Here is a 140,301-nt window from a genome sequence, read left to right on the forward strand (position 1 = left end):
GCCAGAATGAAGAGGACAAGACCAAGAAAAATGAAGAAGTGTGGACTACAGGGGCCTCACACTCTGGGGGTGTGGTAAGGTGTGGAGGACTGGGAGACAGAGTTGGGATTCTGAGCTTTCTTCTTTGGGTCCAAAACTTAGAAGAAAAGAAATGAACATTTACTTAGTTCTTTCCAGAACATTCAAAGAGATCTTCTGAAATAGGTTGTTTTTTTGTTTTGGTTTGGTTTTTTCTGAAGTAGTTTTTGCAAACTGAAAGTTTACAAACTGTTTCTCTAATAGTTCCTGGGTCCCTGAAAGAAATTAGGTACTTTGGGAGGCCTGGGTGGCTCAAGAGGTTAAAGGCTCTACCTTCCGCTCAGGTCCTGATCCCGGGGTCTGGGGATCAGGCTCTGCGGCAATCTGCTAGGTGGGGGGCATGCTTCCCCCTCTTTCTCTCTGCCTGCCTCTCCACCTACTTGTGACCTCTGTCTGTCAAATAAATAAATAAATAAATCTTTTTTTTTTTTTTTTAAAGGAAAGAAAAGGAATTAGGTACTTTGTCCTTGCTTTCTGAATACAAAGACAATGATGTGAAGTTCTTGGGGCTGGACCTCACAATTTGGGCAATCTTTTTTTTTTTTTTTTTTAAGATTTTATTTATGTATTTGAGAGAGAGAGAGAGAGAACATAAGCAGGGGGAGAGGGAGAGGAACAAACAGACTCCCAGCTGAGCAGGGAGCCTGATGCAGGGCTTGATCTCAGGACCTTGGGAACATGACCCAAGCTGATGGCAGATACTTAATGCACAAGCCACCAGGTGCCCTGGGCCATGATTTTTAGTAATGTGTGGAAAAATCAGTAGATTTTCTCTTCTCGAATAATTTATTTTATTTTATTATTTGTTTGTTTGTTTGACAGAGATCACAAGTAGGCAGAGAGGCAGTTAGAGAGAGAGGGGGAAACAGGCTCCCTCCTGAGCAGAGAGCCCGATGCGGGGCTCAATCCCAGGATCCCGAGATCATGACCTGAGCCGAAGGCAGAGGCTTTAACCCACTGACCCACCCAGACGCTCCTCGAATAATTTTTTTTAAGTTCTTTATTAGAATGTTTGCAATATGTCTGTGACAAAGGATTTGGATGTGGAGTATACAAACAACTTCTATAATTTGACAATGAATAAAACAAAGGCAACAAAAATAACAAACATGAGTAAAAGACACTTTACAAAGGAAGATACATGCATTGTCAATGGTCAATATGTATATGAAAAATGTTTCAACATCAATAGTCATTAGAGGAAAATGCAGAGTAAAACCACAATGAGAAACCAGTGTACCTCCGTTAGAGTGGCTAAAAGTAAAAAGATTAATATACTATAAATGTTTGTAAGGATGTGGAACCACCTGAACTCTCATCCATTGCCTATACATAAGAATATAAAACAATTGGGGCATGCAGCTGGCTCACTTAGTAGGACATGCTACGCTTGATCTCTGGTCATAAATTCAAGCCCCACTTTGAGTGTGGAGATTACTTTAAAAAAAAAAAAAAAGGAATATAAAGCAATCACTTTGGAGGGGCGCCTGGGTGGCTCAGTGGGTTAAGGCCTCTGCCTTCGGCTCAGGTCATGATCTCAGGGTCCTGGGATTGAGCCCCGCATCGGGGTCTCTGCTTAGGAGGGAGCCTGCTTCCCCCTCTCTCTCTAACTGTCTCTCTGCCTACTTGTGATTTTTGTCTGTCAAATAAATAAATAAAATCTTAAAAAAAAAATCACTTTGGAAATCAATTTTCTTTTTTTTTTTTTTTAAGATTTTATTTATTTAGTGAGAGAGTGCACGTGAGCTGCAGGAGGGACAGAGAGAGAGGGAGAGAGAGAACCTCAAGCAGAGACCCCGCTGAGTGTTCAGGCCCTCTTGGGGCTCGAATCAATGACCCTGAGATCCTGACAAGAGCCAGAATCAAGAGTCAGACACTTAGCTGACTGAGACACCCAGGTGTCCCAGTCTTGTATCTTTTAATAAAGTTAAACAAAAGGACTCTATGACTAGCTTTTTTGTTCCTAAGTATTTACTCAAGAGAAATGAAGACACGTGTCCATAAAAATGGTGTACACCAAAAAATGGTGTTCATAGTTGCTTTATTTCTAATAGCCCCAATCAGGGAAAACCTCAAAGGTACAAAATTTGTGTACAATCTACAATGGAACCCTACCCAGAAAAAAAAAAAGAAAAGAAAGAAAGAAAGAAAAGAACTATTGACCTATGCAAGAACACGGATGGATTACATAGATATTATGGGAAACGCAAAAAGCCAGACACAAAGTAGGCTATATGCTATGAGTGCATTTGTATGATGTTTTTATTTATTTTTATTTATTTATTTATTTATTTTTAAATTTAATTTAATTTTTTTTAAATGATTTTATTTATTTATTTGACAGAGAGAGATCACAAGTAGGCAGAGAGGCAGGCAGAGAGAGAGGGGGAAGCAGGTTCCCCGCTGAGCAGAGACCCCGATACGGGACTCGATCCCAGGACCCCAAGATCATGACCCGAGCCGAAGGCAGCGGCTTAACCCACTGAGCCACCCAGGTGCCCCAATTTTTATTTATTTTTTAAAAGAATTTATTTATTTATTTGACAGACAGAGATCACAAGTAGGCAGAGAGGCAGGCAGAGAGAGAGGAGGAAGCAGGTTCCCCCACCCTGAGCAGAAAGCCAGATGCAGGGCTCCACCCCAGGACCCCGAGATCATGACCTGAGCCAAAGGCAGAAGCTTTAACCTACTGAGCCACCCAGGTGCCACTGTATGATGTTTTCAAAAAGGCAAAAATACTCTATGCTGATAGTCCTTAGATCAGTGGGTGTTGGTGGGGGGAAAGGGAGACTGAATGAAAGGGGGCAAAGGGAACTTCCTAGAGTGAAGGAAACATTTTACATATATATATGTTTTTAAGGATTTTATTTATTTATTTATATGACAGAGAGAGATCACAAGTAGGCAGAGAGGCAGGCAGAGAGAGAGAGAGGGAAGCAGGCTCCCTGCCACGCAGAGAACCCGATGCAGGGCTCCATCCCAGACCTTGAGATCATGACCCAAGCCGAAGGCAGTGAGTGGCTTAGCCCACTGAGCCAGCCAAGCGCCCCAACATTTTATATTTAGATACAGATGTGGGTGACATCACGGTATGTATTTGTTAAAACTTCATTGATAGGGACACCTGGATGGCTCAGTGAGTTAGGTGTCTGCCTTCAGCTGGGGTCATGATCCCAGGGTCCCAGGATCAAATCCCACATTGGGCTCTCTGCTCAGTGAGGAGCCTGCTTCTCCCTTTGCCTGCCTTTCTCCCTGTGATCCCCCTGCTGGTGCTTGAGCTCTCTCTGTCAAATAAATAAATAAAATCTTTATAAAAACATAAATACGGGGGCGCGTGGGTGGGTCAGGGGGTTAAGGCCTCTGCCTTCGGCTCAGTTCATGATTTCAGGGTCCTGGGATTGAGCCCCACATTGGGCTCACTGCTCAGGGGGAAGCCTGCTTCCCCCTCTCTCTCTCTAACTGCCTCTCTGCCTACTTGTGATCTCTGTCTGTCAAATAAATTAAATAAAATATTTAAAAACAAAACATAAATACGATCCTGGGATCGAGCCCCACATTGGGCTCTCTGTGCAGCAGGGAGCCTGCTTCCCCTGCCTCCCCCACCGCTCTGTATGCCTCTGACTACTGGTGATCTCTCTTTCTCTGTCAAATAAATAAATAAAATATTTTAAATAAATAAATAAACAAACTTCATTGATAGATTCACTAAAAATCTGTTCATTTCACCATATGCACACCATACCTGAATTTAAAAATGTTTATAATAAAATTTTTAAAATTCTAATGATAAAAATGAGCTAATTACAGGTAAGATGTATTGTAAAGGCAAAAACTGAAAAAGAAAAAATCCATTATTAAAGAGCCAGTTGAGTAATTAAGAATGTGATAGGGTTCTCAATTTTTGTGGCTTCTTTATCTTTTTTTAGAATGTAAACTTGAATTGTTGTGTACCTTTTATTTACTTAGTCTTTTATTTTAGATTATTTATTTATTTATATGGGAAAGAGAGAATGAGAAGGGGGAGGATCAGAGGGAGAAGCAGACTCCCGGCTGAGCAGGGAGCCCAGTGACGACTAATCTGGGGACTGCAGGATCACAACCTGAGCAGAAGGCAGTCACCCAACCAACTGAGCCGCCCAGGTGCCCCTGTGGTGTACCTTTTACAATATTTATCTATCTCCTCTCAACTGCAGATTCTTTGAAGGTAGGGGCCACCCCCATTTTTGCTAGTCTGAAAATCAAATATTCTGCATTGTTATGCCTATAAACACGCGAATCATTTCTTTTTTCATTTTGGGACTCTCTTTGGGCCCCACTCCACTCCCTTTCAATCTATCACATACCATCTGTATGGGGCTGAAGTGCCACAGAGAGTGAAGAGGCGGCACAAACAGCTTTTCCACGGTGCATTCACAACTGGTAACAATGCCTGATCTCTAGTACCTCCACATTTTAAGAGAAAAGAGAAAATGTACCAAACAACCACAGGATGACAATAAAAGATCATATATGTCTGCAAGCCAGCATTTTGTGGTTTGTATGATTTGGGGAAAAGAAAGAGATGAGTGTCGCCAGAAGAGCCATGGTGGGGGCGCAGAGGGAGGAACTGATGTAGGTTGATTCTTTGTAGCATATACTCTTTGCCAGGAACTTTATATTAATATCTCTTTTAATCTTCACAAGGTTCATGCGAAGAGGAACCTCCCATTTTAGAGATCTATAACTGAGAGTCAGGGGTTTAAATAACCATTCTACAAAATCACCAGGAGCAAATCTGGATTGATACCCAGGGCTCCTGCCTCCAAACCTGCCTTGTTTCCATTATCCCACCTCAGTACTCCTAAAAAGGAGAAGATTTTGAATGGATCATGAGACTGGGGCTAAAACACAAGCTGATCTCCACAAAAACCATAGAGAAGTCCCCTCTTCACACATCCCCAAGCCCTCCTCAAAGAATTGGAATCATGTCATCTGCCCCACCCAGTACCCCTTCCTCTCCCTCTCCTTTTGGAATGGCTGGAGGAATAGGGGAGGAAGGAAGAAGGAATTGCATTCGCCTTTCTTGGGCCCTCCCCCTCCTGGGATCTCAGTCTTTCTACCATCTACCTTTCCCCACACCAGCCCATTCACTCCATAATCAAGTGCTTATTGTGTGCCAAGAATAACTGTGCTTGCCTCTAGGGATAGGAAAATGAATAAGACAGCACCTGTTCTTAAGGAGTTTAGGGTCTGAGACAGGAACAAAGACACTAGACTAGATTGTAATAACCTATATAATCCCCATCACTGGAGGGAGGACGAGGAAATGCAGGGAAAGGGACCTGAAGAGAGCTGACAAAGCGGGTGTAATAGGTCTAGAACTCTCTTTACTGAAGGACAAATAATGCCCTTCTGACTAAATTCCTTTCCTCCTCCTCCTCCTCCGGGAGGAAGCAGGCTCCCCGCTGAGCAGAGAGCCCGATTCAGGACTCCATCCCAGGATCCTGAGATCATGACCTGAGCTGAAGGCAGAGGCCTTAACCTACTGAGCCACCCAGGCGCCCCGGGAAAGTGAATTTTTAAAAACATGATATTTAATTGGTGAGGAGGAGTCCCAACATTAAAACCCTCAAAACCCCACAGTGACAGTGGCGGTTAAATCCAGAACTGCAAAGGCGAGCTGGACCAAAGCACCCCTCCCCACCTGCAGAGCACGGAATCCTGCCTCTGACTGGATTTTGTTCAATGGGATACAAGGAAAGGGGAAAGTCTCGCCTCTCAGGCAGATACCACACAATGGAAGCCTTCTGGGTGGTGCCGCTGTAGCCTTGGCAGTGGCTGGGCAGGTCTCAAGTGCCCTCCACCCCCACCCCGAGCTCTGAGCTCGGCCTCTGAGACCCAGGCCTCAAAGACCAGGAAGAAGTGAGAGCCTGAGGGCCAAGCACCCCCACCCCCACCCCTTCGGCCTGCAATTGTGCTGGTTGTAGAAGCCAGGCCAGTGAGCCTCCTCACCACCAGCCTCCCTAATGCCCAGGCCCACAGCCGGAGGCTTTACCTCCTGGGAAACTGAGGCCAAGTGGTTCACTCCCATCACCAGAGGCCCGACAGTGCCTCACCTGAGCGTTGAGCTGTGAGGAGGCTCATTTGTGTAGACACCTCCCCTTCACCCCAACCACACCCTCCCCCAAACTGTGGCCTTTATGAGTCTCTTTGTGACCACTTCCTGGAGCGCCCCCAGTGAGGGCTGGGGAGATAGAGGTTGCCAAGTCTGAGAGAAGAGAACGCCTGGCATAGGGGGTAGGGTTTCCTCTGAAACTAGTTGCCTCGCATAAAAGATTACCCCAAATCCTCTCCCCCACTTAACCCCTCACTTGGTCTTAAAGCAATGAAATTTGTATCAGATTGATTTTTGCAACCCACACTTACTGGTTACTTCTTGCTGGGCATGAGGGACACAAAGAGGAATAAGGTCTGGTTTTAAACGGTGTCAGTCTGATGAAAACTGAGCTGATTAGTGTACTATTAGACATAGATGCTATCACAGCAGAATGCATAGGGTCTGGAGGCTTTCCAAAGGAGGAGTGACTTCCACCTGTGGAGGTGCAGAAAGGCTTGAGAGGAGGCGGCTAATCTTCACCGTTGGAGATGAGTAGGGTCTTAAGTGGACAAACAAGGGGTGGGGGGGTAGAGCACTGTAGGTAACTGCACTACCAGAGTGGGGATCTGGCAACCACAGGTAGATGGAAAACCTGACTGCTGGTGGGAGGATAAAGGACGTATCAGAGCAGGGTTGTTAAAGTGCTCACTCTTGGGGCACCTGGGTGGCTCAGTGGGTTAAAGCCTCTGCCTTCAGCTTAGGTCATGGTCTCAGGGTCCTGGGATCCAGCCCTGCATAGGGCTCCCTGCTCAGCAGAGAGCCTGCTCCCCCCCACCCGCCCTGCCTGCTTCTCTGCCTACTTGTGATCTCTCTCTGTCAAATAAATAAATAAAATCTTTTTTAAAAAAAGTGCTCGCTCTTGCCATTGCTGTCTGGCCACTTAATAAACTCTTGACTCTCAGCCATACAGCTTTAGGGTCTTATTTTCCTGGGTTACAGATGAGAGATGTAAGCTTGGAAGTTAGGTTATTTCCTAAATTCACACTGTGGGTATGTTAGTGAGTAAGGAATGTCAACCCAGGACTTTCTGACTACAAATCCTAGGCAATTCCCAGTTCCCCATAGGAGGCAGGCCCAGAAACTGTTTTTCGAAGGCAGTGGGGGAGGGTCTCATTGAAGGATTGAGGCAAGGCAGTAAAATGAGTAGACTTGTATTGACAAAGCTGCTGCTAGAGGAGAGATGGTAGAAACTGCAAGAGAAGTCCAGAGATGAATGGGTTTCTTCAGGCAATCCTTGCAAAATGCCCGGAGGGTAGAGCTTGAGGAAGTGATTCCGTGTACCTGATGTCACTGCTGAAGCCAGTCAGGGAGGCTGGAGGAGAGGAATCCGAGCAGGAGAGTGACAAGAGAAAGAGAAATCCAGGGTCACACGCTCAGATTAGGACTGCAGGAGTCGGTGGATTCAGCGATTAGGAAGTGACTGGTGACCTTAGCCATATCACACAGAGGTGGAGGCAAAAGCAAGATTCGATGAGATATGTTGTCACTAAGTGAAAAAGAAGTTTAGACTAGAATCTTATTTTTATTTGTTTAAGATTTTATTTATTTGACAGAGAGAGATCACAAGTAGGCAGAAAGGCAGGCAGAGAGAGGGGAGGAGCAGGCTCCCTGATGAGCAGAGAGCCTAATGGGGATTCGATCCCAGGACCCTGAGATCATGACCTGAGCCAAAGGCAGAGGCTTAACCCACCCAGGCACCCCTAGAATCTTTTTGTTTGTTTGTTTTTTTGTTTTTTTGTTTAGAAAAGCAGGTTACTATGTTCCTGAGCAGTAACCTAGAAGAACATTCACCAAGGTGACAACAGTGGTGGTCTTGGGAGGAAAGGTGTTGGAGGGCCTATTACTTCTTTGTGATATTCTGAGATAGTTGGTATTACTTCTTTATCAGAAAAAAATCAATCAATTAAAATATCTTGTGAACTAAAAGCAAGTGGATGCTGGGGGGCAGAGAAGGACAATTTATTCTGGAAGCTTCTTGGAAAAAGAGAGGGTCAAAAGGCAGATATTTCTGAAAAAGGAGCCAGTGATAGCAGCAGCAGCAGCAACGTTTGATTAAAAATATTTTAAAATACCTTACTAGGTGCTTTTTGAGGGGGCTGGGGGATATTATCATGAAATGTCTAAGGCATTCTTTCCTCATTTCTACACACGAGGAAAACAAGGTTTGGTGAGTTAAAACCTTGTCCAAGGCAGTTCATCTCCTAAAAATTATCAATGGGGTGCTTGTTAAAAATAGATTCTTGGGCTTCCTCCAAATTGTCCTGAGTCAGGTTCTGGAGAGGAAAAGCCTGGAAAACAAATAACCCAGGTGATTCTTGGGTTCTGTCAAGCTTGGGGAGCACTGCACTGAACCATTCCAGCTCTCTCAAGAGCTGATACTAGGGAGAGGCTTTCCCTGCTGGAGAGAAGGGAATAACCAAGGGGTCAAAGAGAGGTCAAGGAGTTAACTTTGAACAAGAAAAGGGATGGCCCGTTGGGGAAGTACAGCCATAGAGGAGTGTGGAGGGGTATATATCATGGATTAGCCCTGACCTCTGAGTCAGAGAGCTCATCTCTGAAATAAAGGGCTGCTGCAGCATAGTAGAGGGTTTGAGGCCAGGGTAAGGTTTAATTTGGCTTGTATGGGGAGCAGAAAGTAGGAATGACTCTTTCCTCGACAGTGGACAGTCTCAGAAAGACTGTGGGACAGGGAACAGCAGCAGGACTACCGAGATGCCCAAACATTCCTGTTCTAGGATGGTCCAGTGAAAGCAGGGAGTAGTGGATGATGGGGTAGAGACCTCAGCCTTTGAGGGGCCTTGTTTAGCCTGCTAAGGAACTTGGAAGTCATCCTGAGGGCAAAAGGGAATCCTTGAAGGAGCAGTAGAGTGGTATGTAAGATTGTGTTTCCAGATAGATCACCGATTGTATCAGGAGGACATTTTAAATGGTTAAGACTGGAGAGAGTGGGGGAAAAAAAGGACTAGAAAGAGGGAGACCAACTAGAAAGACAATCCCAACAAGGCACGCTATGGGTTGGTTAGATGGAAATAGGGAAGAATGTCCAGATTCAAGAAATAGGAAGTGAAACATGGGCAAGGCTTGGTAATTATTTGAAATTGGGAGGTGCTGAGGGAGGCAAGCAGCAATCTAGAGTAAGTACCCATGGAAAGTACACCTGCTGATTGTTTGGGAACACCCAGTTCTGCTACAGAAGATAGGAAAACAAATGGGATGGATGGAATTTATCAGAAGTGTTGCATGAGGATAAGTAAATCTGTAAGACACATTAGAATATATTTGTGTGGGGGCACCTGGGTGGCTCAGTGGGTTAAGCCGCTGCCTTCGGCTCAGGTCATGATCTCAGGGTCCTGGGATCAAGTCCCGCATCGGGCTCTCTGCTCAGCAGGGAGCCTGCTTCCCTCTCTCTCTCTCTGCCTGCCTCTCCGTCTACTTGTGATTTCTCTCTGTCAAATAAATAAACAAAATATTTTTAAAAAATAAAAATTTTTAAAAAAAAAATAATATATTTGTGTGAACTGAGATAGAAAGGGAGGAAAGGCGCGGGCGCCTGCTTGGGTGGCTCAGTTGATTAAGTATCTGCCTTAGGCTCAGGTCATGATGTTGGGGTCCTGGGACTGAGCCCCCTGCGTCAGGCTCTGTGCTCAGTAGGGAACCTGTTTCTCCTTCTCCCTCTCCTTCTGCCCCTCTCCCTGCTCAAATAAATAATCTTAAAGAAAGAAAGAATGAAAGAAAAAGAAAAAAAGAAAGAGAGAGAGAGAGAAGACCCAGCAGACACTTATGATATTTATGAAGTATGAGCCACCTGAGGCACACGATATTCAAGAAGTCAGTTTGACAGGACAGATGCACATTGAACACCCCAGAATTCAGGATGTAAAATCCTTCCATCCAACTTGTACCCCCCCATTGTTTTCCCCTTGCTCCTCATTGTGTGTTCTACATTTATGCAATACACCATGTGAGTCAAGCATCTTGATTTGGTCTGTGAGCCTTTTTTTAAAGTTCATTTTATTTTATTTTTAGTCGTCTCTATACCCAATGTGGGGCTCAAACTCATGATCCCAAGATCAAGAGCCTCATGTTTTACTGACTGAGCCCACCAGGTGCCTGGTCTGTGAGCCTTTTTCTTCTGTAATCTCAGGGATAGCTTCTTGGTACTGCACCAGCAGGCTGCCTGGCATCAGGGGATCACAACCCAGCTCTGACTTGAGTAAATGGGTAGGATTGGATGGTGATGCCAACACCAGGAATATAGGATGAGGGCCAGGTTTTTCTACTCAGTTTAGATGTGTTGCGTTTAAGGCAATGAGGACTTGAGGTCAGGATGGCCAACAGGTGGTTGGATATACTGATGTAAAGTACGGGGCTTTAGATACTGTTAGTCATTACTATTTAAAGCAATGAGCTTGGATGAGATCCCATGGAGAAATGAGAGTTTTCCAGGGTATAACTCCTTGGGGTACCTGCGTGGCTCAGTTGGTTAAGCATCTGTCTGCAGCTCAGGTCATGATCCCAGAGTCCTGGGATTGAGCCCCGCATTGGGCTCCCCACTCATAGGGAAGCCTGTATCTCCCTCTTCCTCTGCCTGCTGCCCCCACCCCCTGCTTGTGCTCTCTCTCTGTCAGGTAAATAAATAAAATCTTTTTTTTTTTTTTTTTTTTTTTAAGGATTTTCTTTCCCACTGTTCACTCCCCATTCCTTTTATCCTCTCTTCTGGTGCCCTAAAAATAGTCATACAGCCTCACCTTTTCACAGGAACTTTGTGGGCTATCTCTCATGTTGACCCTTCCCACCATTTCTTTTCAGTGATGTACTCTCTGCAATAGAACTTCATTGCTCTTTCCCAGCTCAGCCCTGGGCAAGCCCCTTAGGAATTCTCAAGCTACTTAAATGACAGACTTTCTTGTGGTGCTGCAAGGAGAGCATGTGAACGGAACCCCAGGCATCTAGGTCCCAGGTCAGGGTCTCAGGGCTTGGGAGAAGTTGATTCTCAGACTGAAGGTCAGAGCCCAGCACTTTGTCATCATCCCAAGGAGGGCAATGAAGCAGAACAGCTAGAACAAAGGTGACTGGGGGCCAGGGCAGGCGGGGAGGGCGGGGGGGGGCGGTTTGGGGAGGAGGTGGTTGTTGTGGAAGATTCAGTACAGTCCTAAAGATGCAGAGCCATGAATTCGTTATCATTTAACTATTGAGTGATTCAGTTTGGGCACTGAATAAATATACCGGGCACCCTTCAGTGAGATTTGATATTATCTCCTCCTTCTGTCTAAGGGATCATATCCCTGACTCCAAACCCTTTTATGTACCAGAAAGACTGGATATTAGGCATTTAGTATTGGCAAATGTAGGACATAATTGTAACAGCCCCACCTTACCCCAGCCAAGGAATAGGGCTAGAGAACTCCCCATTGCCTCTGAGCTCGCAACCCTTCTATTCAGATGGGGAAAAAAAAAAGAAAAATCTACCTTTTTCAAATCCAAAGTCTGGAAAATAACTGATCTTCTGAGGGTCACCTCCCTACCCCCAGCAGTAGTTTACAGGAACCCTGGAGACCGGTCAGGGTCTGAAGGGAAGTATACTTCTTTCTATTTATTTATTTATTTATTTGACACAGAGAGAGAGAGAGAGAGATCACAAGTAGGCAGAAAAGCAGGCAAAGAGGGAGGGCGAAGCAGCCTCCTTGCAGAGCAGAGAGCCTGATGCGGGGCTCGATCCCAGGACCCTGAGATCATGACCTGAGCCGAAGGCAGCGGCTTAACCCACTGAGCCACCCAGGTGCCCCTCTTTTCTTCCTTTTTTAATCTAGCGAACATCTGAGGGTCTACTAAGTGCTGTTCATTGTACATCACCAATAAAAAACATTACAGTAGCAGCTGCTAGTTCTTGAATTCTTCTTGGTGGGTTTTACATGAACACCAGCATGCATTCTCTCTTTGGATCTTTACTTGTAAGGTAAGGACTGTTATTACTCCAATTCCCAGTTGAGGAAAGTAGGGCTTCGAGAGGCTCATTTACATGGGCTGTGAGGGCTGCAGAGCCAGAGGTAGCATTTAGATCTGGGATGTCAGCAGGATGCCGTGCTGGGCCCCAGGCATGGGTTTCTGCCTTCAGCAGGTCTCATTGTGGTGCAGTGCAGAGCTGACGAGACTCAGTGCCATCAGTGTAGTCAATGTTGTCAGTGACGTCACTGTGGCATGAGCAGTGCCTTCAGGGAACACCAGCACTGGAGGAAGCCACCAGCTGCAGGAGACAGAGGTGGGGGTGGGGGGTGGCGGGTTGTGGGGGTGTAATGCAAGAGGGAGAAACCCTGTCTTCCAGAATGAGTGAAGGTTAATTAGTTGGAGAAGGGAATTCCAGGCATTCTGGGAAGTGGTGGGAGTGGAGGCAGAGAAAGCCACCGTTTTGCTCTCCTTTAACTTTGGAGTTTAGGAGCTTCGGCATTTCAGAGTCACCCATCCTCCAGACAGTGGTCATTTGTGAGGTGCTAGGGAACCAGGGCAGCCGAGAACACTGGCCAGGACTTCCTTCTCAGCATGTTGGAGTCTTTGCACTTCGGCAAAAGCAAGTCCAGGAAAAAGCAGAACTGCCAAATGAGGAGAAGAGAAAAGAGCAACCAGCCCTTCCTGACCCAAAGCTTGCGTCCACTCTCTCCAGAAATGCCTGGAAGCTGGGGCGGGGCCCTGGCCTGGATGGGAGTGATAGGTGTGGACCAATCTGTGTGGGGGGAGGGGGCGGGGAAGAGGGGGCAAGCCGGCCTCCCAGCCAACCATGACTCCATTACTTCCATAGCATTACCAGTGCCCTTTGTGAGTATAGTTCCATTGCTGAGCTGCCTGACCATTCTGCTTGTCTTCTCTCATCTGTATTTGGTGAACCCTTTCTCCACTTGTTCTGACGCAGTGCTTAGCACCCACGAGCACTCAGGGTAGGGCATGACCTGCTGTGGATGCATGACAGTTGGGCAAAACCAGGGGCAGCAAGTTGCCTGGTCCCAAACTGGTCTCCTTTGCCACAGTGTGTGTGACTGTGACTCCCGTGCCACTAGTGTTTGTGACTCTCCATAAAGCCCAGGGAAAGGAGCCCATCCCAACACGTGGGGCCCTTGGCTTCCGTCCTCCAGGACTCCAAGCTAACCTAGCAGAGGGACAGGCCGCCTCTGAACCCTGAATCCTGGGGACCTTAAGCCACCTGATCCCCAGGGGATGGGACTGCTTGCAGCCAGTAGGCCACTGAGATGCCCTTTGACAAGAGTAGAGGCCCGCCTGTCTTGGGGAGCACCAGGCCAATGCCGGGGGTCTCTGCAGGACCTTAGATGCGCAGTCAGGGTGGCCCAGGGAAAGGTGGAAGACAGGGTAGTCCAACTGGTCTGTCAGGGGCCCACATGCCCTCACTTTCAGAGCCTGCTTGTCCTGAGCACCCCTCCAGCACACGCACATTCTGGATCTTCTGTGGGCTCCTGCCTTCCACGGTGATCACTGTGGGCGCTGCAGTGCACCTTTCTCTGGACGAAGGGCAGGAGAGCAGGAATGCTCAGAATTTGAGAGCTGGGTGTGACCCTAAGTGTCCTAGCATCCCTCTCTCTAGGGTGCTGAGCAAGGATTCAAAGAGAGCAACTGAAAGAATATGAAAAGAGGAGGGAGGAGTTTAGGATGTCTGTTTTCTGTCTAGCTTTTGGCCTGGGTGTCTCCCTCCCTGTATACACGCATCCACGCATCCACGTACACATGTACCGCCCCCTACCAGCTCTGTTTTCCATGAAAAGTTTTACCTCATGAAGTGTGTTTCTTGTAATCTCCCAAGCCCTCAAAACCAAGTCCAAAGTGGCATCCCAAAATCCTTGAACATAACTTGATCAGACTGGGTGGGAACACCTGACAGGTCTCTCAGGAAGGCTGCTTAGAGGAGGGAGGTGGGGTGCAGAAAGGCCTGTGCCAGCATCTCACTGGGTTTCTTCTCCCCCAGCCCTCCAACCCCAGTTTCTCTTCACAAGTGTGCAAACTGAAATCTATATTCCCACGGCGAAGACGTGACACAGGTAGATTGGAGGGTGTATGGGATTGGAACAGCAATTTTATGTTGGTGCTGGAAGGAAATGTAGAGTTCTTTTAGTTCAATTCCTCCATATTAAGTGAGGAAAATGAGGCTCAGATGGGGGAGAGGCCACTGGTTGGGGAGTAAGAGAAGGGCTGAGCATCCTGCTCTACAGACATTCCGGTTACTCCTGGCTACTGCTCCCGGGCCTCCCACCCCTCCCGCTTTCCCCGCAGAATGCAGCCCGAGACCGGGCTCTTCTATTCAAGGTTAGAATGTCTGGACTGGGCCAAAGAAACTTCAGTTTGTGGACCTTGGTCGGGGAGAGATGGGAGGACTGTGAGAAGGAGAGGTGGTTTACAGGGAGCAGAGGAACGTGTGTACATTGAGATTGAGATCATCTTCCAGAGGAGGCAAAGCCTGAACCCTTCCCTCCTCAGCCCTCCTCACTTTCTTCTGCCTCCAGAGCGATAGAACCCAGAGATCAAAATAAGTGGTTTGTTACGCTTGTGTGGAGCATCTCCACTGGTCTCCATCTGAGCCCTTCCTGCTGGTTTTCCTGACCAAACCGCACCCCGATGCCCTCGCAAGGGGATGGGGGTCTGACACCTCTTTCTGCAGCCATACCTGGGGAGTGCCGGCCCTTACTGCCCTCCCACGGTCTCCCTGTAAGGCCCTGCAACCAGAACCTCCCATTTGTCTCTGTGAAGGGCCTTGACATTGCACTACAGTTAAAGGTGTATGCAGAGAGTTTCTGCGCCCAGTTCTAAATTGTCTTTGGGACTTGAAGTTTTTTGGTGATTCTATATGACGCAGGGAAGTCAAGCCAGGTCTGGTGACTCAACCTCACTTCCAGTCTCCTGGAGGCCAACAACCTTGGGCTGCCACCCTGCAGACAGCCCCCTACCCTTCAGGCTCAACAGTAGGGTGGGGTTGGGGAGGGGAGCAAATCTCAGCCTGGGTCAGCCCTGAGAATCCCAGGAGGGACTGGCTGGGGCTCCAGACAAACTTCACTAGTTGTGAAGCTTCTGGGTCAGACTCCATGTAAGCAGGCTGGCCTGGCTCAGGGGTCCCACTGCAAGCCAACCAGAGATCCTACCACCCGCCTTCTTCTGGTTCTCCCTCTGGAATGGGCCTCTTCCCCAGACCAGAAACAGCACATAGAGCAACTGCAAATTGTAATCTAAAAAATAAGAGGGCGGTGTTGGCAGGGAAAACGGAGGGTATGTGAGGAGTCACTAGCTGGGAAGATGGGCAACAGGGCCCTGGGGACTGGCATGGGAGGAGAGGTTTCTGGGAACGGAGAGTGTGGTGAGCTGGGAAGCATTGGTGTGGGGGATTTCAGCCAAGTCCTAGGACTGCCCCTCCCCCCCTCCTCCAGGAGGCTGTCTTCTTGGCAGACAGCAGATAGATGCATGACAAAGGTGCCGTGATGGCTCTGTCCTGGGGGTGGAGGAGATGACTGGGGAGGGGCCCCCTCCTGTTCTAAAGCATGTCTCTCCACCCCCACCAGGCCTCTTAATCTATCTGCCTTTTGGGCAGTTAGTGGCTTAGAGGGTGAGTACAGTTTCAGATTCACTGCCCCGTAGATTTTTCAACGGACATATGTCAAGTATTGAAATGCATGCGTACACTTAGTTGTCCATAAAGTTCATACAGATGGGTGCTTGAGCAGTACTGTGTTATATAGGCACAGGAGAAAAAAAAAAAAACAGGCTCAAAAAACTCACTGATAGCAAGGTAAAGACAGCAGGCCACAGTCAGGAGGGCCCCTGCAAGATATCCAGGCTCTCAGAATACAGACACTGAGCCACTGACACCAGCAAACAACTGCAGACAGGGCTGAGCTGAAGAGCTGCCTTAAGGTTGGCGGAGGTCAGTGTCCCTAGGCTCAGGATTCTGACCTTCCAAGCTGTGGAGAACTCTGATCTAGCCCCTCAGTTTGCCCTAGGGCCTCCATCTAGGACAATTTTTTTTTTTTTAGATTTTTATTTTTATTTATTTATTTGACAGAGACACAGAGAGAGAGGGAACACAAGCAGGGGAAGCAGGAGAGGGAGAGGCAGGTTTCCCGCTGGGCAGGGAGCCCGATGCGGGCCCAATCCCAGGACCCTGGGACCATGACCTTAGCCTAAGGCAGATGCTTAAGGACTGAGGCACTCAGGCACCCCAAGACAAGTTTTTGGAGCAAACATCATTCTTCATAGACGGGAACTCTGAGGGCTATTCTCTTGCAAACAGAATCAAGCCCTAGGCCAACAGTGTGGGCCCTCAGGACAGTCAGGGAGGCCCAGTAAAATAGACCCTGGTGGGGGAGAGCTTAGGAAAGGCCTCCTGCACCCCCTCTCCAAATGGTTCTCCACCTCTTCTGCATCTTTCTAGCCGCTCCACTAAACAAAGTGCATCCCTTGGCCTAGGGGTCTGGGGGAGGGGTGGCTGATGAGGCTGGACGCCTGAGTCTTCCAGAGGAAGGGGAGCAGGCTACCTAGGTCCCAGTGGGGGGCCCTGTCTGAGGCTCAGGCTTTGAGGGGATTGGGGGGATGGTGTTGCTGGAGTTCTTTTCCCTGCTCAGAGAGGGATTCTGTGGGGGGGGATTGGGGCTGGGGGTTGGGGGGCAGGAAGCTGTCCCCAGGGGAGCCATCCAGGCCCATTCAAGGGTTGAGCACTTGTTTAGGGTTAGAGCTGCCCCCTCTGGGGACTGGGATTGTCCAGCCAAGGCCATTGTCCTGCCCCCTTCCCCCAGTCCCTTCCAAGCTTCTTTGAACCTGAAGTCAGATATTTTTTCCTGCCTAGCTCTCTCCTTTGGCTTTCCCCACCCAGGGCCTAGGAGGGCTGGAGAGGCCTGGGCTGGGGAGGTGGAGGAGGAATGGCCAACGACGGGGCTACAGGCTCGGGTCCCTGATGGGGGACAAGGAGCCTGAGGTGGGGGGTCTCCCAGTGGGGGGCCTGTGGGGTAGATGTGTCTGATCCCTCCGTCTGGACAAAGTTAGAGAACGTGGGCCCAGTCAGTCCAGAGTCTGGCCTTTAGAAGGGGAAGTGGCGGTCAATTCCTGGGTCTGGTAGGTTAGAAGGGGCTCTGGAGCAGAAGACTCCAGGCGTGGAAGAGAGCCCTTGGAGATGGGGTAGTCAGCCCACTTGGCTGAGGAGTACAGGGCATCTGTGGCTTTGGGGTGACTTAAACATGGCCAGTAATTGGGATGGGAATGCCAAAGCCCCGGTGGGGGCGGTGGGGATTGGGAATGAGGGAGGACAGCAGCCGGTGGCTGTTAAGCAATGAGGGGTAGCTCCAACAGTCCTCTACACATGCACACTCAGAAATGTTTGAGGGGCTGAGAAAATGCCTAGGCCCCAGTCAGGAGATGGGGCCCCGGTCTTTGGAGAGGGGTCAAGCACCGGGGCTCCTGAATATCGGGGAGGAAGTGTCCCAGCGAGCCCAGACAGTTCTAAGGTGTGCAGAGTCCTAGAGAAGACGGGCAGCCCCTCGCGAGTTGGAAGTGAAGGTCCGAATGGGGGCCTGCGTCAAGAGTCCAAAGCCTGGAGAGTCACTTAGCTGGAGCTCCCTGGCTTCCCGCTCGCGCGACGGACCACAGTCACCATGAAGCAAACACCCTCCGCCTCAGTTTCTCCCACCCCCACCTCCCTCTCCTCCACCCATCCAGGGGGCGGGGCCAGAGGTCAAGGCTAGTGGGTGGGATTGGGGAGGGAGAAAGGTGTTGAGCAGTTTCTTGGAAAGCCCTTATTTTTCCAGGCCCCCGGCTTGGGGCGCCTCCGTTCCCCATGGCGGGACACCTGGCTTCCGACTTGGCCTTCTCGCCCCCGCCGGGCGGTGGAGGCGATGGGCCGGGAGGGCCGGAGCCCGGTTGGGTTGACCCTCGGACCTGGCTGAGCTTCCCAGGCCCTCCCGGCGGGTCGGGAATCGGTCCGGGAGTCGGGCCGGGCGCTGAGGTGTGGGGGATTCCCTCGTGCCCCCCGCCCTATGAGTTCTGCGGAGGGATGGCGTACTGTGGACCTCAGGTTGGAGTGGGGCTGGTGCCCCAAGGCGGCCTGGAGACCTCCCAGCCGGAGGGCGAGCGGGGAGCCGGGGTGGAGAGCAACTCCGAGGGAGCCTCCCCGGAGCCCTGCGCTGCACCCCCTGGGGCTGTGAAGCCGGACAAGGAGAAGCAGGAGCAAAACCCCGAGGAGGCGAGTGAGCTAAAACGGGGCTGGGAGGAGGTGGCCGGGCTGGCGGGAGGGGGAGGTGAGGTGGTAGCTTACAGCTGCCTAGGCCTGGAACCCAAGAGGGGAGCAGGCTGGGGCCGTGCTCAAGTCAGAGATGGGTGTGTGGCCTGAGAGCAAGGGCAAGGTGGGAACCAAAGCTGGAATTCAGAGTGAAGGTAGGTGAGGGCTGGGGCAGACCAGGGAGGAATCGGAAGCTGCCCCAGGCTGGCCTTGCTTCCTGCCTGGCCCTTGTCAAGTAGCCCCTTTTAGGCCTGTCCTGACCAGGGTCGCTCACTTAATAACCAGCCCAGCGCCATACCCAGCTTGGGGTTTGAGCCCCTTCTCCCACCCTTAACCCTTCTTGAAAATTTGATCTTACCGATTCAGGATCTGGGCCTTAGGGTTAAGTGTGGCCTAAGGGTAAAAACAGTGCTTATCCCAGGGTTATTGTTCCTGAAAGTCTAGGGTGGGACTGATTTCTGATAGAAGCTCCTGTTTGGGCTGTGTGTGTGGACGTGTGGGGTTGGGTTTACCTCCCGTCAAGTTTAGGGCTTGTCTTCCCTTGACCTCTGCCTTGGGGCTAGTGAGTCACCATTATGCAAAGTGCACACCCTGGCACCAATTTCAGCCTTAATTCTGTTAGTTGTGGGCAAGCCAAAAAGCTAAGTGGAAGAAGTCCTCCCCAGGCCATTCCCCAAACGTAGGGTCTGCCGAGGCACTGAAAAGACTTCTGTGTCCAGCACTCCTGAAAGACGACTAAGGCTGTGACTTCCAGTCCTCCAAAGACAAGTGTAAGCAATTAGAGATCAAGTACTAAGCCCTTAGACCTCACAGAAGGAGGTGCGAGCGCTTCAGCCGACCCAGTGGCCCTAGACTTTGTAGGAGGCGACTGAGCCTTGAATGATAATGGCTGCCAATTGTGGTCCATTTCCTAAGTGCCTGGCTGTGTGCTCAGTGCCTACATCATTATCTCATTAACCGGCACAAAATCTCCCACGGAGGTATTATTAGCCTATTTCACGGGTCCTACCTACCAAATGATGGAGTTAGGATCTGCGCTGAGGTTGCCTTATTTCAGATCCCATAAGTAGGATTTACACAAGCCAGTTCAGGGAGCGGAGGACATTTAGAGCTCTGAAGCATGTACTGAGCGTTGGCCTATTTGAATTTGATGTGATCAACCACCCTTGGAACCCTTCCCTCAAAGCTTCCAGGACTGCACATAGGTTTAGCTGCTCTTCTGGTCCCTTTGGCCACCCACCAGGGAGTGCCCCAGGGCTCAGTCCATCACCCTCTGCTCTATCTGTACCTTTCCTTCCTCTTACCTACCCTCGAGCTCAAATGCCTTGTACACGAGACTACCACTGTACACGGGACTACCACATTTTCTGTCTCTTGTCGAGATGGCTCCATGAACTGCTCCACCTGAACCTAACTATCACCCGTCACTCAAGGCCCCAACCGTTAGTCGTCAGTGCTTTCACATTTTACATCCCATCTTTTGGAAACCCAGCTACCTTTCCCTTGGAAAAATACCATAAAGCTATTCCTACCGGCCTGGTCCCAGCTGCCCAGTGAATGGGGGATGGGGTGGGGTGGGCGGACGGTAGTTGCCTCCTTAGTCTGTTGTCAACACGTCATTTTAAAATCAGGTCATTTTACTCCACACCTCCATCCAGTGGCTCCCCATTTCATGGACAGCAGGATCCACAAGACTTGCCCTGCGCCCCCTTTGATTTTGTGAGTTCCTCACCCTCCTCCCTTCCCACCCTCGGTCTTCATCCTTCTCCACCCACTGCAGGCCTTTCCACTTGGCTCTTTCTCTTTGCTCAAGCTTCAGTTTTCTTTTCTTACTCTTTTTTTTTTTTTTAAAGATTTTATATATTTATTTGACAGACAGAAATCACAAGTAGGTAGGTAGAGAGGAAGAAGCAGGCTTAGCAGAGAGCCCGATGCAGGGCTCGATTCCAGGACCCTGGAATCATGACCTGAGCCGAAGGCAGAGGCTTTAACCCACTGAGCCACCCAGGCACCCCAAGCTTCAGTTTTCTTTTCTTTTTTTTTTAAAGATTTTTATTTATTTATTTGACAGAGATTACAAGCAGGCAGAGAGGCAGGCAGAGAGAGGGGAGGAAGCAGGCTCCCTGCTGAGCAGAGAGCCCGATGCGGGACTCGATCCCAGGACCCTGAGATCATGACCCGAGCCGAAGGCAGCGGCTTAACCCACTGAGCCACCCAGGCGCCCCAAGCTTCAGTTTTCTTGATCCTCCTTAAAATTGTCTGCATCCCCATCATCTCCTACACTGCTGTACTCTGTAATCCTCTACCCTGCTTCACTTTTTTCCACAGTGCTTATAACATAGTAATGAACTGGATAATTACTTGTCTCTCCACGTGAGAATGGAAGCCCCCTGAGGCCCGGCTTTCTGTCCAGTTTTTGGAGCTGCTGGTTTATAGAAAGGGCAATACATCTGTTGAATTAATCAAGGAGCATGCCTATGTGTTGCAAAAAGATAGAGTAAAAATACAGAATAATCCAATTTGAAAAATGAGCACTAACTATATACCCTTCACTTAATTCATACCTTTTTGGGTATCTACTTTGTAGTGTGTTCGTGTGTATGCATGCCATGTACCCTGGAAGCAAACTGGGGGAGAGTATAGGGAAATGAGAATTAGAGACATGGTGCCCTTTTACTTTCCTAGTTTGGAAACTGCCTCAGATTGGGGTAATGCTTGAGTCAGAAATCTATTGTGAGTATTAAGTGAGCTAATAGGCAGCAGCTCCCTACATAAGCTGACAGGTGTTCTCCTGGAGGAAGGCCTGCCTTTCTGTCTGTGCACACGTGGTGCTGTGTCTGTGGGATGTGTTGCTTTCTGGGGTGAATGACGTTTGTAGAGAGGTTATTGCTAGATACTTAGTAGGCATTCTGGTGCAGATACTCCCATGGACCATTCCTTGAGGCCCAGATGGGAAGGGGGGTTGACCACTGATGTGTTTGTGTTTTTACATGTCCTCTGCCTTTTTGACTGCAGTCGCAAGACATCAAAGCTCTGCAGAAAGACCTGGAACAGTTTGCCAAGCTCCTGAAGCAGAAGAGGATCACCCTGGGATATACTCAGGCCGATGTGGGGCTCACCCTGGGGGTTCTCTTTGGTGGGTCTCCCTCAGCGTGTCCTCCCCCCCCCCCCCAACACAGGGACCACATCTTCCCTGGAAGAACATGCCTGAACTTGGAGTATTCTCCCCACCAGTGGGGCAAGGGGAAGGGTGTTTCTGGGGCAGGCTTTACACCTTCCGCCTCATGAAAGAGGGTAGAGAGTGGGGGAGGAGGAAAACGTACTTGGACCTTGAGTTCCCTCTGGGAAGAAGTGGGACCCCGTTTGGGGTCTTGGGGTCACGAAGGTACTGCTTTCTGCCTCACCTTGCTTGCTTCTCTCTCACCTGGCCTCCCCAGGGAAGGTGTTCAGCCAGACCACCATTTGCCGCTTTGAGGCTCTGCAGCTCAGTTTCAAGAACATGTGTAAGCTGCGGCCCCTGCTGCAGAAGTGGGTGGAGGAAGCTGACAACAACGAAAACCTACAGGAGGTGAGGGTGGGAAGGGAGGCTCAGGGATCTGCCGAGTCTTGGGCCGGTTGTCCATGCTTGCTTTCCTGGTTTGCCGCTCTCCTTCATGGGGCGTGTGATCCTCAGTGGGGTGGAGTAGAATTCCTCCAAATTCTCCAGAACCGCCTGTCTAGATACCCCCTCAGGATTCTTCACACCATCTGGTGCCGGCGACCCATCCGGGCAGTGCCCCATAGCAGTCTGCGCTTTTTTTTTTTTTTTTAAAGATTTGTATTTCTTTATTTAACAGAGAAAGAGATCACAAGATCACAAGTAGGCAGAGAGGCAGGCGAAGGGGGGGTGGAAACAGGCTCCCTGCTGAGCAGAGAGCCCGATGTGTGGCTTGATCCCAGGACCCTGAGATCATGACCGGAGCCGAAGGCAGAGGCTTAACCCGCTGAGCCACCCAGCCGCTCCAGCAGTCAGCTCTGAGTCACTACCCTCATGGTGCTCAGCACGCTCCAAGCCTGCCAATCCATGTCCTCCCTTGGCCACTTCTTCCCCTTCCTCCCTCACCAGATATGCAAAGCAGAGACCCTCGTGCAGGCCCGAAAGAGAAAGCGAACAAGTATCGAGAACCGCGTGAGAGGCAACCTGGAGAACATGTTCCTGCAGTGCCCGAAGCCCACCCTGCAGCAGATCAGCCACATTGCCCAGCAGCTCGGCCTTGAGAAGGACGTGAGTACCTGGTCCCTGGGTGTCCCCCTCCTTCCCGGTTATTACCTCCATTTCCCTGGCTCTGCTTCTTGCCCCCCAGCCACTGCTCTAGATCTGGCTTTGGGCCAAATGACTAAGCAGAACCAGCCCCACTTCCCAGAGCTTAGGATCCAGTGTCACTCTACCTTGTCTTCCATCCCAGGTGGTCCGAGTGTGGTTCTGCAATCGTCGGCAGAAGGGCAAACGGTCAAGCAGTGACTATTCGCAACGAGAGGATTTTGAGGCTGCTGGATCCCCTTTCTCAGGGGCACCAGTATCCTTTCCTCTGGCACCAGGGCCCCATTTTGGTACCCCAGGGTATGGGGGCCCTCACTTCACTACGCTGTACTCCTCAGTCCCTTTCCCTGAGGGTGAAGGCTTTCCCTCTGTGTCTGTCACCACTCTGGGCTCTCCCATGCATTCAAACTGAGGTGCTGGACCTTCCCAGGAGTGGGGGCCCGAGGAAGGGGGAGAGTGCGGGGAAAGAGAACCTGGGGTTTGTACCAGGGCTTTGGGATTAAGTTCTTCATTCACTAAGAAAGGATTTGGGAACACAAAGGGTGTGGGGGCAGGGAGTTTGGGGGGACTGGTTGGAGGGAAGATGAAGTTCAAGGATGCTCTTGTTTTTAATCCCCACATCACTTTCCTAAATAAAGAAGCCTGGGACACAGTAGGTAGATACTCTTGTCTTCGGTTTGTCCTCCTCTGGTTACTGAAGAAGGGATGGGGATACCCAATAGTTAATAGCTTAGACCCCAGTGACCCTGACACCGAGGTGCCATTTAAACTGCTAAATCATACGATGTCAGAGGGAGAGAGCCGGTATTGGAACCCACTGATGTGTAGAGGGCCCCTATAGGTGTGAGCTAGTTCCTCAGAGCCTGTGACTTAACAGTTCTGGGGAAATTTAAGTGGAAGCCTTGTTTTATTCATTTATTTAAAAAGATTTTTTTTTTAAAGATTTTATTTATTTATTTGACAGAGATCACAAGTAGGCAGAGAGGCAGGCAGAGAGAGAGAGAGGAGGAAGCAGGCTCCCTGCTGAGCAGAGAGCCCGATGTGGGACTCGATCCCAGGATCCTGAGATCATGACCTGAGCCACCCAGGCGCCCCTTACTTTTTAAAGATTTTATTTAAGGGAGAATATGAGCAGGGGGAGGGGCAGAGAAAAAGAAGCAGACTCCAAGGTGAGCTCCAGCCCAAGACCTTAAGATCACAGCCTGAGCTGAAATCAAGTGTCACTCAGTTGAGTGAGCCACCCAGGCACTCCTGGATTGTCTTATTTTTGTAGCCCACTCACTGTTAGGAGCTGACTTTGCTTTCCTTACTTGAGTCTGGAAGTGTCCTTTAGTAGCTTTATACTAAGGAATCAACTTGAGATCCTTTTCTTCTGCATATTGTCCCAACTAGAAACAGTTGTGCTTTGTTGATACCAAAGTCCATTTGGTTTCAACCTAAGGGATTTGGCCTACCCTGTCCGTGAGTGATGCACCAGACCCCCAAGTTTTTGTCCTGGTTCTGCTGTTACTTGGGCCCTTGCTTAGAGCTGTGTCCTTGATGTTGTGGTAGGGGGACTTGGGTTGGTAAGTCTAAGTAGGAATAGAAGACCATGGACTTAAAGATTGTAATAGGTTAAGATGAGGCTTTCCTAGTGAGAGCTATAAAACCTGTTTGGACCCTATGTTGGTTTGGTATTGCTTGGTGTAGGCTCACAGAAGAGAACCTGTGAGCTGTACTTGGGTTCCACTGCTCCACAACTAGACCAGGTGAGCATCTCCTCTAGCTGGTGTATCAGGTTTTCTCTTTTCAAAGGTTCTGCCATCCTCCTGAACTTGACCAAATGCCATCTACCTTATTTTAATGGCAATGGATCTGTTTTTCCTTTAAACTAGGAACCTTAATTACCTTTTCTCCAGTCTCCCATCTCCAGCCCATTCTAAACCAAGTAAGCAGGTCTAAACTTCCCTGTGCTGTGCTCATCTCTTCCCCTAAAGAGTCAAGTTTTCCAGACCATACCCTTCAGAACTCCAGGAGTATCAGACCTGGAAAAAGAATAAATATCTAGGAGTGAATGAAGCTGCTTATTCTTTATTTGAAAATAGAAGCAAAGCTCTGAAAAGCCAAGTCATGATCGTGGTCAGTGCCAGTGGTTGACTCAAAATGTAAAAGTTTCGAGGCTGTGCCTTAGGTTTTCCCAGAAGGCCTTAGTGATGCCATCCAAGAACATGTTTGCTCCAAGACCTGAAGCTTGTATCTGCCCAGGGATTCTATAATTAACGGGTGCTCTGACCACAGACATTCTAGTACTCATGACATGGACCTGTAGCTTGTAACGGAATTTTCAGGTTGCTGGCAGCTTCCTGGAGGCAGCAATTTCTTTGGCAGGAAACCATCTCTTCTGTCACCTTGGCCGTCAGGGCCTGCTTCATGCCTTGAGTCAATATCCATAGCAATGGACACTTTCCCTGTAGTCATCCCCACTGGAGAGGCAAAGGAAGAAGGGGGCATTTCTTAGGATCCATCGGTGCCCCACCCTGTCCACCTATGGCGTGGAGGTGGCAGCTTTCTGTCCTCTGGTGCCTTGGTGGTGGGTCTTAGGTCTGGATACCTATACGACACCCTGGGCACCGGAAGTCAGCCTCCCTGGCAGCCTGGATGCTGTAGCCAACACAGGCCACATGGAACCAGAGGTCACAACCATCACACTGAACCCAGGCAACTGTTTGTTCTTCCGGTAGGTAGCAACAAGGGGCTGCACAGGGCTCCCCACTCCCATCTGCTGGGGGAGCCCTGGGAGAGCGCACTGGGTGCTTCCGAGGTCGTCCACGCCTATTTCTAAAGAAAGTGACACAAAAACCCAAGTCACTGGAAACCTGCAGAAGCAGCCTAGAACTTTACCTAGATAATCCTAGAGTGAGCCTAGATAGATTAGGGACCAGAATAGTAGAGCTGACCCAGGTCTTGCCAGTCCAGTGTCTGTTCCAGCTCCGTCTACTTCCCATTCCCATCTCTGTTTCCATCCCTGTTCCTATCCCCAGAGCAGATGGTCACCTCCCAGCCTGGGGCTCTACAAAGGGATCAAAAAGGAGTTAAAAATTGACAAAAAGGAGTTAAAAATTGAGAAAGATCTCTCCACTTACCCACCAGGTGTCTGTGGGGTTGTCTCTACACGGAGTTTCTTCCTGGGCTCCATAAAGACTGGTGGGGGGCCCTCAGGAGTCTCTCCCTCATCATCCAGCTCTGCCAACACTCGGTGAGCGGATTTCCTCCGATTTCTTGGGGGTGGGGCAGAAGGAGTGGTCCCCACCTCCCTAGGAGGAGTGGGAATAGGCAGGCTCTGTGGCTCACCCCCACTCCGGGAGAAGGTCAGGGGCAGAGGTCTGAGCTTGCTGAGACTACCGATGGAATTGAGGATCAGTGTGGCTTTGGGGGCAGGGGAAAGGGTGCTGAGGGGGCGCTGTGGGGCCCCCTGGGGGGGCAGCATAGGCCAGAAGCCAGCCTTGGTTCCCTCTTCACTAGACCGCGGGATGGTAATGGCTGCGAAGTCTTGAGGTTTGACTCGGACTTGCTGAAACATGAAGTAGAACTCCGAAGGGCTGGTTCCTGGGGGCCCTTCAGGACCAAAAGTCACAAGGTCCCCATCACTCAACTCCAGCCTGTGACCCCTTGGGAGTCGGACATTATTGACCAGAGTCCCTGTTGGTGGCAGGGCACCAGACAGATACAGAGAATGACAAAAACAAATGACAAGAGTTAGGAGTGGAGAAATCTGGCCACCTCTGATTTTCTAGGGAACATGAGAACAGGACACCTGTCCTCAGATTCTCACATTTGAAATCCCTCAGCAGGTGATACCAGATATTAAGCTCTTTGTGAATTGGGAACAAGTTTCTTTTTTATGCCATCCCAACAGGGCACATGGAAAGAATGGACTCCTTCCCTCACTGCTGAGGTCCCTTTCTCCGACACCCAATGCAAAAAGTTAGTGAGTACCCTAGACTGACTGGGTTGAGATCTTGGCTCCACCCTTACCAGTTCTGTTACCTGGGCAAGTTAACCTCCCTGTGCCTCATTTTCCTAGTCTGTAAAATGGGAATGATAATAGTGCTCTCCTACATTCGATGCACTTAAAAACAGGGCCTGGCTCAGAGAGTAAGCACTGAACGAATGTTGGCTACTATAGTTATCTAATCTCCACAACTCTCCCCAGACAGTCTTTACAAAGCCTTACATTTTACCTATGAGGAAACTGAGACCCAGAAAGGTGAAGGGACCAGGCCTTTCTCAGGCTGGCTGCAAATGCCTGCAAGTCAGGGAGTAAGACATGCCCAGATCATTAAGATACAATCCAAGGTGCACCTCAAGTCAGTTAAGTGTCTCCATTGGGTTTAGATCAGGATCTCAAGAATTCCAGGATCTGTCCTGTATCCAGGCTTCCTGCTCAGCAGGGAAGTCTGCTGCTCCCACTCCCTTTGCCCCTCCCCTGCTCCTCTTTATCTCGCTCTTACTCAATAATCTTTTTTAAAAAACCATAATCCAACACATAACTGCCTTCAGATAAGAACAAGGTGCCTCAGCAAATTTGGAAACTGAGTCATCTGAGCTTGGCCCCCAGTGGCTCCAGAACATCCCCACTGTGATGCTTCCCTAATGACCCAGTCCCCGGATCTACCAACTCCTGTTCAGATGGTTCCGACTAGGCAGGGATCATCAGGGACCAGCCCCACAGAGAGCTTCTGACAAGCATACCTTTAGTGGGAAGATGCAGGTCTGGACTAAAAAACGGTCCAACCCAATAGGGAGTTTGGGAGGCAGGCAAGGTCCCTGCGGAGCCCCTTAATTCATTCCAGCCTAAGAACTGCAACTGCCCAGGCATAAGAGCGTCCCGCTTACTGCTCACCTTGGCTGCTATGGTCCTCCAGGCTGACCCTCCAGTCATCACCCCTGCGCTCAGCGTGCAGCTCTGCGTGGACTCCAGAGATGAGGCTGGGTTCCTGCTGGGGCTGCAGCGGCACATCACACAGGTCCGCCCTACGGCCCAAGCGGTAGGTGCAGCCAGCCCCGCTAGGGTGGAAGGTGTAGAGATCACCACCCCTGCCTCCCCCTATGCGCAGCAGCTGGAAACAGGGCAGCATGGGCGGTGCCCCCTCTGCACCACCTCTTCCACTTCAGGAGTCCATACACCTTTCTGACACCTGAGCCATGCACGCTCGCCTGAATTCACTTTCCTTCTGATGCAGATTTTGATCTGTGCTTTGTGCAATTTCAACTTCGAGCACAGGCCTGAGTTTTCACCAGGGGTCAGTGGCAAATTTCACATGAGAACCCAGGCCCGAGTAGTCCAAATTCAGAGTGCAAGGAACTTAAGGCATGCGATGCCAACAAAACTGTCAAGCAGCTTTACAAAGGAAAAATTCAGGATAGGTCCCAGCGTAGTGCAAAAACACGTCCTACTGCATGTGAATTGAACTAGATCCTCAGGCCGTGAAGTATTCAGGGAGATTCGATCTGTGCGGGGCAACAATATATTAGGGAGCTTCCAGGGAAATGCAAACTGTAGATGTGTGTATAGGGTTTCCTGCTTCTGTACAATATTAACTTGCCACCTCAGTGTAATTTGGAGAAAAACTTCCTGTCAGACTCGCTTACCCAAATAGTGTACCCCTCCTGCTTGCTCGTGCCTCGCCCTTCGGGCCAATCTTTCCTAACTATCTTTAACCCCAGTGGGAAGGGAATCCATTGTCATCCCCGAAAAAGCAGTGGAAATAGTTCCTACGTTCTCCGACAAAACAGATCTAATCCTGATTTCCCAGCTTCTCCGGGTGGGATATAAACAGGGAAAGAGCGCCCCGAGATCCTGCACAGCAAGCCCAGCCTTTTCCTCCCCTGCCCAGTCCCGTTTCCGATCTACCGCGGTGCGGTCTCCAAGTAGTCTCTCCAGGCAGTGCCAGCGTGTGCGGTGGCCGTGGGACCCCTCCGGCTCTGGCCGGAGCTGGCGCTACCGTGGCTGTTTGACAGCGAGGAAGCCGGGGTCCAGAGGGGCGCGGTCTCCGCGCGCGGGCAGCTCCCGCCCCGCCTTCGGAACTCCCGGGTCCGAGGTGCGCGCAAAGCGAACCCGCCCCGTACCATTCCTGATTGGCCAGCTCATTTATGCCCCCTCCGCTCCATTGGGCGACGCTCGGGGAGTGCCCGGACTTCCCGCCTTCCGCTTTCTCTGATTAGTTCACAGGTTTTCCCGGGTTCCCGGAGTTGGGAGGAGCCGTCAGGGCGCGGAGACTTCCCCCAATGCCTTAATTGGGCCGGGCTTTAGATACGACTGCGCCTGCGTCCATCTTTTTTCCCTCCTCCCTGGATGGAACGGCGTTTTAGAGCGGCCCGCCAAGCTGCCCGCTTTGCGCAGGCGCGGTCAAGGGCGGAGGCCGCGCCCAAGGAGCGAGGTGTAGGGGTTGTGGCTTAAGGGCAGAGGGCGTTCTCGCGCTGGGTAAGGGGCGTTCGGGAAGAGTCGGTTGGGGGCGGGAAGGGGCTGAGAGGGGGTACGGGGGTGGGTTCAGGGGTCCATAGGGGAGAGGGCTATAGGGACCAGGTAAAGGAACAGATGAGGTGGCCCTAACAGCCTTAGAGCCCAGGGTCCAACAGGTTGAAGACTCGGGTTTCTGGGGGAGAGGTGGTGGGGTGGAAAGAAGTGAGAGCCTGCTAGAGTGCAGGGAAGCTCGAGCAGGCAATTGGGAGATGAGGGGGAAGTGAGGGACCAGAATAATTCCTTCAGGAAAAAAGCAGATGAGGCCGTACCCAGATAGGGGGAGGAAACACGTGAATTCTGGTGGGAGGATAGGGAGACCTTGAAGAGATCTCTCTTGTGCTCTGGGACTCTGGAGAGTGGAGGGGAGGCGACAGGAATGTCAGCTGAGGGCACAGTAAAGAGAAACTGAGGAAAGTTGCTGGAAGGGTTTGGATGAGATGTCAGAAAGCTGGCTTTTCTGCCAAGAGGTGTAGGCTCCCTGGATTCCCCGGGTACCTGGGAAGATGTCTTGCCCTTCATGTGGCCATATTCATCTGGGGCCAGGCCTTGGGCCAATGCTTTAATAGGGAAGGACCCAGGAGTCATGGCTTGGTGGTGTCTGGATGGGCTTCCGGAAGGCCTTGCTGAGCCATGGAGAGAACTCTGGAGATTGGGCTCACAGCCCCTGCACTGCACACCTCCGTTCTCACCTACAACAAGGAACAGCAGAGACTATAGAAACTTAAGGAGGAGGGTAAAGGCTCTGCCTGGAATTCTGAAAGTATGAGTAAAACCTAAGAGCTCCCTGTCTCAAGTTAATTCCCTCCCACTGTTACTGCCATAGTTCTGTCAGGAACCGGGTTGGGTAAACAAGTGAACTTCGGGTATTTCCTGCTTCTCTTGGGAAGTTACTAATGACTTTATTATTGTAGGAGCTTTCTAAGATATCCTGAAAATTGAACCGGGGTGTCCTTGTTTCTCCTACTGTCCAGGGAAGCATAGATGGCTGTACACAGAATCTAGAGACTTCATATAATGTGGAGATGTTTCGACCTCCAGGTCAGTGGAACCAGGAAAGGGGACTGGTGATTGTCTCTCCTTAGGAAACTGACCATCTTTGTCCTTGTGATTCCTCAGGTTCCACTGGGCTGATTCCCCCTTCCCATTTCCAAGCTCGTCCCCTTCCAACTGTACCAAGAATGGCTCCCACCTGGGTTTCAGACATTCCCCTGGTCCAACCCCCAACCCATCATGATATCTCAGAGAGGCGGCCAGACAACAAGAGACCTCCAGTGATGTTGTGGGAACAGGATGTTTCTGGCAATGGGAAGGAGCCAGGGCGGAGAGGCAGGTAGGGATTCATTGTTGCTCTTTTCATGGGCTTGCTTGCCAGTGACCTTTCTTCCCTGAAATAGATTCCTTACCCTGTTTCAGCCTTTAGTTCCCTAATATGTGCGGTAACATAAGCAGTTACTAAAAGTTATAATGTACAAGTAATAAGGCAGTGTGCTAGGTGCTAGGAATGGGGGTAACAAAAATGAATGAGATTCTGATATCAATGAATTAGAAATCCTAAGGGAAGAGGTAGATTGACCAACAGTTGACAGTAATAAGCATAATATAAGGCAAGATAAAGAAGTGCAAACTAGTAGGAGTACAGTCTGTACTGTGGTAGGGTTGGATTCATTCTAATGGAGTGCTTGCCATTAGTGCTGGCCATGCTGTTTGTTGATGTTTTGTTTGTAAAGTTCTGATTCTTAGTCTTGATGTTTCATTGTATGTCTTCCTCCAATGTACCAGAATGTCATTCTGCCATTTCGCTCTAGATTGGGATTGCACATGGGACCCTGTCCAAGAGGAAGGAGCATGATGAAAAAAAGGGGAGCCCTGGAGTGGGTGTCAGGAGACAAAGACTGATGCTACCAACTAGGGTCCTTTGGCCAGTCAACTAATATCTCTAGGCTGTAGATCTCCACCATTTTAAAAGAAAAATCTTGTGGTTCTGGGCCTCAGTGAGGGAGTTATGTCAAGAGCCATGTTATCATAAGCTGCTTTAAACTTTACAAAACACCAGTAGACTATGTAATTTATTGATGTGCTGTTGACTCCTCATACAGGATACATAACACTCAATAAATACTTTTAACTAGCACCTGGTCTCACTGTATTGATACTGGAAGCCATGACCTCTCTTCCTTGAAACTTCCTCCAACTTTTCTTTGCCCTTAAATCAGAATTCAAAGTCTCTGGCTGTCTTCCAATCCCTCCATTTCAGAATGTGTGGCCTAATGATGTGCACATTTGGTGTTTAACACGTCTCCCTGTGTATAGCTCAGCAGAGATTGTGTTCCATGATCTCAGCTAGCCTTTAAGTCCTTTGAGCCCAGACAGTGAACCTAATATGCTTAGTAGGGCCATGATAAAAAACAACAGTGATGCAAAGGCGGAGATCCCCGTAGACCAACTTCATCCCCACCATCTCCACACACAATAGCAGAGGGATCCTTTTCTTCTTCCCATGTCCCTTTGTGCCCTCTGCCACCCTCCCAGCACCAGCGATAGGTCTCACGTGTGCTAACCTGTCTTTGAAGGTCTGTGGAGCTAGCGGGGTCACATGCTCTGAGCCAGCAGGCTGAGCTGATCTCTCGGCAGCTGCAAGAGTTGCGGCGGCTTGAGGAGGAGGTCCGAGTCCTACGGGAGACCTCACTGCAGCAGAAGATGAGACTGGAGGCCCAGGCCATGGAGCTGGAGGCTCTGGCACGGGCGGAGAAGGCCGGCCGAGCTGAGGCTGAGGGCCTGCGTGCTGCCTTGGCCGGGGCTGAGGTTGTCCGAAAGAACCTGGAAGAAGGGAGCCAGCGGGAACTGGAGGAGGTTAAGAGGCTGCACCAGGAACAGGTGAATGTGGTGGGGGAGAAGGGTTTAGCTTCACAGTGAATGAACTGGGCAGAAGCTTCCCAGCAAAGAGTGGGTTCCACAGAAGAGGTCCCATGAGCAGAGGAGTGATGAGATGTTTGGTGAAGGTGAGAGATCAGAGGACCTGGAACGATGAATTTGGGTGTCTTGGTCTTTATTCAGGTTGTACTTTTCTCCCAGGACTCACTTGAAGCCCTCCTTCCACTTCCAGTAGGAAGTATTTTGTCTTCCTACCTCACTCTGGGTACTCACTTCATGTGAGAGCATTGTAGGGGTAGTGAGGAAGGTGGGAGAGGGTGGACTGGGAAGGGAGCTGACTCATTCAGGAAGCATTTATCGTGTTTACTCTTTGCCATCTTTGAGATAGGAACCAGGACCCTGAGGTGGGCAAATCAGCCTGAGTCCTGGTGGGTGGAGCTGACAGCCTAGTGGGGGACATGCACATTCAGCACCTAATTTAATCCTAATTAATCAATTGCAATTGGGAGAAATGCCATGCAGCAGAAGGACAGGGAGCTCTAATGCGCACAGTGCGGCGTAGGAACACCACCCTAGTCAATTGACATGTTAGGAAATGAAACTATAAAGATACCAAAAGAAATCATTGGTGAATTTTCCTTTTTTTTTTAAGATTTTATTTATTGTTATTGTTGTTGTTTTAAAATATTTTATTTATTTATTATTTTTTTTTAAAGATTTTATTCATTTGTTTGACAGACAAAGATCACAAGTAGGCAGAGAGGCAGGCATAGAGATAGGGGAAGCAGCCTCCCTCCTGAGCAGAGAGCCCGATGTGGGGCTCAATCCCAGGACCCTGAGACCTGAGCCGAAGGCAGATGCTTAACCCGCTGAGCCACCCAGGTGCCCCTAAAGATTTTATTTATTTATTTGACAGAGACACAGAAAGGGAACTCAAGCAGGGGGAGTGGGAGAGGGGAAAGCAGGCTTCCCATGGAGCAGGAAGCCCAGTGCGGGGTTCCATCCCAGGACCCTGGGATCACATGACCTGAGCCGAAGGCAGATGCTTAACAACTGAACCACCCAGGTGCCCCAATATATATATATTTTTAAAGATTTTATTTATTTATCAGAGAGAGAGGGAGCGAGCACAGGCAGACAGAATGGCAGGCAGAGGCAGAGGGAGAAGCAGGCTCCCTGCTGAGCAAGGAGCCCGATGTGGGACTCAATCCCAGGACGCTGGGATCATGACCTGAGCCGAAGGCAGCTGCTTAACCAACTGAGCCACCCAGGCGTCCCCCAATATTTTATTTTTTAAAGTAATCGCTACACTCAGCATGAGGCTTGAACTCATGATACTGAGATCAAGTTGCACACTCTACCAGCCAAATCAGCCAGGTGCCCCTGGGTGAATTCCTTTATAACCTCTGATTGGTGAAAGCTTTTCTCCCTATGAATCAAAATCCAGCATTAAAGGAAAGATTGATACATTGGCTTTATAATGTTAAATTTAGAAATGACAGAAGTAAAATTAAAGAACATAAAAAACATTTGCAGTTCATATCATGGGAAAAGTTTGATGTCCCTAACATACTGTGTGCCTAGAAGTTGATAAGGAAGGATAGTAATCTAGCCAGGTAATGGACACAGGAGATAGTTCAAAGAAAAATATAAATGGCCTTTAGATTTATGAAAGATGCTTCATAAGAAGTTGTCATTTGAGCTGAATAGGAGTTGGCTGGTGAACTAGCATATGGGGAGGTGATGGGAGCTGGCAACACCTGGCAGCAGGTGGATCGTGAGGAGGCCAGAGGGGCTTGAGTATAGATGAGAGGGGCCCTAGATGGTGTGCGCATGGGGAGGCCTCGGGGTCTGTTCAGATCTTTGTACTTTACCTTGAGAGCAATGAGCAGCTGTTGAAAAGTATGTTATAGGGAAATGACATGATCAGATTTGTATTTTATGTCTAAAAAGGCCAGTTTTATGGAGTGCTTGGCTGGCTCAGTCAGTGAATTTAAGCCCCAGTTTGGGTGTGGAGCTTAGTTTAGAGATGATAGATGGTAGATAGATAGTTCGATCGATCCATTGATCGATCGACCAACCAATTTTGTGATTTCCTTTTAAAATGATGACTTTGTGGTATGAAGATAGGGCTAGAGGGCAGCCTCTCTCCTTCCTCCACCACCTGTCCCCCAACTCCTATAGTGTCTCCCACATACTCATCACTGTTGGAGGTAGAGTGAGAAAAGGATAGGATTCCTACCTTCTTAGAGCTTCCTTTGGAATAGAGGGTAGCAGACACTAAGCTGTGGAGAGGATCATTCCAGATGATGATAGGAGCTGAAAATGACTTGGAACAGGTGATAGGATGGAGCAGGTGGTGGGGGGCCCAGTGAGGCCTTCTGAGGAGGTGACATCACCTGAGGTCTGAGGAATTGGGAGAAGCCAAGTGATAGGAGCTGAACTGAGAGAAGTGGCAGAGGCAAAGTCATGTCTGGCTTTGCAGGCAGAGGGAAGAAGCTGGGCTTTGTTGTCAGTGCTTTGATAAGCCACTGAAGACTTTATTTATTTATTTAAACTTTTTTCATCTATTTATTTGAGAGAGAGAGCATGAAAAGGGAGGAGGGGCAGAGGGAGAGGGATAAGCAGACTCATGGCTAGGCCTTGGGGCTAAGATCATGACCTGAGCCAAAGTCAGATGCTTAACAGACTGAGCCACCCATATGCTCCCCACCTTGAAGGCTATTAAAGACTGGTCAGGAGTTTGTTGCATTTGTGCAGGCCCGAGATGAGGGTTGGTGGTGGTGGAGACAGAAGATGATCTGTTTAGTAGGGACCTGGCAGGAACTGCTGATGAACTGGCAGGTGAATGGAGGACAGTGAGGCACCAAGCACTGTCTGCATTTTGCCGTGTGTGCAGCTGGGCCATTTGCTGGGTTGTTGTCTAAGGTGACAGAAGATGGGAGTGCAGGGGCAGGGCCCGAGCGGAAGCAGATTTGGACAGTCTGGATGTAGGAGTGAGCTGGCCTCTGCTGTGCCCCTTCTTCTCTCCACAGCTCTCCTCCCTGACACAGGCTCACCAGGAGGCTCTTTCCAGTTTGACCAACAAAGCTGAGGGCTTGGAGAAATCTCTGAGTAGTCTGGAAACCAGGAGGGCAGGGGAAGCCAAGGAGCTGGCTGTGGCCCAGAGGGAGGCTGAGGTGCTGCAGAAGCAGCTGAGGTAAAGTGGGGGTGGGCAGCCAGGGAGACCTGGCACGTGGTGGACACGGTGACTCTCTCAGCTGCCTCACTGATGGCTGCCCTGTTCTCATCCCAACCCTAGCAAGGCCCAAGAAGACTTAGAGGCACAGGTGACTTTGGTTGAGAATTTAAGGAGATATGTGGGGGAGCAAGTCCCTCCGGAGGTCCACAGGCAGACCTGGGAATCGGAGCGCCAGGAGCTTCTGGAAACCGTTCAAGTCAGAGAGTATAGGGTGCATCTGGGTAGGGGCTGGAGGTTGGGGGGTGGTGCTCAGGGACCAGATCCCGGGAGAGGGGTGGCCAGGATAGAAGGCAGTGCTGACAAGGAGCAGCATCTGGATGCCGCTTGTGGGCCTGCATGGACGTCCCACAGAGGTCACTGCTCTCCCTTCCTGTCTGGTCCACAGCACTTGCAGGAGGACCGGGATGGCCTGCACACCACAGCGGAGCTGCTGCAGGTGCGCGTGCAGAGCCTCATGCACATCCTGACCATCCAGGAGGAGGAGCTGAGCAGGAAGGTGGGCCCCTTGCCCCCAGGGGCTCCCTGTGGGTACCAGCAGTTGGCGTACTGCCAGAACCTGCTGGCATCTTCTTTTCGGTGAACACCTCTTCTTGCTGTGGCTCTTTGTTGCTTGGGCAGGACAGAGGAAAAAACCCCAAACATGCCTCCTTCCTCTTCTCCCCCAGGAGCTCATCTTCCATCCCTCTTCCACCCTGCAGGTTCAGCCTTCGGATTCGCTGGAGCCTGAGTTCACCAGGAAGTGCCAGTCCCTGCTGAAGCGCTGGCGGGAGAAGGTGTTTGCCCTCATGGTGCAGCTAAAGGCCCAGGAGCTGGAGCACAGAGGATGCGTGGAGCAGCTGAAGGGACAGGTCACTTGACTCTCTCTCCCCCCGAATTCTCCCCCAGCTCCCGGCTCCTTATGTCAGGGATGGTATTAACCCGACAAAGATGTAGTGAGTGGTTTCCGTGTGCTGGGAGCACAGCCCCGAACAGAGGCAAGCTGTCGTGGAGCTCACATTCTGGAGCAAGCAATTAGACGCTGTCAAGAAATTATGTGTGCTTTAAGGAGAAGTGTGAAAGTGTGACAGAAAGAGATCGTGGGGTGGGCCAGCTTTAGACAGGATGCTCAGGAACGGCTTCTCCGAGGAGGTGACAATGGTCAAGCATGGGTGGCATGGGCGGAGGTGGTGAGTCTTTGTGGGTATGTCACAGCGAGCTTCCTCAACATGTTTCTGGAAGGAAACCCGGACTCAGACTCCATTCTCAGGAACCCAGGCTTGTCTCCCTGCATGTTGTGCTATCAGAGACTTGGGCACCAGCCCCTCCGTACCCAGTGCCCCCCTCCAGCTGTGCCCTGTCCCGCCAGGTGGCAGAGCTCCAGGACCAAGCTGTGGCCCAGAGCCAGGAACAGGCCATCCTGCAGCGCTCCCTACAGGACAAAGCTGCCGAGGTGGAGGTGGAACGGATGGGCGCCAAGGTCTGTGTGCCAGGCAGGGGTGATGAGGCGTCAGGGATTCCTCCCACCTCTTCCCGCACAACCTTGTAGAGGGGACCCCTCTCCTCCTGGCATCTTTGCAGGCCCTGCAGCTCGAGCTGAGCCGCGCTCAGGAGGCCCAACGCCGGAGGCAGCAGCACGCAGCCACAGCCGAGGATCAGCTGAAGCTGGTGGCCAACTCTGTCAGCAGGTACTGGGACAGAGGGTGCGTGGAGTAGAGTTCTGCTTCCCCAGCTTCCCGGCACCTTGGAGTTTAAGAGCCCAGGCAAGCGGCAATGAAAAGCTGGCAGTTGGAGGATGCAGGGCGAGAAGTTTCTAGCCCCAAGAGTGCCTGGGCTTGTTCTTCCCTGGGACAACCTGCTCCACAGTCCCCTGAGGATCGCTTGTTAGGACTACCATGCGTATTTGGTTGGAGGTGAGGCCATGCTTCCTCCTGTAGTTCAGTTCACCTGGGAGGATCACTACCTTCAGAGTTGTTTGAGGATGGAGAGTGTGGCTACACTTTCTTTCTTTGAAATTTTACAGGCACACCCTATTTTGTTGGAACCAGATTTAACCCGTATTTTAAAGCTGTACACCTGTATGCCAGTTTCCTTCTTAATCACTTGCCAGCCTGTGTCTCTCATACCAACTTCCTGGGTGTTTCCTTCTTGCCACCTGTTTTATAACCTTTAGAAAGACCTCTCTAAGGAGGAACACACAATTCTTTAGGCTGGTAATAGCCCGTCCTCGGCTTTGGACTTGGGATGCTGATGTGGTCCTCGTAGACCTCCTGGCATGGTGCCTGGCGTGTCATCTGACTCTGTAAATGTTTAGTGTTACCAGGAGGCTGTTCAGGATGGATCACGGAAGAATTATTGGTATAGCAAAACTGGTGCCAGATAGGTCCTTGGTGGGGTGGCTGATGGTCCCCACCATCACTTTGTTTTTTCTTTTCTTTCTTTCTTTTTCTTTTTTTTTAAAGATTTTATTTATTTATTTGAGATAAAGAGGGAGAGAGCACAAGCAGGAAGGGGGGCAGAGGGAGAGGGAGAAGCAGGGAGCCCAACACGGGGCTCAATCCCAGGACCCTGGGATCATAACCTCAGCTGAAGGCAGACGCTTAACCGACTGAGCTGCCCAGGTGCCCCTCCACCATCACTTTCTGTTGGGTTAGTACCTTGAAGACTAATTTTACTTAAAAATTATGAAAATTTTAAAAAATCATGAAAATTTTCCACTTTGCACGGAATTAGACTAGTTATAATGAACCATCCATATTTGATTCGTTGTGCGTGCCTCCTACTTCCACGAGAATGGGAAGGTACACTGTACACAGAGTTTTAGTTTGGCACCAGGACATCACTGAAATGGTTCTTGCTAATGACTCATGGCCCACGAGGCTTAAAACAACCCACACTCAGACTGTTGTCAGGTTTGTTAGATAGTCTCTTGATGGCCTGGAGACTTTATCTGAAAATGGCTTTCTTTTTTTTTTTTAAATGTTTTTATTTATTTGACAGAGACACAGTGAGAGAGGGAACACAAGTAGGGGGAGTGGGAGAGGGAGAAGCCCAATGCAGGGCTTGATTCCAGGTCTCTGAAGGCAGCTGCTTAACTGACTGAGCCCCCCAGGTGCCCCAGAAAATGGCTTTAGAAGAGTCATGGGGTGTCGGAAGCATCTGCTCAAACACTTTAGGTAACACATCTCTGCCGTGCTGCTAGGAATACAACTGTCAGCCTTTGTCGTCTGCTTGTTTTTCAGTTGATACAGACTTGGACCCTCCTGGAGAACTCCACCCTTGCCCTGAGATGCTGCCTCACCCTCCTCCCAGGGCACCTATGTAGGCTTCTCAGCTTTCATGAGCCGTGCTGGTCCCGGTTGGGGCACAGCCAGCTGATAAGGCACCTGGATCTGGCCTTCACTGGCATCAGGGAATGGTTAGAGAGGATAGCTTTGATCTCTAGTGCATATTAGTGACAAAAAAATAGGTTATGAGAAATATATGTGTCAAGTTGCTTGCAAAGGTCTGCTGCCACGTAATGCCTTCCTGGGGTAAGGGCTCCTTAGAAAACTGATGGAAGCTATGTGCTTTGTTCTTGAGGAAAATGCACATAAGTTCATACACCCAAACGTGGCATACGGCACCAGGAGATTTCCAGAACCAGGAGACATGTCCAGCGGCTTGCTGGCAAAAAAGTCCAAGTCAGCTAGAGATGAGCTAGCTTTATGACACTCGATTTATTTAGCCTCTGGAGAATCATTTGTGCTGAACTCTGCTGTATTATGGGCTTGGGTCCAGATCAGATGTGACCCCGTGAAGCTCGTTCTTGTTTTTATTGCTCTTATTAAAGATAGTGATTGCGGGCGCCTGGGTGGCTCAGTGGGTTAAGCCGCTGCCTTCGGCTCAGGTCATGATCTCAGGGTCCTGGGATCGAGGCCCGAATCGGGCTCTCTGCTCAGCAGGGAGCCTGCTTCCTCTTCTCTCTCTGCCTGCTTGTGATCTCTGTCAAATAAATAAATAAAATCTTTAAAAAAAAAAAAAAAAAAAAGATAGTGATTGCTAGGACCCAAATGAGAAGTTCACCCTGGATTTTGGGACTAAGCATAGCTGTGCTGTCCTTATGAGTAACAGGATCATTTTTTTCTAACACTAACAGGCTTAAGCTCTCAGGTTTTCTTCATTGGCTGAGAGAGCTCAGACATAACTGGCCCCACCCCTTGGCTTCAGCTTCTTTCTTCCCTGCTATGCTTTTCCTTTCTGTGCTCCCCACATACTTCAGAATATAGGATAGAAGGAGTTGTCCTGACAGGTCACATCAACTCCTTTAGGGAATGAGGTGGGGTTGAAGGGTCAGTGACCTTGTGCCTTCTCCAGCTTTCAGACCTGGCTCCAGAGCACCATGGCTGAGGTGGAACGAGCCACCACCCAGCTTCCCTGCCTCAGCAGCCGAGTCAGCTACGCAGTCCGCAGGGTCCACACCATTCAGGGTGGGTAGGACGACTGCCAGCCACGCTGTGCTCCTGCTCTCTCCTCCCACATCCATCTTCATGCCTACTCGTCACCAGCCTGGGCATCCTTCCCCTTCCTCCCTTCCTCCCTTTTGTCCTCCTCAAACTCCTCTTCATTGCTTTCTGCCTTTTCTCCCCCAGGCCTGATGGCTCGAAAACTGGCCCTTGCTCAGCTGCGCCAGGAGAGGTGAAGTTTGGGGCGCTGTGAGGTGGACAGGAGGGGGTTAAGTGTTATTTGCTGGGACCCCAAACAGGAAGGACTGAAAAGGGGTGGGGGCTTAGGGATCAGGCTGGGTGATCTCCCTGGACTCTGTTTCTCTTCCCTGCCCCAGCTGTCCCCCACTCCTGCCAGTCACAGATGTGAGCCTTGAGTTGGAGCAGCTGCGGGAGGAACGGAACCGCCTGGATGCGGAATTGCAGCTGAGCGCCCACATCATCCAGAAGGAGGTGGGCCGGGCCCGGGAGCAAGGTACGTTTGGTCCTAGAGTCCCGGAGCTGGAGCAGGCACCAGAGCTGGGTGTGTTGGGGACAGAGAGAAGAGCTGGGGTCTGGGGCACAGAGAGAGTCCCTGGGAGTGCCACCTCTTTCCAGGGGAGGCTGAACGGCAGCAATTGAGTGAGGTGGCCCAGCAGCTGGAGCAGGAGCTGCAGCGGACCCAGGAGTCCCTGGCTAGTCTGGGGCTGCAGCTGGAAGCAGCCCGCCAGGGCCAGAAGGAGAGTACGGAGGAGGCTGCCAGTCTCCGGCAGGAGCTGACCCAGCAGCAGGAGATCTATGGGCAAGGTGTGCAGGAGGGGCAGTGGGTTTACCATGGAGGGCTGGGGGAAACAGAGGAGTGACGCTCCCTGCGACACACTCCATCTGCCCCTTCCCCCCAGCTCTGCAAGAGAAGGTGGCTGAAGTGGAAACTAGGCTGCGGGAACAGCTCTTAGAAACAGAGAGGAGATTGAACGAGGCTCGGAGGGAGCATGGCAAGGCAGGTGAGATTTGTTGGGATGGATACGGGCATCCGGGAAGAAGGAAGTGTTAGACGTGAAGTTTTTTGGTTGTTTTGTTTTAAAATTTTATTTATTTGAGAGAGCACGAGAAGAAAGGGTCAGAGGGAGAAGCAGACTCCCTTCTGAGCTGGGAATCCAATGTGGAACTCGATTCTGGGACTCCAGGATCATGACCTGAGCTGAAGGCAGTCTCTCTTTTTTTTTTTTTTTTAAAGATTTTATTTATTTATTTGACAGAGATCACAAGTAGGCAGAGAGGCAGGCAGAAAGTGAGAAGGGGAAGCAGGCTCACCTCTGAGCAGGGAGCCTGATGCAGGGCTCGATCCTGGGACCCTGGAATCATAACCTGAACGGAAGGCAGAGCCACTGAGCCACCCAGGCCCCACTGAGGGCAATCTCTTAACCATCTGAGCCACCCAGACGCCCCCTACATGAGGTTTTAAAAACTGTTTTGAATCCTGCAAATAGTGAAGTTACAAGAAATGGTACAGATCAATTCTCATGGTGTGAACACACTCCTGTAGCCAGCCCCCGTATCCAGCACCAGCATGAGCCCCACCCAGCCACTCCCCTCCATAAAGGCAACGGCCATCCTGACCTCACACCAACTGGTACCCCCAACTTTTTTTTGCCTTGGAACAATAGAAATTTATTCTCTCACAGTACTGGAAGCTGGAAGCTAGAAGTCTGAACTCAAGATGCTGCCAGGGCTGGTGCCTGCTAGAGGTTGAGAGACACTTTGATGACACCCCGCCCCTGGTGGGTGGTTGCCGGCAGTCTGTGGCATCCTTTCATTTGCAGGCACATCATTCCCTTCTGTCTTCATCTTTACATGGTGTGCTCTGCTGTGTGTGTCTGCCCCCAACTTTCTTTTTTTTTAAGATTTTATTTTTAAGTAATCCTTACACCCAGCATGGGGCTCAAACCCACAAACCTAAGATCAAGAATCTTACTCTCTACCGCTGTACGGACTGAGCCAGTCAGGTGCTTCCCCCTCTTTTATTAGGACAGAGTTCAAATACCTGGACAGATTACAAGAGTCACATAATGCCCACTTGTTTACCTCCTCTGACTAGATGGAACAGTTAGTAACCAATTTTTTTAAAGATTATTTATTTATTTATTTATTTGACAGATAGAGATCACAAGTGGGCAGAGAGGCAGTCAGAGAGAGAGGGGGAAGCAGGCTCCCTGCTGAGCAGAGAGTCTGATGTGGGGCTCCATCCCAGGACCCTGAGATCATGACCTGAGCCGAAGGCAGAGGCTTTAACTCACTGAGCCACACAGGCGCCCCTAGTAACCAATTTTTAAAAATATTTTATTTCTTGAAATAACCTCTACGCCCTGTGTAGGGCTCCAGGCCACAACCCCGAGATCAAGAGTCTCGTGTTCCACCGACTGAGCCAGCCAAGCACCCAGCAGATGTTAATCTCTTGCCACATTTGCTCTATCCACATATATATACACACTGGTACGTGCATTTTTTGGGAAATACTTTAAGTTACAAACATCATGACCACCCAGCTGCATCTCCTATGAAGAGGATATTTTCTTACATAACCTCAGTGTCATTGTCATACATTAAGAAAACATTAGTGGCACAAAATGGAATATCTGGTTCATATTCAGATTTCCTCTACACGACTCCAGGAAGTCTCCGGGATGAGGAAGGTACTTTGGGTTCACAGAGTCAGAAGGTCGTGGAGCATCAGCCACTACTCCCACCACACAGAGGAGACAGCCCTGGAGCATAAGTGGCTTCGCTGAGCCATAGAGCTGAGGGCCCAGTGTTCCCACGATTGCAGTCCTGTTCTCATGGTGCCTCTCTGCTTCTGGGCTGCCCCACACCTGTGCCCTCTGTGCCCTGGCTTCCACGTAGTGGTCTCCCTGCGCCAGATGCAGCGCAAAGCCACCCGGGAGAAGGAGCGGAACCAGGAGCTCAGGCGCCTGCAAGATGAGGCCCGGAAGGAGGAGGGGCTGCGGCTGACCCAGCGCCTGCAGGAGCTAGAGAGGGACAAGAACTTTATGCTGGTAGGGGAGAGAGGGAAGAACAGAGACCGGGGTCTGGTGGGGGCGGTGGGGGGGCGGGAATGAGGAGGGGCGGCTCTGCCTGGGCTAGGTGGCGTTTAACCCTCTCCTTCCCAGGCCACCTTGCAGCAGGAGGGTCTCCTCTCCCGTTACAAGCAGCAGCGACTGTTGGCAGTTTTTCCTTCCCTGCTGGATAAGGGGAAGTCTGCAGAGTCCAGCCCCTGGGCCCCAGGGTCTTCACTGCCTGTACCTCCAGGAGCAGCACCCATCTCCAAGGAGTCCATAAGAGGTATGGGCCATGTAGGAAGGGACAAATGCGGGGGACTTTAGGAATCTCTCCTTTAGGCACTCTGAATGCATGAGCATCATTCTCTGTGACCCTTGGAGGCCCACAGCCTCTCAACTGTGCCCGCATTGGGCCAGGGAACCTCCAAGCTGATGGCAGCCCTGTTTGCTGCACTGGAGCTGAGCTGCCCTCTCTGCTCAGCTGCTATCCCTTGGGGTCTTCTTTCCCAGGATCCCTCTCTGTCCTGCTCGATGATCTGCAGGGACTGAGTGAGGCCATTTCCAAAGAGGAAGCTATCTCTGAAGGAGACAACCAGAACTGTCCTGCTCCAGTCTGCCTCTGAACAGTTCCCTCTGAACAGCTCCGGGCACTCTGTGCAGCAGGGGGCTCAAGGTGGGCGGGGTGGCCCCCAGAGAAGTGGAGTGGGGGTGGGGAGGTCAGCCAGCTGCCCTTGTGGACACCGTGGACACCGGCCACCAAGATGCCTGTGAATCCTGTGGCTTAATAAAGACAACTGCAGCAGGTGCCGTGTTCTCTTGGGGAATGGGAGGGAATTCTTGCTGCAGCTATCTCTGTCTGGAAAATGCAGGGAGTGGTCTCACACAGCTACTTCTCTAGGTGGTACCTTTTTCAAAACCCCTTTCTCTGGCTGCTTAGGAAGTTTTTTGAGGTGCTCCAGAAGTTTATTCTCAACTTTTGTTTGAAAACTCTTCACCTCTGGAAAATGATCACTGCCAGGAGTCAGAATATAAAACATCACTCATTTGCTGGGAATCTCAGTGCCAAGCAGTTTCCTTGTTCAGGGACCACAGTGGTGGATTTGATGGGTGGGTCCCTGTTCCCTTGGTCTCAACATCCCAGCGCCGGGGCGGGAGATAGATGATGGACAGGTACCTAAGTGAACAGAGCAAGCGTTGCCATGAAGAGAAAAGAAATACAGTGACGTGACAGAACCTGGCTTGGGAGGGACAGCTAGACCAGAAGACAGAAAGGGCTCCCTGGGGAGGGGATCTGTGAAGATCTGCCTGCCAGCAGGAGCCAAGAGGGCCAGCAGAGGAGTCCTGCAGCGGGCAGGCAAGCACTGAGGCCCAGAGCGGGAGGGAGGGACTGGTAGCACGGGCGGGTTTATTTTAAGTCAATAGAAAGCCCTTGGAGTGCTTTTCAACCAGGTGCAGGCACACAGTTAAGCTGATATGTTTATGAGCTAGGTTGGCTGGCTGTAGAGGATGGGGCTTGGGTGGGGGAAGGGTGTTGGGGGGGGACCAGTTAGGAGGGTGCTGGGGAGGCTAGGGAGAGATGAGCTCCCGAATGGGGACATGGGCTGAGCTTGCCTTGGGGGGTATTGGGGTTGGGGAAAGGAGCAGAATGAAGGCTTCGAAGTGAGCCACAGGGGAGCAGACCAGATGGAGAACAGCCTGGGGAGGAAAGGAGTTCTGTTTGGGAGGCATTACTTCTGAGAGGCGAACTAGAGCTCTAGACCAGTGGCGGCCTTCCTGAGGTGGAGGTTCCAGGGTGTCTGAGACACTTAGACAAGACTCGCACTGAGCTCTGAAGGATGGGGGTGGGAAGGGCACAGAGAGCTGGCACCCAGAACCAGGGCAGCAGCCGCCTTGAGCAGGATTCCAGAGGGAGGAGGAAGAGGCGGGGATTGACAGGAAGCGGAGGCAGCTTCCTCCTGAGGCTCTGGGCTGTGACTGTTGGAAGCTGCTCTGGGGAGGGGGTTAGGAATCAGGATGTCCTCATACTTCCTCACCTGCCATCACCCCAGGCGGCTCCTGGATGAAATTCTTCGGATGTCACTGCTTGGGAGGCCCCCTAGGTGCCTGTGGAGGCATGTGGGAAGGCAGCATGTGGTTCCCAGTCCTGAGAGGAGTGAAAGGTCCAAGGACAAAACTGAGTCCCAGGGGGAGGCTTGGGGTACTGGCTGAGACCACTCTAGTTGCATCCTGTGTGTTTATAACAAGCCCCTGTCCTTGCTCTTGCCCGGGCGTCCTGCCTCCTGACCCCTGTAATTACACTGCTTCCCCACGCATGGTTGGCTCCCATTTCTTGGCTTCCCGTGGCTTCAAGGGATGAAAGGTGGACGTCCTTGTGATTACAGAGATGACAGGTGGGTATTGATTGCTGCAGGGTGTGTGTGGAGGAGGATGTGAACATAAGGGTGGGATGACCAAGGTCTAGGTCACTGATAGAGCTTGGGTGGCTAGATCCCAAAATGGGGGGGGGGGCTAAAATGAGGGACGCTGCTGTCAGAGGTTAAACATTAGCCCTGGCCTTCCAAACGGGTTTGACCAGTTAGGTTCTGATGGGATTCCTTGTGTCACTGGGCTGGCCACTCCCCAGAGGTCGGACACTGCCTCTCACTCCTCCCTTATAAAGCCTCTTGGGGTTCCCAGGCACCTAGACTCAGTTTACCCCCAACTTCGGGGGCCAGGAGACAGCCATGATGCTCACCTGGAAGCTGCTGGGGATCCTGGTCCTTTACCTGTGTGCCGGAGGTAAGCTGGGAACAGGCCAGGGTGCAGTTGGAGGTGATGGAGGATGGTCAAGAGAGGCAAGTGTGAATTGGATGCATAGGAATAGAGGAGATTCTAGAAGATTCTGGGTATTCCCATGAGGGGAGGAGTTAAGAGATTGAAGGTGATGCAGGAAAGTGCATTTTAGCTCAATGTTTTTACTGGTTCAAGTGTAGGTTCATGTGGCAATCTAGATCAGAATCCAAGTGTGGGTGAGTATTCATCACAGCTGAGGACTATGTGTTTGCAGAGGGTGGGGTCTGGCTGCCACATGGGCACAAGGTGTGGATGGCTTTGGAGGTGTAGACCAGCACAGAGGCTATGCCAGTGGGAGTCCCAGCCAGGGCTGAATGGAGCTTACTTAGGTCAGTTCCTGTCGGTTTAAAATTGTTCAAGTCAATGATTCCGGTCAAGGTTTTTATGTCATTTTAAGATCCCTTTGGGTATTTTGTAAATGTGTGGAGAGCTCTTTGAGAGTTACCTTTCAAGTTTGTGGTGTCAGGTCAGGCTGTGGTCTATCCCAGAGAGGCTATGCCCCCTGAGTCTGCAGCTAGGGGAGGAGGGATCTGGCCCTCACCACCTTTTACCTTTCTCCTTCCTCCGCAGGCATCTCAGGCAGTGGAGAGCACCCCCCTCCCCCACCCACAGAGGCTGGAGAGGAGGAGGGCTCCCCAACATTGCCTCAGGGGCCCCCAATCCCTGGTGATCCCTGGCCAGGAGCACCCCCTCTCTTTGAGGACCCTCCACCTCCAGGCCCCAGTCGTCCCTCGAGAGACCTGCCAGAATCTGGAGTCTGGCCTCCTGAGCCCTCGAGAACCGATCCTCCTCAACCTCCCCGGCCTGATGACCCCTGGCCAGCAGGACCCCAGCCTCCAGAAAACCCCTGGCCTCCTGCCCCTGAAGTGGACCATGGATCTCAAGAGGAGCCAGACCTTGACCCACCGCAGGAAGAGTACAGATAAAGGGATTCCCCCACAGATATCTTGGGCCTCCAGGCAGAGTGCCCCTCAAGCCCATTTGTACCATTCTGATTCCTCTTCAATTTTTGCATCAGCCTCAATTTCCTTCCTCATTCCTTCAATTTTATGCTGAACTCTGAAAGTGTCATTCTCAATATTTTCTGTCCATTCTTGAGATCCACTCCACATTTTTCCTCCCTTTTTCTCTGACAGCTAAAGCATACAACCCTACCTCATGTCCTGTCCTCTCCCCTCTACCTGCTTCCCACCTCCTCCCTTTTCCCCACCCCTGGGGCTTCTGGGGCCAGGCTTGCAGCGCCTTTTTCTCTGCTGCCATCTGGTGGCCTACAGCTGGGAACTATCCGGAGACCATGACAGTACTTCCCATGAAATGGAAAAATAAAATCCATGTTTTCTTAATTTTGATTCTTGGCTCCTTCTTTGCCAGTGATTAGATCTTTGAATATTGAGATGCCTTCCTCAGGGCACAAACCTACAGAGGTCTGGAAGTAGTCTGAGTTCCTGTCTTGTCCATATGCATGTAGAGCCCAGCAGGAGGAAGTTGGAAACGTAACTATCAGAGTAACAAGGACATTCAGACCCACATTTCTCCTGTTCTGGAACCCCTATTTTGGAGAATGAGAAACCAAATTAGGTCTCTCTCTCTCTCTTTTTATATTTTTATTTATTTATTTATTTATTTATTTATTTTTTAAAGATTTTATTTATTTATTTGACAGAAAGAAATCACAAGTAGATGGAGAGGCAGGCAGAGAGAGAGAGGGAAGCGGGCTCTCTGCTCAGGAGAGCCCAGGACTCTGAGATCATGACGTGAGCCGAAGGCAGCGGCTTAACCCACTGAACTACCCAGGCGCCCCTCTCTTTTTTTTTAAAGATTTTATTTATTTGACAGAGATCACAAGTAGGCAGAGAGGCAGGCAGAGACAGAGAAGGGGGAAGCGGGCTCCCTGAGGAGCAGAGAGCCCAATGCGGGGCGCTATCCCAGGACCCTGGGATCATGACCTAAGATGAAGGCAGAGGCTTTAACCCACTCAGCCACCCAGGCGCCTGTAAATCTCTTTTTAATAGCTTATGGTTTGCACACTCCTGACTGAACGTGAAAACTTTCCTAAGGGTGTGTGTGCAGGAGTAGGATCTAAGGAGATCAATTTCCAGAAGTATATGTATCCTTTCCTAAAACGAATCTGTCTGAGGGCTGTACTGTATTATTTCCCCATTTCCACCTGCCTCCATTAACAAACCATACTTCTCCCTCTAGAAGGAGAAAGCCCCAGCTCTCTTGTTCACCCTGAACATGACTTGGGTGCTCTTCCTGGAGTTGCTAAACAAAAGTCAGTGGGGAACAGAAATCAGCCTTTTCCATCTCATTTAAGAGATGCATCTTAAGTAAGAAGCTACTTTTCTGTTTAATCAATATTTGTAGTTTTGACAAATTGTGCCTTGTAATAGTTGTGGTAATAAACCCACTGCAGAATAACTGTTTTTAACACATAGGGTCTTATAGTCACAGGAAATAAATTTCAAATTTTATACATATTTTTGTTATGGAGATATACAAAAGGACTTCCCCAAAATACAATAAGATACCAAAAAAAAAAAGATGATACAATGGAAATATATTTCATTAGGTTAAAACTGTAGGGAGAGTGGAATGGAGAAAAACTAAACAGAAATATAAGTTAACTTTGCTGACTGGTTAAAGGGCTTGCTCACTTATTAAAAGGGCATTGTGGATATGAAAATGTTGTGGTATTAAATTCCACCTGCTATATTCGAGTGATGTAACTTTTAATAGGTCAGTGGGTACAATTCCCTGGAAAGTATACTCTTTGTAATATTTAAACTTATGATTTAAAATGTTAGCTGTTGACTTAAAAATGTGTAAGGCATACCTAATTTTAAAAAATTCTTGGGCACCTGGGTGGCTCAGTGGGTTAAGTCTCTGCCTTTGGCTCAGGTCATGGTCCCAGGGTCCTGGGATTGAGGCCAGCATTGGGCTCTCTGCTTAGTGGGGAGCCTGCTTCCCCCTCTCTCTCTGCCTGACTCTTTGCCTACTTGTTCTCTCTCTTTCTCTGTCAAATAAATAAATAAATGAAATCTTTTTTAAAAAAATTCTTTAAGGGCATATTTGAACAGTAAATTTCAAAAGTCAGGAGCCAAGCGATGTCGATGGCCTAAGGTCAATTCAAGTGGCTTACCAGGATGGGGGCTGAAGAGGGGTTGAAGGAAACTGAATGTTCACCACTTAGGACCCAATTTGTTTGTGTGGCAACTTTAATCAAAACCTGTGTGTGACTAGTTTGAAAAACTAAAACAAAACTTATATTTTTTAAAAAGATTTTATTTATTTGAGAGAGAGACAGTGAGAGAAAGTATGAGAGAGTAGAAGGTCAGACGGAGAAGCAGACTCCGTGGAGCTGGGAGCCAGAAGTAGGACTCCATCCTGGTACTCCAGGATCATGACCTGAGCCAAAGGCAACTGATTAACCAACTGAGCCACCTAGGCACCCCGAAACCTAATTTTTGAGTTTAGAAATGATCCTAGAACATATAAGAATTGTAGGGGAGGGCCTAGTAGAATTTAATAAGTCCCAGAGTGGACTAAATTCAAGAAATTCATTCCTTTAATATGTCCATCAATGCCAGGTGCCCTGAGGGAATACAGAAAATAAAAAATATACAGTTCCCACTCTCAGGAAGCTTAAAATTGAGCTGGGGAAGAAAGGATTTGCATGAAAAGTTAAGTAACAATATCACACACCTAAGGATGCATGTAACTAATTATATGAGTAAGTACCAAACAGCCTTGGCAATAACGCTGTGAGCTCAGAAGGGAGTCACCGCGAGGTGCGCTAGTCAGGGGAGGCTTCCAGAAGGAAGCATCCCCATCTCGCACCAAGCCCTGCGGCTGGGGGTCCGGCCAGGAGGGGGTGGCCAAGGATGGGGAGGCGGGGCGGTTGTGGGCTCCAGCCAAGGAGCGGGCCGAAGCTGCCCGCCGCCCACTCTGGGCAGGACCTGCCCCTGCGCCTGCCGGCTCGGGGGTCGCGGGCTCCTGCCTTTGTGCGTGTTGCTCGAGCTGTCTGGAAAGGCCTTCCTCTCCCGGGCCGGTGGTCATTCTCTTCAGTGACTCCGCTCCCGGCTTGCCTGCAAGCCCTGCCCTGCGCCACCGCTCTGCGGTGCCTGAAACAAAGCTCAGAAGGGAGAGGCTTTATTCTCTCTGTTCTCCCCTCCTAGGCCTCGAGCCTCTTGCGCGCATTCTAGCTTCCCATCCCTTTGTTCATCTGTGTAACCCTGACACTGCATAAGTGCCTTAATAGGTAGTATTAGGGTTCTCCAGAGACACAGAACGAATAGAAATATATGGAGGTTTATTATAGGAATTGGTCCTTGAGATTGTGGAGGCTGAGAATTCCCAGAAATTGCCGTCTAGAAGCTAGAAATCCAGGACAGCCAGTGGAGTAATTCCAAAGGCCTGAGAACCAGGGGAGCAGATGGTGTGGGTCCCATGCCTTGTCTCAAGGACTGAGAACCAGGAGTGCCGATGATGGCTGAGGCCAGGAGAAGATGGATGTCCCAGCTCAAACAGAGCACATTCACCCTCTTCCTGTTTGTTCAAGTCAGCCCTCACAGATTGGGTGATGCCCACCCACACTGGTGACAACAAGCTTCTTCCCTCAGTTCCCCATTCAAATGCTAATCTCTTCCAAGAAACAACTTCACAGATGCACCCAGAAACAATGCTTTACAGCTATCTGGGCATCCCTTAGTCCAGTCGAATTGACACATAAAATTAACCATTGCTTACATGTTTTATAAATGGCTGAATTCATTAATAAATGGCAAGTTTGTGGGGGCACTGGAGTGGCTTAGTTGGTTAAGGGTCTTTGGCTCAAGTCATGATCCTGGGGTCCTGGGATCTAGCCCTGTATCGGACTCCCTGCTCAGCGGTGAGTCTGCTTCTCCCTCTCCCTCACCCCCTGCTTCAGCTCATGCATGCTCTCTCTTTCTCTCCCTCCCTTCCTCTCAAATAAATAAATAAAATCTTAAAAAAATAAATGGCAAGTTTGGGCAACAGAGAGTAGACTGCAATGGTTAGAATGAAGGGCTTATAACCTAGAAAAGAGGGGGATATTGTTAGACAGTGAGCTGGGGGGAAACAAGGGAAGCCAGGCTTGAGAGCTTAGATCAAATGTCTTTCTCCTCTGATAGAATAGTGCCCAATGGTGGGGAGGCTCAGACACAGGCTTGGGTGTGCTGTGGCCGTGAGGTATGGGAGGGAAGGGAAGAAGTCTGGACCCCTCAGACTGACCTCAAACTGGCCTGAGATGAAGCTCATTGGGAAAAGAGAAAAGAATATTTAAAGGAGAAAGGAAGTGAGGGAAAGGAACTGCGTTCTTGGTGTGGCCCAGGCAAGGACCTAGGGCTCTTTACATCAGGCTGTCTTACTTTATTCCATAACATTATTGTGGTTTTCATGTGTTCCTCCTCTTGAAAAGTATGAGCTTCCTGAGGATAGAGACTGTGCCTTGTCTGTGTTTAATGCCTTAATTCTCCTCCTAGTCCTTGGCCCAGAAGGTGTTGAATAAAGCAAATTAAGAGCCCCATTTCACAGATGAGGGAACTACTCTGACAGAGGTAACTCATCTGTCTAAGACATCACCCAAGTGCCAAAGTCAAGGCGATGCAAGACGTCTTGGCTCCAGACCAGTTCTTCCCAGTTTGACACAACAAGTGGGTGAGTGGGAGAGAGAAGGGGGAGGCATGAGGTAATTGGAGGTTTTAAAGCTATTAATAGGCTGCAGGTATTGACACCCAAACACGGTATGTTTATTAGCAGGGAAGAGACTGAGTGGGACTGAAGGGTTTGGAGTATTAACACAGGGGAGCCCATTGTGCCAGCTTATCCGTTCAGGTTAGACAATGCTGTTTTTTTCCCTATCTACTTTGGCTGACCTCACTTAGGAGTGAATGCAGTGTTGCCTCTTATGTCAACATGGAGCCAGAGAATTAAATAATAGTATAGGATCACAGATTTAGAGAACAATAGCTCAGTACCTTGGACATGGGAAGTAGTCAAATAAATGCTTAGCCAATGAAACAAAAGAACCTCGAACTTGTATCGTGGTATAGTCTAATTATAGAAGCTGAATTAATTTGAGAAGGCATCAGGCACAGCCCTTGGCCTTTGGGCAGGCCAATCATGGCTTTGGACTAGACAGAAGAGATGGTTGTCTGCTCTTCTTTGAAGATCTCTTGTCAGGGAAACACCAAACCACTCATTTATTCATCCGTTTGCCCATACAACAATCATTTATTGAGCATCTACTTACTGTGTGGAGTACTAGGCTGTGATGACCATCCCAGGAAGTAGTTTCATTCCTCCCTGCCCTCAAGGAGCTCTGTGTCTGGGGAGGAAACAAACATGTAAATCATGACAATAAAATGTGATATTAGTTAAATTACAGAGGGGCACACCCTGAGGTAGGAGCTCCTCTGCCAATTTCATGTTTCAAATTAATTTGAAAACTTGCTTTGGTATAGATTTAAGCTCTCTTGGGTACCTGGGCGGCTCAGGCATTAAGTGTCTGCCTTTAGCTCAGGTCATGATCCCAGGGTCCTGGGATTGAGCCCCACATTGGGCTCCCTGCTTAGCAGGAAGCCTGCTGCTACCTCTCTCATTCCTCCTGCTTTTTTCCTTTTCTTGCTATGTCTCTCTCTGTCAAATACATAAATAAAATCTTTTAAGGATTTTTATTTATGTATTTGACAGAGACAGACACAGCAAGAGAGTGAACACAAGCAGGGAAAGTGGGAGAAGCAGGCCTCCTGCTGTGCAGGGAGCCCATTGTGGGGCTTGATCCCAGAGAATTAAATAATAGTATCATGACCTGAGCTGCAGGCAGACTCTTTATGCCTGAGCCACCCAGGCGCCCCTAAATAAATAAAATCTTAAAAAAAAAAAAATGTAAGCTCTCTTGCTTTACATTATCTTCCTCTAATCTTCAATTAAGTGCCCAGTGGGTGCCTGGCACTGGCTCAAAAAGCTTGTTGAATTAAGCCAAATCCACCTTCCAAGCTTTCCTCCCCTAACCTCCATATCCTCAAATAGCCTTCCTTTTGGCAGCTTAGACTCAACTCCTATGATGGGGAAGACAGGATGGCATAGTGGTGAGAGCATCAGACTGTGACCCAAGTCTTTGTCCCTACTCTGCTGTCTATCTCTGTGTGATTTTGGGATGTGACTTTAGGGGATTTCTTTAATAATATCTAAATTTTCACCCAATGCTGAGAGCCCAATTCCTTGTGTTGGATATTCTACGTTCTTCCATCAGAGGGCGGCCTTGAGGCTCTTGCAAGGTGTTTCATTCCAGAGTCTTCCCTGTTCCTTGCCTCTAACATCATCTACTCCCCAGGCCTAAGTCAGGCCCCACTGGCACCCTCTTGGTCGCCAAGATGACCCCTCTGAGGTGAGTCAGGCACATGAGGTGAGATGAGGCAGACTCTGGGGCCCTCAGGAAAATTTGGGCACAGGCTGCTTGGTCAAGTGGCTCACATACTCATTATTTCTTCTTTCTCTCATTATGAACCAAGTTCTTTTCATAAGCCAGGCAGTGCTCTAGGATGGTGGGTACAGTGGTGAGTCAAAGAGAGGAGGACCCTCCCCTCATGGGGCTCACCTTGTAGTAGAGAAAGGGAACAATACAAAGATGTATCTAGGACATACATAATAGGGTGTCAGGCTGTGTAAGTGCTCTGAAGAAAATTCAGGCAGATTCAGCTCAGGTCATGATCCCAGAGTCTTGGGATTGAGTCCCGCATTGGGCTCTCTGCTCAGCAGGGAGCCTGCTTCCCCCTCTCTCTGCCTGCCTCTCTGCCTACTTGTGATCTCTGTCTGTCAAATAAATAATAAAATAAAATCTTAAAAAAAAAAAAAGAATTAGCTTCCTTAAAAAAAAAAAAGAAGGGAAAATTCATGCAAAGGAAGAAAATGGAGCATGGTAGCCCATATATGAGGTTGGGGTGCAATTTTATTTTATTACATTTAAAAGATTTTGTTTATTTATTTGAGAGAGACAGAGAGAGAAGGAGAGAGAACATGAGCAGAGAGAGGGGCAGAGGGAGAGGAGAAGCAGACTCCCCATTCAGCAAGGAGCTGGACACGGGGCTCAATTCCAGGACCCTGAAACCGTGACCTGGGCCAAAGGTAGATGCTTAATTGACTGAGCCCCCAGTGCGTCCCTGGGGAGGGACTTTCTTTAAATAGAAAAGACAGAGTGGGGGCCCTCTGGAGGAAATTGCAGGTGACAAGAGGTAATGACATGCTAGAGGGAGTCAGGCATGGTAATACCCAGGAAGAAGAGGAGAAAGCAGCTTGGCACGGCATGCGGAATACAGTATCTGGAGTGCAGGAGAAGCCCCAAGCCATTGGGGGCGGGTTAGACATCACCTTAACTCCCTGGACTTGGGTTTGCAGCTCCAAAGAGCGAGTACTAATTTCCATCTTCTAGGGTCATTGAGAGCGTCCAGATCAATCCCGCATATGGATGGATGGGTTGATCTGACTGTTACACAGCGTTGAGGAGTCAGTGTTGTTTTCTGGTCCTAGTCCTGGTATCCAGGAGAACAGAGGTGGACTGGGGATACCAGCCTCTCCGACAGGACTCTGTCTTTTCTGGTCACCTGTGTATGTGGGTGACATATCAGGTGCCAGGGGCAGACACAGGAGAAGCTTCCTGCCAACAGAGCTCCCAGCCAGAGGGATTTAGGCCAGAAGAAGGAGAGAAGATGGGCCAACACAACCCAACCCAGCAGCTCCGACAGCCACACCTGGCCTGGGAGTCCCTCTTGGTACAAGTCCTTCCACTTGCTCCCTCAGACTGGCTCTGGCCTTCCCCTTCACCCTCCCCCACTCCATCCTTTGTGCTGGATGGGAGCTAGGTGACTGATAACAATAAAAAGCATTAATAGCTATGGTGGAAAGAATGACTATTTTAAAGGTGAACATAATGAGCAGACAATGAGTGCCGGTTTCTCTAGCACTCACTCCACAGAACAGAGAAGAAGAAAAATATTATTGTTGCTCTGAGAGCTAATCAAACCTCTGCAGTCACCTCCTCACAAGACAAGAGATGTGGTGGCGAAATCAGATGTAACTTAACCCAATGGTCTTGGGAGCATGATGGGCACTCAGCTGACTCCCTGCTGCTCATGGGAAGTGGGGAAGGGAAGAAAGGGGGAGCAGAGAGTCTGGTGGGCAGAGCCCCACATACTGAATTCTTTCTCTTCAGGACCCAATCCCTCGGGCTCGTCTTCACTCCCATGTCCCCAGCTGGGACATGGAAGTGGTGTCCCTGGGGACAGGGACTTGTGTACCCTGAGTCGTGTGGAGGGTGCCAGCGGGCTGCTGACAGGGTGAGGATGGGGCACGGGAAGAGCAGAAGTGGAGGCTGACCAGGTCACATTCCGGGAGGTCAGTCCTAGAGGAGGGATGGATGGACTAGGGAACTGCTGGAGAAGGAGGAAAAGGTAGAGCTGAGTATAGACCACACCACTGAATGTTTTGAGGGAGCAGAATATAATTTGATGAGGTGTCAATTGCTTCCCAGAACAGTGATTCTTAGCTCAGGGCAACATGTTATCCTGGGTGGGATTCCCAACAAGAATCACCTTAGGGATTTTTCAAATACACAGCCCTGTCCCACTCTACCCGGGGTTTCAGAGGAATGCTGGGTGCGGGGGTAAGTCCCCAGACTTCCTCAGGGTGCCGCGTGAGCTCTGCTCTTTTTTCATGAGGCTACATCCTTCAGAGAAAAGAGAGCATCCAGTGGAGAGAAGAGTGGCTCGGGGGGACAGTCACCTGTGAGGAATGAGGGTGGGACAGATGGGCCTGCGAGAGAGCGCAGGTGAGTCCTTTTGTGACAGAGCCAAGCTCATGTGCCTGCTGCTCCCTGCCTGGACAGACCACGTGCTCCTGGAGGCAAGGCCTTGGCCACTGTGGCATCCCACCTGGCCCCTAGGGCGGACTGTGTGTGATGTGGATGGGAGGGGCGGAGGGCACTGAGAGTAGAGATCCGGGGTAAGGAAGGTAGGAGGGAAAGAACTACCTAGAGCCTATGATGGGAACGTGCTTGGAATTCAGTGAGCAGACACATGCTTTGCCCACCATCCTGGAGCCCACAGTCCGGGGCCAGGGGCTGTGTGGGGGCTGCACCCATGACGTGTCGCAAAACCTGTCAGCACAGAGGGCAAAGGAGTCAGGCCACATGGAATGTACGTTCTGTGCTTGATCATCTCCCACAGGGAAGAAACTCTAGGGGCAGTCAGAGAAGAGAGACTAAGTTTGAGGCAAGGTTAGCCAGTCCCATGGGCACAGCTGAGCTAAAGATGGCACAGGCCAGGTAGGAACTCCCATGTACAAATCTGTCCTCTCCTTCCTAGACCCATGTCCTCAGTCACAAGAGGGACTGGGTGGAGATTGTGGGCGACTCAGGGGCACCCGTCCCCACCACAGGGAAACAGGGAGACCTTCCTGGGCGTGGGCCAGGGGTGTCAGCCTGCCCCATGTGGGGGGAACCCTGACTGCTGGAGAGAGCACCCTACCACATGCTGGGCAAGTGAGATGGAGGAAGAGAGGGCAGGAGAAGAAAGTGCCTGAGCAGAGAGGCTCAGGGGAGTGACGAGACCTCAGGTCCTGGGGTGCAGAGCAGCTTCTTATCCTCTGCCCCCACAAAACAAGCACCTCTCTTGGGCTTCTTCTCTTCCTGTGTTTTCACTCCCCTGTTCCTTCTCTCAAGTGGAAGACCTAGTTCTACCAAACACCCCTGCACGGAATGCTTGTTCTAGAATTTCTGTCCTGGGTAAAACACAGAAGAAACAAGATGAGGGAGAGGGACAGCATGTGCTGTTGACCTTCTCACTTAGGTCCTCTCAACTTTGAGGCTCTGATGACACACAAGGGGTTTTGCACACACCCTTCCCGTGTCTAATGAACCTGTGAAGTCTGTCTGTGGGCCACTGCCATTAACGTGTGGCCTGGTGTCTGCTGAAAAATGGGACCTATGTGGGCTCTGGAGTCCAGCGGGCTTGGGTGTGTGTCCTTTCCAGACCCTTTGCCACTTACCAGCTGCTTTGAGCAAACAATTTAAACTCAGTTTCTTCATCTGTGAAATGGGCGAGAAAAAACTTTTCTGTAGGGCTGTTGTGAGGCCTAAGCACCAGAGCACGTGGGGCTACGCGGGACAGTATATGGCCCACATTTGGCCATCAGGACACTGTGGTCCTCTACACCATGCCTCTTCTCTGATCATGCTGTCCCTCATTCAGAACCCTCCATTCCCTGCGTCCTCCTGCAGGAACCTCAGTCCTCCCTCAGCCTGCCACTACACATCACCTATGATGCTGGCCCAAGTTGTTTTTCTGTTCCTCCGGCCTGCTGTTCCTCTGTTTTTACTTCCCAAGCCAAATGCATGTTCTAAAGATACCTTTGGCACACCAGGGCCCTGAGTCTGAGCTGCCTGCTCCTTGTCCTTCTCATCATTCCCCCAACCCCAGGGAACGTCCTAATGCCTCTTTTTTCCATGCTAGGCTTCTCTCCAGGCTGTCTGTTCCCAGCTGGACTTCAGTTCCTCAAGGGCGAGGGCCATTCATCTTCCTCCTTGTCGAAACTTCCAAAGCACAGTGTCGGCCCAGCAGAATGCAGCAGCCCAGAGCAGTGCAGGACAGCTGGAAGTGGACACAACCCACCTTCTTGTGAATGTGGGACAAAGGTACCCAAGCTCTTGCCCTTTAAAGGCATGTGCTTTAAGTCTAGTTTTCTCTGGTGTGTGAGAGCCAGCCCCGCTCTCTCACCCAGTCCATGTGTTGGGCAGGGCACTTGCAGCTGGGAACACAGGAGACCCACCTGCACTTCCGTGGGCATTGTCTCATTGGCGACTGTCCTGCAAGATGGCCCTGGCCTGGCAGGCACCCAGCCGGTGTCCCTCCCCTGCCCTCCTCAGCCCCATCCGCTTCAGAGTTTCACTGCCTGAGCTGAGAGAACGGTGAACGATGAGTCGAAGGGACATAGTAGGGGAAAGCATAGCAGAGCAGAGAGGATTCCAGTAAGAAACAGGGAAAGTGGAGGGGAGCTGGGAAGGCCCATATGTGGGCAGATGTGTGCGGTGGATGGAGAGGACAGGAGGAGGACTGTGCTGTAGGGCAGCCTGTGGGTGGCTGGAGATCTAGAGAGAGGCCCAGAGAGATTGTGCCTCCTCCAGCCCTGGCTGTCCCTGCCAACAGCTGACAGCATCTGGGAGGAATGAGAGGAAGAAAACAGGACAGATGTTGCCTCCTCTATTTGTGCTGGAAAAGAATATCCCACAGGCCTTGCAGGTCCTCCCCTTTTCCCCACCCACAAGGCTTCCTGTGCCTCTTCTTTCGGGCATGCCTCTCCCTGCTCCCAGCCCACCCCCCAACCTCCTCCTTCTGGAGACCAGCGCCAGCCAAATGGGCCCAGGAGTCTAGGAGGGAAGAGATGTGGCCAGGACAGGCACTGGGGAATGGACATCACTTTCAGTAACACCCCTGTGTGCATGCTGGTCGCTGCTCCTAAGTCTGCTGGGCTGGAGACTCTAAAGAGAGAGCCTGGGGCTGTGGAGTGAGCCCTTCATGCTTGCTGTCCCCCAGGGGAGGAACCAGATAGGACCCTGTGGGGACTGCATCTGCTAAGCTCCTGAGCCAGGAGGGCTACGCCTGTAGCCTGTAGTCCCATTGAATCTTTCTGATAACCTCCCATTTGATCCTTCCAACTCCTCTGTAAGGCAGGCATGATTTAAAAGATCTCCATTTTACAGAGGAGGGCACTGAAGTTCAGAAAAGTTTGGAGACTTGGCTGAAGCCAGGAAGTTAGCTGGGACTTGAGCCCAGGGCATCCTGATTCTAAAGCCAGTGTTTGTGTTTTTGTTTTTCTCCCACTGCATCAACCCTCTTTGGGGGACACCATCCCATGACCTCCTCTCGCCATAGCTCCCAGCCCCTCTTCCTTCCCGATCCCAATTTGAGTGTGGCAAAGTCAAGGACTAGACTAAATGGTAACCACTAGCTGCACATGGCTATTTACATTTAAGTCAAAATTAAGTAAAATTAAAAATTCAGTTCTTCTGGTTGGTCATATTAGCCCCATTTCAAGGGCTTAGTAGCCACATGTGGCCAGTGGCTACTGTATTTGGTAGCACAGATACAGAACATTCCTATCATCAAAGGAAGTCCCAAGGGCAGCATTGGGAGGGAGGGAAAGACGGGTTGGGAGAGAGAGAATGGGGGAGGGCGGCCAAGGGCTGGAGCAGAGGCTGCCTTTGTGGGAACATGTATGGAGCTGAGAGTCTGGATGAGGGGGGCAGGGTCGGGGGAGGAGAAGAGGCAGCTTGACCTGACTCCCAGGCCTCTCCCTCCGATACTGATACTCTGGGCAATACTAGTGAGCAATTAATTGGCTGGGGTGGGGCCAGGACCAAAGCAGGAGGGAGGGGAATGGGATGTAGAAGGACCTGCCTCCCTTCTGGCTGAAGTCAGGACTCTGATCTGCCAGTCCTGCCTTTCATCCTTCTGGGGTGCTGAAGTCTGCCTGGCCCTCCTTTACCCCATTCAGCAAGGAGCTGGCCGCTTCCTGTCCCCTCATCCAGGTCGGGGAGCCAGCTAATGGGCTGCAGGACTGTCACATTCCCAATTAGCCTCATTAGTCTCTGGCTCTGACTCCCACTGGAGTCAGGGTCACCAGCTGTTGGGGAGAGGCTATGAGTGGCCTGTGAGTAACCTCAGACCCAGCTACGGCAGGGGTTCCCAGCCCAGGTCTCTCCCCCAGCTGAGGCCCAGCACCCTTCAGACTACTCCAGAAGCCCCCAGAAGGGAGAGGTCAGGCAGCTGGTATTTGGAGTGCAGACTCCTAGCTGGCAAGAGGGGAAAGTCTCATTCATGGATGAAATATGTAAGAGGCATGTGGCAGGCATGAACATGGGCAGTGACAACAGGGGGGCTCTGGGGAGTGGAGTGCAGACCCTTTGATCTGCAGGAGAAATGTGGAGACTGAGTGATGGATCCCAAGGAAAGGGGCAGATCCAGGGGCTGTGGGTGAGAAGCCAGGTGGCCGGGGGGGGGGGCGGTTCTGAGCAGGCACCTTGCTGTGGATGGGAAAGTTGAAGTGTCTGTGTCTGTGCATGGAAGGAGGGTGGGGAGAGGGACAGGCCAGCACAGGGGGAGGTGGGAGAGTGAGGAAGCCCATGATGGGCTTGTGGTGAGAGCGGCTGCCTGAGTGGGCGGGCAGAGGGCCTGGTTCCAGGTTAAGCAATGCATAGCCATGGGTAGGCCAGTCAGGTGGCAGGAAGGTGGGAATCATTAAGGGCCCTGTGGCCAGGGGTTCCCCCAGCCGAAGCCTCCCCTGCCGCTGAGTAGGCAGATGCCCTGACTGATTACTTCAGCTCCTCCTGGCCACACCAAGTTGCCCCGAGCACCTGCCCCTCCACCTCCCCACCCCTCCCCACAGTGACTCTTGCCCGGAGAATGTCCAGCCCTGGCATAAAGGCCCTGGGTGTCCACGAGCTGCTGTCAGTCAGAAGGCTGCACAGTCCAAGATGGGCTCCTCGCAGGCACCCCAGATGGGGCGTGTGGGAGGGCGAGGAATGATGGCACTGCTGCTGGCTGCGCTCCTCCTGCCAGGTAGGAGGCTGGGGGCCCCCGGGAGCGGAGGCAAGCAGGGAGGGTTGGGGTAGAAGGATGCAGATCGCAGATCAGAGGAGACTGGCGGGATCTGGAGCTGCGGGTGCTGGCAGGTGGGAGGAATCGCCGTCCAGGGAGAAGCCAGGAGAGGACCCAGCAAGGGGAAAGGGCAGGAGCTCTGGAGTCTGAGGGCTACTCCTCACTGCCCTGTCACCCCAGGCAAGTTACTTGAGCTTCCCGAGCCACAGTTTCTGGAACTTTAAGACCAGGTTAATGGTAACAGCTAGCTCTAATCAGATCTCAGAGTCTCAAATTAAATAATGTATGTGACAAGTGCTTTGGAAATTAGAGGGTTATGAAAATGTTTGTGGTTGTTGTCATTGCTTTTGTCAATGATTAGAGCAGTAGAAGACGAAGACTCGATATTTAACAGGAATAATCGTTACCATCTATAGAGTGTTTTTATGTGCCAGACATGATTCTAGCACTTTCCATGAGCACTTTCGATCTTTAGAAGAACCGTATGAGAGAGATTCATTATTCCCACTGTACGGGGAGGACACAGAGGCTTGGACAGGTCAAGAAACTGGCGAAAATCACAGCTTAGAAAGCAGGAAAGCCAGGATCCAGCCTGGGGCTGTGCTGTGGACCAGTGGGTATTTGCGGAAAACCTGCCCCCGGCCCCCGGGGGCAGAAAGCAGGCTGTGTGCCTTGGGGCAAGGAGAAGGAGAGCAGGAACTCTCCATGATGAGTGCTGCCAGGTGAGGGGGGCTGCAGGCAGAGCTGGGTTTGGTATGGAAGTGGCCACAGAGAACTTCTCTTGGAGGAGAGAATGGGAACGTCACAAACTGAGGAGAAATTGCTTGTTGGGGGACAGATTCGACTTCTCCTAATGTATAAACTGATGCTCAGAGACTTTTAGTAACTTGCTGGCATGAAGCTTAGCGCACACGTCTTGGGACCTGAAGGCGGTGAGGTGGGGAGCAGAGGAACAATGGGGGTTTGTTGAGCCCGGGGTTAGAAGCGAAGTCTTGGTTAAGGAAAGAAGTGGTTCCACATCTGCCAGGGATGAAAAGGTGGGAGCGTGAAGGGCAGGTGGGTGGGCATGGCTGATGGCTGGGTGGAGAGTGAGGGAAGCTGATAATGGTGGTGAGCCTCGGAGGCGGGTTTCATCCTCGTGCCCCTGGGCTGGGCCAGGACAGCACGGCTGGCTCAGGGTGCGGTGTCCTGTCACACTGTACCAGCAGGTTCTGAGGCGACAGTGGTGCCCCCACATCCTGGCCTCCACCTAGCTTTCCTGGCAGGACCAGGACTGAGATGTGAACAGAACTCCCACCCTCTGCCCAAGCCTGGACTCTCCCCAGGAGGCTAGTGACAGAATCTCAGTCCTCAGACACCCTTGCCTTTACCTCAGTCCCTCTGCCACCGGCTTCCTCTTTTCTCAGTCTCTTTTGCTACTTTTCCTTTCCTTCCCGGCCAGCTATTGTTTTGTCTTGTCTCCTCCTTCCATTTGCTCCCTTAATCTCATCTGGGATGTCCCCCCCTTAGGATGTATGCCCCGTCTCGAGAAGTCTCAGTCTCCCCCACGCTCTGTTTCTTTGGGGTCCTTTCTTTTGGAGCCATAAGCCCCTGCTACTCCTCCTTGCCGTCTTCTTCTAACACCTCCTCCTTTGGAGTCTCATTTTCTCTGTCCCTGCCCCCTTCCAGAACATTGAAATGGCCCTTCTACTGCCACCTCATTTTCCTTTACAGACAACAGTTAGTTCTCACTTCCTCTTCCACCCCAGACTCCCCCTGGGCTCCTCTCGGGAGAAATCAGAAGCAGATGACTGAGATGAGCTTGGAAGCTGAGGGAGGAAGCCAAGCCACTCTGGCCCTTACTAACCACTCCTTCCTCCGCAGGGGCCTTGGCTAAGAGCATCGGGACCTTCTCAGACCCCTGCAAGGGTGCACGTATCACCTCCCCCGGCGACCCCTGTTTCACTGGGAAGAGTGGTTCCAGTAGCTTCAGTGGCCACAGTAGCTCCAGCAGTTCCAGCAGCTCCATTTCCAGTTCCAGTGGCTCCAGCAGTGGCTCTTCTGGTGGCCCCAGTGGTTCTGGTGGCTCCAGTGGTGGCGCCAGTGTCTCCAGTGTCACCCAGGGTGGTTCTTCAGGATCTGCGTTATTTAAGCCAGGAACAGGGCATTCCCAGATCAGCTACTCCTCCGGATCCAGCTTCTCCCAGTCAGGAAGCAGCAGCTCCCAGTCAGGAAGCAGCAGCTCCCAATATGGAAGCAGCAGTTCCCAACCAGGATCTGGCTCGGCTCTACCAGTCAGTGATGGTTCTTCCCACTTAGGATCTTCCCAGTCTGGAGGCGGCTCAAGCTCATCTGTTTCCCAAAGCTCTTGGATATCCAGCAGCAATGGCCAAAGGGTCAACTCTAACTTACGCCCCTGTAATTCAGATGTCTCTGACTCTCCCTGCAGTGGGGGGCCTATTGTCTCCCACTCTGGCTCCTACATCTCCAGCTCCCACTCTGTGTCAGGAGGTCAAAGGCCAGTGGTGGTGGTGGTGGAACAGCACGGCTCTGGTGGCCCTGGAGGGGTCCAGGGTGCCCCCTGCAACAGTGGTGGCCTTCCAGGAAAGCCCTGCCCCCCAATCACCTCTGTAGACAAGTCTTACGGCAGCTATGAAGTGGTGGGTGGCTCTTCTGACAGTTATCTGGTCCCAGGCATGACCTACAGTGGGGGCAAAATCTACCCTGTGGGCTACTTCACCAAAGATAACCCCGTCAAAGGCTCTCCAGGTGTCCCTTCCTTTGCAGCTGGGCCCCCCATCTCTGAGGGCAAATACTTCTCCAGCAATCCCATCATCCCCAGCCACAGCTCTTCTAGTTCCAATGTCTACCAGTCGGGATCTTCCTCAGCCATTGTGTTCCAGCCAGTGGGCTCTGGTGGGGTCCAGCCCTGTGCAGTTGGCTCTAAGGGGCCCTGCTCCCTCTCGAGTTCTGGAGCCCACAGCAGTTCTAGCATTTCCAGTAGTTCATCCTTCCATCCCTGTGGTGGTGTTTCACAGGGGCCCTGCTCCCCACCTGGCCCTGGCTCCTTCAGCGGCACCTCCAGCTCCCAAGGCAGTGGTAAAATCATCCTTCAGCCCTGTGGCAGCAAATCCAGCTCTTCTGGTCACCCTTGCATTTCTGTTTCCTCCTCTACATTGAGTGGGGGTCCTGATGGCTCTCCCCAACCTGATCCTTCCGCTGGTGCCAAGCCCTGTGGTCCCAGCAGCTCTGGAAAGCTCCCCTGCCGCTCCATCCGGGACATCTTGGCCCAAGTGAAGCCTCTGGGGCCCCAGCTAGCTGACCCTGAAGTTTTCCTACCCCAGGGAGAGTCACTTGACAGTCCATAAGTTAGCTTTTGCCTACATGCATGTGTGGGCATACACATGTATACACACACACACACCGTCTCTCAGTTGGGAGAAGACCAGTGGCCCAGGCATGGGGTTAGCTCTGTTTGCCTCCTTCCCAAGAGAGTTGCTCTATTTCCTCCATTGCTCCAATATGGCAGACTCCCCTTATCGTCTCTTTTTTCTTCAACTCTCCAAATTGTAGACTCCAAATTCCTTTCCCCATTCTCTCCTACTGCTTAGATTCCCCTTATACTGCAGTGCCCTCTCTGCCAGATAACCATTCCCTAAAATTTCCTCTGTCATTTATTTGAGATGGTATAATACATTAGCTAATCCTACCCATTCAGATTCCTGACTGGGAAACCCCTGAAATGTTCCATAGTAACTCTGGTTTCTGGAGAAGTCATCCCCCTTTTTACCTGTTTGCCAAAGAAAGCAAAGTCTAAACTGTTGCTTGAAAGCAATAACCACTTTTCACTGACCTCTCTTTGCCATCTGGTCAACCAAAATGGCACACCATGGGGTTCTCACACTCCCAATTCCATTCCCACCCTCCACCACAGAGCTCACCACACCCTCTGTGAGTTCCCAACACTCCTTTTTGCCTCTCAAGGTCTCCGTCTCAATCCCCTGTCCTGGCTGCCACTTCCCTCAATGCTTAGTCGCTTCCCTGTGTGAGGGAGACACCAGGATACCCTCAGACACTGGAGTAGGTTCCCTGCTCTCTCTGGACCCTGGACAGATGGTTCAATAAACTGTGTGAGCTAGATGCAGACTTTTGCCATCTTGGTGTCTTGGGTCTCATCTTAGGACCTACGTGACGCTCTTCTGTACCTCTGGAAATACCCATGTCCCCCCATTTTCACTCATAAGTTGGAACAGTATTTCTCTTATACTTTATAGCTCCTCCCACAAAGGAGGAAAACAATAAATATTTGTTAAACTGAAAGCAGAGGTTGGTCTCCAAGATTCTTCCTCACATTTCTCTACTTTCTCATTGCTCCAGGAAACCCATTCTCTCTCCACTCCCCATTCATCTAGGGTCTTCCCCTCTCCCTGTATGGGGCCCTAATTATTCCCCTCCCCACCCCATGCAGGCTCCTTCTTCTCTAATTTGCCTCATTTACTAGATGCCATCCTCTCTAGGAATCTGGGCATTGATTTCCTGGGTTTCTGGGACCCTTGGAACCTTGGGAAAGCTGGAATACAACAACCAGATCAGATTCCTGGTGACTGAGTGGGAAGGATCCCAGGTTGGTGTTGTTCTGGGAACTAGGGGTGGAGAGAGAAAAAGAGAGAGGTTGGGAGCACGACAGGGAGTGCCGCCAAGCATAGTGACTCAATTACATAAAAATGTACCTGCCCATAGCAGAACAGAGCCAAGTGTTCTCTCCACCTCCACACTCTAGCTGCCTCTGCTGCAGTTCTAATGAGATCTGTGGGAGGTGAGAGGGCAGAGCACTATAGTGGAGAAAGGGAGTTGTCTCCATGGGAGAAGAGAGAGAAAGCAGAGGATGGGGAGGCCCAGACAGCTGTGTTCTGGGGAGGCTGAGGCCAAGGAAGTTCTCTTACCCGAGAAAGGGGAGAATGGGCTATGTTTGTCCCTTTAGGAAGGACCTCACCCAAAGCACAGGCCACCTCTCAGAACCTCTGCTTACAAAGGAATTTATTCCTACCCTAGGATCTAATCCATTCCCTGCTGTTGAATGGTGTTAGCTGGTCCCAAATTTAGGGCTATTGTTGATCAGAAATGACCTGGCAGCTGAGCCAACCTGTAGGATTGACTGAAGACAGAGAAGGGCTGCAGAATAGTCCTGTCTTTATCATCATTGGTGAATCACACTTGGCCCAGCATCTGGCCCTGGACTGCTGCCAATGACACACATCAAGGCTCTTAGAGGTTCCATGAACCACAATTGTAGGAGGGATACAGACTCTGATGTGGGGATTCCTCTAGGTTCTGGTGTGGTCAAGGTCAAAAGCTTTTACAAATCTGGTGGATGTCACTCAAAAAGGACTTTGCCTTCCACTGGCCAGTTCCAAAGAGGAACTCCCTACTCACCCAGTAGCCAGCAATCAGGGGCTGAGGATGAGGATGGAAAAGGAAAATCTAACAGCTTATTTTAGACTTCATGTAATCAGGGATGCCTTGCCTGGGTATCTCCTGGAAGCAACAGAAAAAACAAAGGCATTTATACACTTTTTATTGTAAAAAATTCAAACATATTTACGAGTAAACACAAGAATTAATGAATCCCTGTTCTCTCACAACTCAGCTTCAAAAATTATCAATTCATGGCCATTTGACTATAGCATTTAAACACCTTTCTCTACTGTGAGTTGGGAACATCTACTCCCTCTCAGTATTTCTTATATTCTGTATATCCATTTGGCCATCTGTAGTAGACTGAATGCTGTCCTCCTCTGCACCTCCAAAGATGTCCACATCATCCCTGGAACCTGTGAATATGTTAGGTTACATAGCAAAGGGAAATTACGGTTGCAGATGGAATTAATGCTGTTAGCTGACCTTAGAGAGATTATCCTGAATTATTTGGGTGGGTCAATGTGTAATCATAAGGGTCTTTAAATGTGGAAGAGGGAAAAAGAAGAAAAGGTCAGAGTGGTGTAACGTAAGAAGAAACTTGGTTTTTGGCTTTGAATATGGAGGAAGGGGACCATGAGCCAAGGAAGGCAGGCCTCTAGAAGCTGGAAAATGCAAGGAAATGGATTCTCCCCTAGAGCCTCTAGAAAGAAACACAACCCTGGTGACTCCTTGATTTTAATCCAGTGAGAACTATGACAGACTTCTGATCTTCAAAATTGTAAGATAATAAACTTGTATTGTTGTAAGCTACTAAGTTTGTGACTATTTGTGACAGCAGTGGAAGGAAATTAGTACACCGTCATCTCTTAAGGATGGGAACCAGGTCTATTTCCTTACAGACAGGTCTCATTTAGGAGCAGCCTCTCCAATGGGGGAGGTACTTCTGCACTCCAGAACCCCTATAGGTTGCGTCAAGGTAAAGGAGCTATAGGGATGCATGAGAAAGTGGTGCTGGAAGAGAATGATCTGGATCCCAAAGAGAAAATGAAGAGAAGTAAGTGTTTCTATTGTTGAGAAGGAAATGAAGAGATTGGGACCCCAAAGGTGAAGGCCCTCCTATGCTTGTTGTAGGGAGCCAGGGCAGGGCAGGACTGGCAATCAGTGATGAGCTATGACCCAGCACACCGGGTCAGGAATGGGTGGGGAACTTGAGGAAAGGAACCAGGGACGGAAACACCCAGCCTTCCTGGGACATTCAAGTGGCACCTGTTGCCACAGATTGAATTAGGAATGAGAGTGGAATGTACAGACTTACTATCTGCACAACCACTGGCTCATCTTGTTTCTGTTGCCCACCCCCACCCCCAAGAGGATAAAGGGCTGGCTGCCTTGGCGCAGAGAGAGATGTTAGAGCTGAGCAAGATGCAGGGCTGCACGGTGGGGAGCAGTGTTCCTCTGGGCCTGATTCTTCTGACCTGTCTACATCTTCCAGGTATGGAGGTTGTGCCCAACCCTTGCACAGGTAGAGACTGGGGGCCCCAGGGGAACTGGAATTGAGGGAAGGGGTAGAGGTAGGAGGGTCCCTTGGGTCCCTGGGGAAAATGAAGGGACTGGAAGCAAAGAGAATCCAGGAATCAGGAAAGGTGGGCATTGGAACCAAATATCCAGTCCATTTGCTGTCTCCTCTTTCCTTTTCCTCAGGCTTTTTTGCCCAAAGTATTGCTGCAGTGGAGGAGGAAGTTCTCCAACACTTGGGAACCAACTTGCATCTGCTTGAACAACCTTCCTTGCCCAGCCACTCCAACTCTGAACTTCCTCAGCCCAAACCAGACCCTGGGCCAAATGATTTAACAAGGGTTCCTTTGAAGTACAATGCTTCTCCATTAGCTGGCTTCCAACCTGCAGGTGGTTCTGGGGTTCAGAGATGGCCCCCAACTGGGGGGCTACCCTCCATGGATTCCTGGTCCTCTGAAGATCCTTGGCAGATAATGGCTGCTGCCACTGAGGACCACGTGAGGGAAGCGCTGCCTGAAAAATGGTCTTACCTTTCTGGTGCTGTTGCCCTCCCTCTAGGCAACAGTCCTTTGCCCGCAGCACCCTCTACACGCTCCATAGGCCCCATACTCAAGGCTTCACACCTCTACCAGGATTCCAAGTCTAGACAGTGGCTTCATTCTAATGTGCTGGGAGCCCAGAGAGAAATCCTTGTTCAACATCCTCTTAACAGCATTCGACAGCCATTTCTGCCTGGGCACCCCTGGGGAACCTTGAATCCAGGTGTGTCCTGGGGAGATGGAGGTCCTGGAACTGGATGGGGAACAAGGCCCATGCCACAGCCTGTGGGAATCTGGGGTATCAATAATCAATACCCAAGTACTATATGGGGGGATATTAACCGGTCTCCCGGAGGCAGCTGGGGGAATATTAACCGGTATCCAGGTACCAGCTGGGGGGATATTAACCTATATCCAGGAGGCAGCTGGGGGAATATCCACCTACGCCCAGGTATTAATAATCAGTTTCCTCCCAGAGTTCTCCGTCCTACTGGCTCTTCTTGGAACACTCCAGCTGGCTTTCTCAACCCCCCAAACCCTGGCTGGGTTACAGTGGGGTTAGGAGAATGACAGAGGGGAAATTGGAAATTGAAAGAATGCTGTGTGAGCTAAATGAAGATTCAGTGAGTGTGTTTTCTAGCATTCTCTCTACTTTTCACTGCCTCTCCTGCTTCCCCCCATGCCAATCTCTAATAAAACACAAGCAGTTATTAAATTTTTTCCTTTGTAGTGTTTTTGTTTCTGGGTGCAAAGTGAAGTGAGTTATGTCCATCCCCATTCTCTAGCCACCCCTGTGGCTAGAGCCATCTCTGTAGGGTCTCTAGGAACTCTGTCCCCTATACTTTGAAAAAGATCAAAGCCCAGATGTGGTGGAACATCTGGGTGGAACATTGAGAGTGGAACTTTATGGTCTTACCCTAGCCAGGTGGGAAAGCTGGTTCCAGAACTGTCAGCAAGACCTATTGAGATGGCACCTGTGACAGAAGGAAAGGATGAGATCCAAAAAGGTGGTCCTTCCCACCAAGGCCAAATGGGAAATTAATACCCTTTGATTCACAGAGGAACAGAGTCAGAGAAAGTCATTGTTTCTGCTTATATCTTCGTCTCCAAAATGCAAGCTTCTTGAAAACAGGGGATGCACTGATCTCCTCCCTTACACGCATCATTTGGTACATTGTGCCCTAGAGAACCAAGACTTTGAACATTTGTCGAATGAATAGTAGACCTCGATGAATGAAGGAAGTACAAGGAGAAAGTAAAGGGAAAGAAAAACAATCCTACTGCAGCTGTGTTTTACACTTTATTCCCAAGTGATGGCACAGTCTCTTCTTTTGGTCACATAGTCGTCTCTCTGCCACCCTTTTGTTTCCCTGGAGTTCAGTATCCTGCACAAAGTTGGAGTGAAGTGGGGAGGGTCACTGTAGGAAGTGGGATGGAAGTTAGCAGGACCCAGCTGGGGGTGATGGGGTTTGCAGAAGGACACACTCCCGGTTGCCATGCCATGTCTTTCGCTGCGCCATGTGTGTACTTAACCAGAGTGATCCAGGTGTGTGCCCACAGATAGCATGGGAATCACCCCAAGTCCCAGGAATTGGCTAGGTTGTGGGAAGGAAACAAAGAATAAACACTAGAATTGGAGGGATGGGGAACTGCCTGCAGGTGAGGTGGGTGTTCTCAGAGAAACTTCTGTCCCAGTGTCTGCCATAATACTCCATCCTACGCCAAGAATTCCTTCTTAGGACAGTTTCCCATCCCGACCCAACCACACTCCTTTCTGTATTACCTCAACCTCACTCTCACAGTTCTTTCCCACCTTGGACTCTTGGTTTCTCCCTGTCCTGGTTCTGTTTTCAGCACCTCTCTCTCCCACAAGCCCAAGTTCATTCTCTCAGGCTTAGGGTCTCAGTTCTCTCTGTCCCTCTTTCTGGTTGACAATTTGCACTTCTAACTTCCAAGTTAGTACCTCCTCTTATGTTACCCATACTCCATAGAGAGTAAGCACCATGTATCTATTTTTTCACTGCTGTACCGGATAGCAGCAAGTCTGGACCAAGGCTGGATCAAGGAACCCTCTCTCTGACTCCCTGTTCTCTCTTCTACCTTATTCCTAAGCCACATGCCTGCACACCGAGTCTAATCTGTACTCCTCTCTGGGCTTCCCAGAGCCTCACTGACATTTCCTTACAAACCCTATGCAGCCCTTCTCAGCTCATAAAATGTTCTGAATACTCCATCATTTTATCCTCACTACTATCTGTGAGTTAGGTATTACAAGATGAAGAAACTGAGGCCCAGAGACCTTAAGCAATTTTCTTAAGGTTACACAGCTAACAAGTGACAGAGTCAGTGACAAACCGAATTATTCTCATTATCTGTGCGGGTGGTGCTCAGGTACAGTATGCAATTAACAAAAACCCACCTAACTGTTACTGAGTACCTACTATGTGTCAGACTCTGGAGAGGGTGCTCTCACACACACCCTTCCAGCGAATCCCCACAATTCATACTACTTACACAACTACTGTACAAAAACTTATGGATTTAATAAACCAAGTTTATGCAAACACTAAATACTGGTTCACATTTAGACATTTATACATTTAATGAAAATCACAAGTCTGATATGTAAGATGCTCTTAAGTATCTTAAACCCCCAACGAAGCAAACACATGCACAAGTTGTAATGATTATAAAACTGATCCCTTCATTTCCAGTAAAAATCAGAAAGCAGGTTCCATGGATTTAAACTTACTTCTTCATTCTTCTTCTCTTTCCTCTTCCATTGTTTGGTTCCCTTTCCAGGATGTCAATATGTTTTATTTTTAATTTTTTTTTAAAGATTTTATTTATGTGACAGACAGAGATCACAAGTAGACAGAGAGGCAGGCAGAGAAAGAGGAGGAAGCAGGCTCCCTGCCAAGCAGAGCGTCCGATGCGGGGCTCGATTCCAGGACCCTGAGACCATGACCCGAGCCGAAGGCAGAGGCTTTAACCTACGGAGCCACCCGGGCGCCCCATCAATGTTTTATTTTTATACCATCCTGATGTTTCAGTAATCTTAGGATCTGCATCTTGGCCTGCTGAGTGTGGGCAGGGAGTGAGGCTGGCTGCACAGTTTACAGTTCAAATCTGGGCTGCAGGTAACCTGCATGAGCTGCCACTCCTTCTGCTTCTGCGCTTTCCCTCCTGAGGAACTGTCTGATGTCCTGCAAACTGGCAACACCCGGTTTCCCATCTCCCCAGCTGTGTATGAAGCCTCCAAGTTTTCCATGTTCTCATCAGCACTTGGTATTACTTTATAGCCAGGGCTGTGATATGAAACTGAATCTCACCGGAGAATAAAACTTCTAAAGGGCATGAATTTTAGAATGTTGCAACCCATTTTGTCCCCTTAACAGCATACTTTAAAAAATCCCTCTTGCCCGGTACGCATAATACATTTCTCTCATTATGACATACTGCTAGATCTATTAGCATTATTAAATCTGATGCAATCCTTATATTTTATTGTAGTTAGTAGTGCAATCTAGAATCTTCTAGGAGATGAGAACCCCGCATTGACTTTATTAGCTCTCTCCTTCAGTGATGTTTTGGTTAATTTATTGTCTTGGTATCTCCTGTTGAAACCACCTTCTCTTTCATTGTTGTGTCTGACCTCGCCCCTTGTCAGATTTCCTCATTTCTGCTAACGCCCATATTTACAGTGGGGCTTCTTGGCTTTCTGAGCATTCTTTTCTACTTACATAGATGAAAGCACATCTCTCTCTCTTCATAAGCAGACGCGTAATTGATAGAAGAAACAAAATGAACAATTCTCTTTTTATTTTTTTTTATTTTTTTATTTTTTTTTAAGATTTTATTTATTTATTTGACAGAGAGAGATCACAAGTCGGCGGAGAGTCAGGCAGAGAGAGAGAGAAGCAGGCTCCCGCTGAGCAAAGAGCCCGATGCGGGGCTCGATCCCAGGACACTGAGATCATGACCTGAGCCGAAGGCAGCGGCTTAATCCACTGAGCCACCCAGGCACCCCTTCCCTTTTTATTAAAATCAATTTTTAAGAACTCCATTCTTTTCTATTACAAGCCATCTTTTGTGCACTTTATATTGGCTTTTATCTTTTGAGTATTGTAATGATCTCACAGCCTTCTACAGCCTCATTTACTTCAATGAACCCTAATTATCATTTTTCCCCTCACCCTCTTTCTTCTCATGTTCAACTCTCTTCAGGTGAACAATGGGAGCTCCTTTAAGTTGGTGCCTTTGTCCTTTTTATTTATTTATTTAATCTCTTTTAAAAACTCAAGTATAATTAACATAGTGTTATACTAGCTTTATATTAGTTTCAGGTGTAAAATATAGTGATTCAACAGTTTTATATATTACTCCTTGCTCATCATGACAAGTATATATTTTTTTTTTTGACAAATGTATTCTTAATCCCCTTCACCTGTTTCACCCATCCCCCCCCCCCCCACCTCTGGTAACCATTAGTTCGTTCTTGTATTTAAGAGTCTGTCTCTTGGTTTGTCCCTCTTTTTTCCCCCCTTTACTCATTTGTTTTGGTTCTTAAATTCCACATAGGAGTGAAATCATACAGTATTTGTATCTCTCTGACTTATTTCACTTAGCATTATACTTTCTAGATCCATCCATGTTATTACAAATGCAAGACTTCAGTGTTTCTTATGGCTAACATTCCACTGCATGTGTATGTTGGGGGGTGTTTACCACATCTTCCTCCATTCATCTACTGATGGAAACTTAGGTTACTTCCATATCTTGACTATCGTAAATAATGCTGTGGTAAATATAGGGGCACATGTATCTTTTCAAGTTAGAGGTTTCGTTTTCTTTGGGTTACTGCCTACATTTTCTCCTAGGAGATTTACAGTTCCATTTTCTGCTTATTTTTGTGCATAGTGTGAGAAAGTGGTCCAGTTTCATTCTTTTGCATGTTGCTGTCCAGTTTTCCCCACACCATTTATTGAAGAGTTCTATTCTTTCACTTTCCTTTGTCCTTTTTAGCACCCTCCTTGCTATTCTTGAAGCATCCTTGCTTTCTGGTAACAACAGAATATTCAAGTCCTCCCTCTTCCCTGAGACATGGAATCTGCTATCATCCAAGCCTTGCAGCCTAAGGGGTTCTAGTTTCTTTCAGGGAAGAACAGTATTTGAAACTGAAAACAAGGCGTTGAGTGTCCATTTGAGAGATGATTAAAAATGCTACCCCCTGGGACGCCTGGGTGGCACTGTCGGTTAAGCGTCTTCCGCTCAGGTTATGATGCCAGGATCCTGGGATCTGGCCCAAGTCAGGGTCCCTGCTCAGCAGGGAGCCTGCTTCTCCCTCGGCTCTTGGCCCCCTACCCAAACCATGTGTGCTCTCTCTCTCTCAAATAACTAAATATAAACTCTCAAATAACTAAAATCCTTTTTTAAAAATGTTACCTCCTCTGTCAGTTACTTTTTTTTTTTTTTAAGATTTTATTTATTTATTTGACAGAGAGGGAAAGATCACAAGTCGGCGGAGACGGAGGCAGAGAGAGAAGGGGAGAAGGCTCCCTGTTCAGCAGAGAGCCCAATGTGGGGCTCTATCCCAGGACCCTGAGATCATGATCTGAGCGGAAGGTGGAGGCTTAACCCACTGAGCCACCTAGGCGTCCCTGTTGGCTACTTTTGAGATAGACAACTTACAATGAGTTTGCTAACTTAACATAGTATATTTATTGTTTGCTAGTTTTATTAAATATGTGTGCCAATAACCATGAAGATTTTTTTAAAAAAGATTTTATTTATTCATTTGACAGACAGACATCACAAGTAGGCAGAGAGGCAGGCAGAGACAGTGAGAGGAGGAAGCAGGATCCCTGCTGAGCAGAGAGCCCGATGCGGGGCTCGATCCCAGGACTCTGGGATCATGACCTGAGCCGAAGGCAGAGGCTTAACCCACTGAGCCACTCAGGTGCCCCAACCATGAAGATTTTTGACATCACCAAGAGATTAAAGGAGAGGAACATACTCTGGACCAGGCTATGTGGGAGAATGAAGTGAAGGCAGGCATGGAAGTTAATGTAAGTGTGGGAAAGGTTAGAGGATGTGAATTAGGCAACATTCAGGTAAACTGAGGTTGGGACTGGGAGCCAGTTTACTGCAGAGTCATCGGATGGGATAGAATGAAGTGCTCACTGGGATTTCCACCTGGTGGGGCTTGTTTGAGCTCTACTCCTTTGGGGTGAGACCATATTTAACCCTGTTATGGGTTGAACCGTGTCCCCCAAAATAGACAGGTGGACGTCTTAACTGCTAGTACCTAAGCATATGATCTTATTTGGAAAGAGAGTCTTTACAGAGGTAATCAAGTTCAAATGAGGTAATCAGGATGGTGGTGTTATAAAAAGAGGGAAGGGCACCTGGCCTGCTCAGTCGGTAGAGCATGTGACTCTTGGTCTCAGGGTTGTGAGTTCAAGTCCTATATCGGGTATGGAGATTACTTAAAAATAAAATCTTTAAAAATGGGGGGAGGGAGGGATTTGGACATAGGCACACACAGACGGAAGATAATGTAAAGACACAGGATAATGTCTACACACCAATGAATGCCCAAGGCCACCAGAAGCTAGGGGAGAGGCCAACCCTGCTGACACCTTGAGTTCAGCCTTCTAGCTCCAGAATGGTTAAGACAACAAACTTCCAGCAAGCCACTCCATTTGTGGTACTTTGGTGTGGCAGCCTGAGCAAACTAATACAAACTTTTTAACATATACCTCCTTTGCTTGCCGCCTCTCCAGCCTCTCTCCAGGATCACCTAGCTGTTACTAGTCACCTATAGCTGAGTGTAACTGACTTTAGCATACTTGCTTGAGAGCAGGTTACCTTATTCACTCAGTTCGCTGTAATAGTGCATACTGAGAATGTCCAGGCACTGCAGCTGTCGTAGGGAACGTGGTCCCTTCCTCCTGGAACTTACAGACTTACAGGCTAATGGGGGAGAAAGACATGATCTCATAGTTATGCAAAAACTGATGCGCCAGTGTGTGTGTGTGTGTGTGTGTGTGTGTGTGTGTTTGTAAAGGATTTGGGGGATGGTGGCTGTGCCCAGGCACCTCCTGGCAGCAGCTCCTACGTGAAACTTGTGGTGACACCTGCAGCAACCAAAGGAAGCCTGAGGGCCGTGGAAACAGGTGGGTGGGGAGGGACTGGAGCAGATCCTGCAGGAAGGTGGGGGAAGTGGGGAGCCTTGTAGGCCCTTTTAGAGATTCAGGGTTTTATCATCATTGAGGAACCATGTGAATGGAGTTTGAAGCAGGAGAGTAACAGGATCATATTTTCTCTGGATGGAGACGGAATTGAAAGGGAATGGCATGGATGAGCTAAGGGATAGATTTTGACCATGTGGAGACCTTCAATTATGTGGGAAATGGGTGCAGAAAGGGCTGTGTAGAACACTGACAGCAAGTAGGGTGCCCTGCATTTGCCAGGGGCTGACTCCAGCCGGCAGGAAATGACTCCTCGGCAGGGCTGGTCTGGTACGTGCCTCATGTACAGGGAGGTGCTTCTGCTTAATTATTAAATTCATTTCCTGTTTCTTCTTTCTCACATGGGGATCCTCGTGGCCTCCTGCCTGGGTGGTTACAGCAATCTCCTAATTGGCCTTAGACCTACGAGTGGCATCTTCTCCAGCCCATCCTCAAAGTCAGCTCAAACTCGGGGAGGGGAGAGTGGGGGCTATTGTTTAATAGACAGGTTTTCAGATTTACAAGATGAGAAGAGGTATGGGGAGGTATGGTGGTAATAGCAGCCCAACAGTGTGCACAGCTTTAATACTGAACTGCACACTTAAAAATGGTTAAGTCGGTAAGTTTTATGTTTTGTGTATTTTACTATTTTCATTTTGTGTATTTTAATACACACAAAAAGTCAGTTCCAGTCAGACCACTCCCATGCTCAATCATCAGCTGTGACAGAGCCTGGGACTTGCACTGAAGTTCATTTCTGTGTGGCCACCTGCCCCTCTGATTTTTGCCTTCCTCTTCTCCCCACCCTGGCCTCTGGGTTCTGCTCTGTGCTGCCTCAGACATAACGAGTGGGACTCAGAGAGTGTCTGTAGAAGCAAGGAAGTCGTGTGCTCACACACCAGCCCCCTGATGGGTGCCCAGCCCTCAAGCCCTGGCCACTCTAAGGCCTTGCTCCTACTTCGTGTCTATCTCTTCTTCCTCTGCCTGGTACATGGTCCATCCAACCATAGGAGAGTCCAGTTCCAAAAGATTTTAACCCAACCTGGGGAATCCTGGGAAGTTACAGTGGGGGAAGAGGAGGAGGGAAGAAGTGAAAGTATTTCTGATTTAGGGGAAAGACTAAAGATACTGATTAACCTTTGATGTTACCTGAAAATATAAGTTTAAACAGCTTTGTTAAAAATATCTGGGTAGGGGCATCTAGGTGGCTCAGTGGGTTAAAACCTTTGCCTTTGGCTCAGGTCATGATCCCAGGGTCCTGGAATCCAGCCCACATTAGGCTCTCTGCTCAGCAGGGAGCCTGCTTCCCCTGCTCCCCTGCCCCCCACCTCTCTGTCTACTTGTGATCTCTGTCAAATAAATAAATAAAATCTTTAAAAAATCATATCAGGGTAATCACAAATCCACTAGAACTTAAAGCTCTACATTTAAACCACCTGGTCTGAAATGACAACACAGAAAGCAAATCCTTTCAGTGAAAATTGGGAAAGGAAAAAAAGATACCCAGGAAAAGAAAGAATATAGACACACAGTTTGGTCTCTTTTTTGGTCTCTGTGCTAAGGTGGTTGAGATGACTCAATCAAATAATTACACATTCAGTGCTGACCATTGTGTCCAGCACAATAACAACGCGATGAACTACTGTTTCTGTTATTACAAGTCATTCTAATTCCAAACAGCCTTCCAAGATAGGCATTGTCAGTACTAGAAATGAGGAAAACAAGGCTCAGAGAGGTTTAGTAACTTGCCTGAAGTCACAGAGCTGGTAAAGGGCTTTCTGGGAAGTTAGGTGGAAGTTCATCACTGATGAAAGGAAGCTCTGGCAAATCTGCACACAGGGAATGAGAGGCACCATGTGGGGAAGGATGGTGCCAAGGAAATGTGGGAATAATCATGTCCAGTCAAAGGGTAACCCGAGGAAGCATGCCTGGATGGAGACCATAACTCAGGAAGAAAAAAATGTAATCAACAGTCTTGGGGCCTATCTGAAGAAAGAATGTGGCTGCAAAAGTGGGTGAGCCTTAGGAAAGGGGGCTCCAGGAGACAAGAGTTGTGAACTGTTTAGTCATCACTCTGTGGGGAGACAGGCCTGTTCTGACTCTGAGTATTCTTTCTGTGGTAGCCTACTTTTGATCAGCAACACCAAAAGACTATGATGTCAAGTGTATAATAACACTGAACTCATGGTCATGCTCTACATCAAAAGGTGGCTGGGGAGAGGAACTCCTGTCAGTATGACAGAAGAATACACGTGCACCTTTTTCACGTTAGCCGGAATCTCTCCCTGGATTATGCTGGACCAACAGCATGGCCCACGGATTGCACTGCTCCCGGTCTCAGGAAAAGGAACAGCTGAGCCCTCTCCTGAGACTCTGGTCTCTTTTTACTTTGTGGACATTGGGTGCCCTGTAATGACTGTATTTCCCTCTTTGAACTGGCTGGTAAAGAGCTCAGCAATCTAAATCATGCTGGTCCTCTTCCCCGCATGATATTGGTACTCTTCATTTTATCTGATGTTCTTTCTTTTTTCCAAATATATTATTTATTTATTTATTTACTTACTTACTTAGAGCATGGGCAGGGGAAGGGGCAGAGGGAGAGGAGAGAGAGACTCTCAAGCAGACTCTGCATTGACCACAGAGCTGGACTCAGGGTTTGATCTGATGACCCTGGGATCATGACCTGAGCCAAAATCAAGAGTCAGACACTCAACCGACTGAGCCACCCAGGCTCCCCTTATCTGGTTTTTCATTTTCCCTAGTTGTAATTTTTTAAAAAGATTTTTAAGTAATCCATACACCCAAAGTGGGGCTCAAACTTAAAACCCTGAGATCAAGAGTCATATGCTCTACCAACTGAGCCAGCCAGGCCCTAGTTGCAGTTTTTTGCTTAAGATATTTCTGGTTATGTTTAAAACGAGGCTGGTATAAATGAATAAATACCAGGTTTTATGTCAGGACTGGGTTTTGTTGTGACCTGGACGAAATGTTCCCCAAATATTCACCTCTCCTATGATTTCTTGGTCAACAAGCACCAATCTGATTGGCATTTGTCCTTCTCTTCCAGGAATCCTGCTACTAGGAGGTGGTAGTGAGCCAGAGTACCCCACCTCAGGAGCTCAATGGTCTCTAAACCAGGGATCCAGCCATACCTCGTGTCTGTCTCAGTTTCTTTTCTGGGAGTGGGGATTGCTTGAAAGCTCAGAAGGGAGCTTCCTGGTAAGACCCAGAGTGCACCCTATTATCTTGCTTCATTTTATGAGGTAAACCCATGTGTAATGCTTGCCAGGGGAAGACAAAAGAAAGGAACCAGCACTAAGGAGATACTGGGAGGACAGTTAACTGTATGAACCAATTTAATTCTGGCAGTAGTCGCTGATGGGTTGGAGAAGCTCTCTTAGTTTCCTTATTTGTAAAATGTAGCTTATAATAAATACCGCCTCTTCCTTGTGGGGATTAAATGAGGTGATTCATAGAGGTCTACAACCACTGTCATTCTCTTAACTGCCAAGCCTGCCGCCAGTAATGATGCTCACTACACTGCATGAAGTGGGTCGGACCACTGCCTCTGCGCTCCTGTCCTGCCGCACTCCTCCACTAGAGGACAGGCTGAGGCGGAGATTTCCGAGGGCTCGGCGAGCAGGGAAGGCGACCACCGTGGGGAACAGGGCAAACACCTGTGCTGGGATCTGAACACATGTGCACCCCACAGTTCTAAAAGTAGGGGCCAGAGCTCCATGTCCTTCTCCTCCCCGTGCCCCTGAAGCCGCTGTCCAGCTCTAGGTCTCCTGTAGTCTTAGCGTCCTGCCCTAGCTAGGACTCGGCTCACCGTGACACATAAAGCCGCCCCTACCAGCCCATCTTGTCCCCCAATACTCTTTGAGACTTAAGGACTGGATCTCCTCCACCCTCAGATTTCTTCCACTCACGCAAGAAACAACAGCAGACTGAAAGCCCCGCGGGCAACTGCCATCTCTCCTTTAGGTTGAGCAGCAACAAGCAACTCACGTTTCACGTCTGCGGAGCAGTGCACCTTTGATTTTCGGAGGATACTTCTGGCAATGTCCGTGCCTGCTGCCCCGCCTCTCCACTCCACCTCTGCCCAGGGGGCGTGCGCAAGCTCCGTGGGGGCGCGGCCGAGCAACCTGCGAGAGAACCTTCTAGTAACCTGGAGGCCCTGGGGAAGGGGCCTGGGCCGCCTAGCGCTGTAAAGATTACTCTTAGGGAGGCGGTGTGTGCTGGCTTTCAGTTCCCCCACTTCAGCCAAGACCACATCCCCACCTCCTCCCCAGTGACTCCAGTTTGGGAGCCCCAGGCTGCTGTGGAGGTCCTGGTTTTCCTCCCATTTCTCGGCGAGGCATCTGACTCAGCCTGTGGCTGTCTCCGGACAGGGCCTGGCCGCCTGGAGGGGCTCGAAGTATGGGTGTTACTGCTTCTCTTCGGAAGCCGAGGGCACCCTCCTCCTCCTCCAACAGGAGTCTCTCCTTGGTGGCCACCTCTCTTTACCAACCCCTTCTCCGTTCCCTTGCCTCCTGCCTCTTCTTTTTTGCTCTCCTGATTCTCCTGTCCTTCCCGTCCACACTCACCCTCAGCACTTGGGGGTGTTAGCTGTGCTGGCTGCAGGGCCTGGGGCCTTTCTTTCTCTGGCACGTTCTTAGCGGGGATGTGACCCTGTGGGTGAGGCTATGATGCCCATGACCAGGGAAGAAATAGCGGTCCCCCTGATCTCAGCTTGCTGCCCCTCAAAACAAACCCCCCCCCCCCCCCCCGCGCAGAGGAGACAAATTCCTGTGAATTTTAACACACTTGAGTACAGTTGAGTTCCTGTGCCTCTGTGCCCATCTTCTTAAGAGACAATCGTGTATTTCTTTTTTTTTTTTTTTTTTAAGATTTTTATTTACTTGACAAAGATCACGATTAGGCAGAGAGGCAGGCAGAGACAGAGGAAGGGAAGCAGGCTCTCCACTGAGCAGAGAGCCTGATTTAAGACTCGATTCCTGCACCCTCGGATCATGACCTGAGCCCAAGGCAGAGGCTTTAACCCACTGAGCCACCCAGGTGCCGCCAATCGTGTATTTCTTTAGAAGAGATTTAATCCTTGAAAAATGAGCTCATTGCTCTCAGGGCCTAGAATAGGATGTTTCCTCTATTTTACTTTTAAATTATTGTTAAGATTTTATTTATTTGAAACAGAGCGCGCATGTGGCGTGGGGGTGCGGAAGGGCAGAGGGAGAAGCAGACTCCCCCTGAGCAGGGAGCCCAATGTGGGGCTGGATCCTAAGGCCTTTAGATCAGCACCTGAGCTGAAGGCAGCTGCCTAACCTATTGAGCCACCCAGCCCTCCCCCACCCCTGTGGAGAGGGGGCCTCCGCCCTTTCCCTCTATTTTAATGGTGTTTTCCACCACCTAAATCTGACTGTGTTAGAAAATCCATGTAAGTGAGAAATGTATTGCTCATTAAAAAATGCAGAGAACTTCTCAGATAATCACATGCATTGGCCCTTTAGTCCCTTTCCTGAGGGCATGTGTCCCTGGATTATCTTTTAACATCTGCCAATACTGCTGTCTATAGTGAGAATCTGCAGCAATGTTTCAGGTTTTTGCCTCTCCAGTGATTTTCAGCTCTCCATAGGCAAATTAGACCAGAAAACTACAGATTTTTAGACCACAAAAGTTGGCTTGGAATGGACTCAAAGCACTTCCTCCTCGAAGGGCAGCCCTTTGAAAATGTGAACCTATTTTGTTAGTATGAGAGATGGAAAGAGATTTCTTGGGTTTCAAGTACTGAAGCTACCTACTGCAACCCAGTGCACTGGGGGAGAAAATGCATTGATTCCTGGTTTTGATGTTGTTACTCTAGTATGCAAGTATGGGGTAAGCTGGGTGAAGGGTGTGTGGGACATCTCTGTACTGTTTTTGAAAATTATTTATGAATCCGTAATTATAGCAAAACAGAAAGAGGAGGAAGAGAAGGGAAGGGAGAGGAGGAGAAAGAGAAGAACATTAAAAAATACATTCTTTTTAAAAAAGATTTTATTTATTCATTTCAGAGAGAAAGAGCGAGCAGGTGGTGGGGGGGCAGAGGGAGAGAGACAGAGGATCCTCAAGCAGATTCCCCACTGAGCATGGAGCCCACCCTGGGGCTCGATCTTAGGACTCTGAGATCATGACCAAGCCAAAATCAAGAATTGGACACCTAAGTCACCCTGGTGCCCCTAAAAAATATATTCTTAATAAGAAATTGAGGACATTCCAGAAAAAAGACTTTTTATTCCTGAGGTTTGGGCCCGAAGTCTGTTGTGGCTTCCTACCTTAGTGAACCGGATTACCGAACACATGTGACCCCAGTGACTCCTGCCTAGACAGGGGACAGGAATGTGTAGCAGCCTGTCCCAACTCCTTGATGAACTTTGGCTTCTGAAAGAAGGCCTAGGTGTCCTTCACCAGCAGGGAGAGCAGCAGAGGGAGTGGGAGAGGGAGAAGCGGACTCCGCTCTAAGCAGGGACTGCCAAGGTGGGCTTGATCCCAGGACCCTGAGATCATGGTCTGAGCCAAAGGCAGACAGTTAACTGACTGAGCCAATCAGGCGCCCCTCACATGCCGCTTTTTAAAAGAGAAGATGCAGTCCGCATGGATGGTGTGGAGTATTTTCTTTTAAACCCAGTGTGTTTTAGTGTTTTACTGCATATTATCTCTCAAATGAGTTTTTGTTTACTTGACTATTTCAAATTTTTACCAAACTTAAATATTATATAACTTTATTATTTTTCTTAAAGATTTTATTTATTTATTTGACAGACAGATCACAAACAGGCAGAGGGGCAGGCAGAGAGAGAGGAGGAAGCAGGCTTCCTGCGGAGCAGAGAGGCCGATGCGGGGCTCGATCCCAGGACCCTGAGATCACGACCTGAGCCAAAGGCAGAGGCTTAACCCACTGAGCCACCCAGGCACCCCTATTATATAACTTTAAAAGACAAAAAATTTTACATAACAATAAAAAGCTGTCGTCCCTGGTACTGCCTTTCCCAGCCCCTAATTCTCTCTTCCTGGAGGCAAACAGTGCAGTGCTCAATTGGCTTTTGTCTTCTTGTTTTTAATAACAAGCTGCATCAGCTGGGGTTCCATGAAGGCTGTAGAGATTCTCATCAGTATATTAAACAGGAAGGGCTTTTATGAAAGGTACTAGGAGCTTCTGAAAACCTTAAAGGGGCTGAAGGAGCAGGTTCTCAGCTGAGCCTCATGGAATGGTAGCCAGAACAGTATCAATCTGCTAGGTTTTCCTTTGATCGCATGTCTAGGAATTTATCACTGACTTGTCATCCACTTCTCCTCCAGCAGTATAGGTTTTCTCTCCATTCAAATGCATAATAATTGATTTCATCTTCTTGGACAATACCTCTATAGCCAAGTAAAGGAATTCGCTTTATTCCTGAGGTTTTGGTTCCAGACTCCTGTTTCAATATGAAGCTGTTGATTCCTAGATTTCCTGCAAAGCTGCCTTCTGGGATGGCTCAACATCATCCCAGGATTTCCATCCACCTTCCTCTTTGCAAGATCCCATGTCTTTGTTGATCCAACCTCTCCCTTTAGTCAAACACATACTCCAATAATTCCCTGAGGGAAGGGCATGAGATAGAAATTTTTGTTGTTGTTGTTTTTGTTTTTATTAACATATAATGCATTATTAGCCCCAGGGGTACAGGTCTGTGAATCGTCAGGCTTACATACTTTATAGCACTCATCGTAGCACATACCCTTCCCAATGTCCATAACCCAATCACACTCTCCCTAACCCCCTCCCCCTGGCAACCCTCAGTTTGTTTTGTGATATTAAAAGTCTCTTATGGTTTATCTCCCTTCCAATCCCATCTTGTTTCATTGTTTTCCTTCCCTACTCCCCAAACTCCCCATTTTGCCTTTCAAATTCCTCATATCAGGGAGACCATATGATAGTTGTCTTTCTCTGATTGACTCATTTCGCTCAACATAATACCCTCTAGTTCCATCCATGTCATTGCAAATGGCAAGACTTCATTTCTTTTGATGGCTGCATAGTATTCCATTGTGTATATATACCACATCTTCTTTATCCATTCATCTGTTGATGGACATCTAGGTTCTTTCCATAGTTTGGCTATTATGGACATTGCTGCTATAAACGTTCAGGTGCACATGCCCCTTTGGATCACTACATTTGAATCTTTAGGCAAATACCCAGTAGTGTGATTGCTGGGTCATAGGGTAGCTCAATTTTCAACTTTTTGAGGAACCTCCATGCTGTTTTCCAGAGTGGCTGTACCAGCTTGCATTCCCCCCAACAGTGTAGGAGGGTTCCCCTTTCTCTGCATTCTCACCGGCATCTGTCATTTCCTGACTTTTCATTTTAACCATTCTGACTGGTGTAAGGTGGTATCTCATTTGATTTGTATTTCCCTGATGCCAAGTGATGTGGAGCACTTTTTCATGTGTCTGTTGGCTGTAGGGATGTCTTTGCGGAAATGTCTGTTCATGTCCTCTGCATATTTTTTGATTGGATTATTTGTTCTTTGGGTGTTGAGTTTTATAAGTTCTTTATAGATTTTGGATACTAGGGGCATCTGGGAGGCTCAGTGGGTTAAATCCTCTGCCTTCAGCTCAGGTCATGGGCCCGGGGTCCTGCGATTGAGCCCCGCATCAGGCTTTCTGCTCAGCGGGGGGTCTGCTTCTTCCTCTTTCTCTATCTGCCTCTCTGCCTACTTGTGATCTCTGTCTGTCAAATAAATTTTAAAAATCTTTAAAAAAAAGATTTGGATACTAGCCCTTTATCTGATATGTCGTTTGCAAATATCTTCTCCCATCATGTCAGTTGTCTTTTGGTTTTGTTGACTGTTTCCTTGCTGTGCAAAAGCTTTTGATCTTGATGAAGTCTCAATAGTTCATTTTTGACCTTGCTTCCTTTGCCTTTGGCGATGTTTCTAGGAAGAAGTTGCTGCAGCTGAGGTTGAAGAGGTTGCTGCCTGTGTTCTCCTCAAGGATTTTGATAGATTCCTTTCTCACATTGAGGTCCTTCATCCATTTGGAGTCTATTTTCATGTGTGGTGTAAGGAAATGGTTCTGTTCCATTTTTCTGCATGTGGCTCTCCAATTTTCCCAACACTATTTGTTGAAAAGACTGTCTTTATTCCATTGTATATTCTTACCTGCTTTGTTGAAGATTAGTTGGCCATAGAGTTGAGGGTCTATTTCTGGGCTCTCTATTCTGTTGCATTGATCTATGTGTCTGTTTTTGTGCCAGTACCATACTGTCTCGATGATGACAGTTTTGTAATAGAGCTTGAAGTCTGGAATTGTGAAGGCACCAACTCTGGCTTTCTTTTTCAACATTCCTCTGGCTATTCGAGGTCTTTTCTGGTTCCATACTAATTTTAGGATTATTTGTTCCATTTATTTGAAAAGAAAAAAAAAAGGATGGTATTTTGATAGGAATTGCATTAAACATGTAGATTGCTTTCGGTAGCATAGACATTTTCACAATATTTGTTCTTCCAATCCATGAGCATGGAACATTTTTCCATTTCTTTGTGTCTTCCTCAATTTCTTTCATGAGTGCTTTATTGTTTTCTCAGTATAGATTCTTTGCTTCTTTGGTTAGGTTTATTCCTAGGTATCTTATGGTTTCGGGTGTAATTGTAAATGGGATTGACTCCTTAATTTCTCTTTCTTCTGTCTTGTTGTTGGTGTATAGCATTGCAACTGATTTCTGCACATTGATTTTATATCCTGACACTTTACTGAATTCCTGTACAAGTTCTAGCAGATTTGGAGTGGAGTCTTTTGGGTTTTCCACATAAAGTATCTCCATCTGCAGAGTAATAGTTTGACTTCTTTACAGATTCTGATGCCTTTAATTTCTTTTTATTGTTTGATTGATGAGGCTAGGACTTCTAGTACTATGTTGAATAGCAGTGGTGATAATGGACATCCCTGCTGTGTTCCTGACCTTAGCAGAAAAGCTATCAGTTTTTCTTCATTGAGAATGATATTTGCAGTGGGTTATTCATAGATGGCTTTGATCATATTGAGGTGTGTACCCTCTATCCCTACACTTTGAAGAGTTTTGATCAATAACAGATGCTGTACTTTGTCAAGTGCTTTTTCAGCATCTATTGAGAGTATCATATGGTTCTTGTTCTTTCTTTTATTAATGTATTGTATCACATTGATTGATTTGCAGATGTTGAACCAACCTTGCAGCCCTGGAATAAATCCCACTTGGTCATGGTGAATAATTCTTTTAATGTGCTGTTGGATCCTATTGGCTAGTATTTTGGCAAGAATTTTCGCATCTGTGTTCATCAAGGATGTTGGTCTGTAATTCTTTTTTTGATGGGGTTTTTGTCTGGTTTTGGGATCAAGGTAATGTTGGCCTCATAAAATGAGTTTGGAAGTTTTCCTTCCATTTCTATTTCTTGGAACACTTTCAGGAGAATAGGTATTAATTCTTCCTTAAATGTTTGTTAGAGTTCCCCTGGGAAGACATCTGGCCTTGGGCTCTTGTTTGTTGGGAGATTTTTGATGACTGCTTCAATCTCCTTACTGATTATGGGTCTGTTCAGGTTTTCTATTTCTTCCTGGTTCAGGTAGTTTATATGTCTCTAGGAATGCATCCATTTCTTTTAGATTGTCAAATTTGCTGGTGTATAGTTGCTCATAATATGTTCCTATAATTGTTTGTATTTCTTTGGTGTTGTGATCTCTCCTCTTTCATTCATTATTTTATTAATTTGCATCCTTTCTCTTTTCTTTTTGATAAGCCTGGCCAGGAGTTTATCAATCTTATTAATTCTTTCCAAGAACGAGCTCCTAGTTTCATTGATTTGTTCTACTTTGCTTTGGTTTCTATTTCATTGATTTCTGCTCTAGCCTTTAGTATTTCTCTTCTCCTGCTGGGTTTAGGCTTTCTTTGCTGTTTTTTCTCCAGCTCCTTTGGGTGTAAGGTTAGGTTGTGTATTTGAGACCTTTCTTGTTTCTTGAGAAAGGCTTGTATCACTATGTATTTTCCTTTCAGGAATGCATTTGCCATGTTCCATAGATTTTAAACAGTTGTGTTTTCATTATCCTTTGTTACCAGATTTTTTTCAATTCTTCTTGAATTTTCTGGGTGACCCATTAATTCTTTAGTAGGATGCTTTTTAGCCTCCATGTATTTGGGTTCTTTCCAACTTTCCTCTTGTGATTGAGTTCTAGCTTCAGAGCATTGTGATCTGAAAATATGCAGGGAATGGTCCTAATATATTTTTTTAAGATTTTATTTATTTATTTGACAGACAGAGATCACAAAGAGGCAGAAAGGCAGGCAGAGAGAGAGGAGGAAGCAGGCTTCCCACAGAGCAGAGAGCCCAGCTCGGGGCTCAATCACAGGCCCCTGAGATTATGACCTGAGCCGAAGGCAGAGCCTTTAACCCACTGAACCACCCAGAACCCACTGAACCACCCAGGAGCCCCATCCCAAATCTTTTGATACCAGTTGAGACCTGATTTATGACCCAAGATGTGATCTATTCTGGAGAATGTTCCATGTTCACTAGAGAAGAATGTGTATTCTGTTGTTTTGGGATGGAATGTTCTGAATATATCTGTGATGTCCATCTGGTCTAGTGTGTCATTTAAGGACTTAATTTCCTTGTTGTGTTTTGCTTGGATGATCTGTCCATTTCAGTGAGGGGGTGTTAAAGTCCCCCACTATTAATGTATTATTATCAGTGTGTTTCCTTGATTTTGTTGTTAATTGGTTTATGTAGTTGGCTGCTCCCAACTTAGGGGCATAAGTATTTTAAATTATTAAATCTTCTTGTTGGACAGACCCTTTGAGTATAATATAGTGTTCTTCCTCATCTCTTACTATATAGTCTTTGGCTTAAAATCTAATTGATCTGATATAAGGATTGCCACCCCTGCTTTCTTTTGATGTCCATTAGCATGGTAAAATGTCTTCCACTCCCTCATTTTAGTGTGTGTGTGTGTGTGTGTGTGTGTGTGTGTGTGTCTTTTTTTTTTTTTTATGAACATATAATGTATTATTAGCCCCAGGAGTACAGGTCTCTGAATCACCAGGTTTACATACTTCACAGCACTCTCCATAGCACATACCTTCCCCAATGCCCAACAACCAGCCATCATCTCCTTACCCCCCTCCCCCTGGCCACCCTCAGTTTGTTTTGTGACATTAAGAGTCTCCTATGGTTTGTCTCTTTCCTGATCCCACCTTGTTTCGTTTATTCTTTTCTCCCCCTCACTTTAAATCTGGAAATGTCTTTGGGTCTAAAATGAGTTTCTTGTAGACAGCATATTGATGGGTTTTGTTCTTTTATCCATTTTGATACCCCATGTCTTTTGATTGGGGCATTTAGCCCATTTACATTCAGGGTAACTATTGACAGATATGAATTTAGTGCCATTGTATTGCCTGTAAGGTGACTGTTACTGTATATTGTCTCTGTTCCTTTCTGGTCTACTAACTTTAAGGCTCTCTCTTTGCTTAGAGGACCCTTTTCAATATTTACTATAGAGCTGGTTTGGTATTTACAAATTCTTTTAGTTTTTGTTTGTCCTGGAAGCTTTTTAATCTCTCCTTCTATTTTCTTTGCCAGCCTAGCTGGTTATAGTATTCTTGGCTGCATGTTTTTTTCATTTAGTGCTCTGAATATATCATGCCAGTTCTTCTTGGCCTGCCAGGTCTCTGTGGATAAGTCTTCTGCCAATCTAATATTTTTACCATTGTATGTTACAGACTTCTTGTCCTGGGCTGCTTTCAGGATTTTCTCTTTGTCACTAAGACTTGTAAGTTTTACTATTAGGTGGCAGGGTGTGGACCTATTTTTATTGATTTGGGGGGGGGGTTCTCTGTATCTCCTGGATTTTGATGCTTGTTCCTTTTGCCATAGTAGGGAAATTCTCTACAGTAATTCCCTCCCATATACCTTCTGTGCCCCCCTACTTCTTCTTCTGGAATCTCAGTTATTCTAGTATTGTTTTGTGTTACAGTATCATTTATCTCTTGAAGTCTTCCCTCATGATCCAGTAGTTAGTTGTCTCTCTTTTGCTCAGCTTCTTTATTCTCCATCATTCAGTCTTCTATATCACTAATTCTCTCTTCTGCCTCATTTATCCTAACAGTAAGAGCCTCCGTTTTATATTACATCTCATTAATAGCTTTTCTGATTTCAGCTTGGTTAGATTTTAGCTCTTTTATTTCTCCAGAAAGGGCTTTTATTCCTCCAGGCAGCATTTCTCTAATATCTTCTATGCCTTTTTTGAGCCCAGCTAGCACCTTGAGAATCATCATTCTGAACTCTAGATCTGATATATTACCAATGTCTGTATTGATTAGGACCCTAGCCTTCGGTACTGCCTCTTGTTCTTTTTTTTTTTTTTTTTTGTGAGTTTTTCTGCCTTGTCATCTTATCCAGATAAGAATATATGAATGAGAGAATAAAATACTATAAGGGTGGCAAAGACCCCAGAAAAATGTATGCTAATCAAATCAGAAGAGACCCCAAACTGGGGGGAGAAGAAAGAGGATAAAAAGATGTTTAAATTTTTTTAATTAAAAAAAACACAAATATATGTGTGTGTATATATATATGTATATATATATATATTTATATATGTGACTGGTGAATAGGACAGAACCATCCACTTGATTTTGGGTATATTTGGTCTCTTAGAAGAAACTACCTCCCAACATTTTAAAGAAAGAAAAACATATATATACAAAAATAAGAGTAAACATGATGAAGGGATGGAATATGAAAAAGAAAAGAAAGAAAAGAAAGTGGAAAAAGAAAGAAAAAGAAAAGAAAAGAAAGAAAAAGAAAGTGTAGAGAATTTGCTCAGGCTGGAGACTAGAACAAAGCTCTGTGTTTGATTTAGGGTATATTTTGATCTATTGGAAGAAATTGTATCCCAAAAAATTTTTAGAAGAAAAAACCCTATATGTATACAAAAAATAAAGTTAGATACAATGAAGGATAAAATATGACTATAATAATGAAGGTTTTTTTTTTAAAGATTATTCATTTATTCATTTCACAGACAGAAATCACAAGTAGGCAGAGAGACAGGCAGAGAGAGAAGGGGAAGCAGGCTCCTCGCCGAGCAGAGTGCCCAATGCGGGGCTTGATCCCAGGACCCTGGGATCATGACCTGAGCCGAAGGCAGAGGCCTCAACCCACTGAGCCACTCAGGCGCCCCAATAATGAAGGTTTTAAAAGATCTTTTTAAGAAAGGTATTGTTAGGATAAACTAGTTAAAAAATGTTAAAAGAGGAAAGAGGAAAAATTTTAAAAATGAGAATAAGAAAAAAATTTTAAAAAATTTAATTTTGTTTCCTGTCTTGCTAATTTTGGCCATTCTAACTGGTGTAAGGTGATATCTCAATGTAGTTTTAATTTGAATCTCCCTGATGGCTAGAGATGATGAACATTTTTTCGTGTGTCTGATAGCCATTTGTATGTCTTTATTGGAGAAGTGTCTGTCCATATCTTCTGCCCATTATTTGATATGATTGTCTGTTTTGTGTGTGTTGAGTTTGAGGAGTTCATTATAGATCCTGGATATCAACCTTTTGTCTGTACTGTCATTTGCAAATATCTTTTCCCATTCCGTGGGTTGCCTCTTTGTTTTCTTGACTGTTTCCTTTGCTGTGCAGAAGCTTTTGATTTTGATGAAGTCCCAAAAGTTCATCTTCGCTTTGGTTTCCTTTGCCTTTGGAGACATATCTTGAAAGAAGTTTCTGTGGCTGATATCAAAGAGATTACTGCCTATGTTCTCCTCTAGGATTCTGATGGATTCCTGTCTCACATTGAGGTCTTTTATCCATTTTGAGTTTATCTTTGTGTGTGGTGTAAGAGAATGGTTGAGTTTCATTCTTCTACATATATCTGTCCAGTTTTCCCAGCACCATTTATTGAAGAGACTGTCTTTTTTCCACTGTATATTTTTTCCTGTTTTGTCGAAGATTATTTGCCCATAGAGTTGAGGGTCCATATCTGGGCTCTCTACTCTGTTCCACTGGTCTCTGTGTCTGTTTTTATGCCAGTACCATGCTGTCTTGGTGATCACAGCTTTGTAGTAAAGCTATTCCAATCAAAATTCCACCGATATTCTTCAAAGAGCTGGAGCAAATAATACTAAAATTTGTATGGAATCAGAAGAGACCCCGAATCCCTAAGGAAATGTTGAAAAACAAAAATAAAACTGGGGACATAATGCTACCTGAAAATCCATCCTCTTACCTGAGCTGTGATAATAGAGCTGTGAGCATTTCTCCTTTGCAGTCAACGCAAGATTAATCTCTGTCAGGAGAGGGCGCTGGAGAGTCTTTGTGGGAGGAAGGCACTTCTGGTTCCAAGAAGCTGCAGTTCCTGATTCTTGTAGCTCCAAGGGCACAAACCGTAAGTGTCTTTCGTGGGACCATCCACTGGTCTCGCACTCAGCCACATGCTGAGAGTATGCATTTCCTTAATGAGTTAGTCCTGACATGTACACTGCATGCCCCAGGCTTTGCATGCAGTGGGTGGGCTCCTAGTGCCCGACTCCCTTGTTGCCGCTGTTCTACCCCAAAGTCATATTTCCTGCCAGACCCACTGCGTTGGCTTGGGCATCCCAGTGAAATTATCTGGGGCTCAACCACATCCCCTCCAGGGAGGTCTGAATCCAGCTTTGGTGTTGGGGATGCCCCTCCAAGTTTGTCATCCTTAAGGTGTGCTCCCCCAGCCCTAGACTATGCTTTAGGTTCTCCTTATGTTTTTATGATTACTCCTCCTTACAAGTTAATACTTCTTTATATTAAATTCACCCAGCTCAAATTAGGGATTTTCTTCTGTCTCCTGATTGGACCTTGACTGGTATGGTAATCCTTGGCTTGTAGTTTAAGCTGTTTGATAATGATATATGTTGGTGGGTTTTTTCAGTGGGCTTCACTATAGTGCTAATGGGCTGGACTGTTTCTCCAGAAGATCCTGCATTCAGGGTCCAGTCTGGTGATAGAAAAAACTCCATATATTTAAACAGATTTTTTTTCTTAGAGAGAGAGCACACACACATGAAAGCAGGATGGGGAGGAGCAGAGGGAGAGAGTGTCAAGCAGACTCCACACTCAATTTGGAGCCCAACACAGGGCTTGACCTCATGACCCTGAGATCATGACCTGAGCCAAAATCAAGAGTTGGAGCTTAATGGACTGAGCCACTCAGGTGCCTCTAAATAGATCATTTTATACAAAAAATTGTTAACCATGTATCGAGATTCAGAAAAAGCAAAAAGGAGCAAAAAGTAGAGACCACAGAACCAGACACTAAGGCTGGGGAACCAAGGGAGGGCTTGGGATTATTAAAGAGTAGAATCTGTTTTTGCAGGGGCCCCAGGGAGCTGGAGCAAGACCTTTGAGCTGGGCTTGAGCCAAAAGTTGGTGTCTCTGAGGTGGTGTGATGGGCTCACGCTGGGAGTGTGAAAGAACTACAGTTTGGGACCAGCAACTGCTACTGGAACCGGTTGTCACTGCTGTGGTGTGCTGATAGGATTGGGAAGCAAAGATGAGGGAGCAAGCCCCTTCTTTCTACTCCAGACCTGAGTGCTCTCTCTCTGCCTAAGAGGGAGCAGCTGGCAAAAGAGAGACTAAAGAGTGGGATTGAACCAGCACAGCTCTCCACCCCCTTTCACTGCTGACATTTGCAGGGTTTTTCTTGGTCTGATCAGTCTCTCTAGAGGTGATTTCTCCATTATTCTTCTGAGGACAAGTTCTGGCTGCCAAGTTCTCAGACCTGATGGGAAAGAAGACCTGGAAGTCTTGCCATTTTGTATGCAGCCTTTTAGTTAATTCTCCCAGTTTCAGAATAGTCCTCTGGACCTCCCTCTCCACTGAATAAAGCACAAATTGTGGGGGACTGTGGGAGTCATGCTGCTGTGTAGGTGAGCTAGGGGCTTGGGGCTCTATTGGCTTCTCACATGGATATCCAATGTCTGTTTCCAGGCCCTCTTGCATCCCCAAATTCGGAGGTACTTGTTATCTTAATTATTTATGATTTCTGGGGTTCTGCTTTGTGAAATAACCTCACTTCCAGGATTTTCCCAAGGCCTTAGGCCTGCAAAATCTCATCAGCCATATCTGATTTCCAGTTCTAAGCATTTCTGTAATTCTCTTCCTTTATCCCAAACTCCTTAGCAAAATCTTATTAAAAATGAGTCTGGGGTCGGGGCACCTGGGTGGCTCAGTGAGTTAAAGCCTCTGCCTTAAGCTCAGGTCATGATCCCAGGGTCCTGGGATCGAGCCCCACATTGGGCTCTCTGCTCAGTGGGAAGCTTGCTTCTCTCCCCTTTCTCTCTGCCTACTTCTCTGCCTACTTGTGATTTCTGTCTGTCAAATAAACAAATAAAATCTTTTAAAAAAATTATTCTGTGGGCAGGGGAGGGAAGCTGAAGGGAGTCTGCCATTACCTCCTCCCTGCAGGTCCTAACAGCATCTCCAGTCCAGCTTGCTGATTGATGCTGCTGTTCTCCCATTATCTCTTCTTAGCCTTAGACACCGTGATCTCATTTCTGAGAATCTATCAAATTCTCAGTTGTGGGGAAAGTTTTATAAATAAAAAATATTCATTACCATTTATAATCTTAAGGGGCTCCTGGCTGTCTCAGTGGGAAGAGCACGTGACTCTTGATCTCAGGGTTGTGGGTTCAAGCCTCACATTGAATGTAGAGATTAGTAAAAAATATAAATAAATCTTAAAAAAAAAAAAGAAAGCTACTGGAAACAGCATAAATACTCAATGGAAAAACTATAAATTATGGCCTATGCATTTCATACACCATCGTGGAGCTGCTTAAGTGACATTTATTAAAACTTTGTATTAATAAGGAAGATGAAAATAGCATAATAATAAATTTTCAAAAAGGAATAAAGTGGGGTGCTTGTGTAGCTCAGTCAGTTGAGTGTCCAACTCTTGATTTCAGATCAGGTTATGATCTCAGGGCTGTGAAATGGAGGTCTGCGATGCACTCTGCCCTGGGCATGGAGCCTACTTGAGATTCTCTCTCTCCCTGCCACCCCTCCCCTGTTCATTCACTTGCACTCTCTCAAAAAAAAAAAAAAAAAAAAAGGAATAAGGGAATACAGAATTATATGTGCAATTGGTAAAAAAATAAACCATACACCCCCAAGCCCCCCAAATCTAGCCATAAAGACTAGAAAAAAATGTTTGTAAAAAATGACACCATGATTGTTTTAGTCAGCCTTTTCCACAGAAATGGAACCAGAAAGCAACTGCCTTCAGCTCGGGTCATAATCCTGGAGTCCCAGGATTGAGTCCCACATCAGGCTCCCTGCTCAGCAAGGAGTCTGCTCCTTCTGCTGACCTCTCTCTCTTTCATTCTCTCTCTCTCTCTCAAATAAATAAATAAAATCTTAAAAAAAAAAAAAACAAAAGGAAATGGAATCAGAGATATACAGAGAGAATTGGTTCAGGCAATTGTGGAGGTTGGCATGTTCAAGATTTGGCATGTCCAAGATTTGCAAGATAGGCTGGTGGGCTGGAGACTCAGAGAAGAGTTGATACTGCAATTGAAGTGGGAAGGCTGTTTGGAAGCAACATTCCCTCTTCCTCTATGGGGAAGACAGCCTTTTCTATGAGGCCTTCCAAATCATTGGATTAGGCACACCCAAATTACGGAGGGCAATCTGCTGTATTCAGAGTCCACTGATTCATATGTTAATTTCATCTAAAAAATAACTTCACAGAAACACCTAGAAAATGTTTGACTGAATATCTGGGTACTATGGCCTAGCCAAGCTGACACAAAATTAACCATCACAGTGACCTAAGATTTAATCATCTCTAATTTATTTTCTAAATATTTTACTATTTCCCAAAATACATATGGTAATGATGATTTACCTTTATGACAGGAAAAGATCTATAAACACATTTTATTTTATTTTATTAAGATTTTATTTATTTATTTGACAGAGAGAGAGATCACAAGTAGGCAGAGAGGCAGGGAGAGGGAGGGGGGAAGCAGGCTTCCTGCTGAGCAGAGAGTCCAATGTGGGGCTTGATCCCAGGCCCCTGAGATCATGACCTGAGCTGAAGGCAGAGGCTTAGCCCACTGAGCCACCCTGGCACCCCTATAAACACATTTTAAAACAGGCCCAGGACGTCAGGTGCTGGGTGCTTTTCCCAAGCTCCCAATGCCCCTCTGACAGCTTCCATAGCTCTTCTCACTTCTTGCCTTCTGTCATTATTTATACCCAGTGTGTGTCTTCCTCTGCTAAATGGTAAGCTCTTGGAGGTCAGCAACCAGGTCTTACTTTTTTTTAAAGTAGGTTCCACATCCAGCATGGAGCACAACGTGGAGCTCAAACCCACAATGCTGAGATCAAGACCAGGGCTGAGATCATGAGTTGGATGTTTAACCAACTGAGCCATCCAGGCACCACAAGTCTTACTCCTTTTTGAATTTCCCTCATCATAGGAAGCTCTTTCATCAGTAAGTAATTGTTTCCAATTAAATTAAATTACATTAAAGGTTGTGTGGCTGGTTCAATCTGTAGAGCATGAGAGTTTTGATTCTGAGATCATGAGTCCAAGCCTTACATTGGGTGTAGATATTACTAAAATAATAATAATAACTAAACTTAAAAAGAAAACCCAAAACTTTAGGACATAATCTTCAAGGGAATTTTAGGAACTGGTATTTTAGTTAATGACAGAAGGAAGATGTGGAGGCAGTGGGAACCTGCCCAACAGCATTCATTCAACCCCAGGTAATATGCTGCTTCCTAAGGCCGCACCCTCCAGAGAGGCCTAGTTGTGGGCAAGTGCAGGGAACTTGTGTTCCAGATTCTTTGCAAAGTCAACTTGATTGGATTTTCCTACCTCTGTTGAAATTGTTAAAAATTATTAATAATGTTTTCTGCAATCCCTTTGAATTTTAATTTATTGTTTATGGCTTAACTTCCTTTTTACTTCTTGCTGAATGTAATGTTGATGTATCTGCTTTGCTTACTTCTGAGAAGTTCCCATAAATGGAGGGAATTTCTATAAACTAAATCCATCTCACTTTGATTTTCAATATATCTGGAAATAATTTTCCAAATTATTTCTCTGCTCTCAAGACACAATAAAAATTTTACTTTAAAATTATGTTGGGGCGCCTGGGTGGCTCAGTGGATTAAGCCGCTGCCCTCGGCTCAGGTCATGATCTCATGGAGGCCCGCATCTCTGCTCAGCAGGGAGCCTACTTCCCCTTCTCTCTCTGCCTGACTCTCTGCCTACTTGTGATCTCTCTCAATAAATAAAATCAAGTAAATAAAATTATGTCAACTCCTTGATATGTAAAGGAAGGTATGGGATGACAGTAACAGTAATACTGTAATAATGTATTATTAACTATAATTATTAACTGTAATAATGTGGTAAAGTACTTAAACTTGGCCAAACATAAAAGAAACTCATTTTTGGGTTGGGGGATGGGGTAACTGGGTGATGAGCCTTAAGGAGGGCACTTGGTGTAATGAGCACTGGGTGTTATACACAACTGATGAATTACTAAACTCTATCCCTAAAAATAATAATTTACTATGTGTTAACTAAACTGAATTTAAATAAAGAAAATTTTAAAAAAGAAACTGATTTTTGGAACAATGCCCAGAGGAGAAAATAAAAATGTGCCAAGTGTTGTCTGCCCTTTGAATTTGACTGGTGGTTCTAGGTCTTTCCTGAGGATCTTCTCATCTGTGGTATCTCAGGTGCCTGGGATTCTGAGGAAATCCCACAGAAAGCAAGAGTTTTTTTCCATTTAATCCTATATAGTGACTTTCCAGTCCTTGCCCAAACACAGAAGGTGGAAACTGAGGGTGAAGAAAGAAAAAAAATCTATGAACCCAGAAATCTGGTTGGTCAAAGAGGAAAGACATTCAGAACCTACAAAAGGAAGAGGGGATCTGGAGATCATCTGATGAGAAAAATGCAAGTGTGGTTTAAGGTGGTGCTGGTGGAAGGTTACTGGCAGGCGTTATAGATAAACAGTCTTCATAAATGCTCCACAGATGAGCTCTTAAGGTTTTTGTAGGAATCTATAAATAACTGAAATGGCTTTTCTTGATGACCCAACAAGTTTGCTCAATCAGCCAATATTATCTTATCCAGAGAAAAACTAAACTCACTGCTTCCCAACTACCCATATTTTTCCCTCTCCCTTCTCCCTCCTCTCTTTTATGAATCCTGCTTTAGTTTTTGTATGTCATCTGTCAGAGTGGCTATTCTCTGTCCAGCTATTGTCCAGCTGGTTATTCCATCTGTCACCTGGCTATTCTCCTCTATGTGCATGAATTTTTTCTGCTACCATGGACTAACTATACAATTCCACTGTTTCCTAACTTTTGAAATTTGCTTCCTCATTCCAAGTCAAGACCCTTCCAGCTTTACACCTGATCACTATCACCATCACTGTCACCATCACTGTCTCTACCTCCTCTATCATCTCCACCACCATCACCATTACCACCTCCGTCACCACCACCATCACCATCACCATCTCCACAATCTCCATAAACATCACCAGCATCATCATCACCACCACCGTCACCACCACAACTGCATATTGATTATCATCAGCAGTGCCATCATTACTATCATCATCAATACCATTTAGTTCCTGTGAGAGCAAAAAGTACATCTAATTCTCACAATATTCTTTTTTAAAAGATTTTATTTATTTATTTGTCAGAGAGAGAATACAAGCAGGAGGAGCAGCAGGGGGAGAGGGAAAGGTAGGCTCCCCATTGAACAGGGAGCCCGATGTGAGACTTGATCCCAGGACCCCAGGATCATGACCTGAGCTAAAGGCAGATGCTTAACTGACAGAGCCATCCTGGTGCCCCAATCATCACAATATTCTTAGGAAAGTACTGTGATTTTCCTTTGAGGAAATGAAGTCAAATAACTTGTATAGAGTTACACATTTAGTAAGTCCCACAACCAAGATTTAAACCTAGGTTTGTTTGGGGTTCCTGGGCAGCTCAGTCTGTTAAGCTGCTGGTTCCTGGTTTCAGCTCAAGTCATGATCTCAGGGTTGCAAGATGAAGGCCTATATTGGGCTCTGCGCTAGTCAGGGAGGGAGTCTGCTTAAAGATTCTCTCCCTCTGCCCCTTCCCTTGCTTTCACTCTTTCTCTCTCAAAAAAATAAATCAATCAAAATAAATAAATAAATCTTTAAAAAAAACTCCAATAACCTTGGTTTGTTTGATTCCAAAGCCCAAACTCTTACCCATTATACTATACTGCTTTCTAAATTCTTTCTACTACCAGCCACTTCTTTATAGTTCTATTTTTTTAGTGTGAATTCTTTCTTTAACAGATTTTATTTATTTATTTGAGAGAGAGAGAGTGAGAGAGCACACACACACGAGAAGGGGGAGGGGTAGAGGGAGAGGGAGAAGCAGGCTCCCCATTGAGCAGGGAGCCAGAAGCAGGGCTCAATCCAAATACCCCAAGATCATGACCTGAGTCAAAGGCAGATGTTTAAACTCGTGAGTCACCCAGGTGCCCATTTTGGTGTGAATTCCCAATAGAAAGAATTTGGTTGGTTTGGCTCAATTTTTAGTACCATGCCATATTACTAGTCACTGGCCAGCTTATTGATTGGCTGACCATGAATCAGGTACCCATCTCCGGACCAGTCAGCTGTGATCAGAGGGCACAGGGTGCCTGGGGCTGTGTTCTCAGCAGAGGCAATGTGTGTAACAGGTGCTGTAACTGGCATGCTCAGTGTATGAGTAGGTGTCTGACTTCCCCTGGAGTTTGTTCAAGATAACAATTTGTAATGTATATTGATTAATACTTCATCTCTTTCCTCAGATTATTTGAAATGGCTTATCACAAACACATAATTATGAAGTAATAATACCTAAATACACATGAAAACCTTTAAAACATATAAAATGAGGCAAAAGTGAACAGAAATACTCAAATACTCAAAGCTTTAGGAATGAAAATATTGAGGTACTTTCAAAAGTTAGTGTTTTAAGCTTTTTGAGAGAGAGAAAAGAGAAAAATATGGGCAGCCTATAGTGCATTGAGGAAAAGGAAAGTAAAGCAAAAATTTCACATTTTCCCAGCAGTAAATTCTAAAATAAACCTCTCATATAAGGTCCTTAATAATGACACTAGGTAATATAAAGCTAAAAGTTTTGAGCAAATTTTCTGTAGCAAATTCAATAATCAATTTCATATGCTTTTCACTCTAGCAAACCTAGCCAAGGAGAAAACAGAGCATTAAGACACGGGGTAATGGAAGAGATTCCAGGAAGTGCTAAAATAAAGTCCTACAAAGATAGAGATGTCCATGATCCAGGGACAGAATATAGAGAACTTAGAGAAGAGAAAATTGCATGTTCCTTATATAATCATCTCTAAAATATCCTTTATCTCCGTTGGACTATTATTAGGAGCTGTATACCAGAAATCCTAGTTTATACTGTGTTAGGTAACTTTAGGATCCTTTGCTGATTGAGATTGATTACTATTTCTTTTCTCTTCTTTTCTTTTATTTTTTTCAAGATTTTATTTATTTATTTGACAGAGATCACAAGTAGGCAGAGAGGCAGGGGAGAGAGAGAGAGAGAGAGAGAGAGAGAGAAGGAAGCAGGAGAGAGGAGGAAGAAGGCTCCCCGCTGAGCAGAGAGCACAATGCGGGCCTCAATCCCAGGACCCTGGGATCATGACCTGAGTAGAAGGCAGAGGTTTTAACCCACTGAGCCACCCAGGCGCCCCTCTTCTTTTCCTTTTTAAGATTTAATTTATTTATTTGAGTGGGCGAGCGAGAGAGAGAGAGAACAAGTAGGCAGAGTCACTTGTGGGGAGAGGGAGAGGGAGAGGGTGAATCAGGCGCTCCACTGAGCCGGGAACCTGACACAGGGCTCGATCCCAGGACCCCGGGGCCATGACCCAAGCCAAAGGCAGACGCTTAAATGATTGAGCCACCAAGGCCCCCAAGTTACTTTTTCTTTGTTAAAAAATATATTTATTTTTAATTATTTTTTATTGAAGTACAGTTTACACAATGTCAAATTAGTTTCAGATGCATAACATTTGACAAGTCTATACATCATGCTGCCCTAAGCACAGGTATAGCTACATCTGCACCATACAGCTCTATTATAATATCAGTGACTCTATTCCCTATGCTGTACCTTTTATTTCTTTGACTTATTCCATAACTGGAAGTGTCTATATCCCACTCCCCTTCACACATTTTACCTATCCCCCTGCCCCCCACTCCTCTAGCAACCATCAGTTCGTTCTCTGTGTTTATGGGTCTGTTTCTGCCTTTTGTTTTAGTTACCTTTTCTTTCTCTGACTGACTTATTTCACTTAGCACAAGTTCCACCCACATCATTGCAAATGGCAAGATTTCATTCTTTTTTAAAATTTAGTTTAATTTATTTTTTTAAGTGTTCCAAGATTCATTATTTATGTATGACACCCAGTGCTCCATGCAACACATGTCCTCCTTAATACCCACCACCAGGCTAGCCCATCCCCCACTCCCTTCCTTCCAAAACCCTCAGTTTGTTTTTCAGAGTCCATGGTTTCTCGTGCTCCATCTCCCCCTCTGATTTACCTCAATTCACTTTTACTTTCCTTCTCCTAATGTCCTCCATGTTATTCCTTATGCTCCACAAGTAAGTGAAATTATATGATAAATTACTTTCTCTCCTTGCCTTATTTCATTCAGTATAGTCTCCTCCAGTTCCTTCCATGTTTATACAAAAGTTGGGTATTCATCCTTTTTGATGGAGGTGTAATATTCCATTGTGTATATGGACCACATCTTCTTTATCCATTGTCTGTTGAAGGGCATCTTGGCTCTTTCCACAGTTTGGTGATTGTGGCCATTGGTGCTATGAACATTGGGGTACAGATGGCCCTTCTTTTCACTACATCTTTTCACTACATCACTACAAGATACATCTGTATCTTTGAGGTGAATACCAGTAGTACAATTACAGAGTTACAGGGTATCTCTATTTTTGATTTTTTAACGAGGCTCTACACTGTTTCCCAAAGTAGCTGCACCAACTTGCATTCCCACCAACAGTGTAAGAGGATTCCTTTTACTCCACATCCTCTTCAACACATGTTGTTTACTGTCTTGCTAATTTTGGCCATTCTAACTGGTGTAAGGTGGTATCTCAATGTGGTTTTGATTTGAATCTCCCTGATGGCTAGTGATGATGGACATTTTCTCATGTGTCTGTTAGCCATTTGTATGTCTTCTTTGGAGAAGTGTCTGTTCATGTCTTGTGCCCATTTTTTGGCATGTTTATCTGTTTTTTGTGTGTTAAGTTTGGGGATTTCTTTATAGATCTTGGATATCAGCCCTTTGTAGTGTCATTTGTGAATATCTTCTCCCATTCCATGGGTTGCCTTTTTGTTTTGTTGACTGTTTCCTTTGCTGTGCAGAAACTTTATTTTGATGAAGTCCCAAAAGTTCATTTTAGCTTTTGTTTCCTTTGCCTTTGGAGACATTTCTTGAAAGAAGTTGCTGTGCCCAGTGCCAAAGCGGTTACTACCTATGTACTCCTCTAGGATTCTGATGGATTCCTGCCTCACGTTGAGGTCTTTCATCCATTGCAAGTTTATCTTTGTGAAGGGTGTAAGAGAATGGTTGGGTTTCATTCTTCTATACTTAGCTGTCTAATTTTCCCAGCACCGATTATTGAAGAGACTGTCTTTTTTCCACTGGATATTTTTTCCTGCTTTGTTGAAGATTAGTTGACCATAGAGTTATGGGTCCATATCTGGACTCCCTACTCTGTTCCACTTGTCTGTGTGTCTGTTTTTGTGCCAGTACCATGTTGTCTTGGTGACCACAGCTTTGTAGTAAAGCTTGAAATCAGGCAACATGATGTCCTGAGGTTTTTTTTTTTTTTTAAGATTTTATTTATTGGGACGCCTGGGTGGCTCAGTTGGTTGAGCAGCTGCCTTCCGCTCAGGTCATGATCCCAGCGTCCTGGGATCGAGTCCCACATCGGGCTCCTTGGTCAGCGGGGAGCCTGCTTCTCCTTCTGCCTCTGCCTGCCATTCTGTCTGCCTGTGCTCGCTCTCCCCCCCCCCCAATAAATAAATAAAACCTTTTAAAAATAAGATTTTATTTATTTATTTGACAGACAGAGACCACAAGTAGTCAGAGAGGCAGGCAGAGAGAGAGAGGGGAAGCAGGCTCCCTGCTGAGCAGAGATCCCGATGTAGGGCTCGATCCCAGGAGTCTGGGATCATGATCTGAGCCGAAAGCAGAGGCTTTAACCCACTGAGCCATCCAGGCACCCTTGTTTTTCTTTTTCAACATTTCCTTAGTAATTCTTGGTCTCTTCTGGTTCAATATAGATTTTAGGATTGTTTGTTCCAGCACTTTGAGGAATGCTGGTGGAATTTTGATCGGAATGGCATTGAAAGTACAGATTGCTCAGGGCAGTATAGATATTTTAACAATGTTTATTCTTGTGATCCATGAGCTTGGAATGGTCTTCCATCTTTTTGTGTTTTCTTCAATTTCTTTCATGAGTGTTCTGTAGTTCCTTGAGTACAGATCCTTTACCTCTTTGGTTAGGTTTATTCCCAGGTATCTTATGGTTCTTTGTTCTATAGTAAATGGTATTGATTCTCTAATTTCCTTTTCTATATTTTCATTGTTAGTGTGTAAGAAAGCAGCTGATTTCTGTGTATTGATTTTTGTATCCTGCCACATTACTGAATTGCTGTAGGAGTTCTAGTAGTTTGGGGGTGGAGTCTTTTGGGTTTTCCATATAAAGTATCATGTCAACTGTGAAGAGAGAGAGAGTTTGACTTCTTTGCCAATTTGAATACCTTTTATTTCTTTTTGTTGTCTGATTGCTATTGCTAGGACTTCTAGTACTATGTTGAAAAACAGTGATGAGAGTGGGTATCCTTATCATGTTTCTGATCTCAAAGGGAAGGCTGTCAGCTTTTTCCCATTGAGAATGATGTTCGCTATGGATTTTTCATAGATTTTATGAAGGTGAGGAATGTTCTCTCTATCCCTATACTTTGAAGAGCTTTAATCAGGAATGGATGCTGTGTTTTCTCATGCTTTTTCTGCATCAATTGAGAGGGCCATGTGGTTCTTCTCTCTTCTCTTTTTGATTTGTTCTATCACATTGATTGATTTGCAAATGTTGAATCACCCTTCATCCCACTACACCTGGGCATAGTGGATAATCTTTTTAATGTACTGTTGGGTCCTATTAGCTAGGATCTTGTTGAGAATCTTGGCATACATATTCATTAGGGATATTTGTCTGAAATTCTCCTATTTGATGGGGTCTTTACCTAGGTTGGGGAAGGTAATGCTGGCTTCACTTAAAGGGTCTGGAAGTTTTACTTCTGTTTCTATTTTTTGAAACAGCTGCAGGTGAATAGGTATTATTTCTTCTTTGAATGTTTGATAGAATTCCCCAGGAAATCTGTCAGGTCCTGGGCTCTTGTTTTTTGGGAGGTTTATGATTTTATTCTTTTTGATGGCTGAAAAATATTCCATTATATACATATACCACATCTCTATCCATTCATCTGTCAATGGACATCTGGGCTCTTCCTATATTTTTTGGCTATTGTGGACATTGTGCAGCACATTTATGTTCTTTGGCAGCCCCTGAATCTAGTCAATTTAAAATCATGTTTGAATTGTTAAGATAGTGGTTTAAAAGGAATTGGAAACATTTGACAAACCCAGCAAAACAGAATATCATATGGTGTTACATTAAGCAGCTATTTTAAATTATTTTATGCAGGGGCACCTGGGTGGCTTAGTTGTTAAGTGTCTGCCTTTGGCTCAGGTCACGATCCCAGCATCCTGGGGTTGAGGCCCACATCAGGCTCCCTGAATGGCGCTTCCCCTGCTTGTATTCCCCCTCTCAATGTATCTCTTACACTGTCAAATAAATAAATAAATAAAATCTTTTAAAAAGTAAAATAAAATTATTTTATGCAAAAATTTTTAAGGTAAGATATTATTTATAACATAAAGTTCAGTAGAAGAAGCAGATACCCATTGAATTTAAAAATACCAAAATGCTAGCAATATTTATGGATTGGGTTGAAGATTATTTTTATTTTCTTACATATGTATAATTTCTCCCTTAAGATTCTAAACTCAATAAGTATTATTACATTTTTTTAAAAAATAACATTTACTTTTTAAAATTTCTTTTCATTGTTCCAGAATTCATTGTTTATGCACCACACCCAGTGCTCCATGCAATGCATGCCCTTCATAACACCCATCACCAGAATCACCCAACCTTCCACCTCCCTCCCCTCCAAAATCCTCAGTTGTTTCTCAGAGTCCACAGTCTCTCATGGTTCATCCCTCTCTCCAGTTTCCCCCCAACTCACTTCTCCTCTCCATGTCCCCATGTCCTCCATGTTATTCCTTATGCTCCATAAATAAGCAAAACTATAAGATAATTGACTCTCTCTGCTTGACTTTCACTCAGCTTAATCTCTTCCAGTCCCATCCAGGTTGATGCAAAAGTTGGGTATTCATCCTTACCGAGACACAATACTCCATAGTATATATGGACCATATCTTCTTTATCCATTCGTCTGTTGAAGGGCATCTTGGTTCTTTCCACAGTTCGGCGACTGTGGCCATTACTGCTATGAACATTGGGGTACAGATGGCCCTTATTTTCACTACATCTGTGTCTTTGGGGTATATACCCAGTTGTGCAAATGCAGGGTCATGGGTTAGCTCTATATTTAATTTTTTAAGGAATCTCCACACTGTTTTCCAAAGTGGCTGATCATCAGATACCTGGGAATAAACCTAACCAAAAAGGTAAAGAATCTGTACTCAAGGAACTACAGAACACTCATGAAAGAAATTGAAGAAGACACAAAAAGATGGAAGACCATTCCATGCTCATGGATCACAAGAATAAACATTGTTAAAATATCTATACTGCCCTGAGCAATCTGTACTTTCAATGCCATTCCGATCAAAATTCCACCAGCATTCCTCAAAGTGCTGGAACAAACCTAAAATCTGTATGGAACCAGAAGAGACCAAGAATTACTAAGGAAATGTTGAAAAAGAAAAGGGTGCCTGGATGGCTCAGTGGGCTAAAGCCTCTGCTTTCGGCTCAGATCATGATCCCAGACTCCTGAGATCGAGCCCTACATCGGGCTTTCTGCTCAGCAGAGAACCTGCTTCCCCTCTCTCTCTCTGCCTACCTCTCTGACTACTTGTGATCTCTGTCTGTCAAATAAATAAATAAAATCTTAAAAAAAAAAAAAAAACCTCGGGACATCATGTTGCCTGATTTCAAGCTTTACTACAAAGCTGTGGTCACCAAGACAGCATGGTACTGGCACAAAAACAGACACACAGACTAGTGGAACAGAGTAGGGAGTCCAGATATGGACTCATAACTCTATGGTCAACTAATCTTCAACAAAGCAGGAAAAAATATCCAGTGGAAAAAAGACAGTCTCTTCAATAAACGGTGCTGGGAAAATTAGACAGCTATATATAGAAGAATGAAACTCAACCATTCTCTTACACCCTTCACAAAGATAAACTCGCAATGGATGAAAGATCTCAACATGAGGCATGAATCCATCAGAATCCTAGAGGAGAACATAGGTAGTAACCGCTTTGGCACTGGGCACAGCAACTTCTTTCAAGAAATGTCTCCAAATATCTTCTCCCATTCCATGGGTTGCCTATTTGTTTTGTTGACTGTTTCCTTTGCTGTGCAGAAGCTTTGGATCTTGATGAAGTCCCGAAAGTTCATTTTCGCTTTTGTTTCCTTTGCCTTTGGAGACATATCTTAAAAGAAGTTGCTGTGGTTGATATCGAAGAGCTTACTGCCTATGTTCCCCTCTAGGATTCTGATGGATTCCTGTCTCACATTGAGGTCTTTTATCCATTTTGAGTTTATCTTTGTGTACGGTGTAAGACAATGGTCGTGTTTCATTCTTCTACATATATCTGTCCAGTTTTCCCAGCACCCTTTATTAAAGAGACTGTCTTTTTTCCACTGTATATTTTTTCCTGTTTTGTTGAAGATTTTTTGCCGATAGAGTTGAGGGTCCATATCTGGGCTCTCTACTCTGTTCCACTGGTCTCTGTGTCTTTTTTTAATGCCAGTACCATGCTGTCTGGTGATCACAGCTTTGTAGTAAAGCTTGAAATCAGGTAATGTGATGCCCCCAGTTTTATTTTTGTTTTTCAACATTTCCTTAGCGATTCAGGGTCTCTTCTGATTCCATACAAATTTTTGGATTATTTGCTCCAGCTCTTTGAAAAATACTGGTGGTATTTTGATCGGAATGGCATTAAAAGTATAGATTGCTCTAGGCAGTATAGACATTTTAACAATGTTTATTCTTCCGATCCAAGAGCATGGAATGGTCTTCCATCTTTTTGAGTCTTCTTCAATTTCTTTCATGAGTGTTCTGTAGTTCCTCGAGTACAGTTCCTTTACCTCTTTGGTTAGGTTTATTCCCAGGTATCTTATGGTTCTTGGTGCTATAGTAAATGGAATCGATTCTCTAATTTCCCTTTCTGTATTTTCATTGTTAGTGTATAAGAAAGCCACTGATTTCTGCACATTGACTTTGTATCCTGCCATGTTGCTGAATTGCTGTATGAGTTCTAGTAGTTTGGGGGTGGAGTCTTTTGGGTTGATATCCAGTATCTATAAAGAACTCCTCAAACTCAACACACACAAAACAGATAAACATGCCAAAAAATGGGCACAAGACATGAACAGACACTTCTCCAAATTTATACAAATGGCTAACAGAAACATGAAAAAATGCCCATCATCACTAGCCATCTAGGGAGATTCAAATCAAAACCACATTGAGATACCACCTTACAGCAGTTAGAATGGCCAAAATTAGCAAGACAGTAAACAACATGTGTTGGAGAGGATGTGGAGAAAGGGGAACCCTCTTACACTGTTGGTGGGAATGCAAGTTTGTGCAGCCACTTGGAAAATGTTATTACATTTTTTTAATGAAAAGGGAAGTTATTGAGCAAAAGAGAGTCTCTTCTACAGTTCCTTTTTTTTTTTTTTTTGAGAGAGAGGTGGAGAGAGCATGAGCACGAGTGGGGTGGTGGGCGGGTGGGCAGAGGAAGAAGGAGAGAGAGCAGTGTCTTGCAGAGGCCAACAAGGGGCTCAGGGACTCAGAATCCTGAGATCATGACCTGAGCCAAAATCAAGAGTTGGACGCCTAACGAAATGAGCCACATGCCCCCCCATCTCTTCTGCAGTTCTTAAGATTGCTGTGAGATCCATCCAAATACACTTTCTGTAGTCCTTGCTTTTGGCAGCAATAAAAAACTACAGGTATTTTATGAGCATCAGTGGTGGAGAATGTATATTAGCCTATTTATTTTGGTTCAGCTTTGCTTCTGATCATTAGAGGCCAACTAAAATAAACTGCAAACCATAAGCTCACATTGTTCCCAGAAGATCTTTCCACAGGATGACATACTATTTGGAGTTCTTGAGCTGTCTCATCATGTAGCAAAGGATATTGTTGGAAATGCATTAAGTCATACACCAAAGCAGAGGCCCAAGTGCCAAAGAAAGGGAAAATAGAACAGTTTCATGGCATTTGCTTCTACATGGCAAAGTTGATACATGCCAGGTATCTCTAGTGCAGTGCAACCACACTACAAACTCAACTGGGTCTTCTGACTTAATATGGCTGATTGAATAAAGACACATTTGTCTCTGCTCCCACCAGAAATCCCACCAAAATTTGGTGAAAGTTTTTTAAAAGGCAAGATCCTATAAGGAAGAAAATAACCAGGAAACTATATAATCTATGTAAACATCTAAGTGAATAAATCAAGATCTGGCCAGTAAATGCATAAACAGATAAGCCGGTAAGAGAAAAAATAAAGGTGGGCTCACGTTCTCCCTGTATGGATGGGTTCTCCTACTGGTTGCTTCTCTGCTTCACCTCCAGCATGCTCTGAGTTTCAGGGTCTAGTTTACCTCCCCACTATTGGAGGTACACTTGAATGTGCTTTCCCAGCCCAACACACAAGCTGCCCGACTATCCCTATTCTGGTACAAAGGGGGGAGGACATGTCTTCCCTTAATCCAGACTCTAGACCACCTATCAGGATCTGACTTCTTTAGGATGATTCAAAATGGAAATGAATCACTCTGAAGGGGAGCTATCCCAGTCCTTATGACCTTTGGCCTCATGCTTTATGGCCTAAGACAGTGATATCTAATAGAAATACAATGTGAGTTATGTGTAATTTAAAATTTTTTAGCAATATAGAAAACAACAGATAATTTTTTGAGAGAGAGTGGGGGGAGGGGAAGAGGGAGAGGAAGAGAGAGGATCAAGCAGGCTGAGCATGGAGCTTGATGTGAGGCTTGATTTCACAACCCTGAGATCATGACCTATGCCAAAATCAAGAGTTGGACACTTAACCAACCGAGATATCCAGGTGCTCCAAACAACAGGTGAGTTTAATAATATATTTTATTTAACTCAGCATATCCAAAATAATAAATAATTTTAAAGTGTAGTAAATATAAAATTATTAGTGATTTTTTTTTTTGTACTAAGTCTTTGAAATCTGGTGTGTATTGTATAACTAAGACACATCTCAGGGGCACCTGAGTGGCTCAGTAGTTAAGTGTCTGCCTTCAGCTCAGGTCATGATCCCAGGGTACTGGGATTGAGCCCTGCATTGGGTGCCCTGCTCAGTGGGAAGCCAGCTTCTCCCTCTCTCACTCCCCCTGCTTGTGCTCCCTCTCTCACTATCTTTCTCTCTCTCTCTCTCTCTCTCTCTCTTTCTCTGTCAAATAAATAAATAAATAAATAATCTTTAAAAAGAGTCTGAATTTGGACTAGACCCATGTTAAGTGCTTATTGCTATATGTGGCTAATTGGCTACCATATTGGACAGCATGGACCTATGACCCTTAATGAGGAAACTATAGCAACATGTGTTTGACTTGGGTCATTTTCTTCAAGAATGAGTTAGTCTTGAGTGATAGACTTTTCTGAGCATCTATAGAATGGTCTATCACAAACTGCGTTAGACCAGGTGAGGTGACAGGCTGAAGGGATAGCCAGGCCTGTACACAACTATTTGGAGCAAGCATGACTTGAAGGATGCAGTCACAGCCACTCTGTTTAATTCTCCACTGTTTCCCTACTTGCTCAGTGGGACCAGTTTTCCCTGTTCCAACATGGAAATATGGACAGTATTAAAGCTTTTCTGAGGTATGTTCCTTCTATTACAACACTGGAGAGTTTTAAACAAGAAAGGATGTTGTACTTTGTTAAATGTTTTTTCTGTGTCTAATGAGAGGATCATATGTTGTTGTTGTTGTTGTTTTATTTTTTTAAAGATTTTATTTATTTATTTGACAGAGAGAGATTACAAGTAGACGGAGAGGCAGGCAGAGAGACAGAGAGAGGGAAGCAGGCTCCCTGCTGAGCAGAGAGCCCAATGCAGGACTCAATCCCAGGACCCTGAGATCATGACCTGAGCCGAAGGCAGAGGCTTAACCCACTGAGCCACCCAGGCACCCCTGTTGTTGTTTTATTAATGTGGTGTATCACATTGATTGCTTTGTGGATGTTGAACCACCCTTGCAACCAAGGAATAAATCCCACTTGGTCGTGGTGAATAATCCTTTTAACGTACCCTTGGATCCTATTAGCCAGTAACTTGGCAAGAATTTTTGCATCCATGTTCATCAGGGATTTTAGTCTGTAATTATTCTTGGTGGGGTCTTTGTCTGGTTTTGGGATCAAGGTAATGCTGGCCTTATAGAATGAGTTTGGGAGTTTTGGGCATGTCATCATTTAATTGACTGTTTTTCTTTTCTTTTCCTTCTTTTTTTTTTTTTTTTTGACTTTTTTTTTTCTTAATATTGCATGAAATAATATGTTTGCCAGCTAATGGTGTCTTAGATTTAGTGAAAAATTGTATTTTTTTATGGACATATCCTGTGCCTCAGCCCTCAGCAAGTGCAAGATGAGGAGTGAGCTGGTGTGTGACCTGTCAGGCAAGCCAGCTTCTCCTGAGGCAATTGGAAGTAAGCAGTTTTCAAGAGGTGCTCATCTCTCAGAGGGAGACTATCCAGCCATTGCCACTAGAGGGCTCATCTGAAAAAAAAAAAAAAAAAAGAAAAGAAAAGACATTCCATTCTGCAGAGCAAAGGAAACCATCAGGGAAATGAAAAGGCAACCTACTGAATGGGAAATATTGACAAACCATATATCTGATAAGAGGTTAATATCCAAAATATATAAATAACTCATGTAATTCAGTAGCAGAAAACAAACAATCCAGTTAAAAATGGGCAGAGAATCTGAATAGACTTTTTTCTCGAGAAAACGCAAGGATGGCCAACATGTACATGAAAAGATGCTTAACATCACTAATCATGAGACATCGGATATGCAAATCAAAACCACAATGAGACATGACTTCACACCTTTTAGAATGGCTAAAACTAAAAGAAATAACAAGTGTTGGCAATGACGTGAGGAAAACGGGACCCTTGTTTCACTGTTGCTGGGAAGATAAATTGGTGCAGCCAGTATAGAGGTTCTTCAAAATATTAAAAGTAGAACTACCATGTGATCCAGCAATTCCACTTCAGGGTGTTTATTCAAAGGAAAGGAAAACACTGGGCACCTGGGTGGCTCAGTCCTTTCAGTGTCCAGGGATAGAGTCCCATGTCAGACTTGCTGCTCAGCAGGGAGTCTGCTTCTCCCAATGCCCCTTCCCCAACACTCATGTACCTTTTTTCTCTCTCTTTCTCTCACAAAATAAATAAATAAATAAATATTTTATTAAAAAGGCATGATAACACTACCTTGAAAAGATATATAAACCCATATGTTTATTGCAGCATTGTTTACAGTAACCAAGATATGGAAGCAACCTAAGTGTCCACCAACAGAAGAATGGATAAAGAAGTTGTGGTGTAGGGACACCCGGGTGGCTCAGTGAGTTAAGCCTCTGCCTTCAGCTCAGGTCATGATCTCAGGGTCCTGGGATCGAGCCCCACATCAGTCTCTCTGCTCAGCAGGGAGCCTGCTTCTCCCTTCTCTCTGCCTGCCTCTGTCTACTTGTGATCTCCCTCTCTGTCAAATAAATAAATAAAAATTAAAAAAAAGAAGCTGTGGTGTATAATGCAATGGAATATTATTCAGCCATGAAAAGAAGGAAGTCCTGCCATTGAGACAACATGGATGAACTTCAAAGGCATTATGCCGAGTGAAATAGGCCAGGTAGAGAAAAACAAATATCATATGATCTCACTTATATGTGAAATCTAAAAACAAAGCAAAACAAAAGCTGAACTCAAAGATACAGAGAACAAATTTGTGGTTGCCAGAGTCCAAGGGGTAGGTGAAATGGATGAAGGTGGCCCAAAGGTACCAACTTCCAGTTATAAAACAAATCCAAACAGCACCATGACTATAGCATTGTATATTTGAAAGTTGCTATGACAATAGATCTTAAAAGTTCTCAACACAAGAAAAATGTGTAACTGTGTGTGGTGATGGATGTTAGCTAGATTTATTGTGGTGATCATTTCACAATCTATACAAATATGAAAACAAATATAATGTTATATGTCAATTATATCTCAATTTTTAAAACCCATTTCTTCAGGAAGATACAGGTAGTCCAGGAATCTCTCTTCTGTCCAGGCCATTTGTTGCTATGGGTGCTATTTCTGCAGTTTCTTTGACATTTGACCATCATTGTGTTCCTCCCCGTTACCTCTTCTCCCATGCTGAATATAGATTCTAATTAAATCTTCATCCATATCAATTTAACAACTTAACCATATCCAAAGTCTTCTACTAGCCATTTTTCTAAAGATTTTATTTACTTATTTTTTGAGAGAGAGAGAGAAAGACAGAGATACTGAGAGAAAACATGAGCAGGGAGGAAAGGGAGAGAGAGAAGCAGGCTCCCTCCCAAGTAAGGAGCCGAAAGCAGGGCTCAATTCCAGGACTCTGGGATCATGACCTGAAGTAAAGGCAGACGCTTAACTGACTGAGCCACCCAGCTGCCCCTTTAACAGCGATTTTTCACCAACTCTAACATTCATGGTATTTATTTGACTTTACTAGTGAGTTGGGTTTTTTGTTTTGTTTTGTTTTGTTTTTTAAGTAATCTCTATGTCCAGTGCAGGGTTTGAACTCACAATCCTGAGATCAAGAGTTGCATGCTCTATCAGCTGAGCCAGCCAGGTACCCCATGAGCTCTGTTTTTAAAAAGTGGTTATAGACTCTGTGATCCAGTATCCAACACTGTATTATGCCTCAGCTTCATTTATAAATCAGGTATCAACTGCCAGCAGCTAGACACAAGCAGTGCATAGTAATAAAAATGAGAAAGAATGGGTCAGCTGAGGTCTCAGCATGAATGCCTCTGCTCAGGGGTGCATTTGTAACTTACCTTCCTTTTATGGTTACATTACTGATAATAAACGTCATTACTGCAATGTCTTGAATTTCCCAAAGAGGGTGTGGAATGCTAAGTCATTTCACAACTTTTACATCTACATGAGAGACATGTCCATTAGCTTCCACCAGCCATCTTGATGGTAGAAGTTGCTTTATGGCTTTCTACTATGTCCTCCAGAGCCACACATAGTAACTTGCATATGTATACTCAGTCAAGACCTGATGGATAGCTAAACAGATCATCACATTCCACCTTCCCATATGTAGAGGACAGAAGTTAAAAAACACTCCTGGGTAGAGAAAATCACAAATACCTTAGAGCCATCTTGATCCGGGGCTGCCTCAAAAACTTCATGTGGAGTCCTGAGCAACTGGAGTGACTCTTCTTGTGTTCAGTCCAATTTCTCTCAAGAATGGGATCTGAGATGCTGCAAATATTTTTAAGAGCAGAACACACTATTCAAGGCAAATATAAACTGTAAATGTCAAAACTGATGACACCTTTCCTACCATCTTTTGTAAACACAATGATGGCTCTTTTGTGCGTGTGTGTCTACAACTCCTTTTCAAGCTAGGGATCCTTAGGAATGGGGACGATGTCTGGTTTCTCTTGCTTTGCTCAAACCTAAAACAGATAAAAGGAAAGATCCAAGGGCCTCTCATCATAAGCCTAAAGGAGGATTTTTATGAGGAGGATGCCGAGGGGCTGTTCATCACTTGAAACTCAGCTCTAATGAGGTAAAAAGTAAACGCCCCTGGAGCCAGAAGACCTGAGGTTCACTCCACCCACTTCTGCCCCGCTGTACCACTTACCATTCATATGATGGGGGGGCAATTTATTTAACTTCTCTGAGCCTCAGTCTGTGTTTCTAAGACAGGATGATTTTCCTATGTCACAGAGTTGATACGAGGATCAAAAAAGACAACACATGTGAAAGTAGCAAAAATGCCCAGAAATATGTCATAAATTCCAGGTCAGTTATCTCTTTCTTTGAAAAGCTTTCTTGGGTTTGCAATGGTGGAGGGATGCCCCTCATTTGGGCTCCACAGTAATATTTACCTCTATTATAGCACTTAGCACATTATACTGTAATTGGTGGTTTTCTTTTCTTTTTAAAGTTTTTGTTTAAATTCCCGTTAGGGGGCACCTAGATGGCTCAGTCGGTTAAGTGTCTCACCTTTTTTTTTTTTCTTTTTTAATTTTAAATTTTAAATTTTTATTAAAGGTTTTATTTATTTATTTGACAGACAGAGATCACAACTAGGCAGAGAGGCAGGCAGAGAGAGGAGGAAGGGAGGCAGGCTTCCTACTGAGAAGAGAGCCCAATGGGGGGCTTGATCCTAGGACCCTGGGATCATGACCTGAGCCGAAAGCAGAGGTTTTAACCCACTGGGCCACCCAGGTGCCCCCACTTTTTAAAAAAGATTTTATTTATTTTACTTGAAAGAGGGGGGTAGAGAACACAAGCAGAGGTAGCAGCAGAGGGAGAGGGAGAAGCAGGCTCCCCACTAAGCAGGGAACCTGACACAGGGCTCAATCCCAGGACCCCAGGATCATGACCTGAGCCAAAGGTAGATGCTTAAATAGCCAAGCCACCTAGGCCCCCAAGCATCTTACTCTTGATTTCCACTCAGGTCATGATCTCATGGTTGTGAGATTGAGCCCTGTGTTGGGATCTACACTGGCCATGGAGCCCGCTTGAGTTTCTCTCTCTTCCCCTCCCTCTGTTCTTCCCCACTTCTTTCTCTCTCTAAAACAAATTAAAAAATAAAAATAGATAAATTCTAGTTAGTTAACCTATAGTGTGATATTAGTTTCAGATGTACAATATGGCGATTCGATGTAGCTATTCGTACATCATCCGGTGCTCATCACAAGTGTACTCCTTAATCTTCATCACCTATTTCACCCATCCTCCTACCCCTTCTTCCCTCTGGTAACCATTAGTTTGTGCTATATAGTTAAGACTGTTTCTTGGGATGCCTGGGTGGCTCAGTCAGTTAAGTGTCTGCCTTCAGCTCAGGTCATGATCCTAGAGTCCTAGAATCGAGTCCTGCATTGGGCTCCTTGCTTGGCAGGGAGCCTGCTTCTCCCTCTGCCTTCTCTGCCTGCTCTTCCCCCTGCTTGTGCTCTCTCTCTCTCTCTCTCTCTCTCTCTCTGTGTGTGTTAAATAAATAAATAAAATCTTAAAAAAAATGTTTCTCAGTTTGCCTCTCTCTTTTATTCTCCTTTGCTTATTTTGTTTCTTAAATTCTACCTATGAGTGAAATCATATGGTATTTGTCTTTCTCTGACTGACTTATTAGAAATAAGCATAATGTTCTCTAGCTCCAACCATGTCATTGCAAATGGCAAGATTTCATTCTTTTTTATGGCTGAGTAATATTTGTGTGTGTGTGTGTGTGTGTGTGTGTGTGAGAGAGAGAGAGAGAGAGAGAGAGAGAAATATCTCACATCTTCTTTATTCATTCATCAATCAATGGACATTTGGCCATTTCCATAATTTGGCTATTATAGATAATGCTGTTATAAATATTGGGGTGCATGTGTTCCTTCAAATCAGTATTTTTTATCCTTTGGGTAAATACCAAGTAGTGCAATTGCAAGATCATAGGGTGATTCTTTTTTTAACTGCATATTTTATTTTTTAAATTTACATATACTGTATTATTAGCCCCAGGGATATAGGTCTGTGAATTGCCAGGTTTACACACTCCACAGCACTCACCATAGCTCATACCTTCCCCAATATCCATAACCTCACCACCCTCTCCCTACCCCTCTCCCCCTGGCAACCCTCAGTTTGTTTTGATATTTAGAGTCTCTTATGGTTTGTCTCCCTCCCGGTCCCATCTTGTTTCATTTATTCTTTTCCTACCCCCTAAACCCCCCACATTGCATCTCCACTTCCTCATATCAGGGAGATCATATGATAGTTGTCTTTCTCAGACTGACTTATTTTGCTCAGCATAATACCCTCTAGTTCTATCCACGTCATCACAAATGGCAAGATTTCATTTCTTTTGATGGCTGCATAGTATTCCATTATGTATATATACCACATCTTCTTTATCCATTCATCTGTTGATGGACATCTAGGTTATTTCCATAGTTTGGCTATTGTGGACATTGCTGCTATAGACATTCGGGTGCAAGTGCCCCTTCAGATCACTACGTTTGTATCTTTAGGGTAAATACCCAGTAGTGCAATTGCTGGGTCATAGGGTAGCTCTATTTTCAACTTTTTGAGGAACCTCCATGCTGTTTTCCAGAGTGGTTGCACCAGCTTGCATTCCCACCAACAATGTAGGAAGGTTCCCTTTTCTCCACATCTTTGCCAGCATCTATCATTTCCTGAATTGTTAATTTTAGCCATTCTGACTGGTGTGAGGTGGTATCTCATTGTGGTTTTGATTTGTATTTCCCTGATGCTAAGTGATGTGGAACACTTTTTCATATGTCTGTTGGCCATCTAGATGTCTTCTTTACAGAAATGTTCGTTCATGTCCTCTGCACATTTCTTTTTCTTCTTTTTTTTTTATTTGACAGAAGAGAGAGAGAGATCCCAAGTAGGCAGAGAGGCAGGCAGAGTGGGGGAGGGGAGAAGCAGGCTCCCTGCTAAGCAGAGAGCCCAATGAGGGGCTCGATCCCAGGACCCTGAGATCATGACCTGAGCAGAAGGCAGAGGCTTCTGAGAGCCTCAGAAGTGGCTTCAGAGCCACTGAGCCACCCAGGTGCCCCCTCTGCCCATTTCTTGATTGGATTATTTGTTCTTTGGGTGTTGAGTTTGAGAAGTTCTTTATAGATTTTGGATACTAGCCCTTTATCTGATATGTCACTTGCAAATATCTTCTCCCATTATGTCAGTTTTCTTTTGGTTTTGTTGACTGTTTCCTTTGCTGTGCAAAAGCTTTTGATCTTGATGGAGTCCCAATAGTTCATTTTTGACCTTGCTTCCTTTGCCTTTGGCAATGTTCATAGGAAGAAGTTGCTGCAGCTGAGGTCAAAGAGGTTGCTGCTTCCTCAAGGATTTTGATGGATTCCTTTCTCACACTGAGGTCCTTCATCCATTTGGGGTCTATTTTCATGTGTGGTGTAAGGAAATGGTTCTGTTCCATTTTTCCGCATGTGGCTCTCCAATTTTCCCAACACTATTTGTTGAAGAGACTGTTTTTATTCCATTGGATATTCTTTCCTGCTTTGTTGAAGATTAGTTGACCATAGAGTTGAGCGTCTATTTCTGGGCTCTCTATTCTGTTCCATTGATCTATGTGCCTGTTTTTGTGCCAGTACCATACTGTCTTGATGATGACAGCTTTGTAATAGAGCTTGAAGTCTGGAATGGTGATGCCACCAACTTAGGCTTACTTTTTCAATATTCCTCTAGCTATTGGAGGTCTTTTCTGGTTCCATGCAAATTTTAGGGTTATTTGTTCCATTTCTTTGAAAAAATATGGATGGTATTTTGATAGGAATTGCATTAAATGTGTAGATTGCTCTAGGAAGCATAACCATTTTCACAATATTTGTTCTTCCAGTCCATGTGCATGGAACATTTTTCCATTTCTTTGTGTCTTCCTCAATTTCTTTCATGAATGCTTTATTGTTTTCTGAGTATAGATTCTTTGCTTCTTTGGTTAGGTTTATTCCTAGGTATCTTATGGTTTCGGGTTTAATTGTAAATGGCATTGACTCCTTAATTTCTCTTTCTTCTGTCTTGTTGTTGGTGTAAAGAAATGCAACTGATTTCTGTACATTGATTTTATATCCTGAAACTTTACTGAATTCCTGTACAAGTTCTAGCAGATTTGGAGTGGAGTCTTTTGGGTTTTCCACATATAGTATCATATCATCTGCAAAGAGTGAGAGTTTGACTTCTTCTTTGCCAATTTGGATGCCTTTAATTTCTTTTTGTTGTCTGATTGCTGAGGCTAGGACTTCTAGTACTATGTTGAATAGCAGTGGTGATAATGGACATCTCTGCTGTGTTCCTGACCTTAGCAAAAAAGCTCTCAGTTTTTCTCCATTGAGAATGATATTTGCAGTGGGTTATTCATAGATGGCTTTGATCATATTGAGGTGTGTACCCTCTATCCCTACACTTTGAAGAGTTTTGGTCAGGAAAGGATGCTATACTTTGTCAAATGCTTTTTCAGCATGTATTGAGGGTATCATATGATTCTTGCTCTTTCTTTTATTAATGTGTTGTATCACATTGGTTGATTTGCAGATGTTGAACCAACGTTGCAGCCTTGGAATAAATCCCACTTGGTCATGGTGAATAATCCTTTTAATGTACTGTTAGATCCTATTGGCTAGTATTTTGGTGAGAATTTTCACATCTGTGTTCATCAAGGATGTTGGTCTGTAATTCTCTTTTTTGATGGGGTTTTTGTCTGGTTTAGGGATCAAGGTAATGCTGGCCTCATAAAATGAATTTGGAAATTTTCATTCCATTTCTATTTCTTGGAACACTTTCAGGAGAATAGGTATTAACTTTTCTTTAAATGTTTGTTAGAATTCCCCTGGGAAGCCATCTGACCCTGGGCTCTTGTTTGTTGGGAGATTTTTGATGACTGCTTCAATCTCCTTACTGATTATGGGACTGTTCAGGTTTTCTATTTCTTCTTGGTTCAGTTGTGGTAGTTTATATGTCTCTAGGAATGCATCCATTTCTTCCAGATTGTCAAATTTGCTGGTGTATAGTTGCTCATAATATGTTCCTATAATTGTTTGTATTTCTTTGGTGTTGATTGTGATCTCTCCTCTTTCATTCATTATTTTATTGACTTGCATCTTTTCTCTCTCTCTCTCTCTCTCTCTCTCTCTCTTTTTTTTTTTTTTTTGATGAGTCTGGCCAAGAGTTTATCAATCTTATTAATTCTTTCAAAGAATCAGCTCCTAGTTTCGTTGATTTGTTCTATTGTTTTTTTTTTTTTTTTCTATTTCATTGATTTCTGCTCTGATCTTCTCCTGCTGGGTTTAGGCTTTCTTTGTTGTTCTTTCTCCAGCTCCTTTAGGTGTAGGGTTATGTTGTGTATTTGAGACCTTTCTTGTTTCTTGAGAAAGGCTTGTACCCTATATATTTTCCTTTCAGGACTGCCTTTGCTGTGTCCCACAGATTTTGAACCATTGTGTTTCCATTATCATTTGTTTCCATGAATTTTTTCAATTCTTCTTTAATTTCTTGGTTGACCCATTCATTCTTTAGTAGGATGTTCTTTAGTTTCCATATATTTGGATTCTTTCCAAATTTCCTCTTGTGATTGAGTTCTAGCTTCAGAGTTTGTGGTCTGAAAATATGCAGGGAATGATCCCAATCTTTTGATTCCAGTTGAGACCTGATTTATGACCCAGGATGTGACCTATTCTGGAGAATATTCCATGTGCACTAGAGAAGAATGTGTATTCTGCTGTTTTGGGATGGAATGTTCTGTGATGAACATCTGTGATGTTCATCTGGTCCAGAGTGTCATTTAAGGCCTTAATTTCCTTGTTGTGTTTTGCTTGGATGATCTGTCCATTTCAGTGAGGGGGGTGTTAAAGTCCCCTACTGTTAGTGTATTATTGTCAATGTGTTTCCTTGATTTTGTTATTAATTGGTTTATGTAGTTGGCTTCTCCCAATTTAGGGGCATAAGTATTTAAAATTGTTAGATCTTCTTTTTGGACAGACCCTTTGAGTATGATATAGTGTCCTTCCTCATCTCTTATTATAGTCTTTGGCTTAAAATCTAATTGATTTCATATAAGGTTTCTTTTGATGTCCATTAGCATGGTAAAATGTTTTCCACTCCCTCACTTTAAATCTGGAGGTGTCCTTGGGTCTAAAATGAGTTTCTTGTAGACAGCATATTGATGGGTTTTGTTCTTTTATCCATTTTGATACCCCATGTCTTTTGATTGGGGCATTTAGCCCATTTACATTCAGGGTAACTATTGACAGATATGAATTTAGTGCCATTGTATTGCCTGTAAGGTGACTGTTACTGTATATTGTCTCTGTTCCTTTCTGGTCTACTAACTTTAAGGCTCTCTCTTTGCTTAGAGGACCCTTTTCAATATTTACTATAGAGCTGGTTTGGTGTTTACAAATTCTTTTAGTTTTTGTTTGTCCTGGAAGTTTTTTAATCTCTCCTTCTATTTTCTTTGCCAGCCTAGCTGGATATAGTATTCTTGGCTGCATGTTTTTCTCATTTAGTGCTCTGAATATATCATGCCAGTTCTTTCTGGCCTGCCAGGTCTCTGTGGATAAGTCTGTTGCCAATCTAATATTTTTACCATTGTATGTTACAGACTTCTTGTCCCGGGCTGCTTTCAGGATTTTCTCTTTGTCACTAAGACTTGTAAATTTTACTATTAGATGATGGGCATGGACCTATTCTTATTGCTTTTGAGGGGGGGTCTCTGTGTCTCCTGGATTTTTATGCTTTTTCCCTTTGCCATATGAGGGAAATTCTCTATAATAATTCTCTCCAATATACCTTCTGCTCTCTTCTCTTTCTTCTTCTTCTGGAATCCCAATTATTCTAATGTTGTTTCATCTTATGGTATCACTTATCACTCCGATTCTCCCCTCATGGTCCAGTAGTTGTTTGTCTCTCTTTTGCTCAGCTTCTCTATTCTCTGTCATTTGGTCTTCTATATCACTAATTCTCTCTTCTGCCTTATTTGTCCTAACAGTAAGAGCCTCCATTTTTTATTGCACCTCATTGATAGCTTTTTTTTTATTTCAACTTGGTTCTTTTGTTTCTTCAGAAAGGGCCTTTATTTCTCCTGACAGGTTTCTCTAATATCTTCCATGCCTTTTTCAAGTCCGGTTAGCACCTTGAGAATCGTCATTCTGAACTCTAGATCTGACATATTACCAATGTCCATATTGATTAGGTCCCTGGTCTTCGGTACTGCCTCTTGTACTGTGTGTGTGTGTGTGTGTGTGTGGGTGTGTGGTGAGTTTTTCTGCCTAATTATTTTCTCCAGATAAGAATATATGAAGGAGCAAATAAAATACTAAAAGGGTGGTAATGACCCCAGTAAAATATGCTTTATCCAAATCAGAAGAGACCCAAATCATGGGGGGGAAGAAATGGGGTAAAAATAAGTTCAGAAAAAAAAATTTAAATAAAAAAAAAGAAAAAATATAAAAAAGAAGAAATATATATATTAGACTGGTGAATAAAACAGGGTCACCCACTTAATTTGGGGAGTATTTTGGTCTCTTAGAAGAAACTACCTCCCAAAATTTTAAAGAATGAAAAACATATATAAGTCTAAACATGATGAAGGGATGGAATATGACTATAAAGATGAAAAAAAAATTTTAATTTCTAAAAAGGGAGTTGATAAAATAAGTTGGTTGGAAGAATAATGAAAAAGAAAGTGGAGAGAATTTGCTCAGACTGGAGACTAGAGCAAAGCCCTGTGCTAGATTTAGGGTATATTTTGATCTATTAGAAGAAGTTGTATCCCACATTTTTGTAGGAGAAAAAACCCATGTGTATACAAAAAATAAAGTTAGATACAACGAAGGATAAAATATGACTATAATAATGAAGGTTCAAAAAATATTTTTTGAAAGTTATTTTTAAGATAAACTAGTTAAAAAACGTTAAAAGAGGAAAGGGTAAAAGTTAAAAAAAATTAGCGAAGAAAAAATAAGTTAAAAAAATTAATTAACTTTGCAAGACTAAAGAATCATGGGGAGAAAGCCATGAATTCCATGCTTTGCTTTCTCCTCCTCTGGAATTCTGCTCTTTTCCTTAGTAAGTGAACTTGGTCATGGCTGGGTTTCTTGCTGATCTTCTTGGGGAGGGGCCTGTTGTAGTGATTCTCAAGTGTCTTTGCCTAAGGCGTAATTGCCCTGCCCTCCAGGGGTCAGGCTAAGTAATCTGCTAAGGTTCACTTTCGGGAGCTTTTGTTCCCTGAATGTTTTCCGTAGAGTTCTGGAGGACAGGAATGAAAATGGCGGCTCCCAATCTCCAGCCCAGAGGAGCCAAGAGCTCGGGACCCCACTCCTCAGTGTGCCCTCAGAGAAAAGCGCTAAATCACTCCTGTCTCCCTGGCCTCCGGCTGCGCTCTGAGCAAGCATCTCTGTCTCTGGCACACAGCACCGCCTGGAGTCTCCAAACCCTGCAGATCCCTGAGCTCTTCCAGGGGTGTCTCCCTGGATGTTGTGGGGTCCTTGCTCACAGAGCAGGTGCCTGTGCTACAGATCATGTTAAGGTAACCCTGAGTTGCGAGCTCACTCCTCAACTCTGTCTCTGTAGCCAGCTTCCCTGCTCTATTACCTGCGTGCTCTGCGACACTCAGACACCCCTGACCCTTCTGTGACCCTGCGGGACCTGAGAACACGCTGTTCCTGCATGGGCTTCACCCCATTTTAGCCTCTAGAGTGATGTCCTTCTGTGGAGCAGACTGTTAAAAGTTCTGATTTTGTGCTCTGTTGCTCCACTGCTTGCTGGGAGCTGGCCCCTCCTGCTGTGGTCTATCTTCCCATCGCTTTGGATCACTTCTCTGCCGGTCCTACCTTTCAGAAAGTGGTCAATTTCCTATTTCTAGAATTGCTGCTCTTCTTCTCTTCAATCTCCTGTTGGATTTGTAGGTGTTTGGAATGGTTTGATAAGCTAAATAGCTAATCTCCTGCTACCCGATGTCGTCTCAGCCTGCTACTTCTCTGTCATCTTGACTCCTCCCTCCAAACTTTTTTTTATTATGTTATGTTAGTCACCATACAGAACATCATTAGCTTCTAATGTAGTGTTAACTTTTTGAAGAAAAAGAAAACTTTTTGAAGAAAAAAAAATACTGTTTTCTAGAGTGGCTATACCTGTTTGCGTTCCCAGCAATTTGTTGATTTTCTTTCCTTTGAGGCAAAGGTTATGTTGTTCACATCTGTTAGTCTGCCATCTTTGTTCTCAGAAGAATTCCCAGCACATACTAGACGCTTATTAAAGGAATTTTAATTTGTTTCCAAACAAGGTGAAAACTGAAGAAATAACACCAAAAGAAAGTATACTTTTATTTATTTATTCCAAAATAAGTAATCAAATCTAGGATGATACTGAATTCAATATGCACCACATGTCCCACTAAGAAAGATAAAGTGCCACCTACGAAAATAAACTATGACATGCCATCGGTGGCAAGACACTTTTCCATTTTAAACTCCATTTAAAATTATATGCAATGGGGGGAAATGTGCATCTTAGGATTAATGAAGCACAGTGATTACTAAATGCTTAATCTTTCCATGTATTGCTCTCAAGACCCTTATTCTCAAAGAACTAAGATTCTAGTGAAAGGAGATAGAAAGGGGATAAATAAATTAAAACACAAGTAAAGATAAGTTCAGCTTGTGATCAGTTCCATAAAAGAAATAAATATAGAGAGACTACAGAGAGGACTTGTAGGTAAATCACAGGAATGGTCCTGACTAGATTTAAAAAACAATTATATGTGTTCACTAAGTTCTGTAGGGGGGATGTTGAGTCACTATTGCTGGATAACTTCACAAGTATTCTTGTTTGCAAAGACAGGTGATGGGACCAGAATGTGCATTCACACACACTTTTATGAGGAGTGGCTTGCCAAACCAGGCATAAATCCTGTTCAGGCACAATTCTGTAAGGTGTGTGCTTGCCTGGTCTTCTTAATCTGGGCAGCATAGTAACAGCATGTGCCAGTTGGGGTCAACTGGATTTGGTACCACTCCTAAACAATACCTAAAGAATTCTTCTCAACACTGGACTTTATAAAGAAAACAGGAGGATTAGCTGAGTGGGGCTGGACTCACATGAAGGGACAAGCTGTATATCTAAAGAGATGGCATGCATAGATACATACAACAAATCATAAGTGTCATAATGAGTATAATATGCTTTAGCACTTAGCCTAGAAAAGACCTACCATGGTGTTTCCTGAAATGGGGGCCATTGTAGTCCACATGTTCTTTATGATCTTTTAAAAGCATGTCATACCAGTTAGGATCCCATTTGGCTGGAATTACAGAATGCCATCTAACTAAGCTGCAGCACATTACTTGTCTCATATATGAAGGGTCTGGAACAGCAACGAGGCCACAACAGCACCACTTGGACCCAAATGATTTCTTTACTCCACTCTCAGCATGATAGCCTTCACCTTCTCACTTGTCTCCTCTTGGTCTCAGTATGCTTGCTGCATCTCTAGGTCTCATACTTATACTTCAGGTGGAAAGAAGAGTGAAGGCTAAAGGGATAAAGTGTTCTCTCCTGGTCACACTCTGCCATTTCATTTTAGGGGGAACATGGCCCCAGAGGCTTCTGCCTGCATTTCATTGGCCAGAATCCTATCTCATCTCCACACTTGGCTGCAATGGACACTGGGAAATGGGAACATTGCCACCCAACACAAACTTGGGTTCCCCAAGTATGAAACAAAGAATGGAATTTGGATAGCAAATAGGTATTTCTGCCACATATGTTTTCTTTAGGAGGTAATTTAAAAAATCCTCATAATGTAAGCATTTTCTGGATCCTATTATAACTGATATAAAACCAACATAAAATTAATAAGCATGATCAGACTTTATAATTGTCACTGACTAACAAGAATAGAATGAGGACTGTCCTTTTTTTTTTTTTTTAAGATTTTATTTATTTGACAGAGAGACACAGCGAGAGAGGAAACACAAGCAGGGGGAGTGGGAGAGGGAAAAGCGGGCTTCCTGCTGAGCAGGGAGCCTGATGTGGGGTTGGATCCCAGGAATCATGATCTGAGCCAAAGGCAGCCGCTTAAGAACTGAGCCACCCAGGCCCCCCAGAACCAGGACTGTCTTAACATTTTCAGAAATGACTGAATAAGTAACACATAATTATTTATTAAATAAGTTTTTTCATGTTAAAGATTGGAAGAGGCTCTGAGAAGGTAGGGAACTTGCTCCAACAGTACTGAGCTAGCTGATGATTAATCTCTGAGTCTTTTAGCTTCTTGGTGCCCTAGTACACTGATAGACCAATCATATTGATGGTCAAAATCATCATGGAGCACGGTGTGATACAAAAATAATGAATACTGTTATGCTGAAAAAATAAAAAATTTAAAAAAAATCATCAGTGTACCTGTCTGTGTTGAGCATTATCTAGTAAGCAATTTGTGTCTTACTCAAATTGTAGTGACAACACTTGAATAATAGCCATTATGTGAATTTTGGAAACAGACTTAAGCTAGAGTATAGTAATTTACTCTATGTTTCTGATTCTAGACCATAACACTATAATTCCATTATGAAAACGTGGCAGTGATGCTAGCAATAGTGGCTGGGTGGGCAACAAACAATCAACCATCTTCAAATATCTTTACTCTCTGCTTTTTGTCCTAAACTCCTCAGGGAGCTGTTATATTTGATACTAGGGCCTTGTCTGTGGTCTTAGTCATCTTAAGCATCATTTCTAGGCTTTTTCATGAAAGAAATTCTTCCCTGAGTGACTCATATAGGCATAGATATTCTACCAAGTCAAAGGTCGGATCAGACTTTGCCCTTCATTTCATACTATGGCAGAAATGAAACTCAGTTATTTGCTACAGTGGCCTGTCCCTACTGTAGGTGCTCACTGGATATTTGTTGAATGACCAATTAGCTACATCTTATAAACATAATCCTTTGGCCTGGGTGTGGAGAGGACTTGGGAGTAGTACTCTTGAGAGACCAGAAAGCTATATTCTTCAAGTACACAGATTCAGATTGGGCAGATAGAAATGGTTAGAGTGTTTGTCCCATGTTGGGCACTCCACCATTTTGTTAAATGAATGAATTTAGATATGAGACCTACACAGAAAGACACAAACATTTATTTCTTTGATCAGAATTAATGAATATCTCTTATACCTCAGTTGTGTCTATCTCCCTCAAATAGTTTTCATGACTAAACCTGGTAGATAGGTTAAGGCAATTTTCCTGAGGAAGCAACTATGGCCAGATAGAATTAGGGGATGCTCAGAGCAGACAGGCAACCTTTTGGGTGTCCCTGATGTGCTTATTCCTAGAGCCAGCTAAATTTCTCATCTAAAGCCCTTTCTCAGGACTCAGGAATGGGGGAGAAGAGTGGAGTTCTGAGGACGCCTATCATGCTTCATGGTTTTGCAGAGACTAATGGCAGTCTACTTTGCTCTAGAACCCATTATAGTTACTGCCGGAATCCGCTTCATGGTGCACTCCAGTCCATGGCATGGGGAAAATAGATAACGCTGGTGGGTGAATTTAATGGCTGCAGGAAACAATTTTTCTAGGAGAAAAAGTGGTTTAGTTTTAAGAGAGTTCCTCTCTTGTGGTGAGTTATCAAGCTCCTATTCCCAGCTCTATGACTCCTTCCTAGGTTGCCATTTTCTTTAGAGCTTGACACTTACCTGTAGAGATAGACAATTTCCCAAAAATCTGAAGTCACGTAGGGAAAATAAAACTACTTTGATAAATGGAATTAGAGGGGAAGATGAAAATATAGATAATTCTTACCTTTTAAACATTTTTTGGTTAAATGTTTATAACAATTAGCAAGTTTGAGAATATAAATTTTCCTCTTACTCCCTGTACTCTGAGCCTTTTGAACCATCTCTTGTTTTTAGTCTTTATAAGAAGTTAAGAAGGTGCCATCGCTAGTGACTGCTCTGTATCAGCTCTTAGAGGCCTGGTTTGGAGGGCAGAAACTATCCACCAACCTGGACCAAGAGTGTCTGAATTTTCATAGTGATCCACGTAATTAGAAATCCACTTGTTCCTGTAACAGTGAAGTCAAGAGGGTCCTCCCTCTACCAGTAAATACTCAGTGTGACTCACATGTGTATCAAGTATTTATAGAGGCTATTATTCTCGTTTTCCTCTTGTCAGACATTCATCAGAATGTTCTAGTTTCATAGTGTGACATCAGAATGTTCTAGTTTCATAGTGTGATTCTGGTGGAATTAAACATGAACACCCCAACTGAATAATGCATTCTTTTCGGCTTAAATCACACTTACAAATTGATCCTAAGCTATGGGTTTGCCTCTTAGGGCAGAGGTCAGTGCACAGTAGCATCAATGACCAAAAGACTTAATGAGGCTTTAATGACCCACGTGAGCTGGCTCCTCATGTAAGCTGCCACTTGTTAAGATTTCAATGGGAACTTAACTCTTAGGATGGCCAAAAGCACCAGCCCTTCCCTGTCCAGCAGAAGTCAGACCCTGAAGCCTTAAGTCTTAAACCAAAAGTCAATAGGAGCAAGCAACAAGGCTGGCATACAGTCTTTATCTTCTCTTGTAGAAATAATGGGGCTGCTCAGAGGACAAAACATACCTAGAGCCCCGCTGTGAGAGCTCTCACCAATTGTCTCTCCAATATAGAGTAGCCATGCTCATAAAAATCTACTTAAACCTGGTTTTAAAAAATCTGCAGAATTTCAGTGTGGGTGGTAATCAAAACAAAATAACATCGTTTTTGAGATGAGTGGGCCATTCAAAATGTTTCTATTTCATCCTCTCCTCTTACCACCAATTTCTTGTATTTTTATGAAAATTTCCAGATTTTTATATATATTTATACATAATGGTTTATGCCTTTTTCTAGCTCTCACCATGCCTTACTGTATTTGTGCTTTTATTTTCCTCTTTCTGTCTGCTTTATCTTCCTCCATACTCTCTTCCCCTTCCCTCTTTCTTTATGTCCCCCTCTGTCTCTAACACCTTACTCTCTTCCTTAGTTCTGTCTTCATTTTTTATGCTTCTTGCTCCTCTCCCTTCTCCCCATCTATCTTCCTCTGTCTTTCCAAAGCTTTATGTAGGTTTCCTCACCTCTGACAATTTATCATGCCTCAACTCCTCATGCCCACATCCTCCTCCTCAGATACCCTTTTTCCTAAAATGACCTTCACATTCCTGGGCCAATACTCACCACAAAGAAGCCAAGTCCAACGAAGAGTGAAACTGCCACTGTGGTGGCTGCCAGGGAGATGAGGATGATTCCGATAGGTGTCAGCCGCCAAGTGGGTTTCACTGAGGTTACTGAATCTGTTCCCTCAGGGCGAGTGTCTGGAAGTTTACTGGTGTAGTGTTTGGTGGTCCCCGGGTCTGCAGTAAAAGAGTCCTCAGTGGTCCCCTCCTCTGCAGTGGTATGGTCATTGGTGGCCCCCAGGTCTGCAGTGGTATGGTCCCTGGTGGTCCCCAAATCTGCAGTGGTATGGTCTTCTGTGGTCTCGGGGTCCACAGTGGTATAGTCCTGGGTGATCCCCAGGTCTGCAGTGGTATGGGCCTCAGTGGTTCCCACGTCTGCAGTGGTATGGTCCTCCCTGGTCCCCGGGTTGGCCATGGTATAGTCCTCTGTGTTTCCTGCGTCTGCAATAATGTAGCCCTTGGTGGTCCCCACGTTGGCAGTGGTGTAGTCCTCGGTGGTCCCTATGTCTGCAGTGGTATAGTCCTCGGTGTTCCCCGGGTCTGCAGTGGTGTAGTCTTCGTTGGTCCCCAGATCTGCAGTGGTGTAGTCCTCTGCAGTGGTGTAGTCGTCGGTTGTCCCCACATTGGCAGTGGTGTAGTCCTCGGTGGTCCCCATGCCTGCAGTAGTGTAGTCCTCGGTAGTTCCCAGATCTGCTGTGGTATAGTCCTCGGTGGTTTCCAGGTCTGCAGTGCTGTAGTCCTCAGTGGTCCCTACGTCTACAGTGGTATAGTCCTCGGTGGTCCCTGGGTCTGCAGTGGTGTAGTCCTCAGTGGTCCCCACATCAGCAGTGGTGTAGTCCTCTGCAGTGGTGTAGTCCTCGGTGGTCCCCACGTCTGCAGTAGTGTAGTCCTCAGTGGTTCCCACATCTGCAGAGGCGTAGTCCTCAGAGGTCATAAGGGGTTCACTAGTGTAGTCCTCAGTGGAGCTTAGGCTCAGGTTATCACTAGTATATTTTTCTCTTGTTTGTGAGTCATCAGGGCTGCTCAGTGCGTTCTTAGTGGAAACATTTTGGCTTGTTCCTACTCAAAAATAATCTCTTTTAATGTGGATCTTTGATAGCCTATCATCATCTGCTCTGCTTAATAGTTTCAGTAGTTATCCTTCCCTTTTATATGGCCGGTCTCCCCATAAAATATGGTTGGACTTATTTAAGTTAAGGGTCATCTGGTATTTTGGGTTTAATTCTGATAAAACATATTCCACAAGGAATCCCCTGGCTCTACAATATGCAGTATCCAGAGCTAAGCCATAACCTTAGAATGTCTGTTCTCCAGCCTTTGGTTTTGCTTTCTGCAGTTCTGGTCTCTTTCTGTGGAACACTAAGCCTAATTCTTTCTCCGGGTCATTCCCCCCTCCCACTCCCATCCTCAGAGTTAGTAGTTCAGCAGATTGGATGTTCTTACTCCATGTTTGTATGTGTTGCCCCTCATCCAGTTATGTCTCGGATAAACAAATGAGGCAGGAGATGTGATTCATATTAGAGATTAAATTCAGGTCATGGCTTGGTATAGGTTTAGAATGAGACAGTTCCTGGTTCTGTTCTGAAGCTGAAGTGGCGGGATTGGAAGCAGGTGAGATTCAAGTTGATTTGGGGGTAGTATGACTCATGAGGGATTGTGTGAGCTGATTGAGATTGACAGGGGCGTAAGTGGAAGGAAGACATGAAGCCTCTGCACCTCCCACTGCCCCCACCTGCTGGGCATCAGGCTTGGGAGTATTTATTCATATGAATAAATGCAGCTTACATGGCATAAATTTTGGAATTTTGGATCCTCTGTCCAAAAGAATTCCTTCCTATCTGCTGCTGATTCCCAAAATTCTCTAATAAAGCTCACATCTTTTATTTTTAAGAATTAGAGTTCTTAAATTAAGAATTAAATAGGATTTAAGGGGATTAAATTTAATAGGATTAAATATTTAGTAGAATTAAAATAGGAAAATTTAAATAAAGTATAAATGATCAAAAGCAGATCATTTCCTTAAAAGATGGTATGAGATGGAGCACCTGGATGCCTCAGTCATTAAGCATCTGCCTTCAGCTTGGGTCATGATCCCAGGACCCTGGGATCGAGCTCCACATCAGGCTCTCTGCTCAGTGGAAAGCCTACTTCTCCCTCTTCCACTTCCCCTACTTGTGTTCCCTCTCTTGCTGTCACTCTTTCTGTCAAATAAGTAAATAACATCTTAAAAAAAAAAAAAAGAGTGTGAAAAAGAGAATGAACAGGACCCTGGGAACCCTGCTTCCCTGTGACAGAAGGTTGGGGGCAGATAGCAGGGTCCAGAACTTCTCAAAGTTTATTCACTTATTCCATAGCTTTGCTTAAGACTGGCCCTGCCTGAGTCCTAGGATGATTTTTCTCCATAGATCCCAACCCCCATTTCTGAAGGCTCTGAGGAGCTTTCCATATTCTCCAAAGTTAATTCACTTACCCAATTCTGAACGCCCAAGTAGAAGCAGGAGTAGCAGGAGAAGGGATGTGACAGAGCAGTTTCTTCTTTTCATCTCAAGAGAATTCACATGGGACGGAAGCCAGGGTGCTTTTTCCTCCCCCCTTCCCTCTACTATATCTCTTTTCTTCTTAAGCCTGCAGTGGCTGTGGAATTTATATATACTGCTGCCTAGGGAATCTAGGACTCCCTGTCTTCCTTCTTGCAGGGAGGAGCAGGCTGCCCCATTGATCTCTGTCAATCAAGGGAAAAAATCTCTAACAGAGTGGAGTGGCGGCGGGGGGTGGGGGGGGAGATCTTACAGGTGCCAACAGGGCCCAGAGCCCAGATTTGAACAGTAACAGGATATCAAATCTTGTTGGCATGAGTGGCATCACTTTTTGATGCGGAATCCTGGGTGAGAGCTGTTCTCCACACAATGTCTCTGTGCTCAGAGAGGGCTTCCTGTCCACAGGTGGGAGTGGTAAGGTGGGGGGGAGGCAACAAGTGTGTAAGCCAGGTCTGCTTGGGGGCTAGTGCATGGTGACAGGAGAGCTAGATGTCAGAAGGTGTAGAGCACCTTTGTCCTTAACAGAAAGGAGTGGCATTGATGAGGGGACATAAACGCCTAATCTCAATATCCGAAAACTACTCTCTTTTCTCAGTCATCATCCAGATCCTTTTCATTGTCTTATCTGCAGCCCATAAATTTATTTCCTTGTTCCTACTATTTGAGTGCTACCAAGATTTTCTCAATTACTAGATAAAACTAGCTCATCTCCAGAGGTTCTGTCAGGCCTGGAGTGAGAATGCCCATATTCCTTCCTTCTCTCACCTGCATTCAGATTCCCCATGGCACATACTCATCAGGTCGCCATAGGCTCCTGAAATCTATGACGGTTTCTCACTTTCTTTGTTTTTCATGATGACATCTTTGCTTTTGTTTTTTTGATTTTTGTTTTTTTTTTCATTTATTTATTTTCAGCATAACAATATCATTATTTTTTCACCACACCCAGTGGTCCATGCAATCCGTGCCCTCTATAATACCCACCACCTGGTACCCCGACCTCCCACCCTCTTGCCACTTCAAACCCTTCAGATTGTTTTTCAGAGTCCATAGTCTCTCATGATTCACCTCCCCTTCCAATTTACCCCAACACCCTTCTCTCTAACTCCCCATGTCCTCCATGCTTTTTGTTATGCTCCACAAATAAGTGAAACCATATGATAATTGACTCTCTCTGCTTGACTTATTTCACTCAGCATAATCTCTTCCAGTCCCGTCCATGTTGCTACAAAAGTTGGGTATTCGTCCTTTCTGATGGAGGCATAATACTCCATAGTGTATATGGACCACATCTTCCTTATCCATTCATCCGTTGAAGGGCATCTTGGTTCTTTCCACAGTTTGGCGACCATGGCCATTGCTGCTATAAATATTGGGGTACAGATGGCCCTTCTTTTCACTACATCTGTATCTTTGGGGTAAATACCCAGGAGTGCAATGGCAGGGTCATAGGGAAGTTGTATTTTTAATTTCTTGAGGAATCTCCACACTGTTCTCCAAAGAGGCTGCACCAATTTGCATTCCCACCAACAGTGTAAGAGGGTTCCCCTTTCTCCACATCCTCTCCAACACATGTTGTTTCCTGTCTTGCTAATTTTGGCCATTCTAACTGGTGTAAGGTGATATCTCAATGTGGTTTTAATTTGAATCTCCCCGATGGCTAGTGATGATGAACATTTTTTCATGTGTCTGATAGCCATTTGTATGTCTTTATTGGAGAAGTGTCTGTCCATATCTTCTGCCCGTTTTTTGATATGATTGTCTGTTTTGTGTGTGTTGACTTTGAGGAGTTCATTACAGATCCTGGATATCAACCTTTTGTCTGTACTGTCATTTGCAAATATCTTCTCCCATTCCGTGGGTTGCCTCTTTGTTTTCTTGAATGTTTCCTTTTGCTTTTGGTTTTAATAGTTATTTATTTTAAATAGAGAGAGCATGCACATGACTGAGCGAATGGGGGGTGAGGAATAAGGAGAAGCTTAAGCAGACTCCACACTGAATGTGGAGCCTGAACATGGGGCTCAATCTCATGACCCTGACATCATGACTTGAGTCAAAACCAAGAGTGGGACGCTTAACTGACTATGCCACCCAGGCGCCCAATGATAACACTTTTGAAGAGCGCTAGTCACACATTTTATCAAACATCCCACAACTTTGGTTTGTCTGATTTCTGATCACTCATTTGATTTCTTATGATTAAATTGGGGTTATATATTATTGGGAAGTATACCACAGAGATGCTGTGTCCTTCTCTGGGCCCTGTATCAGGAAGGTCATGATATCAATGTGACTTATTTCTGGTGATGTTAACATTGACCACTCTGCTAAGGAGGTGTCTGACAGGATTCTCCACTGTAAATTTACTACTTTTCCCATTGTAATTAGGGGGGAAATGTTTTGATAGTCTATTTTTTTTTTTTACTGGTCTTTATGCTCATCGTGGGGCTCAAACTCATGACCCCAAGGTTGAGTTATATGCTCTACCAACTCAGCCAGCTAGACACCCAACAAAAACTCTATTTTTGCTTAAACTTTCAGCAACTAATTTTGGTATCCATTGGTACATCTCACCTGCGGCAGTTGTTACCCTAGGATTGTAATGGTATCCCTCATTCCTTCCATATTAATTCACTAGAATTCTTCTATAAGGTAAACATATGTCTTCTCCCCAGTTTATTTACTTGAGGTTATTTGTTTATATCATTATGAACTCATAGGTATTTATTGTGTTTTGTGAGTTATGGTCCAGCACAGTCACTGATTATTTTGTTGCTTAAAATGACCATTGGGAATGCTTTGGGATTACCATGGGTTGTAGAGTAGGGAATTTTTTTAAAAGTTGCTTGGCAGAAATAAGTCAGTTGGAGAAAGGTAACTATCATATGATCTCCCTGATATGAGGAAGTGGAGATGCAACGTTGGGGGTTTAGGGGGTAGGAAAAGAATAAATGAAACAAGATGGGATCAGGAGGGAGACAAACCATAAGAGACTCTTAATCTCACAAAACAAACTGATGGTTGCTGAGGGGAGGGAGGTAGGAAGAGGGTGGTGGGGTTATGGACATTGGGGAGTGTATGTGCTATGGTGAGTGCTGTGAAGTGTGTAAACCTGGTGATTCATAGACCTGTACCCCTGGGGCTAATAATACATTATGTGTTTATAAAAAATTATTTTAAAAAAAGCTGCTAGGCAGAAATCTCTTGAAATCCCATTTCTTGATTCCCATTTCTATGTTTTTGTGGTCTTGGATTTGTTTCTTTCCTGGGATATTACAAGAGCCCTTGACTTCCAAACCCTGCTGGATTCCAGCCTCTATTTTCTACTCACATAGGCAGAGTGTTCTTGCTTGGAAAAAATATTTAAACCCACAACACCTTAAAACAAACTGTTGACTTCCTGTTGAAGGCAATCTCACTTCCTTGATGTGGCATCTAAAACCACAAAGTTAACCCTCTGGATTCATTTATTTCCCTGTGCTGTCCTGTCTGGTCCCACAGCTCTTTTGATTATTTGCTGGCAGTGTCACACCTCATCTTGCACGAGATGCTTGCTTGCCTGATGTTTCCCTTTTTCCTCCTTGTAAATGCCTGCCAAGTCCTTATGATCCAAGTCATAGTCATCTTTTGTGTGAGTCAGCTCCTCCTCCCTTGGCCAGCCTTATATGTTTTTTCCTGGGCTGCTTTAATTAGTAGTACTTGGTAATTTGGCCTAAACTTATTTGTCTGCAAGTCCTTCTCCCTTACCAAATTGTGACCTACACATTCATCCTTGTCTCCCCAACTTCTCCAGACCTGGCACCCAGAAGGTGGTCAGTAAATATGGTGAATGAAGAAATGAAGAAATGAATGAGAAATGTGATAATTTTTTTAAATTTATTTATTTGACAGACAGAGATCACAAGTAGGCAGAGAGGCAGGCAGAGAGAGAGGAGGAAGCAGGCTCCCCGCTGAGCAGAGAGCCAGATGTGGGGCTCGATCCCAGGACCCTGGGATCATGACCTGAGCCGAAGGCAGAGGCTTTAACCCACTGAGCCACCCAGGCGCCCCTGTGATAATTTTTTTAAGACAAAGGACTGGGAGATATTAAAACTGAAGTGGAGATCACTGACTAGTTACTACCTTCAAGTATAAAACTATTATATAATAGGGACACCTGGGTGGCTCAGTTGGTTAAGCAGCTGCCTTCGGCTCAGGTCATGATCCCAGAGTCCACGTCGGGCTCCTTGCTCGGCAGGGAGCCTGCTTCTCCCTCTGCCTGCCTCTCTGTCTGCCTGTGCTCTCACTCTCTCTCCCTCTGTCTCTGACAAATAAATAAAAATCTTTAAAAAAACCCTATTATATAATAAAGCTTTTTAGTACAGTTTATTAAAGATTATATAGTATAATTTATTTTTTAAATTGTATAGTATTAAATTATTATGTGGTTAAAAAACCCTAACTATCATATAGTTTTGTTTAGAAAAAATTTACAGACTGTGAAATGTACAGATTTTAAGTATTTAGTTAGATAAGCTTTGATAGATATATTAACCTGTGCAACCAAAAGACCAGCCAAGAAATAAAACATTTCTATCACTGAATTTTCCTTTTCTAAAAATGCTTATACACATGGGAAATCAGCTATCCAATCTCTGTCACTATAGATTAGTTTATTTTTGAATTTTATACGTATGGAATTGTGCAGTATGTATTATTTTGCATTTGGCTTTGATACAGCCTTTCAAAACTATTTTTAAAGATTTATTTGTTTAGGGGCACCTGGGTGGCTCAGTGGGTTAAAGCCTCTGCCTTCGGCTCAGGTCATGATCGTGGATCAAGCCCTGCATAGAGCTCTCTGCTGGGCGGGGAGCCTGCTTCCACCTCTCTCTCTATCTCTGCCCACCTCTCTGCCTACTTGTGATTTCTGCCTGTCAAATAAATAAATAAAAACTTAAAAAAGGAAGATTCATTTGTTTAGGGAAGAGATAGAGTACATGAGCAAGAAAGGCAGAGGGAGAGGGACATAGACACTCAAGTAGGCTGAACACAGAGACCGACGTGGGGCGTGATCTCACAGCCCTGAGATTATGACCTGAGCTGAAAGCAAGAGTCAGATGCTTAGCCCACTATACCATGAAAGTTACCCTTTAACAATGTTATAAAATGTACATAAACTGCTTTGGTCCTCACAAGAAGGATCTGGCAAAGATTCAGACTTTAAGAACTGTAGAAGCTAAAGAGACTTAGCAGGGTTAAGTTAAGGGTAATGATTCATTTTGTAGCCAGAAAGGGTTATTGGAATGTGTGTGAGGAGCAAGTTGCACCAGAAACCTTTTAAGGCTGTGGCCTTCAGCAAGAGCCTGGTGCTGATACATGGGTGTTGTGTCCCTCCTCTGAGGTCTGGTTTTGCACAGGCTACTGAGTTCCCAGTTCCTGGCAGGCAAGGCTGGGCCTGCCCTTGCAGAAACTGGGAGCATGGTTTCCTTACCTGGTACCCCTCTGGAGGCTGGAGGCCTACAGGAGAGAAAGGTGGCAGCTCATACCTGTCTTTTCAGTGGATCCAAGCCCAGGGCAGACATGAATGGCCAGTGAATGTGGCCATGCCTTTGGTTAGCCCCATTAACTGTTAAGTCCTTCTCTACCTTACAGCACCCTCACCCCTTCATGCTCTAAGCTCCATCCATTTTTTCATTGTGCAACACAAATCTGTGAAGTCCAGTACCTGCCTTCCCCCATCTTCCTGATTCAATTCTTCCATCAGCCCAGAGACCTCAAGGGAATGGGGACAGGACAGGGAAGAAAATAGGACAGATATAAAGTCCCTGGATGTCACTCTAGGGATGAGAGCTGAGAGGATACAGGAAAGAGGGGTCTTTGGAATATAAGGAACCTCTATTCACAGCAATATATAAACACTAACACAGGGTCTGGCTCCCACATGTATTAGACACATTTATTTAAATAAATAATTCAGTCATAGATTCACCTTCCTTTTTTTTTTTAAAAGAGTTTATTTATTTATTTGACAGATGGAGATCACAGGTAGGCAGAGAGGCAGGCAGAAAGAGAGAGGGGGAAGCAGGCTCCCTGCTGAGCAGAGAGCCCGATGTGGGGCTTGATCCCAGGATCCCGGGATCATGACCTGAGCCAAAGGCTTTAACACACTGAACCGCCCAGGTGCCCCAATACACCTTCCTTTTTATGGTCTGGAAAAACCAGGGAAAGGGAGAATAGTAAGAGCTTGGAGGAGCAGCCTGGGGTCTTGTGGGGGGACACTCATGCCTCCAGTCATCCAGGTCATCTCCCTCCCTCCACCTGAGGTGATGCTTCTGCCTTCAGGACTACTCGGGGCTTATGTCTCACAGTTAGCTCCATGATTGCAGGGGGAGAGTAGTCTCCTCTGGACTCAATCACAGACCTGTTGTGGAGTCCATAATAGCTGTGAGGTGTATACCAAGGTTGGAACCATGGAGGTGGTAGAGATCTGTGTTGAAGAGGTTTCTTAGGCCCAGAGAGTTCTCTAGAAAAACAAAAGGATGAATCATTTGAGTTATGCCCTCTTGTCCAGTATTCTCCAGTTCCAAACATCCACCTTCCCTGACAGCACTCCTCCTTCCCATTGCTTTTTTTGTATCCCATTTTCTTGTCATCAATTTCCTCTGAATAATTCATTGCTTTTCTGACCATCTATCTTGCTGGTTCTAAACTGCTATTTCTGGGCCTTGTTTTGTAACTCCTGATTTCTCATTCCTTATTATCCCTACAGTGATCCTGCTGTCTCTACTGTTTCCTTCCTCACTTTCCTGCTCTCTTTTTCTAAGAAAAAGAGTTTCCTGTACGTCAGGCACTTACAAGATGGAAGAGGATCTCAGTGAAGAGAATCACAGCCTTTGCAACAGAGACTAAAGTGATTAGAGCAATTTCACATGGCCTGAAGTATCTGTTAGGTTTGTCTTCATTCCATGGAGGGGCAGTGCTTGTGTCTGTGACCCTGGAGGGCATAGCCATTAATTAGTTCCAGTGGATAGTGATGGTCATCCCAGTGGATGGTAGGGTTGTTCTAGAGTGGGTGGTTGTGACAGTCATCCCACTGGATGGTGGAGTTGTGCCAGGGTGGGTGGTTTTGACAACTGTCCCACTGGATGGTGGAGTTGTGCCAGGGTGGGTGGTTGTGACAGACATCCCAGTAGATGGTGGGGTTGTGCTGGGATGGGTGGTTGTGATGTTCATCCCACTGGATGGTGGAGTTGTTCCAGGGTGGTGGTTATGAAGGTCATGCCAGTGAATTGTTCCAGGGTGGGTGGCTGTGACTGTTATCCCACTAGATAGTGAGGTTGTGCCAGGATGGGTGGCTGTGATGGTCATCCCACTGGATGGTGTGGTTTTTCTGGGGTGGATGGTTGTGACAGTCATCCCAGTGAATGGTGGGGTTGTTCTGGAGTGATTATGGTGGTCACCCCACTGGATGATGGGGTTGTTTCAGGATGAGTAGTCATTATAGTCATCCCACTGGATGGTGAAGTGGTGCCAGGGTGGCTGGTTTTGATGGTCCTGCTGAATGGTGGGGTTGTTCTAGGATGGGTGGTTGTGATGGTTGCCCCAGTTGATTAGGAGGTTGTTCCAAGTTGGGTGGTTGTGAGGGTTGTCCCACCAGATGGTGGGGTTTTTCCAGAGAGGGTAGTTGTGACAGTCATCCCACTGGATAGTGGGGTTATACCAGAGTGGGTGATTGTGATGGTTCTGCTGGATGGTGGGGTTTTTCTGGGGTTTGTGGTTGTCATGGTCTCACTGGATAGTGTGGTTGATACGGGGTGGGTAACAGTAGTGTTAACATTGGAAGTTCCAACATATTAAGAAAGGATGACTTGTTAGTTCCTTAAGAAACTTTTATTTTGTTTTTTTGTTGTTGTTTTTTGTTTTTGTTTTTTGTTTTTAATTTGACAGACAGAGATCACAAGTAGGCAGAGAGGCCGGCAGAGAGAGAGAGAGAGGAGGAAGCAGGCTCCCTGCAGAGCAGAGAGCCCAATGTGGGTCTTGATCCCAGGACCCTGGGATCATGACCTGAGCAGAAGGCAGAGGCTTTAACCCACTGAGCCACCCAGGCTTCCCAGAAACTTTTATTTTGTAACTATAACTAATAATAATGATAATTTTAATAGCTATAATTTATTGAATGGTCACTATGCATTGTGTCCAAATGTTGTGCTAGATACCACACATGAATTAGGACTTCACATCCTTATAAAACTTCCATGAAGTAGGAACTGTTATTACTCACATTTGTAGATAAGGGAAATTAAGGTTTAGAGACATTAAGCAATTAGTCTGGGGTTAAAAGAGCTAGCAGATCATGGACCAGGGATCCATTCATTCATTCATTCGTTTTAAGTTAGTTCCATCCCCAACATGGGGCTTGAACTCACAACCCTAAGATCAAAAGTCACATGCTATAACTGACTGAGCCAGCCAGATGTCCCAGAACAGGGATCTAAGGTCGTCTGACACAGATCCAGTCCTTAGCTCATATATTAGTCCACATCCTAGATCTGGGGGAGTCACATGACCTGGGTCATAGGAGGATGGTATTAGTCCTCCTCCAACTATTCATGATACTCTCCAGATAAGGAATATAAAAAAGGAAGTTAATAGGACCGTGAATATATATTGAGCTATCTCAAAATAGAATTGAACATTTTTTCTAGGAGAAAGATAATCAAAGGGAATCATTTTGGGAAGGGACAGTAATGGGAATTTTTACTACTATCAGGTAATTTTTATGCATATGAATGTTTGGGAACCACCCATGAAGGGATTCCAAAAGACCTTGTTACTTAGTCTAGCAAAGAACTAGCCAGTGTAGCTCAAATATATAAGATACCCTAGGATTCAGGAAAGGAGTTAAACCTCCTTGTTAGTGAGTTAGAGTTACTGTGAGGCCATGCCTTTCTCCTCTATCTCATGACTACTTTCTGTGTCCTGATTTTTCATCCCAATAACAACTTGGTCTCCCATATGCCTATATGTGCAATGCCTCATCTATGGCCCTGTTCTTCCACAGGGATTTAGATGTTCTTCTCCTCACCCTATTCATGTATTCTATATTCTTTTTTTTTTTTCCAGTGTTGTCTGGACTACTGAAAGGATTGCAAATTTAGATTTGGGGGAAGGATCCAAAAACCTTATGTTAATGCCTCTAATTAGGGTTAGGGTTAGAGTTAAGAGAGAAACGAAGTGAGAAATTGAGATGAAAACCTGGCTTGTGGAGAGGGACTAGATTTATTTTGTGTTATCCAAGGGCATAAAACAAAAGCCAAAGCTATGGTGGATCAAATTCTAGAAAAAATTATAGCTATGCAAGTATGAGATAGCATTTTCCTGACATGTTCAGTTAGAGGCTTGGTGACTGCTGTCATAGATATTGGAGATGGATCCCTGCCTAGTGTGGATAGACATTAACTTTAAGAGCTCTATCAACTCTAATGCATCACCATTTGAGGTTGATTTATGACAGAGGAAATAGGTCAGGCTTTCGGGCAGAAGAGCTGCTATTGGGAACAGAATGGAGAATAAATTATGGGTTGAATTGGAGAGAATAGAGTCCTTACCTCTTTTTAGAAATTGCAACCTAAGAGTGTGCATCCCAGGAGTTGTCAAAAGTTTCCCCAAACTCTACTCAAACTCCAAGAATATCCTTTTTAAACAAAATTACTTGCCATTTCCTAAAAGTAGAAGAACGTGAAACAGCCAGCATGCAAAGGAAAGTATTTTTCTCTTCATCTTGAGATAATCTGCCTGTGAAGCCAAGAGAGGAGGGTTCCTGTGTTCCAGATAAGACTAAGGCCTATAAGGAAAAGAAAAAAAAATGGAGGGTCTTGAGAGAGAAGAGGTGGAGATCTGAGGCTGGAGTGCTGGGAGTTTGTCTCCAAAGAATGGGTCCTTAATCTGAAGAAAACCACCAAGAAGGAAGACCCGGGGCTGCAGAGTGGAGATGCCAGTAGATGGCTCCTTGGGCTTCCTCCGTAGAATGTCGCTTCTTTATCTTTCAAAGAAATTTTTATAGTATTTATATTTTCTAAATATAGAAATATTTATAGTAAACCTTTATTGTATCTTCTGCACTGGGCAGGGGCAGAATATGTGGCTTGTTGTTTTTCCAGCTGTAGGCAGAATACTTGAACTCAGAGAGGAGAGTACAGAGGTCAGAAGGTACATTAGAATGGAGAATGACATGATCCCATTAGGCAGGGCCTGGGGAGGAGCAGGAAGTAGGACAGCTCAAGAGTATGTAGTTGTCAAAGTGGAGGGGACCCACCCTCTCAGGAAGAGACCAGGCTGAAAACCTATTCTAACTCAAGACCTTGTTTCTTGGATGAGAAGTCCTGAATGCCTGAGTGAGAGTGAGGCTGGAAGGAAGACCTAATGAATAGAACTTAGCAGGAAGAATATAGAAAGTGAGATTTTTTGTGGATGGGAAGTAGGGGCTTGACCTCTGGGAGCTGCTGAGCATACAGTAGGCATGTAAAATACATCTTGAAGGAGGAGGGAAGAGAGACTCAAGGATAGAAGTTGGAATCTCTGGGGCATGGGAAGTAGAGGGTGGAAGAAGTGGGGCTGTGGGCTGTTGGAGAAATGAGACCAGTGGTATACCGGCATCAGGGCATATCCATCTGCAAGGGCCCTAAATTGTTAAAATTTTAGCAGTTTTTGCAACTCAGTCATCATTAAACATAAAATTAGCTTACAATGAACTAAATTATATTTAAAACAATGGTAAAAGTACTTCAAACTCATTATTTCCCAATTATTTTATTTACTATTATCCATGTTCATGAAGTTATGTATATCTGTTGTACATGTCTAGTGGAAAAAGTATATAGTGGTGTGTGCACATCTCTTCTCAACTTCATGCTCTGTGATGTCATGTTGATAGCCTGAAATCAGCCATGGTGGGAACATTTGCACCACAAAAACTGGTTGTTAAATATTCACCAGTACACACACTGGATAGGACTGACAGGGAGTAATGACAACTGGAGAAGAATGTTCCTCCTTTTAAACCCCTTCATAGGGGTATTCCTCACTGATTTTTGAAGAATTTATAAGAAATTTTATACCCTAGGGAACCTTAACTGCTTCTTTTCATCAGTGCTGTGTGCTAGATAAGCTGAATGATCAACAAAAACACTGCCGGTATGCTGGGGAACTTAGGGTTTGCAGTATGATTTTGTTTAGACACTTGGATGAGGCCAACAGAAATAACCCAAAGACAGCTGAAT

At 46.0% G+C, this 140,301-nt stretch overlaps 7 protein-coding genes across 28 annotated transcripts; 5 read left to right on the plus strand and 2 right to left on the minus strand.

Moving 5' to 3' along the window:
* The first annotated feature begins 17,984 nt into the window (after window positions 1-17,984).
* On the plus strand, window positions 17,985-23,408 carry POU5F1 (POU class 5 homeobox 1). Its single transcript, XM_059176394.1, has 5 exons — window positions 17,985-18,431; window positions 21,483-21,603; window positions 21,905-22,035; window positions 22,573-22,731; window positions 22,913-23,408. The coding sequence occupies exons 1-5, from the start codon at window positions 18,027-18,029 to the stop codon at window positions 23,177-23,179; spliced, it is 1,083 nt and encodes a 360-aa protein (XP_059032377.1). The 5' UTR covers window positions 17,985-18,026; the 3' UTR covers window positions 23,180-23,408.
* A 1,409-nt stretch (window positions 23,409-24,817) lies between these two features.
* On the minus strand, window positions 24,818-28,900 carry TCF19 (transcription factor 19). Of its 3 annotated transcripts, none has more exons than XM_059178989.1 (4): window positions 28,661-28,900; window positions 27,650-27,813; window positions 25,890-26,445; window positions 24,818-25,229 (listed from the first exon to the last, which is right to left on the minus strand). In XM_059178989.1, exons 1-4 carry the CDS (start codon window positions 28,876-28,878, stop codon window positions 25,187-25,189), a joined length of 981 nt encoding a protein of 326 aa, XP_059034972.1. In that variant the 5' UTR covers window positions 28,879-28,900; the 3' UTR covers window positions 24,818-25,186. The 3 variants fall into 3 exon arrangements, with proteins under 3 accessions (XP_059034972.1, XP_059034970.1, XP_059034971.1); XM_059178987.1 differs by having other exon boundaries at window positions 24,818-25,584; XM_059178988.1 differs by having other exon boundaries at window positions 24,818-25,584; window positions 27,650-28,257; window positions 28,661-28,852.
* Window positions 28,901-29,075: 175 nt separating this feature from the next.
* CCHCR1 (coiled-coil alpha-helical rod protein 1) lies at window positions 29,076-45,245 on the plus strand. 19 transcript variants are annotated; one of them, XR_009354844.1, is made up of 19 exons: window positions 29,259-30,029; window positions 30,241-30,307; window positions 30,386-30,599; window positions 31,840-32,143; window positions 35,176-35,339; window positions 35,442-35,592; window positions 35,767-35,877; window positions 36,080-36,229; window positions 36,727-36,837; window positions 36,939-37,045; window positions 39,714-39,826; window positions 39,989-40,034; window positions 40,180-40,316; window positions 40,439-40,627; window positions 40,723-40,824; window positions 42,722-42,873; window positions 42,988-43,159; window positions 43,387-43,549; window positions 45,227-45,245. XR_009354844.1 is itself a non-coding variant. In XM_059178999.1 (18 exons), exons 2-18 carry the CDS (start codon window positions 30,292-30,294, stop codon window positions 43,497-43,499), a joined length of 2,352 nt encoding a protein of 783 aa, XP_059034982.1. In that variant the 5' UTR covers window positions 29,076-29,230; window positions 30,241-30,291; the 3' UTR covers window positions 43,500-43,678. The 19 variants fall into 19 exon arrangements, 14 of the variants coding, with proteins under 14 accessions (XP_059034982.1, XP_059034983.1, XP_059034986.1 ...); XM_059178999.1 differs by lacking the exons at window positions 29,259-30,029; window positions 45,227-45,245 and adding an exon at window positions 29,076-29,230 and having other exon boundaries at window positions 43,387-43,678; XM_059179000.1 differs by lacking the exons at window positions 29,259-30,029; window positions 45,227-45,245 and adding an exon at window positions 29,095-29,230 and having other exon boundaries at window positions 30,181-30,307; window positions 43,387-43,678.
* Window positions 44,443-47,057, plus strand: PSORS1C2 (psoriasis susceptibility 1 candidate 2). Of its 2 annotated transcripts, XM_059179005.1 has the most exons (3): window positions 44,443-45,266; window positions 45,553-45,654; window positions 46,279-47,057. In XM_059179005.1, exons 2-3 carry the CDS (start codon window positions 45,600-45,602, stop codon window positions 46,632-46,634), a joined length of 411 nt encoding a protein of 136 aa, XP_059034988.1. In that variant the 5' UTR covers window positions 44,443-45,266; window positions 45,553-45,599; the 3' UTR covers window positions 46,635-47,057. The 2 variants fall into 2 exon arrangements, with proteins under 2 accessions (XP_059034988.1, XP_059034987.1); XM_059179004.1 differs by lacking the exon at window positions 44,443-45,266 and having other exon boundaries at window positions 45,313-45,654.
* A 13,057-nt stretch (window positions 47,058-60,114) lies between these two features.
* On the plus strand, window positions 60,115-64,600 carry CDSN (corneodesmosin). Its single transcript, XM_059179006.1, has 2 exons — window positions 60,115-60,341; window positions 62,244-64,600. Exons 1-2 carry the CDS (start codon window positions 60,257-60,259, stop codon window positions 63,725-63,727), a joined length of 1,569 nt encoding a protein of 522 aa, XP_059034989.1. The 5' UTR covers window positions 60,115-60,256; the 3' UTR covers window positions 63,728-64,600.
* A 2,599-nt stretch (window positions 64,601-67,199) lies between these two features.
* On the plus strand, window positions 67,200-68,410 carry C6H6orf15 (chromosome 6 C6orf15 homolog). Its single transcript, XM_059176395.1, has 2 exons — window positions 67,200-67,269; window positions 67,479-68,410. The coding sequence occupies exons 1-2, from the start codon at window positions 67,200-67,202 to the stop codon at window positions 68,399-68,401; spliced, it is 993 nt and encodes a 330-aa protein (XP_059032378.1). The 3' UTR covers window positions 68,402-68,410.
* Window positions 68,411-126,483: 58,073 nt separating this feature from the next.
* LOC131834708 (protein PBMUCL2-like) lies at window positions 126,484-129,049 on the minus strand. Its single transcript, XM_059179351.1, is given in 4 exon segments — window positions 126,484-127,379; window positions 127,491-127,568; window positions 128,850-128,922; window positions 128,924-129,049. Coding segments are annotated over 4 exon segments (1,173 nt in total).
* Window positions 129,050-140,301: the final 11,252 nt, after the last annotated feature.

Source organism: Mustela lutreola, chromosome 6, assembly GCF_030435805.1.
Source record: "Mustela lutreola isolate mMusLut2 chromosome 6, mMusLut2.pri, whole genome shotgun sequence".
Lineage (NCBI taxonomy): Eukaryota > Metazoa > Chordata > Mammalia > Carnivora > Mustelidae > Mustela > Mustela lutreola.

Excerpts from the sequence above, each read along its gene's own strand:
- TCF19 (XM_059178987.1), bottom strand. The coding sequence starts at position 28,878 with ATGGTACGGGGCGGGTTCGCTTTGCGCGCACCTCGGACCCGGGAGTTC. Across the intron at positions 27,814-28,660 it reads TACTTGGAGACCGCACCGCG|CGGGGCTGGCTGCACCTACC; the intron begins GTAGATCGGAAA and ends CTTCCACCCTAG. Across the intron at positions 26,446-27,649 it reads GGAGGACCATAGCAGCCAAG|GGACTCTGGTCAATAATGTC; the intron begins GTGAGCAGTAAG and ends TGCCACCAACAG.
- CDSN (XM_059179006.1), top strand. The coding sequence starts at position 60,257 with ATGGGCTCCTCGCAGGCACCCCAGATGGGGCGTGTGGGAGGGCGAGGA. Across the intron at positions 60,342-62,243 it reads GGCTGCGCTCCTCCTGCCAG|GGGCCTTGGCTAAGAGCATC; the intron begins GTAGGAGGCTGG and ends CTTCCTCCGCAG.
- POU5F1 (XM_059176394.1), top strand. The coding sequence starts at position 18,027 with ATGGCGGGACACCTGGCTTCCGACTTGGCCTTCTCGCCCCCGCCGGGC. Across the intron at positions 18,432-21,482 it reads AGGAGCAAAACCCCGAGGAG|TCGCAAGACATCAAAGCTCT; the intron begins GCGAGTGAGCTA and ends TTTTGACTGCAG. Across the intron at positions 21,604-21,904 it reads CACCCTGGGGGTTCTCTTTG|GGAAGGTGTTCAGCCAGACC; the intron begins GTGGGTCTCCCT and ends TGGCCTCCCCAG.
- C6H6orf15 (XM_059176395.1), top strand. The coding sequence starts at position 67,200 with ATGCAGGGCTGCACGGTGGGGAGCAGTGTTCCTCTGGGCCTGATTCTT. Across the intron at positions 67,270-67,478 it reads GACCTGTCTACATCTTCCAG|GCTTTTTTGCCCAAAGTATT; the intron begins GTATGGAGGTTG and ends CCTTTTCCTCAG.
- CCHCR1 (XM_059178990.1), top strand. The coding sequence starts at position 29,787 with ATGTGGCCATATTCATCTGGGGCCAGGCCTTGGGCCAATGCTTTAATA. Across the intron at positions 35,340-35,441 it reads GTGCTGCAGAAGCAGCTGAG|CAAGGCCCAAGAAGACTTAG; the intron begins GTAAAGTGGGGG and ends TCCCAACCCTAG. Across the intron at positions 36,838-36,938 it reads TGGAACGGATGGGCGCCAAG|GCCCTGCAGCTCGAGCTGAG; the intron begins GTCTGTGTGCCA and ends GCATCTTTGCAG.
- PSORS1C2 (XM_059179005.1), top strand. The coding sequence starts at position 45,600 with ATGATGCTCACCTGGAAGCTGCTGGGGATCCTGGTCCTTTACCTGTGT. Across the intron at positions 45,655-46,278 it reads CCTTTACCTGTGTGCCGGAG|GCATCTCAGGCAGTGGAGAG; the intron begins GTAAGCTGGGAA and ends CTTCCTCCGCAG.